General features: G+C 34.9%; 3 protein-coding genes across 3 annotated transcripts; 2 read left to right on the top strand and 1 right to left on the bottom strand.

Annotated features, from left to right (window-relative positions):
- The first annotated feature begins 9,878 nt into the window (after nt 1-9,878).
- Nucleotides 9,879-27,621, top strand: LOC147073610 (alkaline phosphatase-like). The gene is made up of 9 exons (XM_085944663.1): nt 9,879-10,088; nt 11,675-11,849; nt 15,295-15,473; nt 17,660-17,867; nt 18,693-18,833; nt 20,376-20,570; nt 23,262-23,456; nt 26,133-26,387; nt 27,599-27,621. The coding sequence occupies exons 1-9, from the start codon at nt 9,924-9,926 to the stop codon at nt 27,619-27,621; spliced, it is 1,536 nt and encodes a 511-aa protein (XP_085800789.1). The 5' UTR covers nt 9,879-9,923.
- Nucleotides 27,622-34,898: 7,277 nt separating this feature from the next.
- LOC147073609 (uncharacterized) lies at nt 34,899-44,459 on the bottom strand. Its single transcript, XM_085944895.1, has 3 exons — nt 44,067-44,459; nt 35,609-35,884; nt 34,899-35,139 (listed from the first exon to the last, which is right to left on the bottom strand). The coding sequence occupies exons 1-3, from the start codon at nt 44,328-44,330 to the stop codon at nt 35,095-35,097; spliced, it is 585 nt and encodes a 194-aa protein (XP_085801021.1). The 5' UTR covers nt 44,331-44,459; the 3' UTR covers nt 34,899-35,094.
- Nucleotides 44,460-45,297: 838 nt separating this feature from the next.
- Pfrx (6-phosphofructo-2-kinase/fructose-2,6-biphosphatase) lies at nt 45,298-128,252 on the top strand. Its single transcript, XM_085944889.1, has 9 exons — nt 45,298-45,611; nt 108,233-108,358; nt 115,967-116,127; nt 116,950-117,084; nt 118,082-118,339; nt 120,638-120,856; nt 122,864-123,098; nt 127,025-127,152; nt 128,046-128,252. Exons 1-9 carry the CDS (start codon nt 45,431-45,433, stop codon nt 128,115-128,117), a joined length of 1,515 nt encoding a protein of 504 aa, XP_085801015.1. The 5' UTR covers nt 45,298-45,430; the 3' UTR covers nt 128,118-128,252.
- Nucleotides 128,253-135,657: the final 7,405 nt, after the last annotated feature.

Below are 135,657 nucleotides of genomic sequence, written 5' to 3'. Positions count from 1 at the left end.
AGTATTAATTACATTGGTTGAATATATACCATGTATATGCCCACTATAGTCTGAAAAAGTTTTGTGTTCAATAGTATGTCGGATCTTAACAGCCTACCTCTACCCTTCGCCCTTGATAGGTATGTTTCTGATGTGTTTCTCGATTGTGTATAGGTATTCAATTAAGTATCTTACATTCTAAATTATTCGTTGAATAAAAAAAATAGTTTATGAAATCATGATTTATAGATAAGAGAACAATCAATAGTACCTATGCTATCTGCTATATGCCTCTGTTATATAGAATAGGTACTATTGATTGCAGTGGCGCACCCAGGATTTATTATTGGGGGGGGCCCAAGGAGGAAAATGTAAATTAGTCCCATAAGCTCTTTTTCTTCTTCATTTAAATATTTTTAGATATTTTCACAATACACGGCGGCGATATATTTGTACAGTTTCTCCTAGTTTTTATTAAATTGGAGGCATAGTTGTGGTAACCGTTGAGCGTGTCATCAGCGACTGGCGGATTGGAAGTGAACAGCGACCATGCTGGACATGTGTACCTAGTATGCTAAAAGATTACTTAAATAATATCGGCTGTGCTACCCGCTTGGTCTAGAGCAGTGTTTCCCAAAGTGTGGTACGCGTACCCCCTGCGGTACGGGAAGAGTTTGGTGGGGGTGTGCGCTGCACCGGGTTATGGCTACGCCTGGTGCAACAAGCATTAATACAATATCCATGCTAGAAGGTTTATCGCATGCGGAAGAAGAGCAATTGTTGGAATTATTAACTTCAGACGGATTCTTGCAAAATAAATATAAGGAGTGTACTTAAACATCATTTAGGTTGCAAATGCAATATGTGTATCCAGTTTTAACAGAGACATTCCTGAAATACATATTGCCTTTTCCAACTTCATATCTATGTGAAGTTGCTTTTTCAGCATTTGTAGACATTACGTAAAAAAGGAACAGTCTTTCGGGTGTGAAACCGGACCTCAGATTAAAATTGATTACCAATGAATGTTATTTTTTATGATATAACTTTGATTTATATTTTATTATGAATGAATTTTATTCGTCGTTTATTATTATTTTGTTTATGTACTACAAAAGAAATATATAAATATATTTTGATTGTTATTAAAGTACTTATATGCATTTTTCTCAGTGTTACGAAAATTATAGAAGGGGTACACAGATGTCGAAAGCTTGGGGAACACTGGTCTAGAGAGCTACAATATTTATGCCGAATTTCACCGAAAAAAATGTTTTTTTGATTTACACCACCACCGTAGTGGGTGTAGTCGTTCTTTTCGACGAATGTTTGTCGTAGATTTTTGGTTTTTCAATATTGAGGTTTCAACATATTAATCGAAAATGGACAAAAAAGTATTATTGCATTTAAATTATACACAACCTACTCAATACAACACAGCCTAATATCTCGCTTATCGGTCTTTTGTTTATTGCACTCGGTGTACCTACACCATGGCCCCCACATCCTGAAACGGGCCCTCAGGCTAGGGCAGTGGTCGGCAAACTGCGGCTCTTTGGCCCCTTGAGTGCGGCTCTGCCACAGATGCTCTCTGCCATATTTGACATGGCTACAAAGAAGAAGCAAAGAAAATGGAAGAGGATAACCGTAAATGTAATGTTGAATAGACCGAGACTTCGCGTTTATTCAAAACTTAAATGGCTTACCGACCTGTATTTATGTCTCGGGAAAAATTGGCGCATTGAAATTTAGAAAGATACAACTAAAAACTCGTAATTTTGCGCTAAATATTCTGTCGATGATGCAAGGAAGAAAGCAGCTGAGGAGAAGAGTCAAGAAAAATAAAGTTCTGTATTTAATTAGGTACTGAATAAAATCTGTCAACAATGTTAATATTGCAAGTTTTGTGGTTAGTAAAAAGATTTCCAAGAGAGGAGATCAAGGGTAAATTAAGAAATCGATTTATTGATGAGAACCTGGAATCGTGCTTAAAATTAAATCAACAACATACGAACCTGACTTACCCAAACTTTACAAGGAGATGCAAGGCCATTATTCACATTGAGTTTGTCACATTGTCATGATTCAATTTTATGGATACCTGACTTACAATTTAATTTTTATTAATAAATAAGATCATTATTACGTGTGATATTCAGTTTTATTCAGTGTACCTACCTATAATTTAATTAGGACTTAAAACTTTAACTAAAGTAAATTAGCAGTTTACCTACTTACTACCTACGTATATAATTTAAGTTTAAGAATTTTGCCTCTCAAAAGAAATCTCAATCGTTGTACTGTTGATATTTGGCTCTATTGCCTAATGAGTTTGCCGACCACTGGGTTAGGGTATTTGACGGGCCCCCTATCCACCGCTTAGATTAAAGGCAGTGTGAAATACTACATTAACGTTTTTCAAATTGTGTTTTAGTTCAAATTGAGGGTACTTATACATTGAATTATTGGCGATTTTCAATACATCTACTTTAATAATGGAGCTGTCGAGTATCGACACATAATAATCAGAAAATATATTGGTCCATTATATAAATTAAAATGTTCATAGACCTGAAGTATAATACGCGGACACGCCAGGCCCCCCACAGCCCGGGCCCCCAGGTTAGAGCCCTGTCAATCCTCCCCAGCCATGACCTATACCACTCCGGAATTCGGGTGGACACCGAGAATTTCATTAGGGAACGGGTTTCTAAAAAAACCTGACATTGGTGTTTCGAAATTTTTGTGTTAGAAATTAAAATCTAAGAAATTTTACTAAAAAGGATGCTGGAGAATTACAAATCATTTTTTGCCGTGTTGTTTGTCTAAGCCCAAGGTATAGTTTATTGGCTTTCGATTTCAATGTGTAAAATCATTCTGATGATTTTCATATTTTGGGGGGGGGCAAGGCCCCCTGCCCCCCCCCCCTGGGTGCGCTACTGATTGATTGTTCTCTTATCTATAAATCATGATTTCATAAACTATTTTTTTTATTCAACGAATAATTTAGAATGTAAGATACTTAATTGAATACCTATACACAATCGAGAAATACATCAGAAACATACCTATCAAGGGCGAAGGGTAGAGGTAGGCTGTTATGATCCGACGGTAACCGGACAAAACAGAACATGACAAAACAGGACAGTGACAAAACAGAACAGTCAGGGGAAAAATGAAACATTATTTTTTGTGGAATCTATTTAGGTTAGATTAGGTTAGGTCATTATTTCGATGTACCTAGTCACCCAATCATTTTGAACATATTATATTGATTAAGTTGACATATCCTAAGCTTGCTGGCAAAGTCCCGTTTATTTGAGGCTTTCTAGCGATTAGGAATGCAGAAATTAAGTATATAATTTGATTTATTATGGCGTATTGAAAATCTGTGCTATTAAAAATCTATCAACATAAGAGAGATAGGACAATTGAGTAAGATAAAAGGTTTACTAATGTGGGAGATGGTTTACTACGGTGTCGCCGTCAAATCTTTCTTTATTGCTTAACTAAGCGTCGATAACCGTGTTGCTAAAATTGCTATTTTGTGTGTTAAACATAAAGTCAGTGGTAAATACTTTTAGTTAATTAAGTAGAAAAGATGGTTTTGTGTGTTGTATTAAAATGTGGTAGCCGTACTGATAAGCAAGAAGATGGTATTACGTTTCATAGGTAAGTTGATACATGTTCGTGATAATTTATTTGTATATTATTATGTATTTTAACATCAAGTGACCTAGTGTTTCTTTAAAATAACTTAAATTATGGATATCTTTACCTAATGGTTGCATTTTGACCGCTTAAAAATACTATATAACGTAAAAAAAATAGAAAATTATATTTTTATTCTGACCAGTAGTGCGAGCACTTTGGGCGAGCACTAGCGAAATGGTCTATGGCCTCAAGCATTTGTATACGAATGCGTTCGCTCGCCCACAAACCAAACGCACGGCACGCAGTTTCATTTAGCAATGCAATGGGTGGTGTCTAGATGTATCTATAGTCTAAGGCTGGGTCGTTGAGATAGTTCAATTTTCCGGAAGTACCAACGTGGCAACGCAATCCTCAGAACAAACAGTAATCATTTTGCACTGTTTGAAGGAACATTCACTCAGCAGTGGATTAATCCAGGTTAATGATGATGATAAATAAGACATGAAGGAGTTAAGAAGGTGACAAATGATCCGTAATATTTAAATATAGATAATTTCCCGGAAAAGAAACATGTCGCATTATAATATATGAGTATGTATGTTGTTTTTATGCGACTTATTAGTAAACCGAGGCGTTATGTGATTCTTTGAAAATATTAAAATATTTCACCGCATGTTAATGACCGGAGCATCCGAAACTCTTAAATCATATCACGGATAGAAAACTGAATTAAATCAACAAAATAAACCCTCCAACAGAGCTAAAATTAGTCATGTGCAGTGATGGACAACATAGCCGAATTATTAATATTGACAAGATTAATATTTTACTATTATTATTAAGTTACGAAATCTCAGCTGAGGCTTATTTAGTTGTACATTTATACATTGTTATTACTTATTACATGTAAGCATATAGGTAAGATTAATGATTACAAAAACTAAAAAAAATGTATTATTCATAATACGTAGGTAAATAATATTCCATGTTAGGCTAACCGTGTGGTATTATAATAATTTATACTTGCAGATTAAATTCTCTCAGAAACATTTGGATACACAAAAATCGTGTCCGGAAACTTGTACGTATGCAGTTCGCCGTATCACACTACTCCATGAAATATCGTATCGGAAATATATGGCGTATATTAAAGACCGTCCAACCTCTTTGTGTCGTATAGTACTGACATAAAATTCATCTATAAATAAAACACGGTTCTTGTCGGTTTACACTTACAGGAAGCCAGCAGCAAACAATTTTTTTAAATAGCCGATCTACTGGATTATTTCAAAATTCATTTGGCAAAATTCATGAATTCATGAATAAAAACCTAACCTAACCTATAATCCAGTATATCGACTATTTTCAAAAATTGTTTACTGCTGGCTTCCTGTAAAATGTAAGCCGACAAGAACCGTGTTTTATTTAGATATGAATTTTTTGTCAGTACTATACGACCCAAAACGGTCATATATTATTTCCGATACAACATTAACACGGTGAAGTGTGATACGGCGAACCGCAAACGTACAAGTTTCATGACACGAATTCAGTAGCTTCAACATACTTAAAATCGATACTGGTCTTTTCAGAATCAAAGGCAGATTTTATAAAATTAAATTTCGAACTGTTCCATATTAGAAAACCTAGCTGTGCGCCTGTATACAATATTACATAAATGTAGAATTCTACCAAATCAATCATCTGTCTTTCCGCATATTTCTGTATTACTGGAATGTTTCTCATTTCTGAGTCAGTAATATTATAAAACGTTAAAGCATCTTTTTAAATGTGATCAGAAATAGTTTTAAGTGACAGCATTTCATCATAAAGTAAGGAGAGTGAAGAACCCTACGTTTGGCAAATACAAGCGACGCCATTAAGCGTGTTATTTCACTTTATTTACTCGTGTTCATTCATTCATTTGATCTGCGAGAGCAGAGTAGAATCAAGGCATTAATAAATTAAATGCCGATTAGAATTATTAATAATTTTGTTTGATTACATTGAGCTTCTTTACGAGCTATTTGTTGGCGAATTTACAATCTGTCTGTGAAGTCGCCCAGTGTAATCATCGAATAAGCTAACAAGCAGATTGTAAATACTCTAACGAGAAAAGTTGAAAGCCGGTCAACTTTACACGCTACACGCCGGCGTATGGAGCCTACTGCTTCTGCGCAGTAGAGCGCAGTAGCAACCTCCCGGTAAAAAAACGAACTACGTTCTGTCAAAATAGTCGCTGGGTTGTGGCTTCTTAGCGAATGGAAAGTTTTGTGTGTAATTATCAAATCGCAGTACCTGTATCGCCCACTTTTAAATTCGCCAACAAACAACTCGTAAAGAAGCTCAATGTAATTGACGCTTAAGCAAAGTACCGCCTTGGGATCTCAGAAATAATGGAAACTGAAATACCTAACCGGTAAGGAGAAGCAGGCAACCGATCTCGAGTAAGGAAGAACACGGGATAAATTTAAACACGTGTCAAGAATACGTCATACGTCGAATACTGACAACTGATCTCGGTTTATGCATTGACGCTCATTTAATATTGGCGTAGTACACACACTATTGCACGTCTATAATGTGTGGTTCATTTTCGTAGGACACTCACACATTCAAAACTCTCCGTCAAAATTTACTATAATAGTATATAGCCAATCGGAATTCTATTTACTATTTGTTCATCCTCTTTCATTTATTAGTCTTAAATTGTATGGAAAATTGTTAGCATAGGTACATATTATCTTCTGAGGATTAGAGAATTTCTACGAAATATACTCAAACAGCGGTGATTTTAGTTACATGGACGTTTGAAGCGCTGACTAGTTTGGAGGCCCCCGTTATGATTTCTAAAAAATTATGATGCCGTTACTTTCTAATGATTTACCTCATCATACTAAATAAAATAGTTGATCAGCAATTTATTGAATATTCATTTCAACGCATGATTCAATTGTACGTATGTCAATAAATAGCAGATCGCAAGTGATTGAATATGCTGTCTCTCACCACGCCTCGGACTGAGCATTCTCTCTCTGCATCTCACCATTCTCACCCTTGCAAACCGATGTAAATCGTAAACATCCCAGAATTTTGTTTGATTAATAAAATACCTCACACACAAAAAGGTCACAAATGTATTTCTTAATTCACCCCTTTCAATCCTGCGTTAATTTTGAGGAAGAAACAAAACTGTGTTAGTAAATAAACGATCCGTGATTGGACTCCCTGCCGCGGCTTTTAACTTAGCATGTTCAGTTTGTTTACTCACAACTTTCAGAATCCGTTTGGACACCCTGTAGGCAGGATGGAAATCGCGCGAAATATTTCAATCAATTTACGCATCAAGCTTGCATTCTGTGATACTTATAATTTTTCTATAAAATGAACCGATGTGAAGTTAATAAAGTCATAAACACTACCTTTTCATACAATAAATTTCCAAACAATAATAATATTCGAATCGTTACTAAAAAAATTACATTGAAAATAATCTGTAGTATCACTACTACACAATAATAATATGTAATATATTGTAACCAGTTAAATGTTATTAATACCTAATAATTATTCCAAACATTCACACTGATGCTAATTTATTAAACATTCATATTGTTTTATGCTAGATATAATCATATTTGTATAAAATAACTTTTTAAAATCCACTCATCAATCATTTTTGATAGCTCCACAAACCATTAGGTACTGACTTGGTCTCTTCTAGTTATAGACCTTTTAAAATCCATTATAAATGTCAATGCTTGAGTGTGCATCGGTAAACAGTGGAAATACTTTAAACAAGTGAAGTTATATTATATTTTGATATAGCTTATTTCGTTATGTGAAATAATGTGTCTGTTTATTGTGTTATTGCTGGTAACATTCTGCCAATGTCGTGTGGATATCAATAACCAAGGCAAGTATGACTATATATGATTATTTTCTTCTTTTTCGTGCCATCCCCTAAAGCCTCAATTACATTGAGCTTCTTTACGAGCTGTTTGTTGGCGAATTTAAAAGCAGGCGGTACGAGGGCGAGTGTTTACAACCTGCTTATTAGGTTATTCGATGATTACACTGGGCGACTTTACAGGCAGATTGTAAATTCGCCAATAAACAGCTCGTAAAGAAGCTCAATGTAATTGAGGCTTTATGCGTCGATGACATTGAGCTACTTTACAAGCTACAAGACAGCGAATTTACAATCTGCTTGTAAACTCGCCCAGTGTCATCATCGAACTAGCTAACAAGCAGATTGTAAACAATCTACCGAGAAAAGTTGAAAGCCGGTCTACATTACACACTACACGCTGGCATGTGGGCCTACTGGGTCTGCGCAGTAGAGCGATAGTGGCGACCTCCTGCTAAAAAACGAACTACTCAATACGTCCTGTCAAAATAATACCAAAAATGACGGTTTCAACTCGCTAGCTTGTTGGCTTCTTAACGAGTGGAAAGTTTTGTGTGTCATCATCACAATCGCACTGGCTGACTCGCCCGCTTTTAAACTCGCCGACAAGCAGCCTGTAAAATAGCTCAATGTCATCGAGCCTTACGGAGGTCGGACACAATCATCATGGCGATCTTTGCTAGTACTCGCAACAATTCGGAAATATGGCGTCGTCCTCTGCTACACTTGCCGTTGATCTTTCCTTAGATGACAAGTAGAGGAATGCCGTACTTTTGTCCCCTTATAATGTGACTGAGGTACCTATTGTAGTTTTCTGGTTTTTAGTGTTTTGGTTAGGGTAGGCAGGTTGCGCGTTGCTTAGAGGCGGCATCTTAGTTTTAAAATAATGAAAACATAAAAAATCCTCGCAAGCTATGCTACTATCATTGTTTTGTAGAACCCAATGGCAGTTTATTGCACGGGCAACATTTTCTCAGGAGGGCCTCCAAACCTGTCACCTTATCATACCTCTACGTACCTAAAAACACAATAGTTTCCCCCAGACATAGCCCCCAGTTACGTGGAAATGGCTAGATCATGACGTGTATGTCACTTTTTTATTGTACTGGTCTGTTTAAGATTGCTGAAAATAAATAACATAGGTAGGTATGTACCTAACAGATTTGGATACAATTTTAAAATAAATATGAAAGGGTAGGGCAGGGGTACCCAACCTTTTTGATGTTGGGAGCTACGTTTAATCTTAATTTGCTTGGCGATCGACTTCTAATAAGAATCTTATAAGAATTTTTGTTTTTGTTTTTTTTAGTTCTTCAAAGCTTAAAATATTCACTTTAAAAGGCAAAATATCGGAATAATCAAAATACTTTTTATATTTTCGTATCTTTTTATAGATATGCGGAAGCAAGGAAGAATAAAACAATCTTCATCCAATTTTTCATTAACTCAAATATTATATTTTTTCAATATTAGAGATATTTGACATTGCGTATCATTGCGGTCTTCAGATGGCAGAAGGGCCCATCTATCAATTTCGAGAATGTTGAGGAGAGCAATAATAAGATTTCAATTTAGTCTGGCGAACAAAATATTTGAGTGATATACACAATATTTTAGTATTATTTAACCTGTTTGGCTGTTGTTTGTTTAGTTTGAGAGAAAACAATATGTACTCGTATATTCGTTTTAACTGATATATTCGATATTACGAGTACAAGGCAAATGGGCCCTTTTGTCATCAAAATGTTTTTGCAATTGTTACAGATGCCTCATTTGTTTTCTTTTCCGATTGGTAGTAAAAATATTAATTTTACCATTATTATGAGAATGAGTACATATTTAATTAAATAAAGATTTTTTTAAGATATAGCTTTTACAAAATTGTACCAATCCCACGGTATAAAATAGCCATGTCTTTTGACTTTGCCTTGTCTATCCGTGTGTGGTGTGAATCACACTCAATATGCGTGTGTCTGGCTCTAGAAACTTGTGGGATTTGGTTTGTAATCCATTGACAGATATTGTATTCTTTTGCCACATTGAAGATTAATGTATTGAACAAGGTTTGTAGAAGAAAACAGAAAAAAATGCAGATGGGTCCTTCTGCCATCTGAATAACTTAAAAAATATATTTATATGATAATCTTCAAATAATTCTGATGATAAATACATACTTGTTGCAAAACGCAAACAAACATCAAAGTGATCGTCCGTAAAATGTGTTCGATATTTGGATTCTGTCCGTTTTTTCCATTTTTCTGGATTCAGTACTTTCCAATTATTATTATATCATAAGATTTCAATCGTGTCATTTCCAGGGCGTGACTATTGGCACGAAAATGCCCGAGCAGCTATTGAGAAAAGGATACCTTCCAACAAAATGATGGGAAGGAATGCCATAAAGAACGTCGTGATGTTTGTTGGAGATGGTATGGGCATGTCCACGCTGACTGCCGCGAGGATATTAAAAGGACAGAGGGAAGGCAATCCTGGTGAGGAGTCAGAGCTCGTTTGGGAGTCATTTCCAGCAGTTGCTCTATCAAAGGCAAGTTGATTAATCATTTATATTTCTTTTTTTTTAGATTTAATAATAACCGTGTCTTTGCTTTTTCGTACAAGGTGGTTGTTAGTAATTTTGAACAATCACAAACACCCAGGCTTTGAAAAAAACACATAAATATTGTGTCCTGACCGGGAATCGAACCCAGAACTCTCGGATGGAAGTCAAGCGCCTTACGCACTGCACCACCCTGCAACGCGTCGAATATGCCGATGTGACGTCATCGTTATTTACAAAACACACGTTGCCAAATGGAGCTCAGCACATTGGTGGAATGCGACATTTTAGTTTAAAAAACATCAAGTGCGGCTAGCAACAAATTGCATGCGTCTCGGCTTGCGAGCCGAAGTCGCCAGTACGCATACTGCATCCGCACTCGCTACGAATTGGTCATTCCTATACCGGCTCGCATGTCGCCGCATCCCATACATATACATGTTTCGAGAGGTTACGCGCGACTGTTCTTAGGTGCCTATGTGCGCGGTCTTCATAATATAGAACATCGGAGCGACGTCCCTCGAAGGTTTGATGTACGGCTGTGCGGCAGACGGGTAAGTATAGATGTGAGAGCCGGCTTAGGCTAATGAGTACAGAGCAATCTAATGAGTACATATTATGTAAGTTAAGCCGGATTAATACTCTCTCCCTCTCTCTCTCCCGTATCACAAACAGTAGGCACTCGCCGCTAGTTTTAAAATCACGGAGAAGGAATCAGTACCTATATGCATGGACCCCACAAGGGGGAGGCTGACAGTGCTCTAGCCTGGGGGCCCGGGATCATGAGGTGCCCGGCGTAGCGACTCGACCAAATAAGTGAGATATCACAATTTTATCACAAATCACATATTGCTGTAATAGTAAAAAAAGTCGCCTGCGGCACTATTTTCTTTAAATAATGGTTATATTTTAAAATCTATGATTGTGTGATGTAATTTTTAATTATGTCATTACTTGATAACTCTATAATTCAAGTGGATGTAAGTATTAAAAATACACTAAATATGTACCCTTAATTTTACCGTGAACGCCATTTGGAAAACGCTACTGTAGAGTGTGACATTGCCTTTAACCTTGGCGATAGGCAGTGACGTCCCGTGGGGGTAGGCAGATTGAGCGTCACTTGGGGGCGGCAGTTACTGGAAGCGCGGCAAAGCGAGGAGAATCATTTTGAATATATAGAGATAGCTACCTAAACTTAGTAATAACGAAAATATCTTTCGATTAAAAAATCTGCTCACTGGTTTTATCGGGTTCGCGATATCTCGTTTACTTTCGTTGCCCTTCGACGTCTTTGGTGACCAGAAACGACACGTGCAGATTTTCGAATAATTAGTCTGATATTTTGTTAGTAATGTATCCATACAACACATTCTTAGATATTGGACTCACGAAAGGATGATAAAAATACTGTATAAAAAAATGATGCGGCATGTTGGCGCTGGCTAGGGGTGGCATTTTATCTAGGGACGTCACTGGGAATAGGTAGGGGGCCCGACAAAGATCCTAGCCTTGGGGCCCCGCTTCAGGATGTGGGGGCCATGCCTATATGTATAACGTTTTTATATTTTCAGACATACAACACAGACGCTCAGATCGGAGAATCATCGGCCTGTGCTACTGCCTTGATGTGTGGAGTGAAGGCAAACTATGAAACCCTGGGAGTGGACTCCAGCGTGCAGTTTGGAGATTGCCCAAACAACTTTCAAGGGAAAGTATCTTCACTGCTTACTTGGGCGCAGGAACAAGGTGAGAAAGTTTCCATGTATTTCCATCTTTCGTCCATTTGTCATGAATGCTCTTTAAAAAAATATTGCAACGTTTTCGATAACTTTTACCATTCTTCCACTGGCTTTCGGGCCTCTTCTAAACAGCGGCGACTTTATTTAACACAGATGACGCAATCGATTTGTCAGAAAGTTTAAAGGGGGTCTTGAAACAGCTCAAACCATTCATGCAATTCGAGGGCTTAGTGTCAAACAACACTATCTACAAAAGTGCAACTTTACAGGAAAGCCAAAAATCGTTATTTTAGATTCTTGTTACTATTATTACTATAGGATTTAATAATAAATTAGAAAAGATTGACATAACGTTGTTTGACTATCATGTAGCCGTAAATGTAAAATAACGTTATCTAAAAAAAACACTTTTTTGTAGATAACGTTGTCTGACTTTAAGCACTCGAATTATACCTACTAAAATTTAAAAAATATGCGTTTTCTCTCAAATTGAGTACATACTACATATTATAATATATTAATTACCCAACGCCTAAAAAGATAATCACTAATACTATTATGTGACATCATTGTTATTTTTATTTTTTTCTTTATCAAACACCACAACAGGCCGTGAAGCCCAATAATAGTGGTAAAACTTCCAGGCTTGAGGAATTTACACTTTAGATTATGTAACTATATTTTGACCTCACTGGGAATCGAACCCAGAACTCCGTGATTGAAGACCAGCGCCTTGCGCACTGCACCACTGTAATTATAGTTATTTTTAGTCACAGCATGTGATTCTAGGAAAGAAATACGTTGATATTTTTACTGGATACGATGGTAGGTTGTATGGTTTTTAGTTTTTTTTTTATCGCAGGGGCCTAAAAAAATTAGTCAATGCCTCGTTACAAATAACTGAACCCGCCAATGCTTCTAAAGCAGCGATGGCAAATACGTGGCACGCGTTCCCAACTTGGCGCGCCAAAAAATCAATTTCTTTTATTTTTAACATTCAAAACGTTTATAGCGGAAAATATAAAATCAAAGCGAAATCATGTTGATGTATATGTACTGAAATAATTATTGATTTACAATCTAATCCTATTTGGACTGAAAATTTTGTAAAGATGTGAAAATGTATTGAAGAATTCAAATGTCATCGGCTTTCTCATATTGATGAATCGGAATGCCGTATTGAAAACATAATATTAAAAACATGGAAAAGCATGCTTGTGGGTCTATTCTATAGGCACTTATCGAACACTAAAGTGATAAATACCTAGTATCAAACTTAGGGTATGTTTGTATCAAAATATAAGCACTTATTGTAACAATTACACGAAGTTGGTTTTTATTGTTGCAATAAGTGCGATATTTCAACAGCAGCAAGATAGGTGCTGTTAATAACAATGAGTGCTAATATTTTGATACAAACCTACCCTAAGTTTGATAATATTTATTACTCTATCACTTTAGCGGTCGATAAGTATAGAATAGACCCACTGATACTGTTATATCTGTTAAAAAACTAGCAATTTCGTTGTTGACCATTTTTTCCTCCACGTAGGTACCAGTGGTGAAGACTCCACACTAGGCGATTATTTAAAGCCTACCTTCTTAAAAAAAATATTTTTTAATTGCATATTGACATATTTATATACTTAATCCCTTCATTATTTTATGTTATATAAAATAATTTATTTTGCCAACGAGAGATGTCGTATATGTAGGAATGTATTACAGTATTACACAGTTTACAAAACAACTGCAAAGGTATTAAAAAATATACCACAGCGTGCCGTAAATAAATAATAAACGCCGCGACGTCTCGACGTAAATAAATCTCCGATTATGTGTGAAATAATTCTGATTTTTTTTCGTATGGACTTTATGTCTCGTAACCTCAGCAAGTCTGCTGATTTGTACAAAATAAGGTAAGCTCATATCGCAGAGCCTAAAACATTCGCGCATAATAATGTTGTCACGACTGCGCACTTTGTCCAAAATCATTAATAATTAGATAAATAAAAAATAATTTCAACGGCGTTTAATCGATAAATAATAAATAAGTAAGCATAGATTGTTTTTATAAATAAAAATAAATTTTATCTAATGATTTTTGATAGGTATACATGTTTTGAAAAATACGTAACTTAAACACATCGCTCATTTTTATGTCGTCAATGAGTTTTTGAAGTTTCATTGAATTAGTGTGTCGTTGTCATTTACTAGTGTGTGCCTATTCATTAGTAGTAAATATAGTACTTTTCTCGTAAGTATACCTGACAAGTGTGCTCTTTTTATCAGATCCCCACAGCCTACCTCTTTCCAAAAGTCACCCTTCGCCACTGGTAGGTACTCAGGTAAAAATATTTTTTTCTATATTGAATCATGTGCACTCAAAGACTAGAAATAGGTTGACAAAGGAAGACTCAGCAACACGTATTAATTTGCAATCAACGACATATCAGCCTGATATAAAAATCGAATATTATGAAACAAAAAAGCTCAAACAAAATCAGTGTGTTATTAATTGACTAGCTTGATATCAAAGTAGCCCAAATGCCATTTACAAAATTTTACAGGAAAAGAGCATCACTTGCACTACAATAATCAATTATTAAAACATACATTTCGTTAAAAATGGCGTTTGGCCTACTTTGATATCAAGCTACTCAATCGTTTTTATATGTATTTCCTTATTTTCTTTCATTTTATGTGTTCAATATTCAATAAAAAATATAGTTACCAATATACATACCTAATTGTTTTTGGTACTGTTCGGTTATACGGAATACAGCGGAAAACGCATTTTGAAAATAGCCGATAAACTGGATTATTTGTTAGTTTGGGTTAGTTTAGGTTAGGTTAGGTTGGGTTAAGTTAGGTTAGGTTTGGTTACGTTAACCTAACAAATAATCCAGTTTATCGGCTATTTTCAAAATGCGTTTTCCGCTGTATTCCGTACCTATAACCGAACAGTACCTTGTTTTTTTGATATTCAATAAAAATGATTTAGCTTATATCACGTGTACATCAAAAAAAGAATGGCATGCGCCATGAATTTAAAAAAATCGGCTTATTTTGGCACGCCGATTTAATCCGGATATGACATCACTTCTGAACGGCCAATCACGGATCGATTCGCTTCGGAAAAGCTGAGAAAACTGTCAAATGTGATTCTGAAGAATTTTTTAAAATTGGAAACTCAGACAACTTATAAAAGCCCTTTCGATCGAATCTGATTTTGAAAAAAGAAATTAATGATAATTAAGAGTCACACTGCATTTTAAGCGTGCTACCCGTGAAATGAAAACGTTTTAATAACACTGTATTAGAATATTAACAGGAAGTTATGGCCTAACAAAATGCCGGATGTACAATACAGAATACAATTATGAATATTATAATCTAACTAAATCCTGCATATTTGTCCTAGTCTAAATTTAATAATTATCTTATTGTAGGTAAAGCGACAGGAATTGTCACAAATTCGAGAATCACACATGCTACGCCTGCGGCATTATATGCTCATTCTCCAAGTCGGTATTGGGAAGATGACTCCAAGGTGAAGATATCAGCTCGCACCAAGTGTAAAGATATCGCCAGACAACTTGTTGAAGATGACCCGGGAAACGCCATCAATGTAAGTGTCTGCACAGAATGGGTGAAAACATGGCATTAAATAATAAAATATTACCCAAAATAGTGTCCAGCAGTCTTTAATGAATAAGGTAAGTATATTCTTTTTCTCTTCATGCCATATCCGATATCTGACTTCGGCGATGAGTTCGGCCGTTTTCTCCCTGTCCATCGTTGTTCTAAAAGGTATAGATACTGATAAATTCTTCTCTTTCTTTGGTGTTCCCAAAGACAATACACAGAACAGATACACAACATCCGCCACAGGAACAATCATACAGAAATTTATTCCAAACATAAACTCTGCCATCACTCTTGCCAAGAACATTAAAATATCACACGAACTCACACAGATACTAACAGGCCACGGAGCGGTGCGAGCTTATCTAAAAAGATTTGAATTGAGGGATGATGACTGTTGTCCATGTGACGGCAACACATCTCAAACTGTGTGGCATGTCATCAACGACTGCCCTATACTAGAAAAGGAGCAATGGACTCTCAGGACTCTGTGTAGACAGCATAATCATGAAATTTACCTCCAAAAGCCTCACGAAGTACGAGTACTAAGCAATAGAACAACGCAAGAACACTCAATGACATTAAAACTACCAAAATATTTAATTCTTGCCATAAAGAAAATTAAAGATATAAATGGAGGAACATAATTAGCCACACATCAATGCAACTTACTCTCCCACCCACCTTGTACGAAAAAGCAAGGGCATGGTTATTTATAATAAAAAATGAAGTTACTTATGAAGACGTTCTTACAAATAAAAACCACACATTGTCCACCTTCAATTGGGCAAATTCAATATAAAATCTCATTAACTGAAAACCACTCCATACTAATGAGGCGATACTCATTGACTGCATACCGTTTAATACCAATACACTGGACTAATAAATGGCTCCGAATGATTTACGAACTATCAGAAAATGGTTATGCGTCAAATATATATGAATTTAGCCGAAGGCCTATCTTATATAGTAAATCAATAGAATAAACCAGGGGGGGCAATTGGATGGAGGGCCAAATTCAAGAATTCAAAAATAGCAAGTAAAATACCATTTTTAGATATACACTATTTAATATCACGAAAAATAAACATTACAAAAAAATTAATGAGAAGAATGAAACTGTTGTACATTTTTTAACATTTTTTTTAAAATTCAGGTGTTAATTGTGTAGTTGATATTCTCAAAATTGCTTGTAAATGGGCATCGGAGATATTTGATCGTAAATCGTGAGGTTCATGATCGAAAATGTTTGTTCACATATATAGGTTGATCCAAAAATAAAGAACCGTTTTCTTGCATAATCTTTAAGTTGGTCGAATTTGTCTGAATCAAGGGCATTGTAAAATTTGGAGATTTCTTCACGACGATGCGATTCTCTTAAATCAGTGTCACACTGCAGATCAATAATCTCAAGTTGTAGCTCTGTCGGTACACTATCAATATCTATTGAAAATGGATCGCGTACTATTGCTAAACTTGTCTCAATTTTTCGGAAGTCACTAAATCTTTGTGAAAAATCGTCATTCAGAGCTTTAATAATTTTACCATATTCTTCAAATTTATATTCTGGTATATTCAGCAACTTCAAAGTTGGAAAGTGGTCCACGTTGTTATTCGATATTTGTCGAAGGAATAACTTGAGTTTTAATTGAAATCCATTCAAACTTTTTACCATATCATGGGCATATATTTTTTTACTTGCAACGCGGAGTTAAAAGTATTTAAATGTGTCACGATGTTCAACGTAAAAAATAGTGGTTTCATAGTGTGAGACGAGACGCAAGGAAGATGTACTGAGATAATACATTCACGAAACAACAAATTCTTCAAATTTTAATCTATTGTCAATATTTTTTAAAAAATTATAAAAAAGTTATTCGTAATCAGAAGTACAATTATTAATGATGGCGGGCCGCAAAAAAATACCCGGCGGGCTGCAGTTTGCCCCCCCCCCGGAATAAACCAATATCTTGTTTGTCATACTTTACGTTTTATGGCTCCCGTGGAGGTAACCGTTTACCACGCAAAATCCTGGGGATCCGGGGAATATCATTTGGAAAATGTTGAAAATAGTGTTTGGGAAATCTATCCTGGGGCCCGCTTCAGGGTATATGGGGACCATGGTAGGTATATACATGACTGAAAATAACGATTATATTTTTCTAGGTTATGTTTGGAGGTGGAAGGAGACACTTTACATCGGTAGCAACCCTGGACCCTGAAGCTCCCAACAAGGAAGGCAAAAGACTAGACGGAAGAAATTTAATTGAGGATTGGTTGAGAGACAAACACCACAAAAGATTACGAGCCAGATACGTCATGAACAAAGAGGAGTTACTAAGTGTTGACGCTGCAAAAACAGACTATGTTCTGGGTAAGTAATTATTAATATAATAATATAATATGCTATTTCTTTTATTCAACGAATAATTTATAAGATTTGAGAATGTAACATCCTCTAGTATGATCCGGGCGTTGATTAGTAATAACATTATTAGTACACTTAATTGATAACTTGATTTAAAACATGGAAACCGATATCCAAACACACCGCAATTTGATAAGCATTTCATGTAAAAACTACTAGTTAATTTCGTCGTAATTAGATAGAATACCCATAGTTTAATTATTGATAAAGCACATTGGCTCGTCCAGTGGTTATAGGCTCAAGTCTTCTCGGGCGTTGTATTTTTTTTAGTTTCTGTCGTGTGTTCAAATTAAGTACTTATTTTTAAATATATATCATATACCTATATTCAAAGAGGGGAAAACGCGGCAAAAGAATTGCGTAATTAACAACCATACAGAAGTAAAAGTATTATAATTCTTAAAACTAATAAAAGTTAAGAAAATGTTAATACGCAAAAACAATTAGTTGTATCGGAAGATAGAGGGATTTCTTGGCAAGAGGATGATAAGTCATTTTTATTCTAGCTTCTTTGGTTTGACGTGGGACTCTGCTATATCAGCGGATATCAGCGGACATCAGGCTCCAAAGATTGATCACTTTTGTGGCTCCTGTGCTTGATTCATTCATTTGTCTGTTTGGCTCCCAGTTATCTCGGTTCCCAGTAGGCGGCTCCCGATCGGCGGCGTCAAGTTGGAAGCGCCGAATCGTCTAACCCTGCCACAGATGTCGTTTCTGTGACGAATCACATTACAAATTGACGTTTTAAAATTATAAATATTATATTTTCAGGACTATTTGCCAGCTCCCATATGGATTTTGAAGCTGAAAGAGATGCCAGTCCGTTGGGAGATCCATCTTTAACTGAAATGACCACAAAAGCCCTGGAAATTCTTCAAAGCTCAGGAAGAAATTACTTCTTGATGGTAGAAGGTATGTATCTACGGAGCATTATTGCCAGCAACGCCTGGAACTCATTTTGCAGTCGTATTGATGAGAAAATTTTGTCGTAAATATCTTCCCTCACACGGCTTTTGATCAGCTTTTGGAATATTTGGATGCTCATACCTAAGCAACGCAAAGTATACAGTTTTTTTTTATTTCTGCCTGCCAGTCTATCCCGTTATAACTCAAAAACTACACGACCAATATTTATGAAACTTGTAGGATCAGCTAGAGTACATCGGTACCAATAAAGTATATTTTCATATATTATCAGATAAAACGACGCACGAAATTGACGTACTTACAATAATGCATCATTAGATAAAGTAGTCAAATAGCAGTGGTGGAGTGATGAAGTGAAGTACATGTAGGTAAATAGGAGTGCTCCTAGATCCAAGCGCGATCTATCCCGTTAAATTAGGGGGAAATGAAAAAAAATCGATCTATTTCTTCATTCTGTAGGTATATCTGTTGTTATGAATTTCACGCGGATGAAGTCGCGGATTATCGATAGTTTATGATAATAATATATTGAAATATGTGAGTTTTAAAACAAAGAATATAATTCATTAGGTTAATAGGTGTAAAAAAACTCCCATCTGATGATAGATATCTTGGTAGAGCTCCTGTATAAGTAGGGATTTAAAAATTCTTATACTTCGTGTGAGTGCTGAGACATCCAAACCGCTGAGCATGTTGTTGGGACCTGTATACCCAGGATGACTCTCTGCCATCAGAGAAATGCTCAGGCATGGATTGAAGCTCTTCCGGTGCCTCTCTAGTGCTATTGTCTTGATAATGAGTTATTTTGTTTAAATATGTTTGTGCAGTCTCACATATTCCCTGCCTCAATCTATATTGTATTAAGGCTATACTTCAGCTGAGGCATGATCTAAAAAGATCGTGAGTAGGCGATGCGCGGATTGTGCAAATGACGCGTGCCGAACGAAATATAATTTGTCATAAAAATTCAACATGCGTCCATTTAATGTTATGTTTATTGTTATATTAGTAATAACCCCACCCACCCACGGTGGCCGCGCGGCTTAATCGTTGGACTATCACGCCGTGGGTCTCAGGTTCGAATACTGGATCTGGCAAGTACACATATTGTTTTTCAATTTGTGTGCGAGTCAGGGCATGGAACTAATAGGTTGAGCAAGTGGCTGACATCCATTTCTCGTAAAAAAAAAACAAAACCTGTTAATACAAACCTATACTCTGTGGAGGTCCATATGATCCTATTAGGATCGGACATGGTCGAAAAAAAAATAGTATATTCATTGACATGTTTTCTTTTTCAAGTACATGAGAACGTTTTTTAGTCATCTTAGCACGATTTAAGAATATATTCCTCCGGTGCCATTACAAAACAAATTGACGTGCTCACACCTCTACTGTCGGTCTACGATAGGCGACGAGTGCGAAATTTCGTCCCACCTACTGTTGAAAATTATTTGCCGTTTCACTAACATACTCTTACCGAGGTTCGAAAAGTTGATTAAAAAATAATTATTTTAATAATTGCAGGTGGCCGAATTGATCATGCTCACCATTTCAACAACGCATTCAGAGCCTTGGATGAAACACTATCACTGGAGAAGGCTGTCACTGAAGCATTGCGTAAAGTCAACTTGACAGAAACCCTGGTGCTGGTAACCGCAGATCACTCTCACGTCATGACTCTTGGAGGATATGCGACAACCAGAGGGAATTCTATCTTCGGTATGTCATTTTTGTTCAAATTTATTTATTTTACATAATATAATGAACATAACAAATTATAAATTTAAAGCGTTCACGACATGACATAAAATAAGTATTAACAATTTTTTAAATATAAATACAGAGCAATGTGAGTTAATAATACAATAAGTAATAAAATAATTACAAGATAAAAAGAACTTTTTATATACAACGTTCACTTGACTAGCTTAAACGATCAAAAAAATTTGTACTTTATAGAAATAATACTGAAATGTCATTTTGACATTCCATATTGATTTCCATACTAACGCACGTATATATTAATAATTTAGTTGCTAGGACCCCATACCCCTCCCTAGCAACCGATAATAGTGGATTGAATTACGGATTTCTTCCGAAATAACTTTTCACACAAAACAGAATTAACTGAAAATGAATTCAATTCTACTTAAAGATGGCTAAAAGTATTAAAAAAATGCATTGACATCGTGTTCTGCTATATTCTAAAAGTTTCAAATGTCTAGCTAGTCGGCAAGTTAGTTAAAAATCGATTGCAAGATTTGTATCGGATAAACAACCGCCGGACAAATAAGAATATGACTTAATAAAGACGTTGTAATAAGAAAATAAGTAAAATAACATAAATAAAAGTAGATGGAAGCACACAGGTGAACTATTATATTAAAAACTTATAAAACAACGTCGACCTAAATTCACCCTCACGTAAGTGGAATATGTCAATTTCCGAAGAAATTTCATTTAACATGGTTATTGGCCTTCCAATTGGCATCACTAATGGCAGGTTAGTTCTGCACCTTAGGATAACAAACAACGGATGCCCTCGATTCTTAATATAATTATCAGAGACACCGATCCAACACCACCAAGAATGGCAGATTTCACATTTACGCCGCGCCGCGTATAACTCGGAAAAAATTTGTAGCTAAATATTGATTTATTCCCTACCGTCAGTGACGTCCCTATGCAAATTACCCCCCCTCCTTGTAAGCAGACGACTTAGAATGCCGTCCCCACAGAACAGATAATAAATACAATTCCGATTCGCTATATATATACCAATACAGTAAATTTTGACGCAGAGTTTTGAATGTGTGACTGTCCTACGTAAATGAACCACGCATTATAGACGTGGAATAGTGTGTGTAATACACCAATATTAAATGAGCGTCAATGCATAAACCGAGAGCAGTGTCAGTATTCGACGTATAACGTATTCTTGACACGTGATTAAATTTATCCCGTATTCTTTCTTACTCGAGATCGGTTGCCTGCTTTTTCCTACCCGTTAGATATTTCAGTTCCCATCTGAGTTCCCTTTTATTTTTAGCTTAAAATTGTCTGCTTTTAGGTACCTACCAAACCTACCTACATAATACTTAGACAGAGAAATATCTTAAATTTACATACCCACCATGAAATTATTAGAGCAATTCCACGAAACCTACTCTCATACAGTGGTGGTGTTAGGTATGTGGTAGTCTGTGGTTCTGACAGATTTGGAGGCACCCTTGTGAAAAAATCCTGTGCGATAAATCGTCATAAAAATATGTATCACAATCAATGACATTATTAATGGACAACGCACTCAATACAGTAGCTAGCAAGTAAATTCGCGCATTCGCATGTATAGGTAGACGTCACGCAATTTCCATTATGCGTTAGCACGCATCGGGAATTTATAGCAATATGACCTTTATTGTAATGGCGTTAGAGCAGTGTTTCTAGTGACAATGTTCATTCGAGCGAACCCGTTCGAACCGAACCATTCGGCACACCCAACAAAAGGCATCAGGAATTTATAGCAATATCACCTTTATTGTAAAGGCGTTAGAACAGATTATGCCATTCGGCAGACCCGACAATAAAGTGAGTGTCATTTTTTTTCCAGATGATTCGTCCATATTAATGTCATTGATCACAATGGGTATTACAAAACAACAGTAGTTATATTGTCATATTGTTTTATGCTTTCTAATCTTATGCTACAAAAATGTCGATAGGTATCTACTTTCTAATGAAGCAACCACATTATCTTCTTCGTTGAAAATCACCACTGCTCTCAAAAGTTGTAATAATTGTATTTGTTCCTTCATTTGCCATCCTTTATAATGTGCCACCCATATGCAATGCATGGCCTGCCTATCCCCACAGGACGTTACTGCCTACCGTTGAAGTTGTAATAATGTTAATAAACATCGAACCGTTTTAATCAGCTTAGGTGGGCATTCACCTGTTGATAGTTATTGAAATAAAACATGTGTGTAAAATACAAAGTAATAAACAATGGCGATACATCAGTGAAACGGCAAATAATTTTCAACTATAGGCGCGACGAAACTTTGGACTCGCTGCCATTCGGTGAGAGAACGTCGAGCTGGGAACACGCCAATTTGTTTCGTGATGGCGACGGGGGTATTAATTCTTAAATCGTGTAAAGATGACTAAAAACGTTTCCCATTTACTTTAAAAAGGATGATGTCAATGAATATATTATTATTATTACTAATAGAACATTAAATGGACGCATGTTGGATTTATATGACAAATTATATTTCGTTTGGCATGCGTCATATGCACCCGCGACCCGCAATCCGCGCATCGCCTAGCCACGATGTTTTTAGACCGTGCCTCAACTGAGGTATAGCCATCGAAATCATTCCTTACGATTTGATTTTTGCTTTTTTTCAGGATTCGACAGGAGGCCATCGGACATTGATCAGAAACCTTACACGACCCTTCTGTACGCCAACGGACCTGGTGGAATAGTCAGAACGCGGAAATCAAGGAGTGAGAAGCGCAGTCACATAAATGACATCCAGCAAGCTGCAATTCCTCGAAATTGGGCAACTCATTCCGGTGAAGATGTGCCTGTTTATGCGATTGGTAATACATTATCTATTGGCAACGTTATCATGACGTATCTGTGTTGCTTTAACTGGGCTTCCGGATTCACGTTTATAATCTATAGATAGATATATAAAAGTTTAATTTCATTTTTCTACTTGGCCCCAACTGACATCTACATATCATCATCAGCCTGAATCCATCCACTGCTGGATGAAGGCCTCTTCAAGCTGCTTCCACTTCTCTCGATCCTGTGCGTTACGTTGCCACGTACTTCCGCAGAACTTTATCAATGTGGTGGTAAACAACCCCAGGCCATGTCAGCAAATACTTCGTGATTACAACAACGAGATAATTAGCGAATTGGTCATTTTCGCATATCACTTCATATACTGTCATCACATTCTGCAAGTGTGACATATTACGTCGGTGAGAGTCGACAATCCCAAACCTTGTCAGCAAAACGATGCGATGTAGCAGCAATGTGACAGTCAGCATATTATCCAATTATTGTGACCTACATCAGTAGTAGCTTACTACAATTTATCGAATATTCATTTCAATAAATAGCAAGTTACAGTTGATGGGACATAGCACTCTACCAACACGTCTCGGACGTGGTACACACTATCGGAACGCCTCTGACTGAATAGACGTCACCGCGCGTATTGTATTTATTTATCAGTAAGTTAACTCTCACCTCAATCCACTAAACCAGTGCTTCTCAAACTTTTTCATACCACGGCCCCTAAAATCAAGGAAAAAAATCCAAGGCTCCCCCCTCCCTAATTTTTTTAGTATTTAGTGACCAACAGTACTTTATTTATCATCAATTATTATTATAGGTAGGTACAAATTTTCATTAAAAATAATAGAGTATTCATTTACTTTTTCATTAAAATTTACATCGACCTCGAGATTTTGGCTGATTTGTATCAGGTATCGTCCAGTGAGACGTTTTATGATTTTTTTTTTCAAATACTGAAATATTTCGCGGCTCCCTGGCAGGAGCTCCAGGCCCCCCTAGACCCTAGGGCAGGGGTAGGCAAACCGCGGCTCGCGAGCCACATGCGGCTCTTTGGGTATTGGCGTGCGGCTCTTTGCCAAATTCCCAATTCACATTTTTTACAAAAAAGGTATGATTTTTGTCGTTTTGCAAAAGTCGACAAATAAAATTTTTCTTCATTTCATATTGACACGAGCACTTTTGAAATAGATTTTTTTGGTGGATTTAAAAAGCAAAGAGTTATGTAGCTCCAAATTTGTAGGTCTTGCCACCAAAATTGAGGATTTGGAGAGAGAAAATTGCAATTTAATTTCACAACACAGCGGAGCGCTCTAAAAGATCTACATTATAAGGTAGATACTACGATTTTACATGGTATAGCTTTCCAAACTCATATTCGAGTCTACATAATATATATGTTAACAATCATTTTCAAACATGAATAATATAAATAGCATTTAGAGAAGCCAAATAACCGATGAGAATTTGGAGTCGCGCCGAAAATTGAAAACTACAAGTTACATACCAAACATACAGACACTCTCCAAAGAAATGAAAGGAAGGTCATTGTTCACATTAGTTTTAACGAATGCGTGAAAATTGTATGTACTTAACTCATTTTCTGTAAAAATTATATTTATATTTTCAACAATAAAAAAACTTATATTTTCGTTAGTTGTATTCGCAAAATCTTCTTCACTTGATAAATAAACAATAACATTCACTGAAATAAATCATATTTATAAAAATATATGTATGGCTCTCGATTTTTTTTTTAACCGTTGTAATACTCATATTTGGCTCTTTTGTTCCAAGAGTTTGCCGACCCCTGCCCTAGGGGATCGCGCCTCCCAGTTTGAGAAGAACTGCACTACACAACCTCCTGTTTATTCATACTCCAACACCACCATCCCCAAATATAAATAATTACAAGATAAAAAGAACTTTTTATATACTTACCACGTTTTTAAATTGTCTGTTGAATCATATAAACTTGACAATTCTATGTATTATAAATATAAGTAACACACCATAGTAACGCACGTATATAATAATAATTTAGTTGCTAGGACCCACTTAGCAACCAATAATAGTGAGTAGTAAATTTTACTTTTAACGATTTTTTTCCGAAACACAAAACAGAATTAACTGAAAATGAATTCAATTCTGCTTAAAGATGGCCAAAAGTATTAAAAGAATGCATTGTCGTCGTGTTCTGATATATTCTAAAAGTTTCAAATGTCTAGCTAATCGGAAAGTTAGTTAAAAATCTTGGACAAACAAGAAAAAAATTGTACCGGACAAACGAGAACACGAGCTAATAAAAACGTGGTAAAATACAACGTTTGTTTGTTCAAAAAATTACCTCTCCTGGCAATTCCTATATTGATTTTTCACGACAGGTCAAAGTTTGAATATTTTGAATTTGATTTTAATTTGATGTTCTTTTATTTGACTTAGCTGTCAGAATTATTTTTATTTTGACATGTTGTAAGTCGAGAGATATTTTAGTATTGAAGAATGTATCTGAACCTAATTATTATTGTTTTATTAACTTAAAAAGTGTATATGGTTCAATGAAACGATTTCGTAGTAATGAATACATAGTGACACATTATTACAAATAACAAAACCACTTTATTTGTCGCTTTTCTGTTTGGCCACCCTTTATTCTGTGAGTATTTATCTACGTTTCTTTACTGTTGCAGGTCCGTTTGCTACAGAATTATTCAGCGGAACGTTTGACCAGTCCTATATACCTCATGCCATCGCATTTGGTTCGTGTATGCACAACTTCAAAGAAAACTGCAAAATTAACAAAAGTGATAATCAAAAATCAACACCATACAACCAATCGATGTTTCAACTGCACACAAAGAGCATTAGTAGAAACATTAAAGAAAATTTACTACTGAATAAACAGGATGATAGGAAAACTTACCGCCAACATTTTCAAAATAATAGTGGACATAATATTATAATATTACATAATTTTAGTTGTGTTTATTACTTATTGTTAATTATTAATTTTTTGCATAGTTGTTTATTATAAATAAAAGCTATACTGATACTCGTTTTTATTCAACGAATAATTCACAAGATTTTGAGAATGTAACCCTTTCTTTATGTAACTCCCTGAGGGCAAGTGAGCTGAAGGCAATTATTATAAATGCCTTCAAAATGTGGTGTTGGTATAAAATGCTTCTTATTTTGTGGACAGAGCACAGGACGAAGCAGTTAATCATCCAAAGACTCCAGATAAAGGAGCGGCTCTCGACAATATGTCTGGTCTGGAGAGACTGGTGGTTTTGGGTAACCCCCAGGGAAGGCGAAGCAGAGAAGAGCGCCAGCACGCTAGAGCAACCATGTGACGGAGCTTACTTGGGGCCAACCTTTAATCTGCTTATTTTTTAAAACACCTCAAACATATAACTACTAGATTTTTTCAAATACGACGCCTGCAGCCCTATGTTGTAACTTGTGACATGAAGACACTCGACGACATGACGTAATTGTGACATATGCTCAATACACGCATCGAGGCGAGCCGCCCAATGCACACGGCTCACCATAGATATTATTATGCTGAAACACCTATTTGTGTATGGGGACAATGAATAACGCCAGTATTAGAGTAGCGTTAATTTCTCGAAGACTATTGACTCACTCCGGTAGTACGTCACAATGATGTCATATGACGTCATGTCGCCGGGCAACATGACACGACAAGTTACAACATATTAATAAGGCCCCTGGGGCCTTATGTTAGAACTTACGAGTTGTAGTCGCCTGGTCAACATGATGTCATATGACATCATTGTGACGTACTACCGGAGTGATAATAGCATTCGAGAAAATAACGCTACTAAAATACTGGCGTTATCCATTGTCACAATACACAAATAGGTTTTTCAGCATAATAATATCTATGGTGAGCAGTGTGCGTTGGGTGGCTTGCCTCGAGCGTGTATTGGCTTACGTCACAATTACGTCATGTCGTCGGGTGACTTCATATCACCAGTTATAACATAGGCCTGCTGGTGAGACTCGAACACATATCCACTGGATTGCACCAATGCGCTTTACCAAATTGAGCTATGCACGTCCATCTAATTACAAAGAAATTAACAGGTAGTTTTGTTTTTTTTTTCACAAATTCCGTTATTTTTGGCAGTCGACAACGCCGAAATTAACTGATAAGAAGTGTACTGTAGTGCAGGTATACATTTTTTGCGTTTGCGTTAATTTTGGTTATCGGCTTTTATTGGTTGAATCGAGGTACATAATATTATGTACTAATAATTGGTATTTACCGTAGTGGATTGTCTTTTTGGTGATATGATTGTTTCTTCGAGAATAGTGAATGATGGAGATTAAAAACAAATTGGAGCGTTTGCGCGATACGTTCATTATTCCAACTAGGGATTCCAATCCCGGGATCCCGAGCTATTTTCGATACCTATGAATCCAGGGATTGATAAACATAATCCCGGGATTTCGGTATTTATTTTTTTATCAATTTTTATGGAACATAAAATAAAAGCAAAAATATAACAGAAAAAAATACTTATAATAAAAAATAACTACATAAGAAATAAACTGAGTTTGAATGAAGTTTGATTTATACCCATGTGTAAGTTGCCGATTTATTTTATTTTTTCACATAAATTATTAAAAATGAGAAATATTGAAAAAAACAATGCTTCGCACTTTTAACAAAGTAATTCCACCATGATCTCATACGTTTTACGGCAGTTTCATATTTGGCTGACTAATTAGATGTATGAAGCGGAAAAGCCATAAGTACGCCATTATTATTTGCTTTACTATTTTAAATCTCGCTAATCCATTCATTAAGTCTTTACTATTAGAAACAGCAATCTCATATTAAATTCACATTATTATTTATATTACAATATTATTTACTCCATTAAACTTATGTATTTCCAAGATTGAACGTAGATATACAATATTAATAATAATTGTCTTAAATAGTATAAATTATACTAGATTTATTTTTGACCGATTTTATCAATGTTATATGTGAATATAAAATTTTTATTTTAACAATGGAAAAAATGCCAATTTGAGATTGTCAAATTGTAATCCCGAAATCCCGGGATCAGAATTTTGGCTCGGGATTGGATTCCCTAATTCCAACTGATTCAAATTCATAATAACTCAAATGAATTAACCATTCGCTGCCTCTAATTATTGAACGAGAGTCTCATTACTCATAATCACTACTAATTGACTCGTTTCCCATGGCTACACGGTGGAGGTAGGCAGTGACGTCCCTAGACAAAATGCCGCCCCTAGGCAGCGTCAAAATGCCGCCCCATTTTTTTTATCATCCTTTCATTACACCAATATCTAAGAAATGTGTTGTATGAAGCATGGCCCCCTCATTCTGAAGCGGGCCCCATGTTGCTTTGCCCCCCCCCCCCTACCTATCGCTAAGGATAAAATCAGTGTGACACTCTACAGTAATGTTTTCCAAATTGTGTACGCGTTAAAATTGATGTGTATATTTAGTGGTTTTTTGTATATTTTAATACATACACTTGAATTGTGGAGTTTTTGAGTATCGCTACACAATTATAAATTATATTGTGTAACCACATAATTTTAAATAATATCATTATTGAAGAAAAATAGCGCCGCAGGCGAATTTTTTGCTATTAGAGCGAATTTGTGATAAGTGTTTATCTCACTTATCGAGCCCGAGCCCCAGGTTAGAGCCCTGTCAGCCCCCCCCCTTGTGGGGGCCATGGTTTGGATACATTACTAATAAAATATACACCAACCACTAAGCTGAAACATACAAAATTAAATTTAGATATCAATAAATAAATAAGCGGATAAATATAATATTAGTTAGACACTTTTACCCAAATCACCAGAGTCTGAGATGCCATTTGGTTGATATCATTATTAGTAATACCTACGCAGATGTATTATTTTCACACCATTTTTTCTATGCTACTCGTATTATTGTACCCTACAACATGTAAACAAAATAATTTTCCTCATTATTTTTTTAATATAAACCTAAATTTAATCATAAATACACTATTAATTAATAGTCTCAACATTCAACCGTTGATTATTGAAATAAACTACAAATCCACACTATTATCAGCAAAAAATATTTTTACAAAAAAAACGACTTAAAAGAAGGTATTGCACAGTATTATTGTATTCACAGCACGATAAATATGATATAATCTAGGTAGATACCTACTAGTGTACATTTTTATTACAATTAGCTGGTACTTAACGTAAATACTTATTATATGCACGAATACTAATTGATTATGTCAAATGTCAAAAAGGATTAATAATCATTATGAATAGGTATCTATTTGCAATAGGTACATCCGGCAACTCTAAAATCTCGCGAATGACTGGCAAAAATATTTAGACAAATTAAAAAATACGGTATGTATAAATCTCTACCATAAATTCTCCTTGTTTCGTTACCAACGTTGATATAATTTATAATATTATTTTCTTTTAATAACTATGGCGCGACATAATTATTGGCTTTTGCGCAGTATACCTACCACTGTTATGAAAGGAACTCTTTAATCTGAGTAAATGACATTATATTATTATGACTAAATAATTATTCGTTTGTGATGTTTTACATTTATAAAAATATTCATAATGTGTATAGGCGCCAAGTTTATTAGCATTTATTAGCATTTGTATACGAAACCGAGCAGTCAAAAATAAAATAAAAAAATCTCTAGCGGAGCGTGGTGACATCATACTAAAATCGCTGCGAGTACCGACTGTATAATAATAAAAAAAAGCATCCGGAACAAAACATCTCCAAAGCTCTGGTTATAATATAACTAAGTTTAGGTAGCTATTTATATATAATACCAAATGATTCTCCTCGATTTGCCGCCCTTCGAGTATCTGCCGCCCCCAAGCGACGCTCAATCTGCCTACCCCCACGGGACGTCACTGGAGGTAGGCTGTTAAGATTCGACACAAATAGTGCACACTAAAGTTTATCAGTCAAACGTATTTGTCTTCATTGAACTACGACTACAATATGCCGATTGTGTAGGTTAGTTTTTAAAATACAATTAAACCCTGCGTAAACCAAGCCTTAATAGATAATAGTCAAAAACTATGCATCTATCTATAAAATATCGAAAAGTACCTACCTATTCCATTAAATCATACGTCATTTTGGATATTTTATAGATAGAAGAATATTTTTTTTATTTATGATGGCTTAGCATATCCAGGGCTTAATTAAAAAAAAACTTACCAACACCATTTGTAATATGTATTAATAATTCAACGAATACAAATAATTATGACTGAAAAAGTGTGCACTATTTTTGGCAGATCGTCAATAACATACCAAACCTATTATGGTTTTGTTGGGAATGGGACGACTGGCCTCCGGACAATTGGACGCCGCACTGTCGTAGACACGTCGTGTAGACGAGGTATTTTAATCAGTTTCTATCTACTACTTAGTAGTTTGAATTCATTTTACTCTTAACATAATGTATTCTTTATCGCGGATTGATAATTAAAATGCCTAAGGCTTTATATTAAATAAAAAACTCTTTTTTCGATGGAACTTAAACATATGCACGATTAAATCATTGTTTACGTCTGCATATTCACATTCTTACCAACTATCAAATCATAATATAATCATTGAAGTATAAATAATAATATTGAATATTTTTTTTAATGTACCTATAAGTACCTAACGTCTATTTATTTTCAAATTCCGTGGCGTCCAGTTGTCCGGTGCCAAATCGTCCTATACCCGTTTTGTTTAGGCAGGGTTTAATGGATGTTTAAAAACCAACCAACAGTGTCTGTACACTCTGTAGTCTCAGTTCAATGAAACTAAATACGTATGACTAAGAAAGCTAGTGTGCACTATTTCTGTCGGATCTTAACAGCCTACCCCCACCCTTCGCCACTGGGCTTCAGTGATTTTCAGCTAATTTAGGTAATCATTGGCATTAGCTCACCATTTTAGTGTCTCATATAATTATTTAAACTCAATCGTCTGCTTTAGTATTAATGTTTTGTTTATATTATTTATGACACTTATAATGTCGTTATACAATACGTTTTCCGTTCTATTTGTTATCAGGTCATGGAAATTCAAAATAACGTCATTAATTATTGAGTACTTAATCAGCTATTGGTAATTTAAGTCACCTGTATGTAATCTTTTTATTTCCTCTCAATCAAAAAAAAAGTTGTATGTATTGTTATCGGTGGTACAAATCTTGTGATGGGTATCTCTAAAATTGAATGTCAAAACAGTTAAATAATATTATATGTTTCTGAGGTGTTCCCAGTTCTGTATGTTCAAAAATACAATTTTGCATTTGTTTTGTCTTATCTCACAATACCTAATAATATAATAAAACAACATGTTTAGAATGATAAATTATTGATAATATCCAATAATCATTGATCGGCGAATTAGATGTTAACAAAATGGCTAGATAATAATATAGAAGGAGGTTCATAATAATACGAGTATATTAAATTACAATGCACAGTACATAAATATTGGCTGTTACTATGTTAAGATTTCCCGCCTAAAAAATATCAAACAAAATGTACCTAGACAACTCAAGCATGACGTCTTTGATGTTCGGGTAGGTTCGCAAGTTTTCGGTCAGTTACGAAAACGGCATCCCGTATTACACGTAGCGAATCGTTAAAATTACTTTCAATAATATGAATTATTAAATTACTTACAATATACATCACGTATTACTATGACATTGTTTCACTGATTCACTGTTCTGTTGTGTTTATTATCAAATTTTCCATAATGTGTGTCTATTACTAAATCACTTGCCCTATACTTAATAATCTTCGATTTTTATATCGGACACTGTATTTTAACATGGAACATGTTTTATTCGTGATCTTCGATGCAAAAGCGTTACGAAAAATAGACGTAGAATAACTATAGACGCGCAGCCCGCCCGCGGCCCGATTACTTACGCGCGCCGAACATAGAAAATTAATATGTATTTTTTTTAAGTATTATTATATATATAGTTCGTAGGAAATGTCAAAAGTTCCACTTGTTTGCACTGCTCCTCCTAGTGAGCTCAATTTATACACTGTTATTTAAATCGTACTCACAATTTTAATTTTCTTCTGATGCTGCACAGGATCTGAGGGTCGGGATCCGATCAGGTTTATGCGACCTGAATAGCAGCATTCTGTTGGGCGCCAAATGAAGGCCTCCGACTTCCTGACTAGCTCAGGCACTTGGAAGTGGAGGTTCATTAATGTGGAGGAACAGGCAGGAAACTCATGGACGTGGAGTAACCAAGAAGTCACGGGGCACAAAGTCAATTAAACACCAGATGAAATCTTCAGAACTCGTATTTTAATGTTATTAGAATATGTTTGGCCTTATGGCATTCCTTCATCAAGGATTATAGTCCAAAGGTATCATTCACATTGGTATCGAAAGTCCCAAAGGTAATAATAATTAAAAGAAACTCGATTTATTGTTATTATCCATACACCACAATTAGTAAAAAAAAGAAAAAAAAAGTCAAATCAATTAATATTCGAAGTTCACAGTTCGAAGTCTCAATAAACAAGAGTCAACTAATATCCGAAGTCACAAAAATAACCACATTTATTACTGATTAATTAAAAATTAATTCGAATATTATTATTTAATTATTTAAAAATTAACTCGATTATTATTAACTAATTATTTAACATTAACTTAATTATTTCTAATTAGTTATGCAGACGTGGTCGTGAGGGTCCCGGGACAACGAGCGTCGCCGAAGCGACCTCCGGAACCCACAAGTGACAAAACAGACTGCCTTTGGATTTAATAATCTTGCCTTTTTATCTGTTAGGGGTGGTCGTATTTCTTACCAATTCAAAACCGATACCGCCATATGCTACACATTTATATAAGGTTGACGGATGTCAGACTATCAACCAAACATATAGCGATATCGATGTACATAATATGATTAATATTAATATTACTTAAATTACATTAATTCCTTAATTATCTTAATTATTTTAACTACTATATACTACTAACGCCCATCCATAAGTCCCCCTTTATTACCTCGTTAACCCTTGCATTACATATTAATTTACAATTTACAATACCTATTATAATAACAAATCAAATCTTATATTACATCTAATCTAATTTAATTAACCTCTTTATCCAATATATATCTAATTCAAATTTAATCCTATAACACTTTACCTTATATATACATGGTCCGTGACCGACTTATACATCCGCAGTTCACCCTGAGAAGTCGTGGGACCTGCCAGAGCAAACTGCGGGACTTATACCTATGTGCCATATCGTCCGTTTTTGTTCGGCTTTGTCGAGGGTCGTAATCATTACACCGGTGGCACATTGACTACCAGGGTCAGACCGAGCGGCTGGGGAGCACTACTCCTTATGGGAGCGCCCCCCCACAGGGGCGAAAAATCAGTTTGTGACAGGGGCCAGGATTTTTTTTCCATTTATTCGGAGTATAATTAAGGAATAACCGATACGTCCTGCAGGGTTATTGTTACATAGTATTACTTAACTCCAAAATCAATAAAAAAAATGATAAATATGATATGTCGCAATCAGGCAATTAAATATACTGGAAACTTAGCTGTCAGGTGTGATGTTTTTTTTAAACGAACCGCGTTAACCGCGAGCTGATGAATGTAAGTAACACAGTTAACACGCCTTACTTAATTATAATCGGATGCATTTGGAACCAAGTAAGACGAAGTGACAGTGTGCAATTATTGTAGATAACCGTCTTGTCTATGGAATTTCTCCTAGTGATATCTGTGTTATTTTGGAGCAATAAAAGTAACGGAAACATGTTACGGCGTTAACTATTTATAAGTACTGTAGTAGCAATGACTTGAATGAATGAATTATTAAAGGACAACGCACTCAGTACAGTAGCTAGCAAGTAAATTCGCGCATAGCATAGGTAGACGTCACGCAATTTACGTTATGCGATATCACGCATCGGGAATTTATAGCAATATCACCTTTATTTTAATGGCGTTACAGTGTTTCTAGTGTCAATGTCCATTTGGACGAACCTGTTCGAACCGAACCATTCGGCATATCCGACAAAAAACATCGGGAATTTATAGCAATATCACATTTATTGTAAATGGCGTTAGAACAGTTTATACCATTCGGCAGACCCGACAAAAAGTGAGTGTCATTTTTTTTCCAGATGCTTCTTCCATATTAATGTCATTGTGTAGTAGCAGCCACTCCATTTACTTGACCGCAGTTTGCCGGTTCTGACTTGTCTTCAAGTGGCACAAAAAATGCAGGTTTGAGCCATCAGTAAACAGTGGCGTAGTTATTTCATCGCAAGAGTATGCATATCATTAGGGGTCGTTTTTCAAAACAAATTTTTAAATGAGTGACATTAGTAATTATTATCTACAGGTCCTTCATTGTTTAATAGGTTCGACATGTTTTTTGTAAAATATTACTATTTCTTTGCACATTTCATATTTCGTTTTAATTATGCTTGGAAGATACACATTTTTATCAAGACATCGAACGAATTTCATTAATAAAAGAAGTACATACATACTTATATTATAATAACATTACTTATCTTAATTTCATTTTCAAACAATGTCATATGGCGGCTTGATGCAAAACTTTGATCGACCCTGCAAAAATTAAACAACATTATTCAAATTTAATAAATACAAGAACATTAATTGTTTCCATATTATTATAAAAGAGATGACAATCTCAATATTAAATGTTATATTTTTCCTGAAAGTTCATAGTTATATTATTTATTGCTGTTTTGTTTTATCATATTCTCAGGGGTCGAAATGGACCGGAGCGCCGTTCCTGTTCGTGAAATCGGTAAAATTATCGTTCCGTCTCGTGGAAAAATAATTTGAGCGTCTGAGCTAGATAGGCCATACAATAGACAATCTAACACACTTATTTTCATGAAATACAAATAAAATTTGATAACTATGTCTTCTAACTATGATAACTATGTATTGTTCTTCAGAAAACTGTCGAGCGCTCCGGTTCGTAAACTTTTCTATTTCGAGCGCTGCACATTCTGTTTGATCATGTTCTGTTTATTCATGGAATCCTTTAAATATGCAGAATATCTACCTTTTTTACTCTGACTTCTGCATTATATTTCTGGAGTATGCCTTCATGCATGGTAATGTTAACCTCACATTCATCTTTGATAAAGTGTTTAATTAATGCTTTTGTAGTTTCTTCAACCATGGATTCACCTTTGATTACTGGTTTGCTTTTAACAGTATAGCCAGAATTCTCAGCAAAAAGTTGCTTTTGTTTTAACTTCATGATTTCAAATGTGGTCATGTATTTCGAAGAAAATCCCGCGACAATTACTAGGTCCCATTTTTCCCTGACAGTTTGCTGAAAGAAATAAAATTACTTATAAAAAAGAAACATGTTATTGGACAGAAAACATCATGAGCCTATAGGTACTATCACTTCCCTCCATTTTGCGTGTGTGTGTGAATTTTTCAACTGTCACTTTTTGTTTTGTTTTCTGGTTTATCGTCTGCGTTTTAGGATTTGGAGGTAAATAATTGATACACCGGAAAACAAAACAAAAAGTGACAGTTGAAAAATTCACACACACACGCAAAATGGAGGGAAGTGATAAGTGGCGCCCAACGTGGGGCGCCACATGATAAATCCAGGGTTCCGGTCTAGCTCAGACAAAGTTCAATTCAAACCCTGGTATCACAATTTTTTGTTAGTAACTGGTAAACGATCACTTTTTATTCTTAGTATGGTTTTTTTTTTTAGGATTTGGGCTGGGTAAAATAACGCACCGGAATTAATTTTATAACGGCAGGGTATATTTACGTCGATGTCATATAATTATTATATAGTTTTATAATTTGTTTTACGGACACAATATGTCTTTTTTTTAAAGAATTATTATAGGTTATTCATCACACACAATTTATAAGCGCAATTGATTCCAAAATTTTTATATCCCCGAGCTGGTTACTTATAATATACAATAGCCGCGAAATGCTATCGACACGCGATTTTTTTTTTATAGTTTATGTTACCGAGTACGAAATACGTGTCCCGCATCTTACTATTTTCGTCATACTCAAGCCATCTTGAAATTCATCCCCAACGGTTTTTTTCTTGGGCGACGTTGCATATCTCCAACGGTCAAAGACAATGTTGCCGGCCGACTTTTAACATTATTTTCTATTTCGGAATCAACGCTGTTAAATTGTTTACATTTATTTTGTACGGCACACTTACGCGTTATTACAACGTAGTGTCCGTACTGCGGATTTTTTTATATATCTTAATTTTACATATCTTACGATTTAGTTATGACGTAATACTCTTTTTCTTCTCCTAGCACTGCCTAACATTCCTCTCTTTCATTCACAATACAAGTTATTACAATCTATTGGCGTTTTGCCTACACATTCTACTGACATGTTTAAGTGGCAAAAGCCCAATTTCATTCGTCGTCTCGCATGCTTTCTTATTTATTCAGGCCTGGTCTTCCACGAACCGTGTCCTCAGCCTCAAAGACACGGGCCGTGGGACTTATTTCTGGAAAGAAACGTCCCTCTGGGTGGTCAAGGGTGCGGCTCGGTGCAGTTTATTTGACTACGAGGCCAAGGGCGTGTTCAGGCCACTCTACACCCCTACAAGGTACTCTAGGTATAAGACCCGAAGTCCGAGGTCGTGACAGTACATACGAAGTTGTGAATTTTCTGTCTTTAATTATCTTGGAAAGGGCCTGTTGTTAGTTCTCTGCGTGTCCAGAAACTTGTACGTATGCAGTTCGCCGTATCACACTTCACCGTGAAATTTTATATCAGAAATATATGGCAGTATATTAAAGACCGTCCAACCTCTTTGGGTCGTATAGTACTCACATAAAATGAATGCAACATGGTATATTGTTCAGGACAAAACGAAAGTCGAAACGGAGTAGCTTTTATTGTACCACGAACTCTCCGAGATAGTGTCATTCATTGGATACAATTCGATCAGTGACAGGATAATAACAATAAAACTCAACGCCCAGCCATGTTTGCTGAACACTATACAAGTATATGCGCATACAGCTGCATCAACAGACGAGGATAGCGAAGAATTTTTCAAGGAGCTAAGAAGCACAATCCAAGAAATACCCAAAAGAGAGATCACCGTTGTTCAAGGCGATATGAATTCCAAAGTCGGTAATGCCATAAACGACAATCATCTCAGAGAGTTTATCGGTAAATTTGGACATGGCAATCGCAACGCAAGAGGGGAAGATTTTTTGCAGTGCTGCGTAGAGCAGGATCTTGCAATCATGAATACATGGTTCCAACATCACCCTAGGAGATTATATACATGGATCTCACCTGGTGATCGCTATAGAAACCAGATTGATTTCATAACAATAAATAAAAAATGGCGGTCATCAGTGTTTAATGTACAAACCTACCCAGATGCAGACTGCGGTAGCGATCACCAACTTCTTGTTGCCAATATGAGACTGAAGTTGAAAAAGACTAAACTATGTGAGAATACTCGACCGTTTATATTTAACGATACTACGACATCGCAATGTAGCGAGGAGGTGAATCGTATAATGGCATCACTATACGTAGACCCCAGCGACAATGTCAAAACAACATGGAATAAGTTGAAGGAAGCCACCTTATGCGCGATGGAGGAAGTCCAGAAACTCAATAACAGTAAGGAACATCCGAAACGTCTCAAGATCTGGATATCTGATGAAACATGGGAGGCCATACAAATAAGAGCCGATCTTAGAAATAAGGGACTTAATTCAACTATACAACATGCAAGGTACTCTGAACAAAACAGAGTTGTTCAGCGACTCTGTCGGCGGGACAAGAATCTTTTCCTCAGAAATAAGTGTGAAAACATCAAAACCCATGTTGTTAGAGTAGAAACTCGCGATCTTTTCCAAAAGTGAAAGAAATCACAGGAGATTTCAAGAAAATGAACTGGGCCATCGAGGAAGAGGACGGCACACTACTTATGGAGTTGGATATGGTCACGGCAAGGACATTCCACATGCAAGCAAGATCTTATTACATATAATCAGCAGACGTCTGAAGCATTTCATCGACCGACAAATACCTAAGGAACAAGCAGGTTTTGTTATGGGCAGGGGAACTCGAGAGCAAATTCTAAACATCAGACAACTAATTGAAAAATGCAGAGAGTTTAATACCCCTATGATGTTATGCTTTATTGATTATCAGAAGGCATTCGACTGCGTAAGATGGAACTGTATGTGGAAGGTACTTCTGGAAATGGGAGTTCCATCACACCTTACCTGTCTCATCAAAAACTTATATAACAATAGCCACACAAAGGTAAGGGTAAATAGTGCGTTTTCTGAGAGTTTCCGAACCGAGAAGGGTGTTCGTCAGGGATGTGTTTTATCTCCCCAGTTATTCAATATATATGGAGAGCATATAATGCGAAGAGCCCTAGATCATTGGCAAGGCGGAATAACAATTGGTGGCCAGAAAATAAACAACTTAAGATTCGCAAATGATACCACACTAATCGCTGCTGATGAAAGAGAACTCACAGAGCTGCTACACCGGGCAGAGGAAGAGAGTCGCAAATACGGCCTCCTTATTAATAGGAATAAGACCAAGTTAATGGTTGTTGATCGGGCCAACCTTCTACCAACACCAAGTAAACTCCAAAACCTCGAAACAGTCGACGAGTTTGTATATCTTGGATCGACCATCAGTGGAAAGGGAGGATGCGAAACGGAAATAAGAAGGCGCACACAGATGCAAAAAATGCGATGACACGCCTTACCACTATATGGAAGGATCGGGGAATTTCGATTGCCACAAAAATGATGCTTGTGCAAACATTAGTGTTCTCGATATTTCTATTCGGAGTCGAGTCGTGGACCCTGAAGGCAAGAGAACGGAAGGCAATTGATGCCTTTGAGATGTGGTGTTGGCGCCGAATGCTTCGCATTTTTTGGACGGAGCAAATGACGAACCAGTCAATCATCCAGAGACTGAAGATAAAGGAATGGCTTTCAACGATATGTCTAAGAAGAATTCTGCAGTTTTTTGGACATATTGTCAGGCGCGGACCGGACAACCTGGAGAGACTGGTAGTTTTGGGTAGCCTCCAGGGAAGGCGAAGCAGAGGAAGAGCGTCTGCGCGATGGAGCGACCAAGTGAAAGAGCTGACTGGGGGCACCATCCATTCTGCCATGAGAGAAGCGGAAGATCGAGAAGGATGGAAAGTCTTGGTCGCTCAAAGGATGGCGAAATTTAAACGTGGTCACGATCCTCAGCCATGAGTGCACGACCAAGAAGAAGAAAATGAATAATTAGTGTCTAATAAAATAAAACACGGTTCTTGTCGGTTTACACTTTACAGGAAGCCAGCAGCAAACACATTTTGAAAATAGCCGATATACTGGATTATTTGTTAGGTTAGGTTAGGTTTTCATTCTTGAATTCATGAACTTTGCCAAAATCAGCTGTGAAAATTTAATTAATGTTCATTTGAATCTAATAAAATTGGAGACCGTATAGTATACGGTTATCTCTTTCCGATAAGAAATCTCACGGTGAACTGTGCCACGGTGAAATGTTTTACGTATAATTTACATGACGTAACCAGTTATCTAGCGTCCTGCATCGCTGAGACACTCCAGCTCTACGGTAGGTTTTAAAAAAAATCAGTGCCGTCGATTGGAGACCGCCAAATAGACGACGCGGACTAGACACCAAGACAACTCGATGACAGAAATCTGGGCGCCTTACAGATGTGCGTTATGTCTTCAACCAATAAGTAGACAAGCAATAATTACAATTTAAAATATCTTCTTAAAAGAATTATAATTAATGTTGTGTGCATTTACATTACAATATTGCACTGAACTGCACGGATGCTACGCAATAACATTTACACATTATATGACATTCCACAAATTCCGTAATGCATTTCAGCGAAAAGACTCCGTTCTAATCGATTATTTAACGTTCACATTGACTCATAAAAATACTTTATATTAAGCTGGGGCACGGTCTAAAACCTTTAGAAGATTGTGCAAATGAGAAATGCGTGCAGAACAAAACATAATTTGGCATAACATATTGCGTCTATTTAATGTTATGTTTATTGTTCTATTACTATTAATAATACTAATATATACATTGACATGTTTTCTTTTTCAAGAAAATGGGTAACGTTTTTTAGTCATCTTCACACGAATTAAGAATCAATTCCCCCGTCGCCATCACAAAACAAATTGACGTGTTCACATCTCGACTTTCGCTCTCCGATTGCCAGCCATTCCGAAATTTCGTCGCACCTATAAGCTGAAAATTATTTGCCGTTTCACTGAAGTACCGCCATGAGAATTTTAAAATTAGAATGAACAAAATACCCACAAAGCATTGCAATGAATAGCGCCAATTGATTTATTGTTTCTAATGCAACTCACGACATTAAAACACCTTTACGAAATTATTGTGTCTCTAATCGTAACTAATATTTTTATGAACATATTATCACGTGAATATTTCAATATTGTCCCACTTTTTTAGAAATGAGAGTTTCTGTATAAAAATAATATGAATAGGTACAAATTTATTCAATTAATTCTGAAATTTTAGGGTTAAGCCAAATATGAAAATACAAATTGCCGCCCGTTACTTGGCGTTACTACTCACTGTTTACGTATACGTTTATTTTGAATATTATCATTGTTATCGTTTGTTATAATGTGTAATCTTTTAACTTAGTCCATCAAGTAAACTTCACAAGTACACGTCAGCAGTGGCGCACCCAGGATTTAATATTGGGGGGGGCCCAAGGAGGAGAAAGTAAATTAGTCCCATAGGCTCTTTTTCTTCTTCACAGCCTAATTTCTCGTTGTCTATTGCACTCGGTGTACCTACACCATGGTCCCCACATCCTGAAACGGGCCCTCAGGCTAGGATATTTGGCGGGCCCCCTACCTACCGCTAAGATTAAAGGCAGTGTGAAACACTACATTAACGTTTTTCAAATTGTGTTTTAGTTGAAATTAAGGGTAGTTACACAGTGAATTATTGGCGATTTTAAATACATCCACATTAATAATGAAGCTGTCAAGTATCGACACATAATAATCAAAAAATATATTGCACAATTATATAAGTAATTGAAAATTTTCATGGTTATGAAATATAATAGCGGCGCCGCAGGCGACTTTTTTTTACTATTAAAGCTAATTATTTGTGATGTGTGTTTATCTCACTTATCTGGTCAACCCGACCCGCCGGGCCCTCCACAGCCCGGGCCCCCAGGCTAGAGCCCTGTCAGCCCTCCCTATCCATGACCTACACCACTCCGGAATTCGAGTGGACACCGAGAATTTTTTTGACAGTTCCATTAGGGATTGGGTTTCTAAAAAAACTTGACATTAGTGTTTCGAAATTTTTGTGTTAGAAATTAAAATCTAAGAAATTGTTCTAAAAAGGGTGCTGGAGAATTACAAATCATTTTTTTGCCAGTGTTTTTATTTGTTTAAGCCCAAAGGTTTATTGGTTTTCAATTTCAATGGTTAAAATCATTCTGATAATTTTCATGTTTGGGTGGTGTCAGGGCCCCTTGCCCCCCCCCCCCCTGGGTGCGCCACGTTAACCACCTCACTTCAGTGTGAAAAATCAAACATTCGTACTTAGCTTCCATAGAAAATAAATGCAAAGTTTTTTTTAAAAATGCCTGTTTTTAAAGGTCTGGATTTGATATATTGGTCTATTACAGGTTTTAGCACTGCGGTAATAAAACTATAGATTCCCTGTGTAAATAAAACAGTGCGTAGATATTATAATGTTAGGGTTTCTTGTCTTTGCGAGGGTAACAAATCCTTTTAATGAGCCTAACATTGACGGAGCACCATCCATACAAATTCCTCCATGATATTTTAGATTTTTCTAAATATGAAGAAATAGAATCAAAAACATCTTGTCATGTCGTACGCTCGGTGAGTTCTTTGCAGCATAGATATTGATCCACTATTTTGTTTTCATTTATGAAACGAAAACCTGTGAGGCCAACGGTAGACGCGTGCGATCGATTCGGCAACATCGAAATCACATTAGATCTTTCATCGGCTTTCATAATTTCATGAAGGACTTTTTCGGTTTTCGCTATTTCGCGGATTTTTCTGTTTTTATCACTATTTTCGCGATGCACTTGCAACAAGCCAGCGGTGCACCGGTTAAGAACCACTGGTCTAGAGCCACAATATTTATGCTGAATTCCACCGAAAAAAATGTTTTTTTTAATTTACACCACCACCGACTGTGGTGGGCATGGCCCCCACATCATGAATGTTTGGCGGGCCCCCTTACCCATCACCAGGGTTAAGGGGAATGTGATGTTCTACAGTAGTGTTCCCAAATGGTATTCCGTGGATTTAACTATATTGTTAAATAATTCCCTTGAATTCTTGATTTGTCGGACCTCATATCATATTATCGATCGTTATCATACTATGAACCACTGGTCGCGACCCTCTCTTGTGGTAGCCAAGTAGCATTCGACCCTTCGATATTGGATAAATAACCATTTTTATTTTTATAGAAACACTAAAAATAATTGTAATATAAAAAGATACACGTGAATTATTATCATGTAGTTACGTATATCATATTTTCATCATACTTCATATTTTTTATGTTAATTTTGATGAAGTACTGAAGTAGTATAGCTCCACATGCGATTTTTTTTATAATATAACAAATTTCTGGTGTGTGTTTATCTCACAATTAGACGAGCCGCCACGCCGGGCCCTCTTAAGCCCGGGCCCCCAGGCTGTAGCCCTGTCAGCCCATGGTGGTGGGTGTAGTCGTACTTTTCGCCGAATTTGTATCGTCGATTTTGGGTTTTTTAATAGTGAAGTTCCAAAATATTAATTGAAAATGGAAAAAAAAGTATTATTGCATTTAACTTATAGGTACACAAACCTACCCAACAGAACACAGCCTAATTTCTCGTTTATCGCACTTTTGTCTATTGCACTCGGTGTACACCACTCCGGAATTCGGATGGACACCGATAATTTTTTGACATTTCCATTAGAGATTGAGTTTCTAAAAAAACCCGACATTAGTGTTTCGAAATTTTTGTGTTAGAAATTAAAATCTAAGAAATTTTTCTAGAGGGTGCTGGAGAATTTAAAATCATTTTTTGCCGTGTTTTTATTTGTCTAATCTATTGGCTTTCAATTTCAATGTTTTTGGGGGGGGCCAAGGCCCCTTGCCCCCCCCCCCCCTGGGTGCGCTACTGCACGTCAGACTTATTATAATGTTGCGGGTCCCGGGTTCAAATCCCTGTTCCAGAAAATTGACATGTTGTTTTTTAATGTGTGTTTAGACCCAGAGTATGGACCTAATAGGTTGAGCAAGTGGCTAACATATATTTCTCGTAAAAAAACAAAAATCTGTTAAAACAACTTCCATTCTGTGGATGCCCATATTATGATCTTCTTAGGATTGGATATGATTTTTAAAAAATACCTCCAGAGCCGTGGTGAAATTTTCAAACTCTTTACCTTTTTTGGAGATTCAACGACGACATTGACAGGTTCGTGCAACTCCTCGAATGGGTCCTTAATTTCTTCAGAAATATTAATACTTTGATCAATTACAAACTTTATTATATTATTAGTTCGCCTCGAACCACCAGATGTTTCTAAGCCAATCGATCTGTCTGTGTTATTTTCAAAATGGCGTTCTGGTGAATAACTGTCATCATTTATTACATTACTCGAATGAATCAATTGAGAGACGACACTGTTTCTATCAGACGAAGACATTATGTATATTTATTATTTCAAATAGAGAATGTTTATTATTTATAAAAGTCCCGCGAAAATTTTAAATAAATTGTCGATGGTACACTAAGGTTTAACTTTACTGACAGCTTGCAAATACAACATTTTATTGATTTTAATTTAACTTTATGTGTAGGAGTGTCCACCAATAATAATTGTACCATTGGGATTAGGGGAAATGTTTTATCGATAAAAACCTGTTGAAACATATTCAATAAATTGTAAAGTGTATATGGATTGTAATGTTGTACCATTTTATCATAATTTTAGCTCCCTAAGTTCCTAACACGTAAGTATAATAATTAACAAACATTATTTATATTTTTTAATAAAATGACATTAAAAAAACATTCCGTAATGCACCTCTACACGTTGTTTCTAAATTAAATATAGAAAGCGCGCGAAAAATAGGTGTATTTCCGTGCTGTCATGCGTAGTTACTTTTTTATTCAAGAGATGTCTATCTAAATAGAATCTTATTGGAATCTAATTCAATATAATATTATTAATTTATAAGCTGACTCAATAGACAGCTATTATTATTTTATTATTTAATTGCCTATAATATAATAATATATTCCTAATACAACTAGTTTTATTGTAATTATTATAGATATCGTTCAGTAAAAAGCCACAAGTGGTGCTTCGGTGTGCTGTAAATAAAACAGATGGCAGTAAAGAGTGAAATGAATCTATTTCGTGCTGTTATAATTTTCCCTTGTATTTTAACCGCTGTCCTTTTCTTAGCTCATCACCACACTACCGTCACAACATATTACGAGAATCTTATAATATAAATACAAGGTCGCTAGCTTCACAAATGCAAAACTAATTTCCGTGTCCCAGTACGCCCCGTCGCACAGTCAAACCCGCTTATTTCTGCTCGGATGCCATTTTTCGCGAATTTTTCAGTAATAATTTCCAATATCCACTGATAGTCCTCGTCGGCGAGATAATGAAACAAGTCCGGCGCATTGTTGTCAGCTGATTATCTGTAAATATAGAAACTGTCAGTTAGCAAAGTCCTGCCATTGGCGTGATCGCGATAATTTTCTTTAGTCATGCCATGATAGCTCGCGAAGATGGATGTGTTGAACGTTTCTCCCTCACTGCGACTGCGCACAAGTAGCATCGGCAAGAAAAGAGATTTATTAAACAAAACAAGTGAAATAAATTTGTGTACCAGTGTCATGTCTCCAGAAACTATAAGACTTTTACCACCAACGACCGAAACCATCATGACGAAACCGTTTCCAATCAGAGGTAAGCAATAAAATTTGTATTTTGTTTCTATACTGTCACTAATCGACACTGAATATTAAGTGTTATTATGAATCTAAACATAACCTATAAACATAAATTTATACATGATACACATTTTTGTCTATGAATAGGTATTTCGAAAATGTTTATATTCCTAAATCGATTTCTTTTTTATTTCAAGTAAATTAAAAATCTATACATATTAAAGAGATTGGTAGATAGTATAGTATTGTACACATGTGTATATTATATATTTCTGTATTTTATTAAAAAGTATGTGTATTTTAAAGATTCATTATTTTGTCATTTCCGAAATGGCTTTTCCGTAATTATTAGCATAACAATAAACTGTGAACAAACAACTATTAAATACCAAACAATCTTTTAATTAATGAAGTATATAGGTACTATTTTACGTGTTTTGTACGCAGCCATAATTATTCATTATTCGTAAAATTCATGTTCATTAATAGTTCATTTTACGAATACATAAAAAGGTGATCGGTAATGAGTAATGACTAATGAGAAACCTATCATTCTTTCCACAAGGACCGAATAGTGTATGAAAACTTGTATAGGTACGCATTTATATACAATAACAAAAAAAACTCCAAAAACGAGGTCGAAACCTGTTTTTAACATTCCGCCCAAAATATTTATTTTCTGCCTGAAAACGGATTTCGTCAAGTATCACTTTCATTCACGGAGTTACTATAATGTATAAACACAATTTTGCTACATAGACCCCCTAATTTTTCTATTAATATTAAAAAATATATAAAGTAGGTATTCCCAATAAATATACTTTGAGATATACAAAATTAGAGTAGGTATTTACGGTTAGAAACACTGGTGGGGTTCCCCGAATACAACCCAATACATTATTAATTATTATTGTACACCGGAAGACTGACAAAATTGCGACAGTGTGACCATAGCCTGAAAAACAATCAGACATTCTGAAATCTTTCAACTAGATATTACACGATGCATTTCGCACAAATTGAATTCGAATATTGTTAATATATTGTGTAGGTATTTGTTATGTCGGCCCGCGATGGCCGAGCGGCAATGTGTCGGATTATATTGTCGTTCAAATCACTGGTCTGGCAAATTCTCATTTGTTGAGCAAGTGACAAAGATAACCCTTTCGCGAGGCGGTCAAGATCCACATAGGGTTGTAGAACCGATTAATATATAATATTATAGATAAATTAATTTAATTTTTTGTCTAAATTATAGATACTAGTCATCACTTACTAGTCAACTAGTGGTAGGTACCATAAATGTTATCAGCTTTTTGTTATTTAAATTTTTAAAAAAAAACTAGTTTACTCACTAAAGAGACCCATCAGAGTGTTTTTCATTTATTTTTTAAATGCAGTGACGTCTGTCTTCCGATATTTGCGTTTTTAAGCACATTTGCAATGCGTCTTTAAAAATCAAATGTAATTTACTCATTAACCTTCAGAATTCCATCTGAATAAGCCCCGCATGCGAATTTATTATTATCGCCATTCCCACGATATCACACTCATTACCAAGTTAAAAATTTCTCGTTTTTCCCCTTAATCTACCGCCATTAAGCATTGCATGACCAGCTGTCTTAACCCCACAAGGTCAGAATAAAAAAAATGTAATTCAATCAAAATTATGATGGGTATATTTTCATTGTATCACAATGGATGATTTTCTTGCAAGATGTACCTGCCAATGTCAAATAAAATGACAAAAGATCCAAAAAAACAGAGTGAACCTAATTTTACGTCTGTATGTAGGTACATAAAGTAGCTAGGTACTGTAAGAAGTCTAAAGATTTTTTTATTGCATTTGTTCATTTGTGATAGCTAGCTGTCAAAATATAATAAAATACAAAAGATTTGACATTAACTTGACAAACAATAAATAAATTGAAACTAATAACCGTAGGGATGTGCATAGCAGTGGCGAGGGAGGTAGGCTGTTAAGATTTAACATAAAACACATTAAACTTTTTCAGTCATACTTACTTGTTTTCACTGAACTAAGAGTACAAAGTTCAAATTCAATTAAAGCCGACCTCCACCCTTCGCCACTGTTGCATAGTGAATAGTGAGTAAACCATAGGAAAGCGGCAGGTAACAAATAAGTATAAATAATAAATTGATTGACGCATGTTCAAACACGCGCGTTAATATCATTTTACCCCCTACTTAAATTATAGTTTGTCAATTTATGGCTACGGCCGTATGTTGTAGCTTAACTACTGGGGAATGACAAAAGAAATGGTGTATTTCAAAAAAACACTACCTTATTCTTAGGTCAATAATTATCATAAAGCAATCATTATTCGTAAAATGTTTATCACACTTGAATGGTCAAAGACATAGCTTATAATAAGTATATGTAGAATCATCTTCAAATGTGTTAATCTTGCCGATTTTTGAATAATAAAATGCCTAATTCTTGTCAAATTTGGGATCACAGAGATTATCAATATAATTTTTTATCGTAAATATTTTACAAAAATTATCTCTTCATAAATTATACTAATGGTTTTATAAATGCGATTAAAAATTAATAAATGTAAAAAATCTTAACACCACTGCACAGTTATGTACCGAAATATGACTATATTCTAAAACATTAGAGCGAGAGGTTTAAAAGAATACTATTTGATGTAATAAAAATACTTTATGCAGTCATCAAATGTTTAAAATAAATATAAAGGATAATAAGAAGGCTTCAAAATTATATAAATAGATTATCTGGAATGTCCAGGATCATAGTTGACCTACGCTGAGCATGTGGGCCGTTAACGTATTACCTACGTTGGTAGTTGGAATGGAATAACTTTTTTTTATTATTATTTATATCAGACTTCCAAGCTGTGACGTCCCTAATCAAAGCGTCTCCCTTATGCAGTCTTCGAATGTCGTCGTCTAATTTTTAGACCAATGGTTTCCAAACTTTATGTTACTACGACTCCCTTTTTAAAAAATCTAATCTTGGCGCCTCCCCCCACCCCATTTTTTTCATTGAATAATACAGAGAACTTTTTAAATAGTCAACAATGTACTCATACAAAAATGAAAAAGGCATCAAATTGCAACGCACAACCACATATTTAAAATAGTTAATAGCCCTGAAACAAAGGCTTTAATAAAATAATGTAAAAAGTGCATTAGCAAACTAACCAAGAACTCCGTAAATAGATTTTTGTTTGCCTCAATATACCTACCTGGCGCAGAAATTTAAAAGTGGAAACATGGCGAACTTATTTTTTTGTAATTTTGATTTCCAAAGCTCCATTTTATATGAATGCCTTCACTTTGTCTTTTTAAATCAGTGAATGCATTAGTGGTCGTTGCATTGATTTAATCACTGATTTTTTTTAATTTAAACCAAATAGACAAGTTTAACAACAAAATTATCGTTCCTAAACAAATTTTCCCCAAATTTCAACATTATGATTTGAACCTTTTATTTCATTTTTCACGAGATAGCCAGCGCGCTTCACAATAGTATAAAAGTGAGGTATTATAAAAGTAGTCTAAAACAACCGTTTATATGACTGTTTTTTATGTAGTTTATAACTAGTGGCTGCTTTATAAACTATGCATTTGCAAATTGCAAACCTGTGGCTACATTAATTAATTATTGTGTTAAACTTTTCGCGCCTCCTTTGCAACACTTCGCGCCTCCCAGTTTGGAAATCGCTGTTTTAGACTCAGATCATATGCAAATTCGTTAGATACCTACCTAAACCTACATATTTTTTAGCTATCTTTAACAGACAGATAAAAAAAATCTTGAAAAATTACATACACCTCACGATGATTACTGCATTTCCAAGCAACATACTCTCAAACGGTAGTTTTAGATACGTTTAGGTATATCAAGTTTGGAGGCCGCCTATGATTGAAACAATGGTTATTTTGCCAGAATTTTTATGCTTCGGTTATTTTTAAACTAAGATATCAGTAGGCACTGTCTAACAGAGTGACCGTATCGTCTGCTTCATGAAAACGCTTTTTACAAAGTACCGCTCCTAAGCAACGCATGTCCTGGCTACCCCCACGGGACGTCACCGCTTCGAAGTCCTCAAATAATGTCACCGGCTAAACCTGTAATGAATTTTGATGTGTACCTTAAATAGTAGGTAAGTGCAAAAAACAATAATCTGCGACCAACGCCTGAACAAAAAAGAACAATAAGTGCGAGTGAGAAAGCATTCGACACGCTTATGTCTCCACAATATGCATTAGAGTAAGATAGAATGTCTATGGCTGAATTAAATATGTTTTGTACACGTAGCCGGTAAATATTGATTGTAATGACTAGTCATTTAAAAACTGCGAACACGTGTTGCCAAAATTTATAATTTTTGTGTTAAATATAAAGTTTGAGGTAATTGTTCTTAGTTAATTTAGTAGAAAACATGGTTAACTATGTTGTGTTTAAATTTGGTAGACGTACTGAGAGTGAGAAGCAACATGGTATAACGTTTCATAGTTAAGTTAATAATAATAAAATTGAGATTCTACTGTGGGTTATACGCAAGATACACGGCTTCATTTTGCCGAACAATATCCACTCTCTTTATATTATTACTCTAAGTCTGCTACAGTTTTCTTTACGATCATTGATGAATGATTAATTAATTACCTTTGGTTTCCACACATATTGTAAAGTAATAATAATAATTACTTGTTAACACTTTCTCCGCACTACTCATTCGCCACTTATGTACTAGTATTTATTTATTATCTTACTTTAGATAAATATTTTTTTATCTATTTCATTTCGGATACGTTACGGAAACTTTGATCTTTAAACCCGCGTGTTTTTACGCGCCTAAAAACATACACACGTAACTATGTGTGATACTATAAAATAATAATAATACAATATTTTTAATAGCCATGAAATTAACAACAATCAAAGCAAACTTAAAGATAAAAAAAAACACGTAACAATCACGAATGCCCATGTGCAGTTCACTCACATCAATCAGTCACTCCATCACTGGTTCACATGGTATGAAGAAGAATAAATTAATTAATCACTGTTTTTACCGGATGTAAAAAATCTTATTGGGACCCACAGAGGTGAATGATAATATTTGATAATAGGTATTAGGTACTTATTATCAAGAGTGATTTGGACGTAGTACTTATTTCATGGCCCCACATTCTGTAGCGGATCCCTAGGTTAGGATGTCTGGCGGCCCCCCCCTACCTATCGCCATGCTTAAGGGTGTGATGATCTACAATAGTGTTTCTCAAATGGTATTCCGTGTATTTTAGCGATTTCTATATTTTTAAATAAATCCCTTTGAATTACTGAGTTATCATAATATGATAACTGTGTTAAGGAAAAAGGGCGTAACCCTCGATTTTTCGAAAAGCGCTTTTATTAGATGTTAACAATGTATACAACTAAATACACGTTCTGTAAAAAGGAAGTAAGCCGCAAATGCCAATTTATTATCTAAATTCAGGTTTTAATCGAGCTTTCAATTAAGTTTTAAGTTTAATGATTTTTCTGTAATAACTTCTTTAATTATTAGTAGATCGAAAAGATATTACACCAAATCATCAATCATCATGCACCCAATGTCTGTGCCTATTTTTTTATTAATATTAAACCAAAATCATTCAAAAAACGTTTTTTGCCTCCTGTAAAATTGGTTCTGTGTGGTTTACGCTCTTTTTCCTAAACACGGTCGATTATGAACAACTGGTCGTGTCCCCCTCTTGTGGTAGCCAAATAACATGCGTCCTTTCGATATTGTATCAATAGACGTTTTTCATTATTCAGGAAACACTAAAAATAATTATAATATAAAATTATACATGTGAATTATCATTTAGTTATATCAATCAACATATCACATCAAATTACGTTGCACAACTTCGTACTTTAAAATGATAATTTTTATTAAGTAACATAGACTTTTTATAATAGAACGAAATTGTGGTGACTGTTTATCTCACAACTGGTCGACCCACCACGCCGGTCCCCAGACTGGAGCCTTGTCAGCCCCCCCCACTTATGGAGGCCATGATTTATTTACTTATTGACCACAAGTATAAATAGGTATAAAACTTCTACTTAGATTTCTCGCTTATGAAGACTCGATTCTAAATGAATAGGTGATTATTTGACGTTTACCTTTATTCGTAAAAATAATTTAAATACTAGATATCTCTAAACATAATAAAAACCTAGTAACATCCACTAATTTCAGGGGCGGGTTTGACCAGTTGGGGAGCGTGCTCGCAACAATAATTTGTGTTAAGCCTCAATTACATTGAGCTTCTTTACGAGCTGTTTATTGGCGAATTTACAATCTGCCTATAAAGTCGCCCAGTGTAATCATCGAATAAGCTAATAAGCAAGTTGTAAATACTCTACCGAGAAAAGTTGAAAGCCGGTCAACTTTATACGCTACACGCCGGCGTGTGGGCCTACTGCGTCTGCACAGTAGAGCGCAGTACCAACCTCCCGGTAAAAAAAACGAACTACGTTATGTCAAAATAGTCACTGGCTTGTGGCTTCTCAGCGAATGGAAAGTTTTGTGTGTAATCAACTAATCATCAAATCGCAGTAGCTGAATCGCCCGCTTTTAAATTCGCCAATAAACAGCTCGTAAAGGAGCTCAATGTAATTGAGGCTTTACACCCGGTTGGGAAGCTCTGATATACAGATACACTTAGTGTTATAGAGCAGTTTTAGAAACCGTGCTATAGTTATAGTACAAAATTACTTACAATATTTTTTTTAGAAATTTATACTATAATTGTACGCACAAATATGCCAAAAATATTATGAATTTTTAACGAAAAATAATAAGTATAATTTTTAGACCTTTGTATTCACCAGTGGCGAAGGGTGGAGGTAGTCTGTTAAGATCCGACATAAATAGGACACATTAAACTTTGTTAGTTATACGTATTTGTTTTTATTTAAATAAGACCAAACCATAATAGATAAAAATATTATTATATCTAGAAAATTTCCAAAGCTATGTATAAACTAATTGCATATATTTAGATATTAAATTTTATGGATAGACGAGTATTTTTTTACTATTATCTATTATGGCTTGGCGTTCGCAGGGATTAATTGAATTTAAAAAACTAACCAACACCACCTGTAAAATGTAGTCTTATTATTTCAATGAAAACAAACACGTATGACTGATAAAGCTTAGGCGTAAAACCCACTTAACGCAGCAAGTGGGGCTCTCGCGCAAAATTTCACAAGTGGCGCGTAAATCATCGAAAATACAACGTAATCAAATACGCCAGCGCACACTGGATTTGACGACGCATTGTGCCCTCCTGCCCCATGATTCATCGTTTTTTGGCTTCTCAGCGATACGAATTAACGAAAATACAACGTAGTCCATTCATTGAACACGGCAAGCAAAATCACGACGGGCGAGAAGCCATTATTTAATAACAGTGAACTCTTTGTTTAGTTATTGCGTGTCCGATATTTCGCTGGTATAATGATGTCATCGTGAATATTAATTACAAGCCCCGAGAAATTTATTAATATTTTTATTGCTTTGTTATGAGAGACGCTGATGATAATAATTATTTTGTGCTCCTTGAGCCCCTTTTTACATATGTGAAGGGTAATGCGCGGGTGGGAGGGGGTCTACTTCGTAGAGAGCGCACCGAGCGCCGCGTTGGTGGGCTTTATGCCTTAGTGTGCACCATTTATGGCGGATCTTAACAGCCTGCCCCCACCCTTCGCTGCTGGTATTTACTATGGTTAATTAGTAAATAAAAAGATGGCAACACTGAATCGGGAATATTGTGACAAACATAATATAATAATTAATAATATTAATAGGTACCTACATTGTGGGAACGCAACTGAACACCATTGATTGCAGAGTAATTCATAAATTAATCATCATTCATAAATTCATAAGTTATGTTATTTTATTAATTATATTTTTCATAATGACACGTCATAATATTATATTGGAGGGGCTATAGTTTTTTATTTCGTTACTTTTTCTGGACTATGAGAAGTCAGTGAACTTATTTATTAAAAGATAATTTCTCACACCCACTATTTTAATTATATATTAAATTTATTGGGATTATCTTACTTATTTGCGGTTGTATGCAGAACACTGCCAGGGGCCCGATTTCCTAACTATCGTCTCGTGTGGCACCAGACGACATGACGTAATTGTGACGTCAGCCAATACACGCTCGAGCGGGCGGCATAGTTAGGAAATCGGGCTGAATCTGTTGTTTTGAGTCGGTAACATATTCCTGCTAGTGTGCATAATATAAAGATGTTGATGAAAACCTTCGTGTATATAGAGGTGGAGCTTAAACGTATAAAAGTGATACTAAAACAGGACCACTACCAAAGTATTTTTAGACAATGAGCCATCATTATAAATTATAAAATTTAGCCTTAATATGTCTCTTATGAGAAAGGGTTATTTTGAAGGGGTTGAAACAGTTATTGAGACTTAATATAACAGTTTTCAGTATACTGTAATACATGTCATTAGTCGTAGATTGGAGATCATACATAGTAAGTATGTAAGTACCTATTACTATTGTCTATTATGTATCGATTTTTAAATATATTTTGGTTTATTTCTTAAATTTGCCGCCCTTTGGATGTCACCATTCGGCAATATACAACACACGTAGGTAAATTATATATTTATATATATTTTCACATGAGATTCACTTTACGCAATCCTGCCTCCGGGGTATTGCGCACCCCCAATATCCCGTTGGCGCGTCCCTGAGCATAGGCAAATTTATTTTAATTAATTATTTATAAAATTACTATGATATTTTTATGCGTTGTTATAATGTTATAATTATAAACAATATAATAATACGTATTATCCTAGTTTAAAACCACACCAGTAAATTGTTATTATTGGTAGGTACTTTTTCATTCTGATTAATAATAATTACTTATTTGCGGAACACACTTGACATTGTTGTGATTGTGTATTTTTCCACGCTGATATCAATAATATATTAGTATGTCACTAATGAAATAACTCAATACAACATATTTTACATATTATAATATAGCTTAGTGGTCAGGCATACGGTTGCGAATCCCGGGAGGTGCAGATGACAAGATGCGCGTATTAAATTTTAATTTGTGTATTTAATACTAAGTGCTATGGTGCCAGCAGCGACGTCCCTAGACAAAATTCGACCCCATTTTTAGTATTTTTTAATCATCTTTTCATGACTCTAATCTCTAAGAAATGTGTTGTATCGTTGTATGGATACATTACTAACAAAATATATACCACAACATCTCTACTTAATTGGACAATATTGCAAGTCCACTGTTTCAGCTAAGTACATTTAAAAATACACATGGCAAATTTTAAAACTCGCGAATCACTGGCAAAAATATTTGGATTTGGGCGTGACGCCCAAAGAGAACGAAAGTAAACTAGACATCGCAAACCCGACAAAAAAAATACAGTAATCTTAAACCTTGTATCGTCTCTGTTCTGGCAGAACACACTAACTGGAGAATACTAGTTTTGAGTAATTTGACTTTGAAGTTGTTCAAATGTTTGAAATAATGGTCTATCATGTGAGTTTATTAAGTAATCGTAAAAAGGATGACTTTAAAATAAAGACTATTTATTTATTAAGAAGGTTTCCAGACGGTAAAGTTTGAAATAAGGAACATTTTGGTACTAACTCAATATGTCATTTTTTCGAATTAGTGTCTTCTGCCAGAACAGTGACGGTATGTTAATTTATACATTTTGTTTCCATCCAGCGAACTGATTTTTTTAATCGAAAGACATTTCCGTTATTACTAAATTTAGGTACCTATTCCTATATATATCTAATGATTCTCCTCGATTTGCCGCCCTTCGAGTAACTGCCGCCCCCGAGCGACGCTCAATCTGCCTACCTCCACGGGACATCACTGGTGCTGTGGCTCTTTATATATGAAAATCTAGAATGTGGCTCTCGTTGACCTCGTGTATGCCCATTCCTTGAATATACGAATGATTGGACAGTACCTACAACTATATTCCTATTATCTACTTGTGAACTTCAGCTAAATAATATATCAATAGAACATAGTGATTATAACAAAGCTATTATCGGTAATAATACTAAATATCATGCATCACATCCGTGCTTCCAAACGACATGTTCATGTTACAACATAATTGACATACCTATCTATTTTTTTTAGCTTACGTGCTAAATGGCTTTTGGTAAACACTTAATATCAATATAGTACGACCTCTATGGTAAGTACACAGTAATACCCCGAAGTTACGCGTAAGTCTGGTTACAAATTTGCATGGCACCCAATTCCTGAAGCGGGCCCCCAGGCTAGGATCTTTGGCGCCCCCCCCGCTATCCTATCGCTAAGGATAAAGGCAGTGTGATGCTCTACTGAAGCTTTTTTCAAATGGTGTACGCGGTACAATTACTATATTTTTAGTGTTTGTATATTTTAATAAATCCATTTGAATTATGGAGTTGTCGAGTATCGATAGGTACCTACACAATTAAAAATTGTATCGTACAACCACATACTTGTAAATAATAACATTACTGATTGAAAATAGCCCCGCAGGCGACTTTTTTACTATTAGAGCAAATTTTTGATGTGTTTATCTCACTTATCTGGTCGACTTGCCACGCCGGGCCCCTAGGCTAGAGCCCTGTCAGCCCCCCCCCCTTGTGGGGGCCATGCAACTTTTCATATAAATACATATAAATGTTGTTTAATTGAGACCAAGGACTAACATAAACACTAGTTCAGAAGAAAAATATTTAATAAAATTGCAGTTATTTGTACATAATAATATATTATTGTAAAAGAAAAAAATCATGGCCCCCACAAAGTGGGGCTGATAGGACTCAAGCCTGGGGGCCGGGCATAGGAGGGCCCCGGCGTGGCGGGTTGACCAGCTAAGTGAGATTAACACACATCACAAATTTACTCTAATATTAAAAAAAGGTCGCGTTACTTTACTTCAAAGACTTTTGAATCGTTTAAACATGTGATTGTGCGTCGCAATTTGATGTGATATACTTAAATAATAATTTCCGTGTAGAATTTTGGAAACACTACTGTATACCATCACGTTGCCCTTAACCTTAGCGATATGTAGGTGGGCCCGCCAAATATCCTGGCCTGGAAGCCTGTTTCAAGATGTGGGAGCCATGATTCCTTCAATACCTTCTCTTTTTCACGTAAAATTTCTTCGTAGCAATTTTTTTTAATTCTTGCTTTGTAGCTATAATGCGTTCTTCGTTGGAGTCTATGATTTCTAAAAAAATTAATAAGCACTTTTCAATTGAGCTGAGGTCTTCTGTCAAGCTTGCAATTGTCATATTATGCTTTTCAGGTGGAACTGGGTCTTGAACAACCGCGTAACTCCGAGTTCATGTAAATCCGAGTTCTGGGTATTTGCAATACCGGTATTTCAAAACCTGTATGCCAGTATTTATCAATACCTAAATACCGGTTTTAAAAATCCAAAATACCGGAATTTTCGGTATTAAGAAAGCACACTCGTTTACGTTTTTGAAAATGAATTATAAGTTATGTGCTGCTATATTGAGTGCAAATGCAAAATATTGAGTGAATCCAACAGAGGTGAAAAAATAATAAAATAAATTTCATCAAATATATTTATATAAGTAATTGTCGCGATGATTTATCATAATATTATTTCGAAATAGAAAACATAGTAGACAAAAATGTTCAATTATTCTATAATTATCGATGACTGGACAAGCGTTGAATTTAAGAAGCTTTTGCTGCAGCGGGACTTATTTGCAAATTTATGAACTTTCGAGGGCTTAAGTTAAAATTATCAATATATTGAAATTATTTGTAAAAAATCACTAGTTCTACAATTATGATCAATACATATTTTTAAATGTCAACATAACAAATGTAGGTATGTAGGTTTTTGCTATAAAATAATATTTTAAAAAGATTTTAATAGCTGTTTTTTTTAATGTTTAAGAAATACCACCAATAAACCGGTATTGATATTCTCATTCGGTATTGCAATCCTAATTATGGCAGTAGCGAAAACCCAATACTAAAAATGAGTGACTTGTAAGAAATTATTGAATTAAGACAATGATAGCCAATTAGTATCACAGATAATGCAAATTGATTAATTTGTCAGTACAACACGAGAAAACAGTTACGTCAATATTAAAATTTCAATGATACATTCTATCGAATTGTATATCAGTAATCCTTGCGTTTAAAATGTATGCACGTAAAACGCCATTGCATAGTAATTATGTCAGGCATGTTCAACATGTCACACACGCAGTGACGTTCCTACCGTCAGGGTAGGCAGGTAATGCGTTGCATGGGAGGTCACTTTTGAAGATACTATTCAGGCACCCAAATGCACCCCATGCCAGTTTGGTTCTGCGTGCAATCTCGTCATACATATTATCACCGTTAATTATTAACATTTGCTGTCCAAGTTTGACTTCTAGTTGTTTGAGTGCCATTAATGGACGATTTGGCGCCGGAACAACTGGACGCCACGCAATTAGAAATTAAATAGATGTTAGGTACTTATAATTACTTGAAAAAATGTTTAATATTATTATTTATATTTAAATTATTATATATTTCAATATGCACACATAAATAATGATTTAATCGTGCATGTGTTTAAGTTCCAACGGAAAAAGAGTTTATTATTTTTATATAAAGCCTTAGGCATGGTAATTCTCATTCCGCAATATGTTAAGAGTAAAATGAATTAAAACTACTAAGAAGTAGATAGAAACTGATTACAATTCCTAGTCTACGTTCTGTTTACGGGTCTACAACATTGCGGCGTCCAATTGTCCTGCTGTCCAGTTGTCCCATTCTCCATTGATGTGAATTGATTTTGGTACAGCAGAGCCGCCACCATTGGGATATTTATCTTTAAACCTGCTTTGCGGCTTTCATTTGAATGCTCCTGTATCATTTTCTGACACCAATCGAGTAAGTACCTACTTACAATATAATATGGTAGCACTTTTAGCAGTGGACTGTAATGTGAGAATGCTGGTGGTGTATTACGATCTAGGGGGGGGGGGGGGGGTTACACAGGATGCCATACACTGACCTCGCTGGAGCCGTTCGGTGTTCACGCACTGGTAAACGGACGGTTCGGAATGTCACTTGTTTTGGGATGAATGATGATATAATATGATAGACGCGACGTTCGCTCAAACCGTATTAGATTTAGCGCAACGGAGGTCGAACATATGCGTTTTGAGTCACTCATATATACGACGGTTAAATCAAATCAAATTTATTTATTTTACATATAATGAACATAACAAATTATAAATTCGAAGCGTTCATGACATGACATAAAATACGTGTTTTTAAAAATAAAAATACAGAGAAGTGTGAGTTAATAGTACAATAAGTAATAAAATAAGAAAATAAATAACAAAATAAAAGTAGATGGAGGCACACAGAGTGAACTTTGATAGACCCTATCTTAAAAACTTATAAAACAACGTCCACCAAAATTCACCCTCACGTAAGTGGAATATATCAATATCTGAAGCGATTTCATTAAACATGGTTACTGCCCTCCCAATTGGCATTACTAATGGCAGGTTAGTTCTGCACCGTGGGAGAACAAACAACGGATGCCCTCGATTCCTAAGGTAATTATCAGAGAGAGCCCGCACACGACCGCTTTCTTGATATCACTCGAGCTAACTCAAGGTTATTCGCAATCACGATCGTCTCATGACCCTTAATTGCTGGTTGCCTGGTCTTGTGACAATAATAAATAATGATGTGAGGTAGGTGGGGAAATAAGGAATGACGGCCACCATATTTGGCCCAACCATAATATATTATATTATAATTATTCAGTACTATAGTTCTAATGTATTTTATAGTTAACTCTAAATATTGACATTCACTTAGCATAGGTGATTATTACATATAAGCAAATTGCTCGAAGGCCTTTTTAAATATACCTACAACGTTTTTATTGATTAGGATAAATATGTTAATTTAAAAATATCACAACATTTCCTATTGTAACTAAAAGTGCAATTAGCCATTATTTGTTAAATTTATAACTGGTTATTATTTTTTTATGACGTGACAGTCTTCGGTTAACCTTGATCGATTCAATCAAACTCCTCTCCTGTCTAGCATTCGACTTCCTATGCCAATCTATAACTCCTGGCCTAGACCTCATCCATCCAACTAGGATACATCATTCTATATATTGTGGCCACAGAACAGATTAATAAATAGAATTCCTATAGGCTATTCCCCAAATACACTACATTTTGACGCAGGGTTTTGAATATGTGAGTGTCCTACGAAAATAAACCACACATTATATTCGTGCAATTGAGTGTGTTGCAACCTTCAAATACACCAATATATATTGTACGAGCGCCAATGCATACAACGAGAGAAGTTGTCAGTATTCGATGAATGAGGTATTCTTGACACGTGTTTAAGTTTATCCCATATTCTTCCACACTCGTGATCGGTTGCCTGTTTCTCCACACCCGTTAGGTATTTCAGTTCCCATTATTTCTGAGTTCCCTAGTTTTGGCTCATTTTTCACTTTGGCTCAACACCTCTTGTTTTTCAGAGCACATTCTCGGACATTTCCAGAGGATGTGGTTTGCATTCTGTAGTTCTTCGCCATATGGACATGTTGGTCGAGCTTGGCAGCGGATTACAGTGCCCAGTTAAGAATTGACTGATGTGATGGTCAAGAGTTAAACTGGTTATCTCCAATCGCCATTATTAAGAAATAATAAATTGCAACACTGTCGAAATGTAAAGTGGAGAATCGCTGGAGATATAATAATGTCTAGACTTGGGACAGGATTAATATGTAACAGCATTAGCCCCGCCACTTGTACTCTGAACGGTCAGCGAACAATAAAATTGTTGTAACATGCACTGGTAAAGACGAAAGGACGTAAAATACATACGTGCTTCAATTTATTTAATTTTCATTTTTTTTCTTTAACATATTGTGGACATTACAAATTATAAGTTTAAGACGTTCACAACATGACATTTAGAAACAAAGATAATTATATAAAACAGTATTACATAAAAAAGAGATAGATAAATTAGATAGGTCTTGTACAGGTGTCTTGTACAGGCCTTGAAGTACACCGGGTGAGTTAAGCAGACCATATTTTAAGAATTTATAAAACAACGTCTACCTAAACTCATTCTCACGTAGGTGGATATATCAACACCCGAAGCAATTTCGTTTAACATAGTTACCGTCCTCCCAATTGGCATTACCAGTGGCAGGTTGGTTCTGCACCTTGGGAGAATAAACAACTGATGGTCTCTATTTCTAAGATAGTTATCAGGGACACACAGGTCAACACTGCCCAGAATTGCAGAGTTCTCATTTATACCTCGTATAAGTCGAAAAAAATACGTAGCTAAATAAAGATTTCTTCTAAATTGCAGACTGCAGTATGTAAGCATGCCTAAAAGAAAGTCAGTTGGATAAAGCCACTGATAGTATCCATACAACCCAGCGGCGAATACTCCATACTAGGCGATTATTTAAAGCCTAACTTCTTAAGAAAAATATTTTTTAATTTAGTTAGACATATTAAATAATATAATCACATAATAATATATTCAATATGCCCAACGACATCTATCGTATAATTGTCATAATAATTTCACGATCTTTTCCACTATTTCAATAAGCACCATTTATGGCATGTCTCGAAGGTTTAAAAAAATAAGCGACATCTCGTTTCTCTTCACATATTGTATGGATTACGTTCGCGTGAATCGAAAACTTTTTTTATAATATGAAGTTTGTTTCTCATAATTATTTCAAGACGTCTGCGGCGGCCCATATAAATTGATAAGCTATTTAAGGAGCGCTTGCATTTTACGTAAGTGCACATTTATTCAAAATAATTTATAAGATAATTTAAAAAAATAATTCAATCACATATAAATATTGGTTGTTGTTAAAAATAATAAATAATTTATCTCGTGATTTTTATTTGTCAGTTAGTTTATTCATAGACTAAGACAATTTATTCAGCCAATTATGTAAGTTGAAATCTGATATTGTATCTAAGTCTGTGTTTTAAATATAGAAGTATTTTAAAATGTCTAGTTTACGGGTTAAATTATAAATTGTTATGGAACAGATTCACAACAACGGATATTTTCAATATATTTTGCGTTTATATTTAAGAAAATACATAATTCAAATTAATTGCTTAATTTTATACCATCAGTGAGCTTTTGAAATTTCATCGGTTTTTGTATACCTACCTATTCATCAGTAGTTATGTCGGATTATTTTCTTATTTCCCGTAAATACATCTAACAAGTGTGCTTTAACAACAGCCTACCTGTTTCCAAAAGTCACCCTTCGCCACTGATACAACCTCTAGTAAAGGAGTTTCAAGAGTCTCAAAAAATAAAGATTGTTATTATTATAGTCCCTAGTTTATGTTTGATTTTGTCGGTCAGTAGGGCACCCCTGATGCAATGCAGGCACTCACCCTTGGAGAAAAACCTCATGCTTTCACCCCACCGTTATGAAGGTTGCAATATCGACCAGGAAATTCTCTTCGCATTTACATGTGGACAGGAGACTCATTATTGGAAAATGTTCACAATAATACATTTTTGATTATGCACGCAGAATGAAGATTATTGTTATATTAAAATGTCTGCAATTATTATCAAATCATTATTGTTGTGTCCTGTTAATTTTTAATGGAACGACATTAAATTCAATTGTTTTTAATTATTAATACCTACCAAATAAAGCACTAATAAAACCTACACAGTGATTCCCAACAAGTTGTGTCAGGGGTTCCGCAAGAATTTACTAAAGCTTTCCATAAAAATAACGGTTAACATGGCGGTGGCCGCGCGGCTTAAGCGTCGGCCTATAGCAAGGGTCGGCAAACTCTTGGACCAAAGGAGCCAAATATGAGTGGCACAACGGTTAAAAATAAAAATTCGACAGCCGTACGTATATTTTTATAAATATGATTTATTTAAATGAATTAATTACATTTTATAATTGTTTATTTATTAAGTGATGAAGATTTCCCAAATAAAACTAACTTAAATAAGTATATGTTTTTATTGTTGAAATTATAAATATATTTTTTACAGAATATTAATTAGATACAATTTTCACGCATTCCTTAAAACTAATGTCAACAATGACATTCCTTGCATTTTTTTGGAGATTTTCTGTATGTTTGGTATGTAATTTGTAGTTTTTAATTTTAGGCGCAACTCAAAATTCTCATCGGTTATTTGGCTTCTCTAAATGCTATTTATATTGTTCATGTTTGAAAATGATTGTTCGCATACCTACATATTATTATGTAGAGTCGAAAATGAGTTCGGAAAGCTATTCCATGTATTAAAAATCGTAGTAGGTATCAACCTTATGTAGATTATTAAAGCGCTCCACTTGTGTTGTGAAATTAAATTGCATTTTTCTCTCTCCATCCTCAATTTGTGTACAAATTTTGAGCTCCATAACTCTTTCTCTCCTCTCGACCTCTGGCCTATAGTGTCGTGGGTCCCAGGTTCGAATCCTGGGTCTGGCAATTACACATATTGTTTTTTCAATTTGTGTGTGAGTCACCTAATAGGTTGAGCAAGTGGCTGACATCCACTTCTCCTAAAAACAAAAATCTGTTAATACAAACCTCCACTCTGTGGAGGCCCATATGATTCTATTAGGATCGGACATGGCTTAAAAAAAACATGACTTAAGTATTTTTAAACAACGAAACATTTTTAAAATAGAGCTCGGTTAGAAATCGTGCCATTTCCATATATATTTGTCTTGGTTCTATCCGTCTGTCTGTAACGCACGAGAGAAAATATGTGTATAAATGTATAGGAGAGAACGAGACAGGGATAAGACGTATTAAAAGGAATAAGGTGAGAGAAAATAAACTGACACAGACCGACACTCAAATAAAGGATTCGTTTATTTTAATTGGGTCGTGAGAGAAAGCAAATGATAGGTATAATCTTATTATAGTTTGACAGATGCTTACTGTGCCTACTAGCATATCGAGTAATAAACGACGTTACAATTAAATTGCGACATAAAGTATGGTCAGATAACAAGCACGAATTTGAAAGTGATATATCTCTGAAAATGTAAATTTCTATAAGAATACGCTTGATTCAAATTGAAGAGATTGAAAATAATTGAAATGTGTTTTCAATGTCAATATTGACGTTTAAAGAAAACGTGACGCCATCACATCAGTCAATTCTCGTGAAAAGACCATAAACAATAATCAAACATTCAAACCCATTGTTCAATAAGCAAACTTTTTTAGTTTATTTTTTAACTTGCGCCATTTATTATGCATGTGACATTTTGCACAATAATTTATGAAAACCATTCGCATAAGTACCTACACTGAATGGGGGATTCCATTAGGAAAAAAACGGTTCTTGTCTATTAAATTTTAAACTAAATTTTAGTGGAAGCCAGCGGCAAATAATTTTTGAAAATTGCCGATATATGTACTAGGTTATTTGTTAGGTTAGGTTATCATTCTTGAATTCATGAATTTTGGCTAAATTGGCCATGAAAATCGCCATTGTTCCCGCCTGGCTTCCAGGAAACTGACTTTTACATACCAAAAAAAACGTAAGAATCTATTTTTTAATGCTGTGGGAGGGGGTTGTGTTAACAAAATCTAGCAGGTGACACTGACTTTCACATCTACCCCTTCTACGTATTTCTTTTCGTCGTTTCAACCGTGGACAATTGCTCTTTTCCAATTGCATTCCCCATATCCAACACTTCGAGTTTACTTTTTCAAGTCAAAGAATATGTGAAGCGCCTAGTTTCTAAAACGGTTTTTGAAATTTTTTTGAGTTAGATATGTAGTTAGATGGATATTTTTGTGTCCTATAATATATGATGGCCAAAGATTGAACTTTAAAAAACGCCAAAATTCGTCAATACGTATGATCAAAAATTAGGGTAAATTTCAAAACCCGCTAAAATGGTTGGGTATGCTTTTCAAATACCGCTTAAATCGAAAGCCAAAATGAATTAGATTGTAACGAATTAAATAATAAATACATAAAGTTCACAGATTTAATAGATATGATTTTTTCTCATTTTTCTCAAAACTACCTAAAATTGTTTTTCTCATTTTTCTCAGAACTACCTAAAATCGTTCTAGGGGCTTTTGAAACTAGGCGCTTCATGTATCGTCACGGTTTCTTATGAAAAATGCTTGTTGGACGTTCTCTCAACCTATTTCGCTCACGGTAACGAATAAAACATATTGTGAGAATTCGAGGGTATTGCGATCCACAAGAATAAAGACAGGCATTCTGCGACTACCCTACTACTATTAGCCGTCTTGCACATCTAAACACGTCTTGTCTGCAACATGTCTAAGGCGTAAAACCCACTTAACGCAGCAAGTGGGGCTCTCACGAAAAATTTCACAAGTGGCGCGTAAATCATCGAAAATACAACGTTATCAAATACGCCAGCGCACACTGGATTTGACGACGCATTATGCGCGCCCGCCCCATGAGTCATCGTTTTTTGGCTTCTCGGCGATACGAATGAACGAAAATACAATGCAGTCCATTCATTGAACGCGGCGAGCAAAATCACGCTCTGGAAGCGTCGTCGATCGACGGGCGAGAAGCCATTGTTTAATAACAGAGAACTCATTGTTTAATTTTATCGCGTGTCCGATATTTCGCTGGTAGAATAATTTCATCGTGAATATTAATTACAAGCCCCGAAATAATATAATATTTTTATTGCTTTGTATTGAGAGACGCTGATAATAATAATTATTTTGTGCTTCTTGGGCCCCTTATTACATAGGTGAAGGGTAATGCGCGGGTGGGAGGGGGCCTACTCAGTAGTGAGCGCGTCGAGCGCTTTTTTGGTGGGCTTTATGCCTTATACGTCGATGTGACGTCATCGTTATTCACAAAACACCACGGAGCTCCACACAGTGGAATGCGACTCTTTAGTTTGAAAAAAACATCTAGTGTTGCTAGCAACAAATCGCACGCATCTCGGGCTGCGAGTCGAAGCCGCCAGTGTTGCGGTCACGCATACGCACACGATACGAATTAGTCATTCCTGTTTAGACGTCGAAGCTCGCTGGTCGCCGTATCCCATACATGTTCACGTTTCGAGAGGTTACGAGCGACTGTCGCTAGGTGTCTATGTGCGCGGTCTTGATATGCAACATCCGTGCGACGTTCCTAGAAGGTTTGATTTATGGCTGTGCGGCAGACGGGCGAATTTAGATGTGCGAACCGGCTTAGCTGTGGAATTTCCCCAGCGTGACGACGTTTCACTGTCCCACGCATGCAGTACCTATGATAAATTCAATCCGCATTGTGGTCACCGGTGACTAGGGATACCAATCCCAGGATCCCGGAATCACGGACAAATGTGGATACATATGAATCCCGGGATTAGCAAGCATAATCCCGAAACTTTCGGGATTGATTTTTTTATCAATCATAATCAATTAACATGCATACATAATCAGTATGTTAGTGACGTGCATCTACCTGCACATGTCACAATGTCACAGGGGGAATTGCCGGATGCTCACGGGTAATAAATAACCACGTTTTGCTGCCATACGCAATCGTAACAACATCAGAAAAATAATAAATCCGTTTAGACAGTTTTCCTGTTAGACGCCATGGAGTGCTGGTACGCATTTGTTACTACGCCAAATTTAGGGCTCGAAATGGACCGGAGCGCCGTTCCGGTTCGTAAAATCCTAAAAATTATCGCTCCGTATCGGGGGAAAAATAAATTGACCGTCTGAGCTAGATAGGCGAAATAACGAAAAATCTAACACACTTGTTTTTATAAAATACATAAAATTAGATAACTATGTTGATATTTTCGTAAAACTATCAAGCGCTCCGGTTCGTAAAATTTTCCATTTCGAGCACTGGGCCCAAATTTTATGAATGTATGTTTTAATTTTCTGATTGAATTACTATCTACGAATGAATAGCAATTGTTAGAATCTCGGAATGTTTGTAAATTTTATTATGTATTGTAATTAATAAGTATGTTATTTTTTATTTTCATTGAACTTGTATTTATTATCTTTCTTGAATTAATAAATAAAACTGATAACGTACACAATATTAGCAATAAATATCTTAAATAGTAGGTAATACATTAGACTATTTTTTTTACCAATTTTATCAATGCTATTTCTACGTATAAAAATGTATGTTAACTATCGAAAAAATGCCAATCCCGGGATCGTCAAACTGTAATCCCGAAATCCCGGGATCAAAATTTTGGCTCGGGATTGGATTCCCTACCGGTGACTAGTTAGTATAAATCTCTTTTCACCATGTCGCCTTGTTGTGTAGACTGTAAACATTGCAAGCATCATACCTAGTCGATTGTGAATTAACTCATCTATTAATATTGCTCGGAAGTCCGATTAACAACAATCTGAAAAGAAAGAAATATTTTGGACCATGGCCAAACAATTCAACACGCCCCCCTTGCGCCGCTTCGTCACGTCTGATCCTCGACTGCTATAGTCGACATGTTGCGTTGGCTGTCTCCCTGATAATCAGATGACTGATGGACAATGTGTCGTCGCTTGTTGATATTGTAATGATGTTGTACGTAGGAACCATGTTCAATCAGATTGTATCATAGAGTTATTGACTTTTGCACCTGCACTTGAATCGATTTCAAAATGCATTTTAATAATCTCAGATATACCTACCTATGCAGTTAAAATAAAATTACTGTTTTTATTTTTAATAATACTAACTACAGCTATGACGATGACTAAATATAGTGGCGTCCATGGAACACAGAATTTATGGGAACTGAAATACCTATCAGGTGTGGAGTAACAGGCAACCGATCTCGAATGTGGAAGAATATGGGATTAACTTAAAGACGTGTAAAGAATAAGCTTGTCTTTAGTCAGGGCTCGAAATGGACCGGAGCGCACCGGAGCGCCGTTCCTGTTCGTGAAATCGGTAAAATTATCGCTCCGTCTCGTGGAAAAAATAATATGACCGTCTGAGCTAGATAGGTCATAATTATAATAGAAAATCCAAAACACTTATTTTTATGAAATACACATACTATTTGATAACTATTTAAATATCTTCAGAAAACTGTCGAGCGCTCCGGTTCGTAAACTTTTCCATTTCGATCGCTGTCTTTAGTGCTCTTCTTCTTCGTCGTCTCGAGTCTTCAATAGCTACAATGTGTCGCTTCAGAAGTTGGCGAAGGCAACACCATTTTCCTCGGCTTGAAGGATCTCGTCGAAATTGCAGCTTACTGGGCAAGCCTTGCACGAAAAAAGGTGCTCCATGCTTTGCATTTCACCGCGCTCGCAGGTTTGGTCATCGGATAACCCCCACTTCACCATGCTGTCTCTAGTGCGCCCTACCATGGTTCTCAGTATGTTTTGGGCTTTCCATCTACGGCACCCGAGACTGGCTCCGGGTGGGAGATGCTGTGCTAGCTTTACTCAACCTTCGAGACCCTCAAGAGGTTAGGTTTAGTGCTGACAATTGCTCTCGTTTTATGCACTGACACGCATTCAGGCAAGCCTTGCATAAAAAAGGTGCTCCATGCTTTGCATTTCACCGCGCTCGCAGGTTTGGTCATCGGATAACCCCCACTTCACCATGCTGTCTCTAGTGTGCCCTACCATAGTTCTCAGTATGTTTTGGGCTTTCCATTTATGGCACCCGAGACTGGCTTCGGGTGGGAGATGCTGTGCTGGCTTTACTCAACCTTCGAGACCCTCAGAGGTTAGGTTTAGTGCTGACAATTGCTCTCGTTTTATGCACTGACACGCATTCAGGCAAGCCTTGCATGAAAAAAGGTGCTCCATGCTTTGCATTTCACCGCGCTCGCAGGTTTGGTCATCGGATAACCCCCACTTCACCATGCTGTCTCTAGTGCGCCCTACCATGGTTCTCAACCTGTTTATGGCTTTCCATGTACGGTACCCGAGACTGGCTCCGGGTCGGAGATGCTGTGCTGGCTTTACCCAACCTTCGAGACCTTCAGAGGTTAGGTTTAGTGCTGACAACTGCTCTCGTTTTATGCACTGACGCGCGTTCAATATTGGTGTATTTGAAGATTGCAACACACACTTTGTACGTCTATAATGTATGGTTCATTTTTCTAGGACGCTCATACATTCAAAACCCTGCTTCAAAATGTACTGTATTGGGGTATAGCCTATCTGAATTAAGTATATTTATTAATCTGTTCTGTGGTGGCGTCCCTAGACAAAGTGCCGCCATGTGGCAGACTTAGAACCCACCCCCTTTCAATTTTAGTCTCAAATTCTATGCAAATTTCTTACATACCTACAGAGCTATTTTTTAAATTTCTTTTCAGCTACTTAAACAGACCAGTACTACAACTATAGTCTTTACAAATACCCACCCACATAACATTATCATCTACTGGTGATTGGAGCATTTCAACGAAAATTATATAATCATAAGGCACTTGGAAGTCTGAGTTGCTGACGGGGTTGGAGGCCCCCTTGTGAGAGTATTACAATTCAAAATAGTATAGATTGCCAAAAATTGTATACTTACATTATTATTTTAACCAAGATGTCAGAACTTTAAAGTGACTGCATCGTCTGCTTCATGGAATACAACCACATGACTGCTCTCAAAAGTTGTAATATTCGTATTCGTTATTTCATTTGCTTATCCCACGGGTCGTCACTGATTCAATATATTATATTATATCATCATCCGATCTACTGCTGAATGAAGGCATCTCCTATTTCTTTCCACTTGTACCTACTCACTTAATCTTTGGCTCATATATTTTTTTAATTTATTGAAGTTATACTTCTTTTGGGGCGTTTGGTAGAGACTGAAATTGAAAGCTGCGCGCGCACACCGTTACGGAAGTGCCCGACAGTACGAAGTTAGCTGCGAATCAGTCAGCTGTATACAAACGCAAGTTTGATAGTAGAATTGTTAACAAAACAAAAACGATTAAACGAACAAACGATTAAACGTCAGAGTGACAGTTGTTACTTTAAAAATAAAAACAACGAGAAATAATTATATACTTTAGTAATATAAATTAAAGTGTACTTATAGAAATAAACCAACGGCGCTCCAATAAGCGGCCCCTTTTCTTGAGTGTGTAATTTAACAAAATAATTAGGAGCTAGTCGAAGAATCTAGATTATCACAAGTTTTGTTTTTGTTTTGTTACGCCATAGAAGTATAACTTCTAAAGCGCGTACATAAGTACACACACCAATTTTTTTCAGTGTGCATTATATTATATAATATTGGGCAGTGGCGAAGGCTCCATACTAAGCGATTATTTAAAGCTTACCTTCTATTTTCAAGTATTTAATTTAAATAAATAAATATCTATATTGTCTAGGACTAGGTTATAATAAAAATATTGATTGTCATCTATCGTCGGTATTTAGAAGTAGAGCGTTTAATTTAGTCAAGTTTCGAATCAAAAATAAATGACGGAACGTCACAACGTGAGTGCTATTTTTAGAATTATGTCGACCATAATCCAAGCCGAATTTTCTACCACAATTCAGTTGCCAACTTCATACATGTCTGCGTTTTTGTTCCAGACTTGGAAGCGTTACAGGACAAGCTTACGCGCTATGTGATTTGTTTATTGTCGATGATTGACTTTTTAAGCAAATAATGAGGATGATTAAAAAAAATAACTATTGTGTTCGATCACATATAATTTATAAATTGTTATTAAAAATAATTATTGTATTAATTCGCGATTATTATTTAGGTTACTTCAGTCATAGACAAACATAACATGCTATTCACAGTTCATGTCATATTGACATTTCAAAGCGGTGATAAAGTTTTATTTTATAATACAAAATTCAGTGTATTACTGTGTTTTGAATGTGGATAAATTATCTCATATTGTACCGAAATCATTCGCCAGTGCTTTAAATATATAAGTATTTATTAAATTGTCTAGTGTCCCGATCGAAGATGTGCGAACGATTGCATTTTTAAAAAATCATTCCCGAGTTTGACGTTTCCTCAAAAATTAAAAATTATCAAAGCTTGACCTTCCAAGGGTTCATTTAGATTATTTGAATACAGCAAAAAAACTTTTTCACAACAATTTATATGATAAATATTTGTTTTTAACTGGCAGTTATACATTAAACAAACTTTTTTGTTGGCGATGCGTATTGTTTGCTAAAGAAAAGTCTGCGTGGAATTCTACTGCCATAAGTGATTTAAATAATTTGACAAATTCAGCGGTGAAACCTATGACCAGTGTGTCGTTGTCATTAGTGTGCACCTATTCATCAGTAGTAATATCGTAAGTACGAGGGTGGGTCAATAATTCCTTAGAAAAAAGCATTAAAACAGTTTTTATTTTTGTATTTTTTTTTTTATTTCTCAACATAATCTCCTTGGAGCTCAATACACTTGGTTAGACGTTTCTCAATTTTTTTTAAACCGTCAGAAAAATAAGTTTTCGGAAGGTCCTCAAAATAAGCATTTGTCCGATCGATGACTTCTTCATTTGCAAAAAAACCTTGTCCACTTAGCCATTTTTTTAAGTTTGGGAAAAGGAAAAAGTCACTGGGGGGGCTAAATCTGGCGAATACGGTGGGTGGTCGACCAATTCGAACTTCAATTCTTCAATTTTAGCCATTGATCGTAAACATGTGTGAACACGGGCATTGTTCTGATGAAAGAGGATTTTTTTCCTGTTTAAATGAGGCCACTTTTCTTCAATTTCGTTTTTTAGCTGGTCCAATAAAGATGCATAATAATCCCCTGTTATTGTTTTTCCTTTTTCCAAATAGTCAACGAAAATAATTTCACGTGCATCCCAAAATACAGTAGCCATAACCTTACCAGCTGATTTTACGGTTTTCGCCTTCTTTGGACATGGTTTGTCTTCGCAATCCACTGCTTTGACTGTTCTTTCGTCTCGGGAGTATAGTGGTGTATCCATGTTTCATATACAGTCACAAAGCGACGAAAAAATTCATCCGGATTGCGTTGCATGAGCGACAACAGGGCTTTAGAGGCCACCACCCTATTGCGTTTATTGTCGACTGTGAGCAAACGCGGCACCCATCTTGCAGAAATATTTTTCATGCCCAATTTGTCATGTAAAATAGAAATGACGCTACCTTTTGAGATCCCTGTAACCTCAATTATCTCACTCAACTTTAATCTTCGGTCACTTAACACCATATCGTGGATTTTATTGATCATTTCTGGTGTAGTCACCTCTACAGGACGTCCTGAGCGTGGTTCATCCTTTGTTGATGTACGACCACGTTTAAATTCATTTAACCAGTTATAAATAGTTGCAAGTGAAGGAGCAGATATGCCGTGAACTAAATCCAACTCATTTTTTATTTCCTTTGCTGTTAACCCTTTTATATTAAAATGTTTAATAACAGCTCTAAACTCAATTTTCTCCATTTTCCATTTTTCCATTTTCCACAAGCAAATTTTTTTTTAAATGTACGAAAAACACACAACAACCCGACCAATCTGATTGAAACTTCGCAGCATACTGAATCGGTAGTGCCGCTGCATGAAAACAAACCGCTTACAGTACTAGTCGCGCCACTTGTCGGCTTTTCTAAGGACTTATTGACCCACCCTCGTATTATCTTCTTATTTCCTGTAAGTTACCTGATAAGTGTACTCTTTTTCTCTGATCTCCACAGCTTACCTCTTTCCAAAAGTCACCCTTCGCCACTGATATTGGGTATAGTTTCCAATATATTATATACGTCGCAAAACGCATACGTCTGTCTGCCCGTGCTATGCCTACATAGCTTATATACAAATATGTGGATATAATATTATACGTAGTATGTTGATATCAAAACAATAATTTGGATTTTTTATCTGCATTAGCTCTTGGCTCATAAACTGGAATCATTATTAACATACGATATGTACACATTTCGCCATTCAACGTTAGCTATGGGTAGATACGTTTATAGCTCCCAATCGACGTCAGATCGATAAAAACAACTTGTTTTACTCAAACTATGTGTGACTTCATTACATACCTACCACATATTATTGTCCTCACAATATTCTAATAATGTATGCATATTAATAATATAATATTATGTTTGTATGATATTAGTGTTTTTCATATACATATATGGGGCTACTTCTTAAGAGCATACTTCAGTGAAACGGCAAGGTTTTCAACTATAGGTGCGACGAAATTTCGGACTCACTGCCAATCGGAGACACGAAAGTCGAGCTGTGAACACGTCAATTTGCTTTGTGATTACGTCGGGGGAATTAATTCTTAAATCATGTAAAGATTACTAAAAAAACGTTACCATTTACTTGAAAAAGAAAACATGTCAATTAATAAATTATTATTATTACTAATAGAACAATAAACATACCATTAAATGGACGTATGTTGAATTTTTATGACAAATTATGTTTTGTTCTGCACGCGTTGTTTGCACAATCTTTGCGTCGCGTAGTCACGATCGTTTCAGACCGTGCCCCAGTTAAAGTATAGCCTTTAAACCTTATTTTCGAATATATCTACTTAGTCGAAAGAACGTGCTTTGAATAAAGGTCGAAAATTATCAGTTTGGTGTATTTTTGGCAGCTAATTTTGTATACTTTGTAGAAAAGACATCATTTTGTATGGTTATTAAAATGCAAATACCGCCTATTCGACGCCAGCATTCTGACGTTGCTGCTTTACGGTAGAAAATCATGGCACTTTACGAAGTCTAAAAGCAATCGTATACTGAGCTTCAAGAACAGATGTTTGCGACGGATACTGGGTGGCATGGGCCACACATCCTGAAGCGGGCCCCCAGGCTAGGATGTTTGGCGGGGCCCCCTACCTATCGCTAAGGGTAAAGGCAGTGTGACGCGCTACAATAGTGTTTTCCATGGTGTACGCGGTAAAATTAAGGTGTATTTTTAGCGATTGTTTGTATTCTTTGTACATTCTTTGGATTATAGAGGAAGGAAGTTAGACCTGGCTCGGCCACGTGCTGCGAATGCCAGAAGAGAACCTAACTTGGTTTACACGTTCTTCAAGCCAACCGAATTCAGGCGTCCTGGAAGGCAGCTAAATTTTATCTACCTATAGAGTGTATACGGTGGAGCCACTGGACGACGCTAGAAGCCTGGCTAGCGACATGGGGTTCTAGGGGTGTCCATATGCTCCAGTTAATGGTTCACGACATGGCCGAAGATGAAGAACAAATAATATAAATTGAAATATTATTATTTGTTGTCCATTGAATTTGAAAATAAAGCCATATTTCAGTATATAATATACATTTAATCAATTTATGTCCGTGGTTATAGCACTTTTTTCTCTATATGTAGGTATGGGTACTATACTTTTTTTTTTTAATAACTATTCCTTATTATGAAACATATGTTTTATCCAAAGATGTTGCATACCTACATATATATAGACGATAATATACTTCTAAGATTTCCCTATCAAAACGCAGAAGGTAATTTATTTAACTTTGATATAAACACGCGTTGCTATGGAAATCAATATAGTCAGAATGACATTTTCATATTGATTCAGCTTGGAGGTGTTATCAGTAGTGAGCTCAGCATGCTTATTCTAAGTGTCTCCAAAATAACAAGGATAACACTCAGACCAATTCCATAAAAAAGCGGTTATATACAATAATTGTTATCACAGTTAATACACTTGGAATCAAGTAAGGCGCGTTAACTGTATTACTAAACTACATTTTTTTGACAGCTGGCAGTTAACACGGTCATTGGTGGCCGTGTTAAAAAAATATCACGCCTGACAGCAAACTTCCCTGGATAAATAAATGACTATTAATATGACATATCATATCTATCACCATTTTTTGCTTTTGGAGTTAAGTTATAATGTGTCAATCTAGATTTGTATGCATAAAGTCAATCACAATGACAACAAGTTGACCACCCCTTGTATAGCCCAAAATATATACTGCGTAATCCGTTTGTTGTAACTATAATAATTATTAATAACATTATATTCAAAACAACCTTTTTCTCATTAGTTGAGTAGATATATCTTATCTTAAGGCTTATATTAATATTGCAATTATTCATATTTTGGTTATTTCATATAAGTAGTGATTAATGACTGTACAATAATGAGTGTTTTTGTAATATATTATGATGATAATATTATATTTATATTGTACATTATACGATGGATTCATTCCAACCCAGTATTTTGTCTCAAAGTCAAATTTGTAGCCTGTGTCCATCGAGTGCTCGGTAATTATTGCTGACATCTTGTAAATATATATTTCGACCATGTCCGATCCTAATAGGATCATATGGCCCTCCACAGGATGTAGGTTTGTATTAGCAGATTTTGTTTTAACTTTAAATGGATATCAGCCACTTGCTCAACCTATTAGGTCCATACTCTGACTCATACACAAATTGAAAAACAATTTGTGTACTTGCCAGACCCAGGTTCGAACCTGGCTCCCACGACACCATAGTCGGACGCTTAAGGGGGATGCTTATACTATCAGAGGCGAAAAGAGGCACCTAACGGAAAAATACGAAGCTTGCAATTTGAGATTTTTTTTGATAATTTACAATTTCAACTGTAGTACTTAATAAATATGTATTTGAAAACACTAAAAAGATTTTTTATTTTTTTTTAAATTTAAAGATAAACTGGCAATTGTAAAAAAATGTAATAAAATGTGAATTCGTTGCAGGGTCAAATCTTATTATTACATTATATTTTATGGCCATATTTATTATTTAAATTTAGTTTATTAAGTTTTAGATTTTATGTGGTGTAGATTTTTGACTAATTCATCGTTTTAATATTTTTTATATATATTTTAAAAAACATCGATTTATAAAAAAATATAAATGTGTATAACTTGAAATCCTTTTTATTTATATCAAATTTTATTTTAGGCATGGTCACAATATTGAAGCTCGAGTTGATATAAATAAAAAGGATTTCAAGTTATACACATTTATATTTTTAAAAAAATCGATGTTTTTTAAAATATATATAAAAAATATTAAAACGATGAATTAGTCAAAAATCTACACCACATAAAATCTAAAACTTAATAAACTAAATTTTAATGATAATTATGACCATAAAATATAATGCAATAATAAGATTTGACCCTGCAACGAATTCACATTTTATTACATTTTTTTACAATTGTAAGTTTATCTTTAAGTTTAAAAAAAATAAAAAATCTTTTTAATGTTTTCGGATACATATTTATTAAATAATACAGTTGAAATTGTAAATTATCAAAAAAAAATCTCAAATTGCAAGCTTCGTATATTTCCGCTAGGTTCTCTGCTAGCATGCGTCTCCCCCTTAAGCCAGGCGGCCATCGTGGGCGTTATTGAATATTATCAGGGTGATTTTTTTAAACGCAAATGACGCAATTGATTCGTCAGGAGATTTAGAAGGGGGCCTCGAAACAGTTCAAATCGGTCATGCAATTAAAAATTATGGCTCTATCTATCTCTCAGAAATTGACTAAGTAGGTATACCAGTATAACCAGCGCTCGAAATAAAAAAGTTAACGAACCGGAGCGCTCGAAATTTCCTGAATATATTAACATTGTTATCAAATTGTATGTGTATTTTACAAAAAATAAGTTTGTTAGATTTTTAGTTATTGGGCCATCTAGCTCAGACGGTCAAATTACTTTTCCCCGAGACGGAGGTATAATTTTACCTATTTCATGAACCGGAACGGCGATACGGTCTATTTCGAGCCCTGAAAACTCTAACGCATAACAAAATACCCGAAACTATCATCAAAAGGCTCCCTAACATAACCACTCAAAATTAACCACTAATTTTATTTTATGTCATAACACTCATAACTGTCAACCTCAAAATTAATTCTTTTTAAATATTGGTTGTGATTTATGGTTTTTATTATTTTTTTTATAATGGGGAGGGGGTAAAAACTGTTGGTGCGTCGCGTCCACCCAGCCACGAATGCGGAAGTGTTTGCCAGAAAATCTCATCAAAAAAACTTTTAAAATCGATTTTTTCCGAGACGCCATGCCCAGTGACGTCCCGTGGGGGTAGGCAGATTGAGCGTCGCTTGGGGGCGGCAGATACTCGAAGGGCGGCAAATCGAGGAGAATTATTTGGTATTATATAGAAATAGCTACCTATATTAGTTATATTATAACCAGAGCGTTGGAGATGTTTTTTTTATCCAGTACTTACTAGAGTACATATTTTAGTATGATGTCACCACGCTTCGCGAGGAATTTTTGTTTTATTTTTGACTGCTCGGTTTCGTATATACAAATGCCAATAAAAAATATTTTTACTACTCTTGGCACGTAGACACATTATGAATGATAAATGTAAAACACCAAAAACCCATAATAAATCAGTCATAATATAATAATATAATGTCATTTACTCAGATTAAAGAGTTACTTTCATAACAGTGATATTATGTAGGTATACGCGCAAAAGCCGTCGCGCCATAGGTCGCGCCGAACAAGCGACGTAGGTAGGTATTGAAACAAAATAATATTACCTATATAGATTTGAACGTTGGTGACGAAACAAGGAAAATTATGGTAGAGATTTATATGTAGGTACATACTTCCGTTTTTTTTAATTTATCCAAATATTTTTGCCAGTCTCTCCCGAGTTTTAAAAGTTGCCGGATGTACCTATTGCAAAATAGATATTCATAATGATTTTAATCCATTGACATTTGTCATAAATGTCATAATCAATTAGTATTCGTGCATATAATAGTATTTACATTAAGTACCAGCTAATTGTAATAAAAATGTACACTAGTAGGTACCTACCTAGATTATATCGTATTTATCGTGCTGTGAATAACAATACCTTCTTTTAAGTCATTTTTTTGTAAACATATTTTGTGCTGATAATAGTGTGGATTTGGGTATTTTATTTCAATCATCAACGGTTGAGTGTTAAGACTATTAATTAATAGTGTATTTATGATTAAAAATAGGTTTATATTAAATAAATAATGAGGAAAATTATTGTGTTTACATATTGTAGGGTACAATAATAGCATAGAAAAAATGGTGTAAAAATATTACGTCTGCGTAGATATTACTAAATGGTACAGACCAAATGTGTCCGACATATCAACCAAATGGCATCTCAGACTCTGGTGATTTGGGTAAGTGTTTAACTAATATTATATTTATTCGCTTATTTATTTATTAATATCTAAATTTATTTTTTTATGATTCAGCTTAGTGGTAGGTATATATTTTGTTAGTAATGTATCCATCTATACCATGCCCCCCCACAAGGGGAGGCTGACAGGGCTCTAGCCTGGGTCCCGGGCTCGATAAGTGAAATAAACACATATCACAAATTTTCTCTAATAGCAAAAAATTCGCCTGCGGCGCTATTTTCTTCAATAATGTTAATATTTAAAATTATGTGGTTGTACAATTCAAATGGGTGTATTAAAATATACAAAACAACACTAAATATACACATCAATTTTAACGCGTACACCATTTGGAAAACATTACTGTAGAGAGTCACACTGCCTTTATCCTTAGCGATAGGTAGGGGGGCTGCCAAAGATCCTAGCCTGGGGGCCCACTTCAGGATGCGGGGGCCATGCTTCATACAACACATTTCTTAGATATTGGAGTAATGAAAGGATGATAAAAAAAATGGGGCGGCATTTTGACGCTGCCTAGGGGCGGCATTTTGTCTAGGGACGTCACTGGCCATGCCAGACCGTTGGCCGGTGTTATAACGACTGAAAACAAGATAATATGGCACCCTCTGCATTCATGTTATTTGTACGTTTCGGCGACAAGTTTATAAATAAGTTGTCTAGTCACTGGTCTGTCGAGAATTTGTTTTTGTTTTCTGCGTGTTGACCAATAATTCTTACCTCGGTCAATAAGACGAAAAACATCGAGAATTATACATCGGAATTTAATCAAACTGTCCTCTCTACAAGTATTATTAATTTATTATAGTAGAAATGACCGGTGGGCCGATATTAGAAATCTAATCATCAATAATTGTTGCTAGACCCATGACCCCCCCCTCATTAGGGCCCCCAAGCCTGGATCTTTGGCGGGCCCCTCTATCTATCGCTAAGGTTAAGAGCAATGTCATGCTCAACAGTAGTGTTTTCCAAATTCTACACGTGAATTATCATTGAAGTATTTTAATCACGATGTAATTACAATGCGATCTAATAGGGAGATGGGCTGGACACATAGCTCGAAGAAGAGACAATCGTTGGACAAATCTAGTCATCCAGTGGTATCCAAGAAGTACAAAACGTCCGCAAGGTAGACCTAGAGGTCGCTGGATCGATGAAATGATAAAGTTCAACGGAAGTACGTGGCAACGCAATGCACAGGACCGAGAGAAGTGGAAGCAGCTTGAAGAGATCTTCATCCAGTAGTGGATAGATTCAGGCTGATGATGATGATATCAATCACATTAAACTGTATCGCAAAACCACATACATATTTAAGAAAAATATAATCATCAAAGTAAAATAGCGCCGCAGGTGACTTTTTTTACCATTAGAGCAAATTTGTGATATGTGTCTATCGCACTTAGATGGTTGACCCGCCACGCTGGACTATGCTGGCTGGGCTATGGTTAGACCACTATGCTAAAGGAGTCATACTTAATTGCGACAAATTTTAACTAATGGGTTTTAATAAGAATGACTCCTTTAAAATAGTGGTCTATGCGCGTGGGCGCGATACCCGAGAGATGCAGGGTCGTACTTTTTTCAAAAAGATTTTTTCTATTGGTTATCAATGTTATCATATATTTTCTCAGAAGTGTTTCCAAAATTATGTATGTTCAATTTATACCTATTATTATTACTTATTACAGTTACCAAATTTGAAAAATGTATGACAGTATTTCACGCGGGAACATTGCTGTTTATTGTTAATTTTTTCTCGACTATATCCGATCCTAATAAGATCATAATATGGGCCTCCACAGAGTGAAGGTTTTGTTTTTATGAGTAATGTATGTCAGCCACTTGCTCAACCTATTATCATACATAAATTGAAAAACAATTTGTGTACTTGCAAGACCCAGGATTCGAACCTGGGACCCACGTCGCTATAAGCCATCGTGGGTGTTGTAATAATTATCGACGTTGCAATAATTATCTATTCAGCACGATTTCCAAACCTTTCCTACTACAGAACACTTCACAAATCCTGAAATTTTAACGGAACACCTTGTTTATTTTGTTGGGTAGGTAAAATAATACATACTTAATTAATAAATTTAAAAAAAAATGAGAAAAAACACAAAAATATTAATGAATGAATTTCTTAATAACTTCGATGATGTGGGTCATTGAATTGCAAATCTTCTTGGTATCAGGCACAATATTATAAAGTTGAATTTGTGTCTATATTATCTGGTGCGGCGTCGAGTCTGTTCCTGGACTTTGACTTTGTTGCTGCATAATAAGAAAATCCTGCTTCGTATAAAATATGTCGTAGTAAAATAATAATAGCTTGTTTTGGGTACTCTTCTGATAAATTCGCGGAACCCTATTCACGTTCCGCGGAACATTGTTTGGGAAACCCTGATCTAGTGGCACAGTGAGCGAGGGAACGATTAATGTATAAATTTCTTTAAACGATTAAATCAGAAGTGAAGAAGATAGGTAGACTTTTTAAATTAAATTCGGGGTCGTCCATGGCACGTCATAATAAATCTGATATAAAACACAATAGATTTTTGTTTCATTTTTTTTTTTCTCTAAGCTTAATTATTATATTGTATTTTATTAACCGGTTTAAGTGCATAGCAAACTAGTATTGTATATTTTATTCCTCGTAAAAATACCGGTTTCCCGGGCCTCGCTTTTTCCCCGAAAAGCTTTGTAAATAGGTATAATACCTACTACAAAAATAGTCACCATTCGCCAATATTGACAGCATTTTAAATAAGACTCAGTTGCATATCGCCAGTGACGACGTCCTGTGAGAGTAGGTAGGTCATGCGTTCCTTAGGGGCGGCATAATATAAAGGGCGATAACTGAAGGAACGAATGCGAATTCCACAATATTTAGCAGTGGTGGTTTTTCATGGAGCAAACGATATCGTTGCTTCATTAGAAAGTGCCGACATCTTAGTTTTATAATAATGGAAGCATTAATAATCCTCGCGAGCTATGTAACTTCGTTTTGTAACTGTGGATGGCGATTTATCTCATAAGGGGGCCTCTACACCCATCATCCCTTCAGACTTCCAAGTGCCTAAAAATACCATTGTTTGAGCGCAGGTTTCGTGGAATTCCTCCAGAATCTAGATGATATTGTGTATTTCACATGTTTGAAGATTTTTTATGTACAACGGTAGGTAGCTTGAAGGGTGATTTATAGATTAAAAACTCAATCGGTTTAAATATTTTTCTAATATGTATATTTTTCTGAGGTGTTATTAGACATTCTGTATATTTACTAAAGAATGCTACATTTGAATAAAAAAAATATTTCAGTAGAAATCTAACCAAAAGAAAAACTCTGCCTTACAGCGGCGCGTTTCTTTAACGCAGATGACGCACTCGATTCGTCAGAAGATTTTATAGTGGGCTTCGAAACGGTTCAAACCAATCACACAATTATTAAAATATACCAAAATGTTAAAAGCTGCCTTATACACATTGCGTATTAATATTTATTCAAAGCACAATAAAATCCCTGCAAGCGTTGAAAAATACACCAATACATACTTAATATTATTATATTGTGTCACTCTGTTACCAAGGAAGAGATACATTGCTATTTTTACTGGGTACATTGGTAGTTCGAATTATTTAGGTTTGGTTTTTTATTTTATTTAATCATGGGCATGGCCCCCACGAAGGGCGGCTGACAGGACTCTAGCCTGGGGACCCGGCGTGGCGGGTCGATTAGATAAGTGAGATAAACACACATCACAAGCTTGCTCTAATTCGAACTTGAAGATTATTAACATTTTAACATAAATTGGTGGTTGTGCGAAGCATTTTATATCGTATTGTCGAAAACTCCACTAAGTAGATGTGTTGAAAAATACAAAAAAATCGCTAAAAATACACTGAAAACCCTAAAGTTTACCCAGCACTTGAAATGTAAAATTTTACGAACCGGAGCGATCGATAATTTTCCGAAAATATTAACACTGTTATCTAATTTAATGTGTATTTTATAAAAATAAGTGTGTTAGATAGCGGTCAAATTATTTTTCCCACGAGATATTTTGCCGATTTTATGAACCGGAACAGCGCTCCGGTCGTCCAATTCGAGCCCTGGTTTTACCTCGAACCCCATTTGGAAAACGCTACTGTTGGGCGACACACTGCCTTTAACCTTAGCGATCGGTTGGAGGGTCCGCCAACAATCCTAGCTTGGGGGCCTAAAAATCAATCAGTGCCTCGGGCTTCTATGTCTCGAAGCACACCACTGGCTACCCCACCTAAATATCAAATCGATCAACAATATATTATAATGATATTATGACGTTCGAAGAAATTCATAGATAATTTTCGCAAATGTTCCCCGTACTAAAACAAAAGAGATACTATAATCTATATCTTTGGCTTTGGTTATTTTTATGCTGTCATTCGAAAGTTGACAACAGTGCTCGTATACTATGACAGTTTCTTGTTCATATTATTACTCCTGGTGTAAATTTTATTATTGTCATGACATCATCCAGCCGCAAGAAAGATTCTAAGCCAGAGAGAAAGAAAATTACGGTATCTTGGATTAAAGGTGTGTACCTATTGATTATTATTACTTTCCAAAATTGTTATCTTTCACAAACGCACACATGACGTCTAACTATGTTTCCAATGTATTAAAATATGTATACCAAATCTAAGAGGTGAATCAACTTCACTGGCAGAATCAACAAGTAGGAAACGGATACTATAATGAAATTTTAATGTGAATGATGTGCTGAACTTCGTTACTAACAGGGAGGTGTATCCATAGATATCAACTGACGTATAGGTAGGTATATTATAATAATAATAAAATTAATAATATATTAGATACGTTAGTTTCATACAAGAGGGATACCCCTTTACAATTGGCCCCATCTCTCGGAGTGAAATTGATTATTGACTGTGTGAGCCCCAGAACATTAACTATTAATCGAAATTATAGCAAAATGCTTCTGCGCAGCAAAAAAAAAACAACGATCGACAACATAAAATGTAGATTCTGAAACAATACCTAATAATTTTAAAATGTAATGTCAAAAAATAAAATTACATTGATCGCCGTCTCGACTTTATATGAATGCGCAGATTTAATATAATATAAACAATTTATAGGTAATTCACTAAAACGCAGGTAGACTCGGTACAAATTTATAAGACGGTTTTGTGTAGATTTTTGTGCTCAAAAATAATAGTTCAAACTAAAAGATTATATACAATAAAATTTAATTAAAATAACTGATAATACTGACTATTTATGTCGGCCAATGGGTAGCCATATAATATAAAGCAAATTCTATCGGATAGCAAATATTATGTTGGTGTTATTGACCGTCTTAAATATTAAATTCACCTCTACTTCTTTATAATATATTGATTTTCATATGTGAAAATTATTGTACTATCATTCTTTCATTGATAGCAAAGCATTTTCAAGGCCATTCTCGCGTAAACTAGTAATAAAAAATACACATTAATGTATGTTATCAGCTGTCAGATACCCGACCAGGATTGACAGATAGATGCACAACTCGAATCGAACCGAACCTGCGCTAAAAAAATCCACGACTTCGTTAGTTGGGCTTCTTATCCGTATGCCACCCTGACAGTCTACTGGGGCCTTATGTTGTAACTTGCGAGTCGAAGTCGCCCGGTCGACATGGCGTCATATGACATCATTGTGACGTACTACCGGAGTGATAATAGCATTCGATAAATTCACGCTACTCAAATACTGGCGTTATTCATTGTCCCCATACACAAATAGGTGTTTCAGCATAATAATATCTATGGTGAGCCGTGTGCTTGGGCGGCTCGCCTCGATGCGTGTTTGAGCTTACGTCACAATTACGTTATATCGTCGGGTGACTTCATGTCACAAGTTATAACATAAGGCCCCTGCGCAAAATAACATATCATTAACTCATTACACAATATGTGCAAATGTAGGTAGGCATTGTCGTGGAAGAATAAGTCCCTTCTCATGGGTACGTAAATCATGTAAATTCAGTCAAAGCACATTTGAGTGCATGGCGACCTTAGTCTTGGGTAACTGGTCCTGAGACATTCCCAGTCATAAAAAAAAATATTCTTCACAACAAACGTAGGGTCCCGTGATACGCCCGATTAAGACCGGGTGTGGTGCGGGGCGGATTTGGTTTAACTTCAATGTATATGACTTGCCCTGCTTCTGGATCCATCCGTGCACACTATCATCACACCGACCAGCTTCTTTATGATTTGGAATTCTTTCAATAATATGTTCCAAAGAACTTCTTTATTACTTACTACAATTATTTAAAACAATATATTATAATAATATTGAACATGCTATATCTAAAAACTATTCTGACAATTAAAATCAAAGTCCTGTATTCAATTATATAATTTAATATTTTAGTCGGAATATTGTGGTTTGTTTTATGGGTGAAACATTTGTAAGTATTTATCCACGTCGTTTGCGGTGTGTAAGTATTGCAACTTTACCACATGACTGTTATTTTGCACATTAATTTTATCTATTTTTAATAACTTTACTATAGTTTTTATTGCTATGTCGTACCTACCTATGGCTTGCATTCACAGTGTTTCTTGTATGTGAATCACCACTGTTGATAATATACTTTAAAATGTAAATAATATGGGTTTTACAACAGCATAAGATTAGTCGCTTACTGCCATCTGTGTATCGATGGGCAAGACCACCATTATATTTCCCGCTTTTCATTTTTAAAACACAACAGTTTTGAAAAAATATGTGCAATTTAGGTACAGTAAATATGATGTATCCATCGTTGCGTTAGGCATCTAAGTATGTATTTGATACGTACGAATACGCGGTCATCGGCTGCCAGGCATTTATCACGGCTCCCCATACTCACGCACACTATCGACCGACCGCATTATTGTTTCGTTTTTACTGTACGTAGGTAGGTACAGGTCTGTAAGTGTCAAAAATAACAAATCCACGATAACGTAAATGTATCTGTAGCTTCAATACTCAACGGCAATTTACTGCACATGAAAAATTATTGAATTTGGGCATTTGCTAAATTCCCAATTTCCAATTTTTACAAAAACTTTTGCAAAATGCACAATTTTTATTTTTTGTCATTGATTTGTACACGTATTATATTATATAATGACATTATCGCGAGCCTAATTTTTCCTCCGTGATGGTTGATGAAAAAAGGTATGATTGTTGTTTTAAATCCGCCCATTGCAAAAGTCGACAAATTAAAATTTTCTCCATTAAATTTGATAATGACGAGCACTTTTAAAATACAATTTTATTGGTGGATTTAACAAGCAAAGAGTTATGGGTAAAAATTTGTAGGTCTTTGAGTCCAAAATTGAGGATTTGGAGAGCGAAAAATGCAATTTAATTTCACAACACAAGTGGAGCGCTTTAAGGGTATAACACCAACATAAAAATATCGTTTAAATATCTATGATAATATATAATATATATTTGATGGCCCAAACATTGTCACCTAATCTTTACCCCGGCGGCTTTATAAAACTCGTAACTAAAATCCCTTGGAAAATCGTCAAAACATGGAATAGCTTTCCGAACTCATATTCGAGTCTACATAATAATATGTATGTGAACAATCATTTTCAAACATGAACAATATAAATGGCATTTAGAGAAGCCAAATAACCGATGAGAATTTGGAAGTCGCGCCTAAAATTAAAAACTACAAGTTACATACCAAACATACAGAAAATCTCCAAAGACATGCAAGGAATGTCATTGTTGACATTAGTTTTAAGGAATGCGTGAAAATTGTATGTAATTCATATTCTGTAAAAATTATATTTAAAATTTCAACTTTCACAATTAAAAACAAATTTTCAATTAAAACATATAGGTATATTAACGTTAGTTTTATTCGAGAAATCTTCATCACTTAATAAATAAACAATTATAAAATATAATTAATTCATTTAAATAAATCATATGTATTTATAAAAATATACGTACGGCTCTCGAATTTTTTTTTTACCGTTGTGCCACTCATATTTGGCTCCTTTGGTCCAAGAGTTTGCCGACCCCTGACATAGTACACCAAGTCTTGGTGTACTAGGTAAAAAATGAGAACCATAGATAAACAATATGAAAACTAAACTTCAAGTAACGCAAGCTACTGACGCTAGATGTCCACAGTAAACGTCATTTTTATTTAAATTCGAACTAGACTATTCGAATAGAGCAGTCTCGTAACTTCAACGACATTATAACATACCGAGTACCTATAGTATCTTGAATAACATAATAAATTATCATATTATTCAGAACAGCTCAAAGATTTTGTTGTTTGTTTCGTTTCGCCTGGGCCTAGGTCGGACGATTTTGTTTACGGCTCTTCTCGAGCACGTTGATAATGATTACACTGAAAACATTTTCAGGGTCAACTTATTTTCATTTCCCCTCTCGTTTTCAGCGATTTCGGACTAAGGCCACCGAAGGAAAGTGGCGCTGTGATTAGAATAGGTACCTATAACATTTTAAACAATACGACCGGAAAAACATTTCTACAGGCGAGCTTTAGTAATAGGTATTAATTATTATATCTCTAAAGACACAACCCCACCCACACTCTGTCAGTTAAGATACGCAGTGGCAAAATTAAAGACAGTTATTTGATGAGGACACATCTTCGCGAGATAACTACAGTCATGGCCCCCACATCCTGAAGCGGGCCCCAAGGCTGGGGTCTTTGTCGGGCCCCCTTACATATCGCCAAGGTTAAGGGCAGCGTGACGCTCTACACCTACAGTAACGTTAACAGTAAAATTAAGGGTATTTAGTGTATTTTAAATACTAACATCTTACATGTTCTTACATCCACTTGAATTATGGAATTATCAAGTACCTACATAATGACACAACTAAAAATTACACCGCACAACCACATATTTTAAAATATAATAATTAACAAAAGGAAAATAGCACCGCAGGCGACTTTTTTATTGTTAGGGCAAATTTGTGATGTGTATTTATCTCACTTACTTGGTCGTCTCGAGCATGGTACGATTGGGTGCAATCGGTATAAAGGACCGGGATTTCGAGCCTTATCCCAGAATTGTAAACCCTAATAATTTTTAGAAATGACGTTCCTAGACAAAATGCCGCCCCTAGGCAGAGCCAAAATGCCGACCTATTTTTTTATACAGTATCTTTTATAATCCTTTCATGACTCCAATATCTAAGAAATGTGTCTTAAGGGATACATTACCAACAAAATATAATTACCTACCACTATATCTAATTTTATTTAAATGCCATCTCTGCTTCAATAGACAATATTGCAGGTCCACGGTTTCAGATGCATTTAAAACTACATCTGATAACTTCCAAAACTCGCGAGTGACTGGCAAGAATATCTTTGGATAAATTTAAAATATGTAGGTATGCATAAGTAATATAAAGTATGTACGTACCTATAATTCAAATATAATTCGCAAATATGCACGTGTCATTGACGTCCAAGGATAACGGAAGTAAACTAGACATCACAAACTCGACAAAAAATTACAGTCCTGTTAAACCTTTTATGTTAATTAATATATTTTGTTTCCAACCGGTGAGCTGATTTTTTTAATAAAAAGATATTTTCGTTATTACTTACTAAGTTTGGGTATACAAGTAATATACCTAATGATTCTCCTCGATTTGCCGCCCTTCGAATAACTGCCGCCTCCAAGCGACGCTCAATCTGCCTACCTCCACGGAACGTCACTGATTTTTAGTAGATTGATACTGAATAGCAGATTATAGTCATTTCTGAAATGCGCGATATAATGATGTGGCTCCCATGATAATTATTTACCCGCCAGATATCTCAGCCTTCAAGAAAATTATCTACTTACTTATTTTTTAACTAGACTAATAATTAATTTAATCATGTTTTTTTTTATTAGGTACCTATATAGATAAGCCATTCTTAAAATATATTATAGTGTTTACCTGGACACTGACCCACTGCGTGCACTTTTTGAATAAAATCTAAAATTCATAACACCGACAAAATAGTTTTAAAAAAATTTATGGCTGCCTGCCAGAGTGGAAAACGATTCATGAGAAAATAATGACGTACCTACGCTAGACGTAGATACCTACCTATAAACTATTGCGAGACTGCACATAAGTTAAATATTTTTTCAAGAATGCCTGCCTACCTACGAGGTATTATTTAATAATCATAATATTTTATCCGCCTTTTATTATCATTATTATCAAGATAACGTTTTACAATCTACAATATTTTATTACCTACGACAATAATTATTTTTCATGCAGTATGTCGAGAAACCCGACAGACAGCGTTCAAAGTGAGGTTATGTTTCGCATCGTACAGTTTGACGTTTGGCTTACGCAAGTTCGATAGTTCCATGTTTCTTGCTTACACCTATATATTGTTTACACGTGATCGCAACAGGGTCAAATATTATCGGAATAGCACCCGACATTATCAACCGGCAAACGCGGCCTAAGGTCAAGTGAACTTATTACTCCGGCGAAGTTTTACCAGCTGGTTCTTTATACACATTAATTCTGACGTGTCAAAACTCGCTATTTCTTGGAATAATCAAGTTGTGTTATCTGTCAGTTCGCTCTGTGCTTTAAAATGGAACGGAAATCCTTGGGATGGAGGTTTATCGGAAATCGAGAAAGCTTTGGTACGCCAGGTAAGTTTTATTATGTTTTTTCCCAATTAGAATCCAGCTAGTCAAACTCAGATTAATTTCATACCAACAGACGTCATTGATCTGATTGTTTCCTGACAGTTATGTATGAGTTATTTCATTTGAAAAGTATTTTATTATAAATCCTTCAATAGCAATAATGCATTATTTAATTTATGTAAGTATATTAATATAGGTACTTACTATTCACAATAATATCATTATACCAATTGGAATCTACTTAGATAGACACACTACCGAGAAACCCTGCAAGTTCTCATTGTCTATCGGGAACAATATTATTATAAACAAACTATTGAATAAAAGAAATTGGACAATAAATACTTATATCCAAATATTTGGTTACATAGTAAATATTCATTTACAAATTTAATTGGTTATGTACCTAACATAGTAAAATCTATCTATTAATAATTTAATAATTTGTCTATAGTTCGAGTCATTGTTGTTTTTTAATTAATTTAATAAGAAATATTGTGGTTGATATTCATCGGAATTATAGACCATAGACAAGACTACACTATTTACACTATTCGATTTTCGAATGAAAGAATTTGTGTATACCTACCTACCTACCTATAGTCAATTGAATAATTTTATTAATTCAGAGAAATGATATTATGATTCATTTTGTGTGACTAGGTATAATGTTTAACTGCTAACCGAATACCTACAATCATGGCCCCCACAAAGGGGGGGCTGACAGGGCTCTAGCCTCGGGGCCCGGACTCATGAAGGGCCCGGCGTGGCAAATCAACCAGATAAGTGATTTAAACACATGACAAATTCTCTCGAATAGTACAAAAAAATATTAAAAATCGGGAGCATCAGTTGTTTGTTCTCCCGAGGAGCAGAACTAACCTGCCATTGGTGATGCCAGACAGAGTTCTGTTCAACCAAATCGTTTCGGATGTTGATATGTTCCACCTACGTGAGTATGAGTATAGGTGGACGTTGTTTTATAAATTCTTAAAATAGGGTCCACTTCGCTCATTCGGTGTGCTTCCATGCTTTATAATTTATATATTTTTTTTATAATTTTCTAAGTAGGTACCTTTTACTTTATTTTTCATACTGTTTTTGTGACACTGCATATATTTATTTCTTCTTTACATCGTTTCTTTGTTTTTAAATGTCATGTTGTGAACGTCTTAAATTTGAAATTTGTAATATTCACGGTATGTAAATAAATACATTTGAATAATAAGTAACGTGTGTCTGCACCCTTTCCTTCGTGCTGGTTTTCAACCCATTGTGATACTGTCATGCAGCCAATTGATTGTCTTTTGGACGCCCAAATAGGGTTGTCGACTACTATAGCGGCATGAAGATGACAGCTATGCTTCAGGCAGGTGGTATTGAATTTCGTAGTATGCCGTTTAACAGAAACGTAGCAAGGGTGCAGCACTGTCTAAATCCGGTCGTGACCCCGAACCATTGGTTGACAGTCTCACCAGTTTTGACACAGCATTTTGTATTATCATCCAAACATTTTATTTCGGGAGGGGTCCCGTATGCGCCCAGTATCCTCCAGAAAGGAAAAAGCGATGTGAGCTGTCTGAAGTATTCTCTGCTGGAGAAGGCGTCGAAGGACATGCATTTACATTTTTTTACAGAGTGTCAATTTTAATTTTTAAATAACTCAAGATTATTGTATAAAAACAATAAAATATATTGACATTACTAATTATTGCACTGATGTCTTCTAACCTTACCTAACAATAAATGTGTGTCAAAATCAAATCGTAATTTAGCCCGGTGGTTTATATAGTATTATTTATTATCATTGTTATCATTATCAATGTTATCATTATCAATGTTGAAGTCATGGACGGTCATCGCTGGAACAAGTGTACCAAACCAACCATACAGTAGCAATCTTTATAAATAACTACTTAAATTTAATCATCTCTGGTCCAATGTCATACCAATTCACAGTGGAAGACAACTTCGTTAAAAAAAATTGACGGAAGCACTTTAATATCATCAATATTATATTATGCAACCAAAGAATTTGGACGTTATTTGTGTTACGTGTGCAATTTGAAATTATTTTGCAAACGGCTAAATATCTATGCATAATGCCTATCCATTCCATGTTATAATATATATATATAGGTATATATATTTCTTCGAACGCCCTCTCCAACAAAGCTTGGTGATCATCAGATTTTTGCTGGAAATGATTCTATATTTGAATAATTTAACCATGGACATGAGCAATAATTAGTCACGAATAATGTACCCAGCACTCGAAATGGAAAATTGTACGAACTGGAGCGCTCATTTATTTTATGAAAATATTAACATATTATTTATGTATAAGTATCTAAGTATTATATAAAAATAATTGATGTGTAAGTAATTCATTTCTTTATTTTTGTAAGTACCTGCCAAATTCTGGCGGTCAAATTGAATTATTATCTTTACGTTTGCGACATGGAAGGTTAGGGCATGCAAATATTGTTAGCACTGAAAACTAGTTTTTCATCACAAATCCGACAGTTTCATATGCTATTTATTAATTCACGGACCGGGATGCAATATTTGATTTTTCCACGATACGGAGCAAAATTTCACGAACCGGAAATGAGCTCTGCTGCGCTCCGGTTCATTTCAAGACCTGAATTTACCTAATCTATCGTCGACTGTAGTTACATCAACAATATTGCATCGCCTTCTCTCGTTTCGCGCACCAACTACCTATGTCTTGTTTCGTGCAAACACTATTGAACCTTGCGGTAATATGGGGGTGTATAGTACCTACTTACATTAATTTATTGTGCTTAGTTAGCAATGCTTACCATGCTGGTACTAAACAAGTCTTGTGTCATAGATCGCATGCCTTAGCCCAGTACTATTGGGAAATATTATCCTCCCACATAGCACCGGCACGCGGTGTAGCTTAAAGATCACCCCACCAAGCAGTATCCGTGCGAAATTTTACTTAATTTCTATGTTAGAAGGTTAGAACGAGGGTCGGTCTAATCAGCTTGCCTGGTAATTGATAATGGTTGTAACATCATGAATATAATCAGGGAACTGAAATACCTAACGGGTAAGAGTGGCAAGTAACCGACCTCGAGTAAGGAATAACCTGAGATAAACTTAAATACGTGTGAAGAATACGTCATACGTCGAATACTGACAACTGCTCTCGGTTTATGCTTTGACGCTCATTTAATATTGGTGTATAACACACACTGTTGCACGTGCATGATGCGTGTTTCATTTTCGTAGGACACACACATTCAAAACCCTGCATCAAAATGTAGTGAATTGAATATTGCCTATCGGAGTTCTGTTTATTATCTGTTCTGTGAATATAATGAAGTAATTACACAGGTAGAGTAGAGCAATGGTACATTATTAACGGTACCTGCTATCAAAAATATTTGAATATTTTTTTGGTAAAAACTTTAATTAGGTAATATTATCAACTATCACCAGCTTTGTGATGTATTAAATTTGTTGATCATTATCTGATATTCTAATATCTATGATATTATGCTTAATGAGCTATAAATTTATAATCTCGTAAAAGTGATAAGTGATAAGGTATAGATATTATATACCTAATAATATAATAATTGCAGGCACGTATATTTTATTATGGTTCCACGGGAATCACCTAGCTACATACTATTATAATCTGAATTTAAATACTTAATACCAATTGGAAAAAACTTGATAAAAACCGCCATGAACGCATTGATGAGCTATGTAATAATGCCAGCGTGTTTATAAATTCAATTTATTGGTTAGGTACTTCTGCAGAGGTCGGTCACATTTATATGCAGACTTAGGGGCCATATTCGACTTTTAGTTGCTAACTTATTATTTATAAATATAGTTGCATTTTTACAATAGGGTATAATATTATGGAGTGTATAAACTACTTTAAATTATTATTATTTTAATTCTAGAAAACACTCAGCTTTTAAAACCTGCGGGTCTATTCTATACACAAGGCGACTATCGACCGCTAAAGTGTTAAAGTGGTAGTATTTTTTACATATTTGTATTGAGGTATTATAATTGTTACAATAAGGGCCGCATGTGGCCCGCCGGGTATTTTTTTGCGGCCCGCCATCATTAATTGTACTTCTGATTACGAATAACTTTTTTATATATTTTTTTAAAATATTGACAATAGATTAAATTTTGTTTAGTAATAGTACGCGATCCATTTTCAATAGATATTGATAGTGTACCGACAGATCTACAACTTGAGATTATTGATCTGCAGTGTGACACTGATTTAAGAGAATTGCATCGTCGTGAAGAAATCTCCAAATTTTACAATGCCCTTAATTCAGACAAATTCGACCAACTTAAAGATTATGCAAGAAAAATGTTCGTTATTTTTGGATCAACCTATATTATGAACAAACATTTTCGATCATGAACCTCAATAAAAATTCTTTACGATCAAATATCTCCGATGCTCATTTACAAGCAGTTTTGAGAATATCAACTACAAAACTAACACCTGAATTTAAAAAAATGTTAAAAAAAGTACAACAGTTTCATTCTTCTCATTAATTTTTTTGTAATGTTTATTTTTCGTGATAATACATAGTGTATATCTAAAAATGGTATTTTACTTGCGGCCCGCCGCTCGTTTTCAATTCTTGAATTTGGCCCTCCAACCAAAAAGTTTGTCCCCCCCTGGTCTAAACAGTCAAATCTGTCTATCTCGCTCTAAATTTTATCACAGCCAAGAGATTTAGAGCAAGAGAGCTGTTAAAATATAGCACTTATTGCAACAATACAACCGACGTATTGTAATTGTTACAATAAATGCTAATACTTTGATACAAACCTACCCTAAGTTTGATAATATTTATCACTTTAGCGGTCGATAAGTATACAATAGATAGACCCACTGGTGGAGACTATTGAGAATGAGTAAAAATAAAATACCATTTGTTTCACTAGGTTTGTTGGTCATAATGTGAGTTACCCCATCTCCTCCACCCGTCTTGTACCTATATGCAGCAGCGACTTGTGTACGGCCGCCTTCCATGATATTAAAAACGTGTGAGAATGAAAAGATTTTAATGCCACACTTCCTTGTCCCGAAACGAAGCTGCACGGGACTGATGTAGCAACCATGCACCTTGGTGCTTAAAGAGTTTAGAAAATAAATAAAAAAAAATCTTGACTTGCTCTGCTGTCATTTATCTTTAGTGACATTACTCGTGTAATGAAACTCTGAGAGGAGACAGGAGTTGAAAGTGACGATTCTTCTACTTACCTACTACGAATCTAATTTCTCTCAAGATATCTCATCCCGCAATATTGATGATGGTTCAGACGGTTTTCGAGAATGTATGTTCCAGCGGAGATCACCGTGTCAATGACGTATTCCATGGATCAAAAACTGCAGCAAAATACCTACCCACAGAACAGGTTCCCCGCACCTATGTAATGATGAATATTGTAATACTCAGGTATACCTATTTATCAATTTTTGACCCGCGAACTACCAGTTACGGTTCCCTGGCCAACAAATGTTATAAACTTGTGATTAATTCTATTTTTGTTAATTTTATTATTGTGATTACTTAATTGCATTAATCACAAAAAAGTATTAATAACAATTGGGAGTTTTAATGTTGCCATGCATGTAATTGCCTAGCGACAAATGAGATTATTCGTTATTTATATTATTTTATTAGTGTTTATGGTTCGTCAAGTGCCTATTGCTGTTTCGAAGTATGTACTTGAGTTTTAAGTAGCTGGATACTTGTGCGGGAACAACATGTAGGTACCTATGTCACTGTTTGCCGTTGATATATTCGCATTTTTTTTAATTTAACTGATTTTCCTGCAGGAACGTAAAATTGCATGAGGGAAAGCAACGTAAAGGTTCAAATAGACTATATGACGAGCGGGCACATATATGCTAAGAGCGTTTTAGTGTCTATGATCAAATCTATGCCATTCCGACATATTATACATACATATTGTATGAGAGCTATGACATCGTATTTACACTCTGTGAGCGGAATGCAGAAACATTTGTCATAACTAAAATTTCCTTAGCAGAAAACACTATGCAGAAACACTGTCCTTAGTTAAGATCATTTTTATTGAAAATAATACCATATTTAAAAATTCTCGTTAGGTAAATTAGGTAAATTATTTTATAATCGTTTAACGATGACAAAAATATGACAATTGCATTTTATAAATGCAATAACTATAAATACATATTAATAATTAATTATAATACTCTTATGTTTCCGTTATAAGTCATTATACGTGATTCCACAGGCACCACAAGATTTTTTTTAACATGGTAACACTAGCATCAAGTGTCATTCTTCATCTGGTATTTTGTATTTCTGCGGGCTGGCGTATAAAAATAAAATAATATTCTGCAAGTACATGCCAAACGAATTAACACTATCAATATCCATATTGAGATACATTGTCAAATGAATTTGAGTGTATGGACTGTGTTATAGACATTCGAATTTATTTTGACAGCAGCTGTCAGTGGTAAATGGTAATACAGAAGGGGGCGTGTTCATAACAAAAGTAGTCTATGGTTAAGGATTTCTTAACTCTATACTCAGGATTGTCTATAGTTAAGTCATGCTTTTCGGCGACTTATCCTTAGGAACGAAATCTTAGATTGTGCATTCCGCTCTGTGACACCCTGTGACACAGGACGCCAACATAAGAAACGGGTTTTTCGACATATATATGACCGATCGTCATAGAGTGTATTTGAAGCATAAGACTATAATTCGTCACGGAATATTGTAAAATATTAGGGCAGCTGCGAGAAGGTGTTCGATTCTGAGATAGCTGACCATGAAAAAAGACAAATTTTAAATATAGAACATTTTTGACACAAATAATGAAATAAAATTTCCTGTCGGATTAATGAATTGATCATAACACAAATACCCATTCAGAGGGGTGTAACAAGGTGTTTTAGCGCACGAAGCAGTAACAACGAATGCGTCCTTTTGTAGTACAAAACTTGCTACCTATCGGTACTAATATACCTAGTATATTATTAAGTTCAACTGTGTTTGGTTAAGATTAACAAATTTCAATAATAATTATCTACTCACAATAAAATCATAATAAAACTCATATAGGTAAAATAAGGGAAAAACACTGATTTTTTTTATCATAAAACATAATTAACCAGCCAAAAACTGCTATCAATCGCTAAACTATCACTAAAAACTTAAAAATATGTAGTACCTACCTATTATGTATCTAAGCATGAAAAACATAATTTACAGAGATTTGCGCCGCAGGCGACTTCTTTTTACGATAAAACATTACTATAATCGTGTTTCCCTGTGATAATAGATCATTTTGATTGTGCTTTGAGCTCAGTACCTACTGAAGGTGGCAGTATACACGTAGTATAAATTATGTGAAGTTCTATAGAGATGGAAAATAATAGTAATGTACACATACAGTCATAGATAATAATCTCTTGTGAATAATGCTGCACACTTGTGACATATTTGGTACGAATAATCAGTGACGTCCCGTGGGGGTAGACAGATTGAGCATCGCTTGGAAGCGGCAGTTACTCAAAGGGCGGCAAATCGAGGAGAATCATTAGGTAATATATAGAAAGCTACCTAAACTTAGTATTAACGGAAATATCTTTCCATTAAAAAATCAGCTCACTGGTTGGAAACAAAATATATCTATTAATTATTTCAAGTAGACAAATCACAGAAGAAAGTATGTCTCTCTGATTATGTATACGGGTTGTTAGGTAACGCACCTGGACTACATGTAAATAATCTTTTTAATGTATTTTATACATCAGTGGCTTGTTGTCGATTTTGATTATAAAATAATAAATGTATAAATAAAAGGACTATGGTGATTAAAAGCAATATTTATAATTGCTAATCAGGCTCTGCCAATCTCTCAGATCATATTGTTGTAGAATGTAGAGAATATAGACAGTATAAGGTGAAAAGCAAAAATGGTTCTGGCAGAAAACACTAACTCAATTAGTTGTTATTTCCAGGCAACATTTCGTAATTTTTCATTTAGTGCGTTTGCAGAAAACTGTTTTTAGGTAAATTTAGGTATATTTTATAAAAATTAGTGTGTTTTTCCAGACGGTAAAGTTTGAAATAAGGAACATTTTGGTACAACTAACTCAATATGTCATTTTTTCGAATTAGTGTCTTCTGCCAGAACAGTGACGATATGTACTATACAATTTTCAACAGGACTTTATTTTTGTCGGGTTCGCGATGTCTAGTTTACTTCCGTTGTCCTTGGTCGTCACGTTCTTCACAGTCACTCGCGAGTTATGGAAGTTGTCAGGTGTATTTTTAAATGTACCTATCTGAAACCGTAGACTCGCAATATTGTCTATTGAAGCAGAGATGGCATTTAAGTTAGATTTAGTAGTATAGGTTAGTAATGTATCCATATAACACATTTTTTAGATATTTGACTCATGAAAGGATGATAAAAAGTACTGTATAAAAAATGTGGCGGCATTTTGGCACTGCCTAGGGGCGGCATTTTGTCTAGGGACGCCACTGTATGCAAATAGTGCGCAGGTGAAGAGGCAAGCGAAGGAATGGTATTGTTTCCGGTAATGAAAACATTTATTTATTATTAAATACCTTTTCTAAGTTATTTATTAGGTGCATACCTAATTTACGAATTCCCTGTTTGATGATTGGAAATGTTGGCAACATATCTCATTCTCACTTTTTTTTTAAAGCGGACATCAAAAATAGTAGGGATCATTATTCATATGACTCGCATTTGTCTTTGGCCATGGTCACAAGTCCAATTAATTATTCCCACGTGCAGCCACTGGCGATTATGCATAGCAATCAATGAACAAAATAATATAGTGAACCGGCCATTTTATAATCGTCATAGACAAACTTAACGTATTCCGTGGAATAAGTACAAAAAGTCTCTTTGAACATACGAAACTCTGCTTCATCGCCAGGGGCTGTTGCCACTCATCCAAACCTTGTTACGCCACTGGGTCACAATAATCGACGATACTTCAGTGAAACGGCAAATAATTTTCAACTATAGGCGCGACGAAATTTTGGACTCGCTGGCAGTCGGAGAGCCAACGTCGAGGTGTGAATACGTCAATTTGTTTTGTGATTGCGACGGGGGTATTAATTCTTAAATCGTGTAAAGATGACTAAAAACGTTACCCATTTACTTGAAAAAGAAAACATGTCAATGAATATATTAATATTGTTACTAATAGAACAATAAACAGATCATTAAATGGACGCATGTTGGATTTATATGACAAATTATATTTCGTTCTGCATGCGTCATTTGCACTCGCGACCCGCAATCCGCGCATCGCCTAGCCACGATCTTTTTAGACCATGCCTCAACTACTGAGCTATAGCCTCAGCGCTCGAAATGGAAAAAATTACGAACCGTAGCGCTCGACAGTTTTCTGAAGATTTTTGCATAGTAAAGTTATCAAAGTGTATGTGTTTTTTTTCATAAAAGTAAGTGTTTTAGATTTTTTATTATATGGCCAATCCAGCTCAGACGGTCAAATTATTTATTCCACGAGACGGAGCGCTAATTTTACCGATTTCACGAACAGGAACGGCGCTCCGGTGCGTTCCGGTCCATTTCGAGCCCTGTATAGCCTTAATGTTTAAGTATATAGGTTTTATAAGTAAGTATATATATATAGTTTATAAACTTAAGTTTTATATATTTAATTAATAAATAGATTCCACAAAAATTAATGTTTTATTATTCCTCTAGCTGTTCTGTTTTGTCATGGAATCGTTTATTCATTTGAAGAGAACTTCACACTTCTACTCTGAAATTCCACTATAATTGAAGCTTCACCTAATTGGTTAATTAGATGCATGATTAAAGTTGTCCAGATATTCCTTAAATAAACCGTTACACTTGACTTTGCCGCCTTTTATAATTTTCTGCCCTAAGCAACGCATAGCCCCTGCCTACCCCCACGGGTCGTCACTTAGTACTCACGTAAAACACCGCGAAATGCGATTTCGAATGGTCATGCCTTGACCATTTTTGGGGACTTTAGTGATTAGTAGAAAATGTTCTTAGGTGCACACACAAGGGGAGGTGAGGGAATCGGAAAATCACGAATTTTACGAAACGACAGTTTAATACTTAATTGTTTCGAAAATTATACACAGGTTGATATTATTATCAACACCTCAATTTTAGATGCTTTGTCTTAATTACATAAGACTAAGGCCACATAGGCAGGTGCCTTACTTGGTGGCTACGTGCTAGGTGACATATCCTAGCGAACGGACGTACACTATAATGTACCTACTATCGCAATAGCCACACTGCACGCTTCGCGCCTCGCTGCGTGATTATTAGTCACCCCGTGAGTCTCCCGGCGAACAAACGTGTTGGTTATTTTTATTGTGTCACCTAGTGATTTTGCAAGACGGCGGATGTTTCTTCAGTATGACAAACGTCAAACACCGTATATTTTGAGGTTATGAATAATGACGCATGTGACGAATTGACATTATGCACCCAACGAAGTTCGAATTTGCGACTTTCGAAATTTTAAACTTAAATTCTCTGTGGGAAGTAGCTTTCTGGTTAGTTTTGAGAGTCACATATCGTTGTTGACTTGTTGCGCTCCCGAATGTCAAATGAATTTGTACCTAAGCACGTAGCGTGCAACGTGGCAGTACGTAGTATATTTAGTAGACAAGCATAGCACCTAGCTCAGCACTAGCGAAGCACCTACCTATGTGGCGACGCTTACTCCGGCGCCTGATATCATTTTAAAAAAAATACGATTCGCGAAAAGAAATTCTTACAAATTGACTAGACTTGTTGATTAGGCAGACAGGTATGTTAATGTTTTCTGTTGTCTATGTCCGGACCTTGAACTTCTTACATAAGGCGACGTGCATCACTCGGGAACATTATTGAAGAGAATCTATTTTTAAACTTCCGTCAAGTTTCACTTGCTGGCTTTTACGCGGCTGTTTTGAACTTTCTGTCGGTACTAATGGTAAAACAGGAATCTTCTCGACACGCTTGAAATAATAATGTATCGTACTCCTGCGTAGTCTGTGGGAACGAAGAAGATAAGAGAACAATAATAATTATTGCAATCGTCACTGTAGGATTGGTTTGTCGAATAGACCAAATGTCAAATATTCAGGAGACAAAAAAACAAATTTCATTATCCTATATTTAAGTACATGGAGAAATTTAAATTGTTGTTTTTTCAGCATATGCATGCTGTATTCATTACAAAGTAATTTAAAGAAAAGGATGGTTCTGGTCCATTTACACGGAACAACGGATATTCGACAAACCAATCTATTGCGAGGGGCCATGTCTTCCATTTGTTCAAAAAAATCACTGCAAAACGCGCGAACGCATTTTTTTATTGAGTACTTTTATTTTTAGGTACATACTCTTATAACATCCTCTAATTAATTCAAATTAAATGATTATGTAGCTATCTATAACTAGTTACCTAGGTATTATTTTCTTATTAGAATTAACAATGTATACCTACCTACGTACCTATACAAAGATGTCGTTAATTCTTTTTATTTATTTGCGTAATTATAACTACCTACATGGTGATTATTATTTTTATCTATGTATCAATATTTTTTGTCTCCATTCTGGCATACAACCTTGTAAGTAAACTAATAATGATAAAAATCCGCGGCTAAATTTGAAGACTAGACATTGTAGATAGGTAGGTACCTATTATGTTAGCAATGAAATGAAATATTACGATGATTGCTGTGTCAGTTTATGTGGTCAATAAAGCCTGTCAAACTGGTTATGTTTGTATGTAGGTAGCTATTCACAATACACACTCAACCCATGCTTGAATCACGTGTTCTCTTTGGCATTATCATTCTCACATAGCACGGAATCATTACATGTCATGTCACCTGTCAAAAACATTGTTTTTTTTGTCTATACCCAACAGAAACTTAATTCCCTAGTCTGTCCAGTTTTTTTTAACATCATTCTTGGTAATAATTACATAATATGTCTGTGTAATTATTTTCGGAATGGGTGTAACATAATTATGACAAAAAACCAGTAACTACTAACATATTATAATATTATATCAATGGATATTAAGGGTAAGCTCTACAGAATTGCCCTTGAGAATTGAAAATATGATTTTTTTTATATGTGGTCCGGAATTGTTGGTCTACTAGCAATATACAAAGGTCGCCAAAAATGCTTGTGTCAAATGTAAATGGTCTCTAAATTAAATTTAAATCATAAACACGGTCGACGTGAAGACAGAATGGGGTGACCAAAAAATAATATCTTCTAATATAGGTAGGTACGTAAATGTTACTAAATTCAATTTGTTAATCAACTGTTTGGGAGAAAGTATTGCAACCAATATGATAGTGACATTTTCAATTATGTGGTTGCCACAATATAAACTTAATAATATATTAATAACTTTTTAACCTGAAATTGTCCGAGAATTAAACATACGAAGGATGTTGAAATGCATATCAACCTACATTTTTATTTCATGTGCTATCCAAAAAACATTAATAATGAATAGTGTTTATTTGTAATGTTTAGGACCTACGTATTAAAAATAATAGGTATTGTTTAATTCTAATGCATATTTTTTTAAAACGTAGAATTTAGTGTCTGCCTATTATAAAAAGAAAGTGACTTTTTATTGACTGCGCAACTTCACTTTTATACTAGTGAAACAAGTGGTAGGTAGAACCATTATTGCATGTAAAGGCAATGGGCGAAATAATTTATATCATGAGTGCCTAAAAATAATTATTAACATACAGTCACTAGATACATTATTTTTTTATTAGACCATCCGACTGGCGGGCGACGCCAGGGCTGTCGACGCAATTAATTATATTGTACTTTTTAAATTTTATTTATAATATATTTTATTCAAGTTTTGTGCATCTAATGCCGGGTCCACACTGGCAACATGTCGCGCGACAACCTCGATAAATTTTACGATAATTATCATAATGGCTTAAGAAATTTTACGATAATTATCATACTTATCGTAAAATTTAACGAGGTTGCCGGCGACATGTTGCCAATGTGGACCCTGCATAATATCCACTGTGGTTCACGTAGTGGAATGGACCTGTTGTTTCTGGGGTCAACTAATTCAAGAAGTAAACACCCATGATAGAATTTTTCTAGTTTTAGTTGCATTATATTCCAAAACTCATTTTGGATTTTATAAATGGAAATTTCTTGGTGTACATAGTAAACAAACCTACGAATAAAAAAAGACAGGAAGGAACATACTGATTCATCGCCATAAAAACTGGCAACCAAATTCGCAAATTTTGGAAAGCGATGACTTTGCGAAAACAAATATCGTGTGGTCTGCACGTGTGCGGTAAACTTAAATAGGTAATTTTGTGTATTTTATGTTTGTGTATCATGCATTGTTGGCCATATTTTCCGGTCTTTCTTGATTGCCGTGACACAATATTATGTTCCTTCCAGTCTTTTTTATTCATAGAAAAAAACAGTATGTTGTATTAGTTATATAACGTATTATGAATCTGTAATAAAATAATACACAATTAAAATATTTTCAAATTGAAAAAAACACATTTTCATAGCTTTGAGCCGTGCTCACTCATGAATGTCGAATATTCTTCATTTAGGTAAGTATATGCAAATTTTGATGTTATCTTGAAAATTAAACAGGTATCTGACCTTTTCACTATATTATACATGTACCTACATGCAAATGTATTGTTTTCAAATAATTGATATGGATTATATATCATCGTATTATTTTCTCGAAATCATAAACATACTATAATAGTATTTGAGTATCAACCTACGCTCAATTTGAATTAGGTAATAATAATACTATGACGAAATTAACATTTTAAAAATATTAATGGATATAATATTTTGACAGCCCTGTTTTCTGATCGGCGGACACGTGCAGTTGTTTATCAAATAATAATGTGTAAGACGGCCGACAATGCCAATAATATATACATTTTTTTAAATAAAATCTCCGATGATTAGTGGTGTTTGCGAAAATATCGATTTAAATTAACGTCCTAACGACGCCGATGTCCTTTTGATACTAGATTATATTTCAATCTCCTCCTCTTGAGCCCCCTCTTAAGAGGACGCTCTACAGAATCGGCCTTGAGAATTGAAAATATGATTTTTTTACATGTGGTCCATAATAACTGGTCTACTAGTTAATATAAAAAGGTTGCCGCCAATGTTTGTCTCAATAAACTCCCTCCAAGAGAAGCTTGTGGAGTGAAGCTATGGGGTGACCAAAAAATAGTACTTTCTAATAAAATTTATTTTCTAATAAATTTACTAATAACATTTAATGTTACTAAATTCAATATGTTTATCAGTTATTTGGTGGGAAGTATTGCAACTGATATGATGGATATGATAACTTTTTTGATTATGTGTTGGCCACGATATAAACTTAATAATATATTAATAACTTTTTAACCTGAAATTGTCCGAGAACTAAACATACGAAGGATGTTGACATACATATCTACCTACATTTTTATTTCATGTGCTATCCAAAAAACATTACTAATGAACAGTGCTTATTTGTAATGTTTAGGACCTACATATCAAAAATAATAGGTATTGTTTAATTCTAATGCATATTTTTTAAAACGTAGAATTTACTGTCTGCCTATTATAAAAAGAAAGTGACTTTTTATTGCCTGCGCAACTTCACTTTTATACTAGTGAAACAAGTGGTAGGTAAAGCCAATGGGCGAAATAATTTATATCATGAGTGCCTAAAAATAATTATAACATACAGTCACTAGACACATTATTTTTTTATTAATCCATCAGACTGGCGGGCATATAAAAAATGACTGTCGCTATAAAAAGTGTCTGACAGGGCTGCCGACGCAATTAATTATATTGTACTTTTTAAATTTAATTTATAATATATTTTATTTAAGTTTTGTGCATCTAATGCCGGGTCCACACTGGCGCAAAACAATGTCGCGCGACAACCTCGATAAATTTTACGATAATTATTATAATGGCTTAAAAAATTTTACGATAATTATCATACTTATCGTAAAATTTAACGAGGTTGCCGGCAACATGTTGCCAATTTGGACCCGGCATAATATCCACTGTGGTTCACGTAGTGGCATGTACCTGTTTTTCTGGGGTCAACTAATTCAAAAAGTAAACACCCATAATAGAATTTTTCCAGTTTTGGTTGCATTATATTCCCAACTCATTTCCGATATTATTAATGGAAATTTCTCGGTGTACATAGTAAACAAACCTACGAATAAAAAAAGACAGTAAGGAACACAGTGATTCATCGCAGTAAAAACTGGCAACCAAAATGGATTATATAATATATTCCATCGTATTATTTTCTCGAAATCATAAAGATACTATAATAGTATTTGAGTATCAACCTATGTTCAATTTGAATTGGGTTATAATAATAATATACCCGTAGATATATCAATAGTATGTTTGCCACGATATCCACCCAAGTTATCAGTATGTACTTGCACAGGTTTGATTAAAAACTATGATGAAATTAACATTTTACAAATATTATATTATTTTGACAGCCCTGTTTTCTGATCAGCGGACACGTGCAGGTGTTTATCAAATAATAATGTAAGATTGTCCACAATAATAATAATGTAGAAGGTCGACAATAGTAATAATAATGTTTTTTTTTTAAATAAAATCTCCGATAATTAGTGATTTTTGCCAAAAGATCGATTTAAATTAACGTGCGTACGACGCCGAGGTCCATTTCATACTAAATTATATTTGAATACCGAGCTCTTCAGCCGCCCCTTAATAACACTGACATAAAAAATAATAGTTACCAACCATCAAACAATCCTGCCAATTAAAAAAAACTAAATTAATGATACATATAGGTCCTACCTAGATTAGGGTTGCCAACCGCCCCGGTGAAACCACAACTGGGTCGCAGTGTCATGGAGTTGTAGGTACAGACCTACAAACTTATCTGAAAAATGGGATGGGGGAGCCACTGTCGAAAACTACTCAATCAAGACTCATAACTGGACAAAATCTTACATTCTAATGAAATTTTCAAAATGGCGTCTTATGGTAGTTCGTAGTTCCATTTTTGGCCATTCTTAATAAGTTTGTAGGTCTATACTAAGTCATTTTTCAGTGACCAATGCAATATAAAAAGTTAGTAGTACTACCACATTTTAATTTATGCAAGTCTTGTAAATAATACTTAAATAAATCGCAGGCCAGATTGTGGATGGAAAAATATTTTTCTTGAAAGGATAGGGAAAAGAAAGTGATTGAAAGCTAAACTTCTCGAACCTGAACCCGAAAGAAAATTTATTTTCAGAAGAATAATTGTGAAAAAAGGTTTAAAAATGGAGATTGTGAAAAATGTTCAATAAGTAGTATCTATTCTATTCTATTAATATCTATTCAAATGGTCTCGGAATTGTCTCAGAGACAGTTGGCAACCCTAATCTAGATGTGTAACTATGTCCTAAGCGTTGGACTATCACGCCGTGGGTCTCAGGTTCGAATCCTGGGTCTGGCAAGTACACATATTGTTTTTCAATTTGTGTGTGAGACAGGGTATGGACCTAATAGGTTAAGCAAGTGGCTGACATCCATTTCTCGTAAAAAAACAAAATCTGTTAATACAAACCTCTACTCTGTGGAGGCCCATATGATCCTATTAGGATCGGACATGGTCGAAAAAAAAATATGTTGTCTCCATCTATTGGGTCCATTCCCATTTTATATTTCATCAGCCTATAAAAGAAGTCAATAATAATAAATACTTTGAAAATTCATGAAAATCAACATTTTTACAATACTATGTTTGTTCATGTACAAGCAAGACATATCCCCATTTAGAATACCAAAGAATTAGACATAATATTTATTCATATGTATTTATCATGTTAAAGTTTTGACCACTTAAAAGCATATAAAATGGCACATACTGGTGAAAACTAGTTTATAGTTGATAATATATTGTGTTCTTTATGTGCATAAACCCTCATGATGACTTCAAAACATAAAATGATTCATATGGTAAAATAATCTGAGTTAGAGATTTTAATCTTTGCCCTGTTTGAGTAGTCTAATGCTGTCCCATAGAATCCAATCCCGAGTCCGGGATTTCGGGATTACAATTTGACAATCCCGGGACTGGTCCCGGGATTGGCATTTTTTTCCATTGTTAATATAAAAATTTTATATTTACAAATAACATTGATAAAATCGGTCAAAAATAAATCTAGTATACTTTATTCTATTTAAGACATTTATATTGTATATGTTCAATCTTGGAAATACACAAGTTTAATGGAGTAAATAATATTGTAATATAAATAATAATGTGAATTTAATACGAGATTGCTGTTTCTGATAGTAAATACATAATGAATGGATTAGCGAGATTTAAAATAGTAAAGCAATTAATCATGGCATACTTATGGCCTTTCCGCTTCATAAATCTAATTAGTCAGCCAAATATGAAACTGCCGTAAAACGTATGATATCATGGTGGAATTACTTTGTTAAAAGTGCGAAGCATTGTTTTTTTCAACCTTTCTCATTTTTAATAATTTATGTGAAAAAATAAAATGAATCGGCTACCTACACATGGTTATAAATCAAACTTCATTCAAACTCAGTTTATTTCTAATGTAGTTATTTTTTGACGATGGCCGCGTGGATTAAGCGCCGGTCTATAGTGTTGAGGGTCCCATGTTCAAATCCTGGGTCTGGCAAGTTCACATATTGTTTTTCAATTTGTGCATGAGTCAGAGTATGGTCCTAATAGGTTGAGCAAGTGGCTGACATCCATTTCTCGTAAAAATAAAATCTGTTAAGGCCATATCTCAGTTGAGACACGGTCTAAAAAGATCGTCGCTAGGCGATGCGCGGATTGCGGGTCGCGGGTGCAAATGAGGCATGTCAAACCAAATATAATTTGTCTTATAAATGCAACATGTGTCCATTTAATGTTCTGTTTATTGTTTTATCAGTAACAATAATAATATATTCATTGACATGTTTTCTTTTTAAAGTAAATGGGTAACGTTTTAAGTCATCTTTACACGATTTAAGAATTATTACGGCCGTCGCCATCACGAAGCAAAATGACGTGTTTCCAGCTCTACATACTCTCTCCGAATGGGAGCGAGTGCAAAATTTCGTCGCGCCTATGGTTGAAAATTATTTGCCGTTTCACTGATGAATCACCTTAATACAAACCTACACTCTGTGGAGGCCCATATGATCCTATTAGGATCGGAAATGGTCAAAAGAAAGAAGAAAAAGAAGTTATTTTTTATTAAAAGTATTTTTTTCTGTTATATTTTCGCTTTTATTTTATTTTCCATAAAAATTGATAAAAAAATCAATCCCGAAATCCCGGGATTATGTTTATCAATCCCGGGATTCATAGGTATCGAAAATAGCTCGAGATCCCGGGATTGAAATCACTAGTCCCATTGTCTTCCAGTCCTTACAGGGACATTTCCCCCACTTCGGGGATGACTGTTATAAAGGTCAACGTCTGATTTCAATAAATTTTAATATACAATATTTTGATTTAGTATCTACTCTAAAGTATATTATTATCTCATATTAATGATACGGGTATAGATTAAAATATCTTATGCAGGGTACAGGGCTTTTGGCTCTGTACCTGACCAACTATGAAATGCATTTTTTTCTTTTTTCATTCTCACTTTACAAATTAGTAGGAGTTGAATGATAGTTGAAAACTGATCCTAGTAAAAAAATAATGTTTTATTAGATGTCATATCGTCACTGTTCTGGCAGAAGACACTAATTCGAAAAAATTACATATTGTTACATACCTATATACATTTCAAACTTTACCGCCTGGAAACCTTCTTAATAAATAAACAGTCTTTATTTTAAAGTCATCCTTTTTACGATTACTTAATAAACTCATATGATAGACCATTTCAAACATTTTAACAACTTCAAAGTCAAATTACTCAAAACTAGTATTCTCCAGTTAGTGTGTTCTGCCAGAACAGAGACGATATATGACATAAGTAATAGGTGAATGAGAAATAGACAACATGTATAATTTAATGTCTGGTCGTATATTTGTTATTTGGCAGAATGTATGAAAGAAATGATGGTACATATTATATTTAGTAAGAAAAACATTACATTTTTAATTTGATGAAGGTATATTCAGTTGACGCCCACAATGACCGAGCGGCTAACGCGTCGGCTTATAATTTCGTAGGTCCCAGGTTCGAATACCGGGTCTGGCAAATACACATATTGTTTTTCATTGTGTGTTTGCGAGTCAGAGTATGGACCTAATGGCTTGAGCAAGTAGCCAACATCTATTTCTCGTTAAAAAAAACTGTTATTACAAACCTCCACACTGTAGAGGCCCATATTATGATCTTCTTAGGATCGGACGTGATCAAAAAAATATATATTATACTTTATCAGTTTTGGGTAAAAATTAATAATTTAATTATTAACTATGATATTAATCTATTTTTTTTTCTTCTGTTTCAGGCGAACGAGCAAACAGTGTGAACATACCTCATGTGATAGCCATGGTTGGGCTGCCGGCCCGAGGCAAAACATATATTTCAAAAAAACTCTCCCGGTACCTCAACTGGATAGGAATTAACACAAAAGGTATATATTTATTCGATGTTGTGATTACTGGTTCATATGCCAAAACCGCTTGCTGTCTCCATGTCACCTATTTCTTATCTCATCATTATCGATTTCCTCTCCTCCTCCATAGCCTTCTTTCATCTCTCCGTATTTTGAGACAGTGTCCTCTAGGTCAGTGCTTCCTAAACTTTTTCTTATCACGGCCCTCTAAATCTGAAAAAAAAAAAAATCCCCAGCCGCCCGCCGAAAAATAAAATATTTCAGATATTAAAAGCTTAATTTGGCAATAATTATTAGACTATACATAGGCATAATTAGGGACTCCAATCCCGGGATCCCGAGCTATATTCGATACCTATGAATCCCGGGATTGATAAACATAGTCCCGGGATTTCAGGATTGATTTTTTTATAATTTTTTATGGAAAATAGAATAAAAGCGAAAATATAAAAAATACTTTTAATAAAAAAATAACTACTTTAGAAATAAACTGAGTTTGAATGAAAGTTGTATTAAGCCAATCTACCATGTGTAAGTTGCCGATTCATTTTATTTTTTCACATAAATTATTAAAAATGGAAAATTGGAAAAAAACAATGCTTCACACTTTTAACAAAGTAATACCACCATGATATCATACGTTTTACGGCAGTTTCATATTTGTCTGACTAATTACATTTATGAAGCGGAAAGGCCATAAGTACGCCATGATTATTTGCTTTACTATTTGAAATCTCGCTAACCCATTCATTAAGTCTCTTGTGTATTTCTAAGATTGAACGTATACAATATTGATACATGCATTAGTTGAGGCACGGTCTAAAAAGATCGTTGCTAGGCGATGTGCGGATTGCGGGTCGCGGGTGCAAAAGACGCCTGTCAAACGAAATATTATTTCTCATATAAATCCAACATACGTCCATTTTATGTTCTGTTTATTATTCTATAAGTAACAATAATAATATATTCATTGACATGTTTTCTTTTTAAAGTAAATGGGTAACGTTTTTAGTCATCTTTACACGATTTTAGAATTAATTGGCCCGTCGCCATCACGCAGCAAAGTGACGTATGTCTGACTCGACGTTCTCTCAATGAATGCGGAGCGAGTACAAAATTTCGTCGCGCGTACAGTTGAAAATTATTTGGCGTTTCACTGATGCGTCACCTTAAATAGTATAAATTATACTAGATTTATTTTTGATCAATTTTATCAATGTTATTTGTAAATATAATTTTTTTTATTAACAATGGAAAAATGCCAATCCCGGGACCAGTCCCGGGATCCCGGGATTGTCAAACTGTAATCCCGAAATCCCGGGATCAGAATTTTAGCTCGGGATTGGATTCCCTAGGCATAATATATATATTTATCATAATCAAAATAAAATAAGAATAATTTAACACTGCGTAATGTCAAGAAACACAATTTAATAAGAGGGATCTCCAAAGACTCAATTGAAATGCATGACTTAGGTATACTTATTTTATTATAACGAATAAAGACGAAAATGCTGTTTCGCACAGGTATGTTGTCGCGAAAAGAGTTATGCGTATCTATTCTATACACAAAGGCTGCTATCGGCGGCTATCGAGAGCGGTTTATCATATTCTGTCCTGTGCGTTAGTCTCTCGGTCTTGTGCGTTGCGTTGCCACGTACTTCCGCAGAGCTTTACCATTTCATCAATCCAGCGGCCTCTAGGTCTACCTTGCGGACGTTTTATATCTCTACTGGATGACTAAATTTGTCCAACGATTGTCCCTTCTTTGAGCTATGTGTCCAGCCTATTTCCATTTGAGGTTTTTTGCGAACTCTTACATCGCAAACCCTTGTCTGTCTCCTTATCCACTCATTCCTCTTTTTGCCCTTTCGCGTTATGCCCAGCATGCACTTCTCCATACCACGTTGTGCTACTCTAAATTTCTGGATCTCTCTTTTACTTAGGGTCCATGTTTCATACGCATATGTGACTACGGGAAGCACACACTTGTTGAACACTTTTTATAATAATTGTTAAAATAAGTTAGCCGTCTAACTAAACTGTCTATCTTACTCTACAAGTTAACACAGCCAAGAGAGGTGCTGTTAAAACATAGCACTTTTTGACAGTTCAGACAGTTAACTTATTATAAATATGATAAACTACCCTCGATAGCCGCCGATAGCAGCCTTGTACATATAATATATCGTCACTGTTCTGGCAGAAGACACTAATTCGAAAAAATGACATATTGAGTTAGTTATACCAAAATGTTCCTTATTTCAAACTTTATCGTCTGGAAACCTTCTTAATAAATAAACAGTCTTTATTTTAAAGTCATCCTTTTTACGATTACTTAATAAACTCACATGATAGACCATTTCAAACATTTTAACAACTTCAAAGTCTACAAATTACTCAAAACTAGTATTCACCAGTTAGTGTATTCTGCCAGAACAGAGACGATATGCGCTCGTTACAATGCTGCTTTTGCAATAGAAGGATATTCTTGCTGTCGCCTTGTCCAAAATTATTCTGAGATACTTTGTTCAATAAATTTCACTTGAAGCGAATTATATGATCTGATATCGATCAATTCTTCCTGAGCATATGCTAAGATTTAGCTTAATGGTATTCTTATCCAATTGTAACTATATACATAGTGCATCATCTTTAGGGTGAATACAAATATTTTAATAAAAAAAAAATAGATTTGGTCACAGTACAAAAATCCCAAATCGATTTCAACCAGTCTAACAATTATTGTGCAAATAAAAGTAGTTTGCCAATGGTGTGAAAAATACAAGCTGAAATGTGTAGGTAATAATAGTTTTTTTTTTAATCTAAAATGTGTAAATAGTGTTGACGTGACAATTGTAACATCGACACATCACCATTTAAATTATTTTTCGTTCTGTCATCTGTCGCTTTGACTTTCGGTTGGCAACATTCCTATTATCTGAAAGCTTAGCTATTCGAGCGTATGAGCATAAATTGATCCAAGATTGTTTCCGATCGTTTGGTCAATGTTGGGGATTACGGGGATAGTCTACAAAGTCTAGAACAGGGGTTCCCAACCTTATTTTTATCAGGAACACATTAAATTTATAGACAAAAATGGAATGGCGGGCACATTTTTTTTCAGTTAAAATTTATACAACTTAAACAGAGAATAAATACTACATAAGTTATATTCCACAAATTTAATAAAAGTCATTTTAAACCTCAGTTCTATTGTCCGTTCAGTCGAGGTTTCCGTTTTGGTCCGGATCAGTTGTCCGTTCAGTCAAGGTTTCAGTTGCTAGGTCAGTTCGGAATCGGCGGTATATGTTTACGTATTTTTCATCCACTAGATATGAATATTATTTTTTTAATTACTTTCTAAACATGCTGGTTGGTGTAATGCAGTACCTATATTTAAATAATTTATAATATTTCAATCAAAATTAGTATGAAAAATATAGCAACATAGTAATTTACACGTCAAATTAACTGGCAACTCTAAAAACGGATACGAAAACTGATGGAAAATCCATCCTGTCTCGTCTCCGTTTTGGTTTCAGTCGACCGCTTCAGTTTTGCATTTACACGTCAGTTTATCTGACAGCTCGACGGAAACGGAGACTGATTGGATAGCAAAACTGATCGTTTAAAAACACCTTAAACATTAATTCTATTTAAAACATTGTTAAATATGATAAAACAGATAATTATAGATAAATATATTGTGATTAAGTATATTTTTTAATAAAAATATACAATTTGAAAGTCATGTACAAAAAAAACAGAATGAATGGGGTCTTTTCATTGGATTTCTTCAATCAATTTTGACTAGTTAGGAATGTATGTGGATACTCCTAATCTTAAGCCGACACATCAGTGAAACTGCAAATAAATTTCAACTATAGACGCGACAAAATTTTGGACTCGCTGGCATTCGGAGAGAGAACGTCGAGCTGGGGATACGTCAATTTTTTTCTTGATGGTGACGGGGGTATTAATTCTTAAATCGTGTAAAGATGACTAAAAACGTTACCCATTTACTTGAAAAAGAAAACATGTCAATGAATATATTATTATTGTTAAGTACTAACAGAACATTAAATGGACGCATGTTGGATTTATATGACAAATTGTATTTCGTTCGGCATGCGTCATTTGCACCCGCAATCCGCACATCGCCTAGCCACAATCTTTTTAGACCGTGCCTCAACTGAGGTATAGCCTTAAACAGCTAGTTTGATTTGAAGCTGTGAGTTGTGATCTTTATTTGCATATTTTATTATGCTCACTGTTGAGTCACACATGAGTCCGTGAGCGCACATAAAAGAGGCTGAGGGCACAGAGTTGGGGGTCCCTTGTCTAGATCTAGAATGATATGGCACTGTTGACTTGGCGATGTTATCTGTACGCTTGGACAACTGGGCAATTGCCATATAGGCGCCGGCCAGAAAAAAATAATGAAAAGCGTGAACAAAATACAAGTACGTTACGACTTGAAACAGTCGGTATCCAACTAACTAGAAAATATTGTAGTTTGCTTCATGTAGCATTTGGTAATATATTAATATTTTAATTTTATACCATGAGTTATTTAAACTCACCTTCAGAATCTTTTTGTCGTTGAGTTTATAGTGCAAAATAGCTGTCAGCGGAAATAAGCTTTTGAAAACCATTATAATGGAGTTCTACCACTTAGTCAATTCAATTAATGAAATATTATTGATGACACCCTTCTACGCAATGCGAAAATGATGTAGATTATGCACTAATTTAGTTTTTTTATTTGCACATTTCGTCGGTGTTTTGTAAAAAGGGCGAATCAACCATTTTGGCGAAATTGAGATTTTAATGAAAATACAATATGTACCCCACTAGCTTTGTTGTGTAAAAACGGCGAATTTTTATATCCACAGGAAAGTACTTAAAAACGATAATCGACTAAAATTAAATTAATTAAAATTACGAAATAAAAAGCAAATGTGACACATTAGGCCTTTTAAAATATTATATAATAATACCTATTATAATGACAGTATTCTTTCTAAGCTTTATTATAAACTTGTTAGACGTTTATAATCATCTACAAGTAAAAAACAAATAAATGTCAAAAGTTAAAAATCCTCCTCCTGTAAAGTAGCATTTTGGTTAATTCGCCCTTTTTACAAAACACCGACGATTTGTTGATGACATTCGAATCATAACTGCAGCGTATTGCGCAACAATTTCTACAACCATCCAAGTACCTAATCCATATTGTGTTGTGCAATATAGTTGAATGAACTTTCGATTTACACAACATATATATTGCGCAATCATTCCGTATAATTGGCAAACAGTCGTAAATATTGCACAATCCTTTGCCAAATTATTTGATTATGTTTTGCAAAATCCTCAGAATAAGAATACTAAAAATATAGCACGTAGTCTGGATATATTATTTTATTTTGAAGCCAAAAATTAATGTATGCAACATGCACTGCAGTATTTGACTCATCACCTACATATTTTTTAGAAGCTATGAGGCAAACATTGATTTAATGACATCACGACTCTTGCATTCTGTTTTACTTTAAGAGTCTAACGCACAGGCTCCCAACCTTTTTCGGGTAGCGTCCCCTTTTTATAAAAGCCATGTGACCCACGACCCCGATGCAATTGAAAAAGGCATTTTTAATAAGTTAATTAAAAAAAACAACGAAAATAGTTTTTTTAGTATAATTTTATTTTAAATTATGTTTAATAATTATAATAAGCTTCAAAATTCGCGGGTGAGTTTTTGTTAACGTCAACCTCATGTCATTCTCAATATTTAATTTATTTCTTTCTTTTGTTTTTAAATAAAGAAGAGTTGAAAATCCACTCTCGCAGAGATATGTAGACACAAATGAAACTAAAACTCGAAAGGCAAGCATTGTCACATTTGGGTATAAATGATACATACCACACCTGAATTATGTGAGCAATTTTTCATTAAACAAGTTACGTGCTGAGGAATCATTCCGCAAATCTAAGAATTCGTCTTGTAATTCATCAGGAATGCTGGCTACATCAAGGGAAGCAGAGAATGGATTTCGTGTCAATGTAGTTTCTTCTTCTTTCAGCATAGGGAAGTAACGCTGAAGTTCGTTTTCAAGGGATTCGAGATGCCCTGTAATCTCCTCCTTCAACGATAATAAATAAACGCACACGCCAACCGAACCTCCCGAATACAAACCAAAATAGTGCCCTGTTGATAAGTATGCGTAAATTCGTTCGGTGGTCATATGGACGTTTTATTGCTTACCTTCTCAGAAATTCTCAGTTTCGTTTCGAATGAATTGCCTCAAACAATAGAGGTATTTCACCATTACTCCCAAACTCTCAACACATGTTTCAACCAACTGTGACAGAATAGCGTACCTAGATTACACTTATTTTAATTTAAAAAATATATATGAAATCATTCACACTTCAAGACACCATTAAAAATAAAAATTGCATTACAGTGAATATTTTTTTAGTTGACTGTATAAGTTGGTGACCCCACAGAAAATCCAGGGTATCGCGACCCATAGGTTGGGAACCCGTGGTCTAACGCAAATCGCAGAGATTCCTTAATCTTGTTAGAATGCTTTCTCACTCACATTTATGCTTAAATTTTTTACAGGTCTTGATTTCAACAGTCAAACATTTATTGACTAGTTCTTACTGCCTATTAGAAAAAAGGTACTGTTCGGTTATGAGGAATACAGCGGAAAACGCATTTTGAAAATACCCGATATACTGGATTATTTGTTAGGTTAACCTAACCAAACCTAACCTAACCCAAACTAACAAATAATCCAGTATATCGGGTATTTTCAAAATGTGTTTTCCGCTGTATTCCTAATAACCGAACAGTACCGAAAAAAATCTTGAAAAAAATATGGTGCGGGCCAGGTGGGACTTAAACCCGCATCCATAGAATTCCAGCCAATGTGATTTACCAATTAAGCCATCTGCACCCTAATTATGTATATTATAATCATGCGATTAAAACATTTCTCAAATTTTCTAAATATTGACGACTGGCTTTTGTGGTTTCCGGTATTTTCTGAATTGTGTATCTTCATTTTAAATCTTGTTAATTATTTGTCAAAAAAAAATAGTTTACTAAATTATTATCAAATGCAAGGTCGTTACAACTAAAATTTGGAGAGATCTTGACGCTGGCTACGAATCAAGGTAAGTATGTATTATTGGTACCACAAACCACAAAAACCAGTCGCCTATATTAACGGAATTTGAAAAATGTTTCAGTCGCATGACTATTAGTTAATTTGATCATAATTAGGTAATGTGCAGGTAGTTAAATTGGTAAAGCACATTGGCCGAAATCTGATGGATACGGGTTCAAGTTCCTCCCAGCACCATAGTTTTTCTATGTTCAATAAAGAATGTTACATTCTTAAATCTTGTAAATTATATATTAAATAAAAAAATATTTGATTCTAATTCTTTTGAGAGTATAAATGAAGGTCGATTGTGCCGATTGGGCATATTCCAGAATTGAGAAATTTTAAAACCATTTATCTTGGTTTCATAAAGTATTGCTACACAGCGCAGCGCTACAATATTATTATTAACTCTGCTCGACTAAATAAATTCTCGTTTCTTTTGCAGTATTCAATCTAGGTGAATACAGGCGGCATGTCACTGAGGCGTACAAGAGCCACGAATTCTTCAGACATGACAACATCGAGGCCATGGCTATCAGGACGCAGTGCGCCATGGAGGCCCTTGACGACGTCTGTCAGTGGCTAGAAGGAGGAGGTGAAGTAGCAGTGAGTTACAATATTTGTAATAACAACATGTTAACGCGTCCGAGAATCCGGCTTGTTGCTAGACAATATTCTCATGTCTTCCCAGGTTTTGCTATGCTGGGTACAGTATTTGAATTACCGGTTCCCCTAGGAATTTAGTGTTTAATATGTCTAATTAATTAATTCAATTTTTAACCACATGTACTGCGAGTGAACAACAATTATTAAAACAACTGTAAACTGTAAAAACAATCCCGATAATTATGAATGACTTCATTGTTCCTGCTTCTCATTCATGACTTGTGGAACATACTTGCTGATTGTGATCCACAGGTTTCCCTGTGGATTTAGGCGATTCCTAGATTTATTTTTTCTTGATTGAATCCAGATTCATATAAGTATGTTTTTGCAAATGGCATGATGACAAGGACTGCTTTTCCATCATGTATTGATAACATATTCAGCACTGATTACAAAACTAACGCAATGTCTGCCTTTCAAATTGCATTTTTCAATAATTCATTTGACCCACCAAGACCTTCCTTCAGTTCATAATCATCTGATATTTTGTCTGCGAACGGCAAGATTCTTATTACATAAGCATTTAATAAACACTTTTCGTCTTTGTCGCACTCCCTGTTGGTGAAGACACCCAGGTGGGAAGCACTACTTTAAATGGTGTTTAGCAGTCTTCCAGAATGCTGGAGTTCTTTTGAAATCGTTGCTGAGACAGATTTAATGTTCCATTTTCAACCGTGGATGTATGTGTTCATCGTCACAAAACAAGCTTTTTTCAGGTTTATAATATGTGTATTATGTCTAATGTTTGGTTTTCTTTTTTAGGTATTCGATGCCACAAATTCCACTATGGAAAGAAGAGAGATGATTAGAAAGATTGTAGTCAATAAAATGGGATTCAAACTGTTCTTTGTGGAGTCAGTTTGCGACGATCCTCAGATTATAGAACAAAACATTATGGTAGGCACCACGTTTCTACATTAATTTTCATTGTACATAACACTTTCAGTTACACTGGACGTTTTGGGCCAAGTTGCACAGTATATCACTTATCACTAAATGAGGCGTCTAATTACAAAAAGCGACAAGTCCACAATTCAATATTTTCGGGAAACAACGTTTTTATGTTTCAAGCTTCAATTATTTGTTTTAAAGTGAGATTATTTTTTCCGTTGTATTCTATGTCGAAATTTGCACCAAATGGGAATTTGTTTCAGCCGATAAACTCTTAAATGTAATAAATATAGGCAAAATAAAATTGGACGTAGTGCTATTTGTACCTCACTTTTTAATTTACTCCGCATAAGGCATATATTTCCGTGGCACTGTCATGAGTTTACCAGATACTACAGCATGGGAGACGCCCTTTTCAATATTGAACGTTCCCTTATTGGTTGACTTAAACACGCGCGAAATCAACCAAGCTTTAAGTAATATGAAACATGGACTTGGCGCTTTTTGTAATAAATCGAGACTTAAAATATTTTTTTTCATATGGTTATGTCGCGTTTTGGAATTTATAGATCAATACATATTGTGTAAAATTATACAAAGAATACGTGCGTATTTTTTCTCGATTTTGACCAAATGTGGACTTATCGCTTTTTGGAATTAGACGCCTCAAATAACCGTTATAAATACTGCTAAATACAGTTTTAATTTTTTTATAACTTACTTTATTATTCAATTTGTATTACACATTTTTTATACTTTTGCCATTGTAGACCAATTAAAAATTATTTTAATAATGATAGAATTTTACAAATGGCAAATATTTTGATCGTTGATTGCAGCGTTACTTTGCTAGTTAATATGTTTGTTATTCTATTTTGATATATACGTAACTTTTGTTATTGTCACAGTATCACACCGATGTTTTGACACAGTGATTTTGTATATTATAAGCTGTATGGCTATTCTTTTTCTATGTCTAAATTCTAATGACTTCTTTCTTCAGGAAGTAAAAGTAAGCTCTCCGGATTACGAGAACGTAAATATGGAGGCTGTGCTGAGCGACTTTCACCTTCGGATCGACCACTACCGAGAGAAGTACCAGCCGCTGGACGAGTCCAAGGAACAGGAGCTCTCCTTCATGAAGATATACAACACGGGGGAGAAGGTGGTGGTGCACAAGCACGAAGGCCACATCCAGTCGAGGATCGTCTACTACCTCATGAATATTCATATCGTACCTAGGACTATTTATCTCACCAGGGTAAGTGTTCGTGGATGACGTTTCTCTATTGTTCACGCTCAAGATTCACTTGTTTTTTTTTTTTTTTTTTTTTTTTTTTTTTTTTTAATTATTAATAACCATGTCCTTGCTTTTTCGTACAAGGTGGTTGTTAGTAATTTTGAACAATCACAAACACCCAGGCTTTGAGAAAAACACATAAATGTTTTTGTCATGACTGGGAATCGAACCCAGGAACTCTCGGGTGGAAGGCGAGCGCCTTACCAATCCTTCCTTACTTTGGAGAGTAAAGATACAAAACGGATTTGGTATTTGCCTTTACAGCACATATTTCGCTCACATGGTGAGCTTTATCAAGTATGATTATTAATTTTTTTAAATTCGTGTAATACTACCGATCCCGTGACATAAATAAAAGGTAGACAATGTACAATTAATAGACAATTCGATTTGAATGTAATGTATCCACCTATATTGACATTGGTTCGATCTAGGCGCATGCCTCAACATGCACCTCACCTCACCACTCCACCGCTGCTATCTGACCACTTTACTTATTGGTGATGAATAATAAAACTATTGCAATTGTTTTCTTTTCAAGATGTTTTTTCTTTGGAAAACTTTGAGATATCTCTACCAACTGTAGCCTATAAACTGTGCAAGTTTTATCAATATTGGCCAACTAGTTTTTTTGTTATAACTGAACAAAAAAAGACTTTTGTGCTTAGGAATCATAGAAATAGTCAAAATGTTGCCCCTTTGCAAATATTTCCAAATCACAGACAGAAATTTTATCTATTGGTATAGATCAGTGATCGCCAAACGTTCGCTCGCGAGCTACCAGTAGCTCGCGACGGCATTTTTGGTAGCTCGCGTAGGATTTATTGGACTCCGAAATGAAATGTAGACATTATTTTGTTCTACCTACTTATGTGAATCAACGTTTTCCACTATGAAGGTGATTAAAAGTAGAAACAGACTCACAGATGTACATCTTGATAATTGCATTCAAATGGGAGTGACAAGGTACTCACTGAGAAGTGAATGCCATTCTTTTCACTAATTATTTTTATTTCAACATTTATTTGAAGATATTTTTCAATTATTATTTTGTTTATAAATAAATAATTAAAGTACGTATTTTATGTTTTATTGGAAGTCCGATGTCTTAATTTATTTTAAGTAATATAATAAAAAAATATATCTTACGATAAAGAATGATGATAAATAATTATAAAGAAGAAATATGTATAAGTAGCTCACCAGGAGGTCAATTCTCGACTGAAGCATTATGAAGCACAAGTGACCAGTTGCGCAAACTTTAGACAACTTGCTTCAACTGTAGCATATTAAAAGTCAACCGCTGGGTGTCAGTAGGCCAGGCTTTGGTAGTACACATGCTTTCACGGTAGGGGCGCTCGCAACTCTCCGTTTGACATAATAAACGTCAGATTTCGTATCATACGTAATATTGGAGAAAGCTGTTGATCTATAGTTTTACATTTACCACTTATTACCACATATTACAGCTAAAATTATTATTTCGTGTTTCAATTCTCATTTAAGGATGTATTTATTGTGATTTTGTAATACAGAAACACACATGTTTGTTTGCAAAATACAACGGAAATTCCGTGTTGTAATCTTATTGTAATATTGTTATATTGGAGACGTAACTAGCGTGTTTAAAGATTAATTGGTTACATACTTCAAGAATGAATGATTTAATCATGCAACGTTAACGGTAAGTACTGATTAAATATGAAGTCATTACCAAAATGGTTAAAAATGTTATTTAATTTCCATGACATTGACAATAGTTCCGTCTTGACATGTTTACTTTCTATCTTACTCTAACGCATGGACATGAGGTATAAGCATGTTGAATGCTTTCTCACTCGCACTTATATGCCGTTTATCCGTTTCACTCGAAGGTCTGTACACACAATATCTCCTGTAAAACTAAAAATTTTACGAGCTTCAGTTGAAGCGGTTCGGTGACGTGTTTTGCACTGCTTCATTCAGGAATTGCCGTCCAGACAGTTTCAATTTCTGAAAGTAGCTCACATCCTTGTTGAGTTTTTAGACCACTGGTATAGATTATTATTATTATTGGGGAAAAACAATTTATACTCTGATCAAATAGGGAAAATAATTTTAAGTAACAAAGACATAAATATAATCCTTAGCATAGATTACAGCGGCATTTATGTATGGGCATACAATGACTATAACCGGGTCGATATCAGCTGGTAAAATTTTAAGAGATTCCATAACTAAATTTTCCCAATCCACCAACTCGTTTTTTTATTATTTCAGCATGGTGAGAGTGAACAGAACATGGAAGGGCGAATCGGAGGTGACTCTCCGCTGTCGTCGCGGGGACGCTGCTATGCGGCAGCCCTCGCCACCTACATCGCCCAGCAGCGCATCGCCGGTCTCCGTGTTTGGACCAGCTGGCTGAGGAGAAGCATACAAACCGTCCAGGCCGTACCTGCTCCACAGGAAAGGTGGAAGGCGCTCAATGAGATTGATGCTGTGAGTTGATGTTGAAGTAATTTATGCAAATGAAGGCAAACTACTCTCTAAAATAGTGGTCGGCAAACTGTCAGATCACGTAGGATGTAGGGTAAAAATAAAATAATGCATTTTTTCTTATTTCATGCGCACGTTGTCATAATGCATACTACGCCTGTAAAAAAATTACAAATATTGCTATGTACTTATCTGTTAATACTGACACATTTAATAATGTCAATCTATTGGGCTGTGTTCACAATAATAGTTTTCTTCTGTATAAGTATAGATTTTAAATGTCGCTCAGCTGATTTCTGGAATAGTACAGTCGCGACCATGTGTACTTGCTAATTGAATGGTCTATGTTTCTATCCCGCCGGTTGACTTAAAATTTTATTTCATTTGTCGAGTTAATCATACCGGTTTTTCATCATAGATCATCGGGATTTACTCTCCTGGGAATTTTCATTTACTACACTGTTAAAAAAACCCAACAATATGCTGTTAGCAATGCGTACTACAGTTTTTGCCGAAATTTTATAATCTTGTAAAATGTAGTAGTTGTTTTATAAAAAGATGGCAACACTTTCAGATATGGTTATATTCCAGTCGCATAATGCTGTATGGTATTTTATTCTTAAATTTAATCTAGCTCATTTGATATATTTGAATATAATCTTTTGTTTTCATTTGCTCTACAATCTGATGTGGATCTTGACCGCCTAAATTCAAATGCTATGCAGGCCGAAACTCCGAGGACGATAAATCACCCGATTTGTCTATGCTCTGCTACTGATCAATGAACGAATAAAAAAATCGAGCTGTCAAAAGTTGTGATTATCGTAATGTCTTCCGATAATCCTAAAATTTTGTGTTATTTATACGTAGACTTGCATAAAATAATATAACAGTGAAAACAACACAAATTTAACGTTATATTTTATGAATTCCATAAATAGAAATAAAAAAATAATTGCTAAATCTCTCATTTTCTAATGTTTAAGGGCGGACATGCTCAGCGTAGGTCAAAATGGAGCTTTTATTGCATTTTCAAAGCATGATCCTGGCCATTCCTTAAAGGTTGTAGATAATCTATTTATATAATTTTGAAGCCTTATTAACCTTTATATTTATTTTAAACATTTGATGACTGCATAAAGTATTTTTATTACATAAAATAGTATTCTTTTATACCTCTCGCTCTATTTAGAATATAGTCATATTTCAGTACATGCATGTGCAGTGGTGTTAAGATTTTTTACATTTATTCATTTTTAAACGCATATATAAAACCATTAGTATATATTATGTCGACATTATTATAGTGAAATATTTACGATAAAAAAATATATTGATATTCTCTGTGATCCCATATTTGACAAGAATTAGGCATTTTATTATTCAAAAAATGGGCAAGAAGAACACATTTGAAGATAATTCTAAAGATACTAATAATTATAAGCTATGTCTTTGACCATTCAAGTGTGATAAACATCCCACGAATAATGATTGCTTTATAATAATTATTGACCTAAGAATAAGGTAGTGTTTTTTTGAAATACGCCATTTCTTTAGCTTTCCCCAGTGGTTAAGCTACAACATACGGCCGTAGCCATAAATTGACAAACTAAAACTGAAGTAGGGAGTAAGATCATGTTAACGCGCGTGTTTGAACATGTACCGTTTAAAAAAAAAGATTTTTTTTTCGGTTAGGTAGGTATAGTAAAATATCAAACATGTTTGAAATCCAACGAGCCTGGTCTGCAAATTTGAAAGTCCGCAGATTTGGGGTGCCCCACATGAAAAAAAATCCGAAGACTAAATCGTCTGACTTGCGTGCCAATAGAGCATAGGCATTAGCCACTTGCTCAACCTATTAGATCCATGCTACGGATTCAAACATTTTATTGAAAAACAACATGTGAATTTTGCCAACTCTTTCTAACCGTATATACATTACCGCTTTGCCATCGTGGCCACATATTATCACTATGTGTTAAGTTTATATTTGTATTATTCACTCCATAGGGGATCTGCGAAGAGATGACATATGAAGAGATTCAAGAGAAGTACCCCGAAGACTTCCGGGCCCGCGACCATAACAAGTTTGCATACCGCTATCCGCGAGGCGAGAGTTACGAGGACCTGGTGGCACGCCTTGAGCCCGTCATAATGGAACTGGAACGACAGGGCAACGTACTCGTTGTCAGCCATCAGGCCGTCATGCGCTGCCTGCTCGCCTATTTCCTAGACAAGTCTGCAGGTTAGTAACTTGGCTGGTGCTTTCGTTTTGAGTTGGACTGATTTCTGGTATCGAAGAAAGATGCCAATTACCATTTACTTACAGCAATTCCCGACGGTATTCAAGAGTCATTTGTTTTTTGCATTACGCAGGATTCACTATACCGTGCGGAAAACTGTTTCACTTCAAATTATGTTTTATGTGGGTAGGTCTACCTATGTGTACTTACGTATTTTCATATCGGAATCCAGAATTTGAAATTCGATTTACCAACAGAGAAGCATTGCGATGCAAGTAGTGTGATGAAGTGTGAAGTTTGACAATAAACAAACGGAGACTGGCATAGTGACAGCAAATTTAATGTTTGTTAATTGAGGCGTAGAGTTACAAAACCCGCTCTAGAGACTTTTTTGAGTTTTGAGTAAATGACGAAAAACTGTTTTGGGCATATCATGATGATTTAAGTGTAATTTTAGATAATATATTTCTTCCGTTACATACGGAAAAGTATAATAAAATGTCAAATCCAATGTATAAGCTGTATTTATTCAAATAAATGCATTTTAATTATCCCAAGAGCGGTCTTTGTCAGTCTCTACCTGACAGAGCGGCGTTCGACGCGGAATTTTTTGAAAAGAGCGGAGTTTGTCGCACAATGGTACATTGTCGACAGGAGATGATAGTTTAGTAGCGGTCCGTATTTATTTTAATTATGTAATATATTTTCGAATTTAATTTGTCTAGAAAATATTTTGTAGCCATTCTTACCTAATGGTAGCTGTATATTTTTCGCATTGTACCTACATATTTAGCTGTTATATTGGTATGTAATATTTTTTTAAAATAGTGGTATTTACTTTTCTTGAAAATATTTTTTTTTAGATTTAAAAAAATAGTTATTTAGTTGAATATTGTCTACTTTTTACTATGTCAAATTGCCTTTGTGAAACTTTTTAATTTTAATATATTAATGTCATGTACTTACTTTTATTCTATAATAAACAAAAAAAACCATTATCAAAAAATGTTACTTTTTCTGGAGACAATTAGTTATTACCTACATACCATGCAAATTATTTGTTTAATAGGTAACTAATCTTTTATCATTATATAAGTGCCCTAATAATTCTTAATAATTTTAATATTAATGACCATATTTTGAATCAGAAAGATATTTTTAAACCCTTAAAAGGTAATTATAAGATAATTTGAAATAACAATAACTATTTTTTTAATAATATCAATAGCATAAATAAAAAAACCCAGCGGACTTAAGTACCGGCCTTTACCTAGCTAATCCCTGTATTACCTGTGTCCCCAAATTCCATGTCTGTGGGAAACCCACCATTAACTACCAACCTATTTATTAAATTTAAAAATAAAATGATAATATTTTTAAGCTATATTATTCATAATCTACTTAGGTACGAGGGTGGGTCAATAAGTCCTTAGAAAAGCCGACAGGTGGCGCGACTAGTACTGTAAGCGGTTTGTTTTCATGCAGCGGCTCTATCGATTCAGTATGCTGCGAAGTTTCAATCAGATTGGTCGGGTTGTTGTGTGTTTCTCGTACATTTAAAAAAAAAATTTGCTTGTTTACAAAAATGGAGAAAATTGAGTTTAGAGCTGTTATTAAACATTTTAATATAAAAGGGTTAACAGCAAAGGAAATAAAAAATGGGTTGGATTTAGTTCACGGCACATCTGCTCCTTCACTTGCAACTATTTATAACTGGTTAAATGAATTTAAACGTGGTCGTACATCAACAAAGGATGAACCACGCTCAGGACGTCCTGTAGAGGTGACTACACCAGAAATGATCAATAAAATCCACGATATGGTGTTAAGTGACCGAAGATTAAAGTTGAGTGAGATAATTGAGGTTACAGGGATCTCAAAAGGTAGCGTCATTTCTATTTTACATGACAAATTGGGCATGAAAAAAATTTCTGCAAGATGGGTGCCGCGTTTGCTCACAGTCGACAATAAACGCAATAGGGTGGTGGCCTCTAAAGCCCTGTTGTCGCTCATGCAACGCAATCCGGATGAATTTTTTCGTCGCTTTGTGACTGTAGATGAAACATGGATACACCACTATACTCCCGAGACGAAAGAACAGTCAAAGCAGTGGATTGCGAAAGGCGAACCATGTCCAAAGAAGGCAAAAACCGTAAAATCAGCTGGTAAGGTTATGGCTACTGTATTTTGGGATGCACGTGGAATTATTTTCGTTGACTATTTGGAAAAAGGAATTATTATGCATCTTTATTGGACCAGCTAAAAAACAAAATTGAAGAAAAACGGCCCCATTTAAACAGGAAAAAAATCCTCTTTCATCAGGACAGTGCCCGTGTTCACACATGTTTACGATCAATGGCTAAAATTGAAGAATTGAAGTTCGAATTGGTCGACCACCCACCGTATTCGCCAGATTTAGCCCCCAGTGACTTTTTCCTTTTCCCAAACTTAAAAAAATGGCTAAGTGGATAACGTTTTTTTTCAAATGAAGAAGTCATCGATCGGACAAATGCTTATTTTGAGGACCTTCCGAAAACTTATTTTTCTGACGGTTTAAAAAAAATTGAGAAACGTCTAACCAAGTGTATTGAGCTCCAAGGAGATTATGTTGAGAAATAAAAAAAAATTACAAAAATAAAAACTGTTTTAATGCTTTTTTCTAAGGAATTATTGACCCACCCTCGTATATTAGATATTCTATATCATTTAATTCAGAAACCAAATACGATAAATAAAAGTCGCGAAGTATGAGCTTACTTATTTTCCCACATAAATATTTATTACCTATATTCTGTTGTTCCTGCTACTTTTTATATACAAATAATAGTAAACGTGGAATTTCTGAAATTTATTGCAAAAATGTATTATAAAAGTAACGGTATTTCTACAAGATAGCACAGCATTGTTAACTATGTGTCGTTATTACAACTAAGCTAATCTACAAATTAATAAACATATTTGAATTAAAATTCATTATCGTTCATATTAACGAATGATACAATTTTATGACGAAAAAAACTTGTCCCGTGGAGATAATGATAAGGAATGTCATTTTTTATCAAGGAAGATGAAAAAACTAACCTAACGTAACATAACCTACTAAATCTATCATTCGTATAGTACAAATTATCAAACAAAAAGCATTTCTCCGACAGAAAATAGTTTTCCTTTAATTATATTTTTGACACAAACCAAATAATGATAAAAACGTGTAAGAACCTTATGATATTTTATTATATCACACAGAATATTAAATATAAATGACAACAAAAAATATACGTATAGAAAATAATATGAGCCACCACTGGGTTATTCATGACAATACAGCAAAATATAGTCAATTTTTAAATACGTTTCTTGGCGTAACAGGCTACATTTCAGAGCAGCTGAATTTTTCAAACGCTTCCTTGATTGTTCTTGTTGAGATTCCGTCACACTAACTATTAAAACATTCATTATTAAAAGTAAAAAATAGTAAAATAATTGAAGCAAAATTATGACGCGCACGAGAAAACGGTTTGACGGTTTGTATGGAGATTAAAGGTTTCGTGAAGAGTCATTATTTAAATCGCGGCGTCTGATTGGCCGGTAACGCAGAGAGGGTTTTACCAGAACAAATTTATTTTAAGAGCGGGTTTAGTCAGTCTCCTCGATATTTATTTTGATTTTTTGAAGAAACAGAGAGGAATTTAAAACTCTCACCTAGAACAGAAGATAGGTCTTACGAAAGAGCTCCTGCGTACACTCATAACTATTTTTTTTGAAAAATCGCCCAGAGCGGGTTTTGTAACTCTACGCCTCAATTCACATGTAAAATTGTATTCTATCATTATATTTAATGTGTTTTCTGCACCTTCTTACTTGGGCTATTATAAAAAAGGGATTTTCAGAGTTATTTTAAAAACATCTGATTTTGTTAAATTTGCAGAAGAGCTGCCGTACCTTCAAGTTCCCCTTCACACGGTGATCAAACTGACACCGGTGGCTTACGGGTGCCGAGTCGAGCACGTCAAACTTAATATTGAAGCCGTGGACACCCATCGACCCAAACCAGCAGTGAGAAATATTTCCATATTTTATATCTATTGTACAACTGTGGCGAAGATATAATACATATTAATAAACCATAATTTAACATATTGGCTTGACTTAATTTCATAATTATACTGTAAAAAAAATAATAGTGTAAATTGATTTATTATTTCAATAGTAAGAAATGAAATTTAAAAATGTGCATATTTTTTTGTCGAGGCAATATTGAACGTGTGTAAACAAAGTTTTGTAATGCTTGAATTTTAAAAGGTTCCCCTAGCACAGTGGTTCTCACGTTAAATTTAACTGTGGCCGCACAATTGACATTGACAGTTCTATGGAAACGTCTGGTTTCAGCACCAAATTTAACTTTTCTTGTGATTGAAAAAATTAAAGCTAAATTTTATTTACTAAAAAAAAAGTCCATTTAATAAAAGACATTTGAACATTTTAGTACATATCGATTTATTTAAAAATAATGCAAATGGAAATTCCTCAATACTCCTTTTTTTCAACGCAAGCCGCATGGCTACTTCTAAGTTTACATCTGTCAACTAGCTTCGATATTCATTTTTTATGAAGTGCATTACACTGAATGATATTTCACAGTATACAGAGCAGGAAAAATCGACAATTAAAAAAAAATTGGTATTTTTACTTGATTCTTGGTCAACGTATAACTTCGACCAAAATTTTTCAACAGTGGTATTATTAAAATGGTTTTTAAGTACTTTGTCATGACTCATTTCCAATAACGCATAGTTAACGTTAGCCCTGTTAATTAAATTATAAACTGAAAATGATGTTGGTCGCCGCAGCAAAATCCTCTGGTGGAAACCACTGCTCTAGCATAGTCCAAGCTTTGTGCCATCCACATTGATTGCGTTATTAACTTTTGTCATTTTTTTTCGTTCCAGGATATTCCAGACATCACGATAACACAATCCTGCAACGGTGAAAGCAACAGCTCTCAAAACAACGGTCAATAATGTTACGTAATTAGTAGCAAAATATAGGACTTATAATTTCTTTAGCATAGACAACTTACCTGTAATTATTTTTCACATATTTTTTTAATATCTTTAAATCGACCATATTATTATTTAACAATAAGCTGATTTTTCAGAATGACTGCATTTCTGGAAACTATCCAATGTTACGGTATTACTATACAAAGTTAAAGTAGCAAAACCTACAACTGAAGTTCAATATATAAGATATGCCGTTATAGTTGTACATATTCTGCATTGTCTTTTATTTCATATACAGTCGAACTTGGTTATTATGAGGAAGATGAGACCGACTGAATTTGCTTGTTATATCGTTAAATAACATTTTTCAGATAATATTGGTTAGTTTTTAAAATTCAATTAAACCCTGTCTAAACCGAACCATAATAGTTTTGGTATACTATAGGCGATCTGACAAAAATAGTGCACACTTTTTCAATCAGACACATCTGTTTTCGTCAAATTAAAAATACATATTACACATGGTGATAGATAAAAAGTATTCTTCTATTTATAAAATATGCAAAATTATGTATGATTTAATGGCATAATTTTACATTTTATAGATAGAAGAATATTTTTTGAATATTATCTATTATGGCTTGGCTTACGCAGAGTTTAATTGAATTTTAAAAACTAACCAACACTATTTGCAAATTTTAGTCTTAGTTCGATGAAAACAACTATGTTTGACTGATTAAGTTTAGTATGTATGCACTATTTATGTCAAATCTTAACAGCCTACCTCCACCCTTTGCCACTGCCTCATATTATATTATGAACAATTTTGTAAAATCGCAGATAATCCCGAGGGTATACTGACAGAAAGCATTATCTCATTAAAACAAGTTCTGAGATAATCGCAAAAAGGACTTTATTTTTTTTCAAAGCGGTCCCACGTAGATTTTTTTATGATTTAAAAACATTTTTTCTACATTATAAAGACTAACCTTTATGGCAAACACAATATACGACATGTTACAAGTCCTGTATTTTGTATACGCAGAACGCATTAGGTCATTATCATGCTTTCTATCAGAATAAAAAAATAACAATATGATTTAATAATGTTTCTATTTTCTCACCATTACATCCTATGCCTTTGTGCGTTTTACCAGGACGTAGAGCGTAAAATTGTATACATTTTGGCATTTAAAACAGAAAAACAGCAAAAACTGAAATAATGCGTTCTGTCAGTATACCCTCGAACTATATTTATTATGTAAGTAAGAGATCAAAGCAAAATGTCAAAACAGACTTATCATCTATCTCTCTTTTATTTACAAAAGATGCATACAATTCAATCATGCTAAAATATTATTATTGTTCACATCATTCCCTAAAAGAATATTTCAAATTATTTGCCAGTATGCCTTATTTATTGAAGTTGAGTTCCTTAACTTTGACTAGTAGAACTGCGTTGATTGTTTCGAAAGTAATATAATATATCGTCTATGTAAGTTCAATACTGCGGAAGAACCATTTGTCAAAATGTTCAGGAGGGACAAAAAAACACCTTGCAATATCGTCAATAAAAAATAAATTTAAATGCAGTTTATTGTGTATTCCTGTTTTATATTATAAAATATATTTTTACTATCGTATGCGTCTGTGCAAATTTATTGCCATAGGATTATTTTGTAAATCAGTTGGACCTTACGCGGTATTGCCGCTCTCCGCTCGTCCGCTGTATTGGATCTAGGGATATACGCGGTCTTGCTTGCTTCTTTAGTATGGATAATTCATGCGCGGTATTGATTTTAACCGAGTGCAAGTAGTCTATTGGTCAATTTCAAAATTTGAATGCACCAATCAATGCGGCTTGTGCCGTTTAACGGAGAGCGCCAAAAATACGTATTTTGAACATATTGGCTCATACGCGGTATTGAACTTACATAGACGATATTATGAATGATACACGATTGGAATTACCTGCGTTTGGAGATATAATGACATTTGTTTTTTTTAAAAAATGCATAAACACAATTCAAAGAAATCGCAGACAAAATACAATGTTGTGCAATTTTTAAATTAAAGAACGTAACATTCTTCATTGAATATATTTTATTTGGAATAGTCTCAGAAACACACCTATGCGAATGCACACCAATGACACGAGTCTTTGTAAAAAATATAAATCTTGCTTTATTATAAGTAGATTATTTATAATAATTAACTTGTCTACTTGCCGATTCAAATCATAACTCACAATTATTTCTTCGCGTATTTCAACCATCTTTGTAGATTTCTGTTGTCCCCTCGTCCAGTTGTCCAGTGGCACTGAATCGTTTTAAACCCCAATACAATCAGGACCATTAGAAAAATCTTCTGAAAATAACCAGATGGTGTTTGAACCGATATTTATCAAAGATATAGAACAAAATTCTGTTAAGAAACCTCTTCGTGAGCCGGCCAAGATCCACATTGAATAGTAGAGCCGATTAAAAAAATAGGAGTATTTCTGTGGCTGTTTCAAATTGTTAAAATACAATTACAGTAAAACCTCGATAAAACGAATTCTACGGGACCGAAAACCGAAAAAAATTCCAAATATGAAATGTATGGGGGGAAAAATATAAAAATTTTGAGGCATTGGTTCTCTAGTAAAACTATGTGAAAATCCAATAAACAATCAACAATTAAATACCTACAGCACTGAAACATGTGAGTTATTGTTTTCCCTTAGAGTGAAGTGCAGTTGTGCCACTGATATGATAATGGGTCATAAAATGTCAGGATTATTTTTATTACCTTCATAAAATAAGCAATTTAAGATGTTTAAAAATTGGCTTATGAAGTATTTATTACGATTTATTGAATATTTTTATATGCCAAGACTCTGAAATCATTTTGTATTAGGAAATTTGAATTAAAGGTATGGTTTTATATGAAAATAATGTTCAAGGTACACTTTTTTTTTCGCGAAAATTTCGATTTACGGCGAATTTCGAATTCTCCATGTTCTTATTAACGAGGTTTTACTGTAACAATTTAAATTCAATCATAAAAATAACTGTTGTGACACACTGGAGATCTATCTCTCGATACAAACAGCCTGGTTGTCGAAATGTTGAAAACCGATTAGATCCATAACGTTTCGTCGGTCCATCTTGTAAATCTTGTAAATCCCGTTTTGATAAATGATATTTTTAGTAAATTTGCTAGTATTATCAAATATCTACCTCTATGTAGGATTCTTGCGCCCATAATAATACTATTATAGTACTTCTAATCATTTCAAAAATCATGTCCATAGAAAGAAAAAAAATCAGACGAAAATATCAGGTTGAAAATGTCCCTCTGAGGCGGACTAAACCGGTCCTAATTTATTGATTAAAAGTGAAATAAGTACTACAAAAAATTGCGTTTTATTAAATCAAACAATAAATATCAGGAATCGTTGTCATTTTGTATAGAGAGTTTGTTAGTTCTCTTTTTATCATTTTTTAAATTTATAAATTCTATTTAAAATAATGAAAATTAGACTGTTTTTACGGTCTCATAAAAAATACATTGTTTTGGATTAATGAGGTTTACAAGATGGATCGACAATATCCTCTTTAAAAGTCTCTCGGCTGTAACCACTCTCGGGAGTTTGTCTACAGAAGCAGCGTAGCCCCCCGTACCTGTCACAAACTCGCATTGTGACTTTTAGGCGATCCATGTCATTAGTATACTCGTAATTAATAGTAAGTGTCAGTAGTATTATGGAATTTTTAAAGAGGACAACTGTCTCGTTCCAACGTTATTATGTGGTATTAAGTGATGGAGTATTTTGCTAGTCATAGGTGGTTTTTTTGTGACTTAATACTATCATAATCTTGACGTGGCCTGACAGGGGTGGTCTGGGATGATTTGTAGCCACGCTATAAATGGTGGCTCCAAATCATCCCAGACAGAGGTGTTTTACGACATCTTCCTTATCAATCGAATCCTTGGTAGAGGGTTCCAAAAAGTTTCCGGTTGCTTCTGCAATCTTGAGTCAGTGTGCCGAGATATGTCTCCGGCTGTGAACCCATCCAACATCAGTATGAATTGTCAGAAAACAGACAAATCCAGATCGCTCTCTGATCAGTGAGCGTTGACAGCTTCAGATCCTTGGTAGTGCACATCGCTGGGGATGATACTTGGGAATGGGAATGACTGGAACAGCATTCAATTCAATGCGGAATGTCTGGGACATTTTACAAATTAGTCTTCTTCTGATTACTGTGAACTAGGAAGGAGAAGACTAATTTATGAAATGTCCCAGACATTCCGCATTGAATTGAATGCTGTTCCAGTCATTCCCATTCCCAAGTATCATCCCCAGTGATGGGCACTACCAAGGATCTGAAGCTGTCAACGCTCACTGATCAGAGAGCGATCTGGATTTGTCTGTTTTCTGACAATTCACTCTGATGTCGGATGGGTTCACGGCCCGAAACATCACTCGGCACACCGACTCAAGATTGCAGAAGCAACCAGGAACTTTTTGAAACCGGTACGTTTGGTTTTAACGCCATCGTGAGCATGTGAGGGGCAAAAAAACTACTATTTTGTCACTTGATGTCGATCAACCCCCATCTCTCGTTTCGCCGACTTTTCAGGAGAGACCAGCAACGTGTCATTCGGAATATTTCTGTCAGAAAACAAAATAATTGAAATGAATATTTTGTTTTCTGACGGAAATATTCCGAATGACACGTTTCTGGTCTCTCCTGAAAAGTCAGTGAAACGAGAGATGGGGTGTGATCGACATCAAGTGACCTCCGTTCTTTGGTTATTCACGATGATTCGGCTGCTCCAAATACAAGCACTGTATATGCCAACGAGTAAAATGTTCAGAGAATGCCAAAATGTGGCCGGTAAAGTCAGTCTATTCATAAATATTATAATAATATATTGTTTTACTATTTTATACTAATCAAATTCAAAATTCAATTCAAATGATGTAACTTTTATATAAATAAATGCAAAAAAAGTAATTTTGTTTAAATTGGCTTATGCCAAAGATTTTGAAGAACACCTTCTATTTTTACAGTATAAACTCTTTGGAGTATACAGTGCTTATATTTGGAACAGCCGATTGATAAAGCCATTCTGTGTTTCAACGAAGAGATCACCATAATACTGCTGTACTACTATGATTAATAATTTCTCTGAAAATACATTCAACAAATGTGTCGCTAAATTTCAAAACCTGCTATAACACTGAAATAATAAAATTAAGATATTTATATCAAAGGATTCGTTATTAAAATCTCTACACGAAAATTTTATCGCCTCTTTCAAAATCTGCTACGATTGACTGTCATTTACGAAACAAAATCAATGCGTCTGTCAATTCCCGCTGTAACACTACGTGAAAAATTCAAAAACCTTTTTGAAGTTATACTTCTTTAGGCGCTTTTAGTTATACTTCTTTAGTTGAAAATGTCCCATTGAGGCGCGGACGAAACCAGTCCTAATATATTAATTAAAAGTGGAATAAGTACTACAAAAAAATTCCGTTTTATTAAATAAAAACAACAATACAATGCAGTTCCACCATGAATTGACAGTTAACAAAATAAAACAAATTCTTTAGGCGCGTTTGGAAAATCAGATCATTTTGGCGTGTGACACGTAAGACATAATTTATTTTTTCACACAAAAATAAACGCACTCGATTGGATTCGAGCCACCGATTGTTTGGTTATCAGCCGAACGCATTACCTTTATGCCACAGTATGATACTACAATCGTGACGATTATACAGTATAATATTATAGTTTAGAATTGTTCCGTTTGCCTAGGCAGCGAACTTATTATTGTCGGCCATTTGCAATTTCTTACGTAAACAAACTATTAAACGTCAGAGTGACAGTTGGTACTTTATAAATAAAAACAACGAGAAACCATTAGATAATTTAGTAATATAAGTTAAAGTGCATAGAAATAAACCAACGGCGTCTAATAAGCGGTCCTTTTTCTTGAGTGTGTAATTCAATAAGATAATTATTAAGAGCTAGTCGAAGAATCTAGTTTATCACAAGTTTTGTTACGCCAAAGAAGTATAACTTCTAACGCGCGTACATAAGTACACACACCGATTTTTTTTAGTAAAGTTTTTATTGATTTTTACAACATAATGACAAAGTGTTGTAGCGGGTTTTGAAATTTAGTGACACAAATGAAAAATTGCAAAAGCGGAAACCGTTTTGTCACAGTAAAGTACAATGCGACTTCTATATTTTGGTCGATTCGTCAGTGTGCCGTATGTATTTTGAATGGACAAAAGTGACAGTCGTGGATATGTATGTATAGAAAATGTAAGGGAGAATTCGTCGCAATAGGATGTATAGTCATAGAGATGTATGTGAAAAAGAAATGAGATTTTTGATTGCTCGAGTGAATATGATGATGTGTCGGCAGTGGTGAAGGGTGGAGGCAGGCTCTGGAGTTCCGACAAACAAAACGCACACTAAACTCTGCCTGTCATACTTGAAGGGTTGACGGAAAGAAAGATCATTGTCACGTTAATTCAATTTTGAGATAAAGTGCAAAAACTTAATAACTTCCGTGTTATACTATTTATTAAACTTGAACTAAAAGTTATCTTAATATTAATTACAATCACAATTCACTCTAGTTATATATAATATTATAGTTTTGGAAAGCAAAACAATATATAAATATTAATATTCTTTGTCAAATGTTTGTGATGATGATCTTTCTTTTGAATTTCAATGTTTTCTTTCTGAGGTCAGTGTTTGAACAATGATTTTTACAATTTTTTTCTAAATATGCCATCTAATAGCTCACAAAATTCTCCACAAGATGGCACCATTAAATCTTTTTGCAATCTTTGTGGACAATGATCTTTCTTTCCGCCTACCCTTCACTTATTTTTTTCATTGAACTATGATTACAAATTGCAGATAGTGTTCAATTAAAACCCAATCCCGCCTAAACCAAACCACAATTAATGCTGGAGGTAGGCTGTGGAGATCTGACAAAAATGGTACACACTTCGTCAGTCATACATATTATTTGTTTTCATTGTACTAAGACTACAATTTACAGATGGTATTGGTTTGTTTTTAAAATTTAATTAAACCCTGCCTCAACCAAACCATAATTGATAAAAAATATTCTTCTATCTATTGAATATCCAAAGTTATGTATGATTTAAAAGCATTATTTTAGATATTTTATAGATAGAAGAATAATTTTTATCTAATATGTAGTTTGTAACACCACCTGTAATTAATTTTGTATTCTTAGTTCTTTTCTTTCTTCTTGACACATGTCCGATCTTAATAGGATCATATGGGCCTCCACAGGGTAGAAGTTTGTATTAACAGATTTTTTTTTTTTTACGAGAAATGGATGTCAGCCACTTGCTCAACCTATTAGGTCCATACTAATAGGTTGAGCAATATAATATATACAATAGTTGAAAAGCAATATGTGTACTTGCTAGACCCAGGATTCAAACCTGGGACTTGCAACACTACAGACCGGCGCTTTAGCCACGCGGCCATCGTGGGTGTAA

This window comes from Rhyacophila brunnea, unplaced genomic scaffold (assembly GCF_057557595.1).
Source record: "Rhyacophila brunnea isolate RB1 unplaced genomic scaffold, BYU_Rbru_1.0 scaffold_17, whole genome shotgun sequence".
Classification (NCBI taxonomy): Eukaryota; Metazoa; Arthropoda; class Insecta; order Trichoptera; family Rhyacophilidae; genus Rhyacophila; species Rhyacophila brunnea.
This window is presented reverse-complemented; position numbering and strand designations above follow the sequence as displayed.

Coding starts and splice junctions, on each gene's coding strand:
- Pfrx (XM_085944889.1), top strand. CDS start 45,431: ATGGATGTGTTGAACGTTTCTCCCTCACTGCGACTGCGCACAAGTAGC. Junction 108,359..115,966: donor GATAGGAATTAACACAAAAG/GTATATATTTAT, acceptor TTTCTTTTGCAG/TATTCAATCTAGGTGAATAC. Junction 123,099..127,024: donor TTTCCTAGACAAGTCTGCAG/GTTAGTAACTTG, acceptor TTAAATTTGCAG/AAGAGCTGCCGTACCTTCAA.
- LOC147073609 (XM_085944895.1), bottom strand. CDS start 44,330: ATGTCTTCGTCTGATAGAAACAGTGTCGTCTCTCAATTGATTCATTCG. Junction 35,885..44,066: donor TCGTTGAATCTCCAAAAAAG/GTAAAGAGTTTG, acceptor TATTTCTTTCAG/CAAACTGTCAGGGAAAAATG. Junction 35,140..35,608: donor CAGAAGTCAGAGTAAAAAAG/GTAGATATTCTG, acceptor TAATTTTTGCAG/GGTCGATCAAAGTTTTGCAT.
- LOC147073610 (XM_085944663.1), top strand. CDS start 9,924: ATGATGGGAAGGAATGCCATAAAGAACGTCGTGATGTTTGTTGGAGAT. Junction 18,834..20,375: donor TTACTTCTTGATGGTAGAAG/GTATGTATCTAC, acceptor TAATAATTGCAG/GTGGCCGAATTGATCATGCT. Junction 20,571..23,261: donor CAGAGGGAATTCTATCTTCG/GTATGTCATTTT, acceptor GCTTTTTTTCAG/GATTCGACAGGAGGCCATCG.